Source organism: Pithys albifrons, chromosome Z (genome assembly GCF_047495875.1).
Source record: "Pithys albifrons albifrons isolate INPA30051 chromosome Z, PitAlb_v1, whole genome shotgun sequence".
Taxonomy (NCBI): domain Eukaryota; kingdom Metazoa; phylum Chordata; class Aves; order Passeriformes; family Thamnophilidae; genus Pithys; species Pithys albifrons.
In genome coordinates this window covers 64,665,934-64,787,829 of record NC_092497.1, presented here as the reverse complement: position 1 = coordinate 64,787,829, position 121,896 = coordinate 64,665,934, and the positions used below count along the sequence as shown (strand labels likewise).

At 38.7% G+C, this 121,896-nt stretch overlaps 1 protein-coding gene across 3 annotated transcripts; it reads left to right on the top strand.

Moving 5' to 3' along the window:
* The first annotated feature begins 297 nt into the window (after positions 1–297).
* RFX3 (regulatory factor X3) lies at positions 298–117,778 on the top strand. 3 transcript variants are annotated; one of them, XM_071580767.1, is made up of 17 exons: positions 298–505; positions 56,185–56,309; positions 62,057–62,154; positions 78,783–79,041; positions 87,613–87,687; positions 91,688–91,869; positions 92,428–92,547; positions 94,915–95,036; positions 96,266–96,378; positions 97,084–97,199; positions 97,792–97,946; positions 104,007–104,104; positions 104,381–104,530; positions 105,984–106,192; positions 107,176–107,329; positions 109,365–109,407; positions 110,890–117,778. In XM_071580767.1, exons 2-17 carry the CDS (start codon positions 56,193–56,195, stop codon positions 111,126–111,128), a joined length of 2,250 nt encoding a protein of 749 aa, XP_071436868.1. In that variant the 5' UTR covers positions 298–505; positions 56,185–56,192; the 3' UTR covers positions 111,129–117,778. The 3 variants fall into 3 exon arrangements, with proteins under 3 accessions (XP_071436868.1, XP_071436866.1, XP_071436867.1); XM_071580765.1 differs by lacking the exon at positions 298–505 and adding an exon at positions 837–948; XM_071580766.1 differs by lacking the exons at positions 298–505; positions 87,613–87,687 and adding an exon at positions 837–948.
* The last annotated feature ends 4,118 nt before the right edge of the window (positions 117,779–121,896 follow it).

Below are 121,896 nucleotides of genomic sequence, written 5' to 3'. Positions count from 1 at the left end.
GCGCGGCCTCCCGCCGGAAGTGACGCCAGGCGCTCCCCGTGCGGACACGCCCCCCCCGCGGGCCTCGCGCCCTCTCCGCGCGCCCCGTCCGCCGCCCCCCCCCCACCCCCCGCGCGCCCCAGCGCGAGCGCAGTACGGGGGGCGCGCGCCGCGGTACCGGGGGCGGGGGGGTGGGGGGAACCGCCCCATCCGCGCGCCCCTCCCGGCGTGCAGGCCCCGCCCCTTCCGGGGCGCCGGCCCCGCCCCCTCGCCGGCCCCGCCCTCCGCTCGGCTCTCCTTTTGTGAGTTATAGCAACCGTTGCCTCGCACAGCGCCATAGCCACCGTAGTCCTGGCGACTGTTACCCATCAACAACAGCCGCTCCGCGCCCGCTCCTGCGCCGCCGCCTCCCGCCGCCGCTCCGCGCCCCGCGCCTCCCCGTCACCCACCACCACAACAACAACCGCAGCCGCCGCCAGCACCAGCAGCGACAGCGGGAGCGCCGCCGCAGCCCGCCCCGGCACAGGTGAATTCGCTCGGCGGGCGCTCCCCGGCCTTCCTCCTCCTCCTCCTCCCCCCCTCCTCCTCCTCCTTTTCTTCCTCCTCCTCCTCCTCCTCCTCCTTCTCCACCTTCTCCTCCTCCTCCTTCTTCTTCTCCTCCTTCTCCGCGCTGCATCCGGGCCCGGGCTGTGTCCCCCGCGCCGCGCCCGTGCTGGGGGGGCTGCCCGGCCCCGGCGCCGGGCGGGGGGGCAGCGACGGCGGGGCCGGCCCGGGGGCCGCGGCGGGGCCGGGGCGGGAGCGGGGCCGGGGCCGCCGCCGTGCGGGGAGCGGCAGCAGGGGCTGGGCGATGCCGGGGCCGCGGGCGCGCTGCGGGACCGCCAGGACAATCGCTGCGATGCGGTGGCTGCGTCCGGCTCGGGTCCCCCGTTTGTACGGGCCGGGAGATGGAGAAATCGGCTGCAAGCAAAGGTTACTGGCTTTAAACCCGAAAAAAGCCGTGGGTTTGGGAGGAAAGATGCAGCCGGAGACGGATCCTGTAGCACAGCAAGAGAAGGGCTTGTTTTTCCCCTTTCACGTACAGGGCCTTGTTCTGATTTGACATGACTCTGAAATGTTGCGAGGTTTTTTGAACTTGCTGTCTCTTTTCATGATAGTCCTCTGCTCTCGATCATACAAACTTTTTTGTGTGTGTGCTTTCTGAATGGAATTGTTTGTTTTATTCGTAATTAATATTGCTATTTATTTTAGTGCAAGCTATATTGTCTTCGTATTGTGAAGTCGTATTTTTTTTATTCAATACCGCCCCCCCCCATATACACACAGAGTACCAGGTTGTTTTGTTGTTTTTTTTTCTTATTGCACTCCTCCTGCAGGGAATTGTTTTTTTAAATGATGCTTTCATACTACCTGTGTGGTATTAAACAGTGCATGTGTTGGTGTAGTTTATTGCACAGTGAGTTACGTTCACGTGGAGAGTGATGCAGGAAGGATTTTTGATTTTTTTAATTTTCATATTTTGTAGATTTTAGGCATACAAGTAGATGTAGCAAAGTAGATTTTAGTGGGTTAATATTTAGCAACCTAAGTATAAGGTCTTTCTATCTCTACCCTGGCCCCAGAACAGGCAGCAAGATTCTCTAGCTGTATAGTCTCTTTCTCAAGGTACAAGATTGGAGAGTATTGGAAGAAAACTTAAGCATGGAGCAAAGTGACCCGGAACACTGGAAAGCGTCCAAAAGCCCTTTGAACGCTGAAGAAGAGGAGGCAGATGAAGGGGGTCTCATCACCCCCAGCCCCAATTCCACAGGGGTTGGGAACTGGGAGGGGACAGAGGTGGAACTGGAAATGTGTGAAGTGGTGATTGGATAGATTATATTATAAAAGCCATGGAAATCAAAGCTTGCACACGCGCGTCGATGTATTCCTGGACGAGCCAGCGTGCTCATTAAAGTAACTACCCTTTATCTTATCTCCTACTAAAAGTTGGCTCGGAGTTTTTTTACAGACTTTTAAGGCAACAAGAGAATCCATTTCAGTTTCTTTAAACTCTGCAATGATGGCAATTCAAGATACTGGCTGCAAGTTTCAGTACTGAGCAGCAAAGAAAGGATGCAACAAGAAATAGTATTAAAAAAAGTCTCTGTGATTTTGCTGTTGCTGTTGTATTTCAAGAGTGTGTTTGGGAAGGAGGGCAGAGGCAGCTTTTTGCCTCTCAAGGAGATGCAATAGAAACTGTGTTATGGGTGACTATGATTTGCTTTTTGTTTTCAATCCAAAGTGTTTGTGTTCTTCATCTTTTTTGTGATTGCTTATTAAGATATGAAGATTTGTGTTGTCAGTGATGTCAAATCATACTTTGTATGCTTTTTGAATTCTTTGGATGAAGTGCATTTTTGCCATCTTTTATGGCAATGAAATTGTCTTAATGTCTCCATATCTAGTTGCATTCTCCCCTTTGACTTGTCCAATCATGTGGTGTTGTGGCAGGCTTTTTTCTTTTTGAAGTGATGACTTATTTATTTAGTAAAACACTTAAAAGAACATTATGTTTTTAATCTAAAATCTACATTTTCATTGTATATACACCTTTTCCATAGTTCTTTAGAACCCTGTGTAAAATTCAGGATTTCTCATTACAATTTAAACTACTAGATGCTCATTTTGTCTCATGTTGGAACTACCAATGAATGTGACTGGGACAGTTTTTTCAAGTGAGTGACTAAGAAATCTGCTATGTAGTTAGTGCATTGTTTATGCTACTATTTCTTGAGGTAAGGCATTTTGAATCATCTTTTTTTTAATGTATATTTCATGGGCCAGCAATAAGTTAGAAAATAAATTACTTTGAGTAATGATCTCAAGTCTCTATGTCTTCATTTTATTATTTTACTCAAAGATGAAACCACAGCATGCTAATTTTCTACATCCTGCTGTCAAATAAGTTAAAGACATTAAGAATTTTCAGTGCTAGTTCTAGTATAGTATCAATTATATGGCACATTTAAATCTTGATGTATTTGTGATTGGTTTCTGTGGTTCATTGGTTTTTAAATCATTTCTGGCATCTACTGTTGTTGAAAAGAGAAGATACCAGCTCTGCCCCGTATCTTTCCTGAGCAGCCCTCTCAGAGCTGGCAGAACACTAGTCAGGATAGGATCATTGCCTGAATATTGAAATTTGTCTTTGCTGAACATGTATCCAGGCCCTTGGTTAGCAAAGTGTGTGTGTCTATGAGACAAACTTTCTGTTTTACTTCTGTAAGGAGACATAAAAGTGTTTCTTAAAAATCATATTAAAAGCGCATGATTTTGTCTAAAAAGAAAGACCTTTGTAGTCATATTTAACCACATTTTCTTTAGCCAGTGACTGCAGTTTGGAAAATAATATTTTTTAAGTGTAATCACCTCTTTTAGTGATATGGATTTTACTGAGAAAGTATTGACTCTGTTCTCACTGAGATCCTTTAATGACCTCAGATGAGCTGCATTAGCAATTCTGGCTCCCTAACGGGCACAGCTAACAAAGTAGTTGGTGTTTGTGGTGCTAACCAGTGTTTGAAAATGACCTGGCTTGGGATGGTTCTTTTTGAAATGTGTACGTTTTCTTGACTTACACAGTGTAAGTATCTAATGATGTTTCAGTGTATCCAAACGAGCCAGTCGGGATCTTTGTGCTCTGTTACTGGTGAGCTACACCTACAATGCGCTGCTGTGGAGAAACCCTTTCAGTAACGTAGTGTAGGGAAATGAAATGGGAATCAAAGGTACAATACCATCAACGAGTTTAAAGTCATGGTGCTTTATTTGATTATTAAGTTCAGCTTTGTTGGCACTATCCTATTTCTTGTTCCTGCCTGACAAAGTATTTTGTTAATCACAGAACTGCCTACAGAAAAAAATGTTGCAGTTTCTTTCCGTTTATTAAACTTTATAGTGAGAGGGAATGCTTTATCATTGCAGTTCCTTTTAGTGTTCTAGCTCGTGTTTCTGATTTTTATGCTTTACTTTGAGAGGTTTTCTTCCTTTTTAAAGTATTCTGTTAGTTGTATTTTTACCTGCAGTCTCCAAAAACTTACCATCTGCAGGTGTGTGTCATGTGTAATGGTGAGGAAATGAATAGGCTTTAAAACACATATGACTATAAAAATACTTTAAAAAATAATTGTAATTTAAAAAGACATGTTGTGAATGGCTTACAAATACAGACAGAATAAAAAGTAAGTTTTCAGTGGCAATGTAGTATTCTTGCAGCTGGAGTTCTATTTCTAGATCATACTCCATGTCAAATGAATGCATTAGAATACAAGAAGCAGCATGTTTTGAAATTATCAATGGAAATGCTTAGTTTATTTTGTTAAGAATTAGTGCAGAAAAAATTGATGAGGCTTTTAAAATGAGCAGGCTAAGATTTAAGAAACTTTTTTCCACTAGCCACAAGTTAATTATGTATTTCACCTGCAGTTCGTTGTCTTTTTTAACAATACTTCTCTTTTCTCACAGATGCTTGGTATGCCCATAGTTTGGAAATTTAAGGATCAGTACTTATATGGATTTGTCTAAATTTAGTTTGTTAGGGACAGATGGCTGATTTAAACAGGTGTCACTTTCATTTCTTTTGCCTTGTGTTGAGACTTCCAGAGGTTTACAAAAGAGCTGCCTAAAGCAGATGGTGTTCTCCACCTCTATGATTAGGAAAATGTACTTTTGTAGGAGATTATTTTCCCATTGACTAGGTGTATTTTAATAGTTTGATGTGTCATGTCAGAATTTGTGTTTTAATAGTTTAAATGTCATATCAGAGTATGAAGTGTTTCATGTAGTAAAATCATGTTTTTAAAATTCTTTTCTCACTGGACTTTTAAAGGATCATTTGGGTGTAAAACTTAGCAATTAGTGAGCATGTGGATAGCCATAGTCCTATTAATTGTCGTTCTTGCCAGTCCAAGAGCAGATATATTGCTTGGTGTAACATTTTTTTCATTAATTTTCTTACCTTTTTTCCTTAAAGAATATTCCACTGTAGCATATTTTTTAATAAAAATGACCTGTTAAGAGCACAGGATTAGTTTCAAACTTCTGTCTTTTTTAGAAATCTTTTTCTGATGCCCTTCGGTAGTAGCACACATGCAGTTTTCTTTCTTTTAAATTTTTGTTATTCACGATTTATAATTTCCTCAGTTACAAAAGATTTTAAGAAGAAAGAATGAAAAAGAAGTTTGTTTTCTGAAAATTCTCTGGCGTTTTTGTTTCTAAGGGCTCCTTTTTCCTTTTTTTTTTAATGTTGTCTTTTTTATAACAATGACTAGTGTTTGTTAGTTGTTTTCTTTCTAGTAGATGCACCAGAGGGTGCTATGCCATTTGAAATACAAAAACGAAAGCAAATCCTAAAAATTCTTTCATTGAAATACAATGATAATGCAAATGGGGTTTGAGTAAACCTTACTGAAATCTTTGCACTCTTTCTGCGCAGTGCAATGTAACAAACTTTATGTGGACAATATTATGCTAAAAATCGTACTGGAAACTGGCTGCTCCATATCTGATTGTGTCTGTGTGTGCAGATACACACACACAAAAAGCAATCTCTGCTCCTTGAAAGAGGGCAGGTATTTGTATGTAAATTATACCTGTATCACACGTAGGTGAAACAGCACACACTTACTGAAGAGCTGCAAGGACCTACCTGAGAGACTCGTGCACTTTGGAGCGATTTTAAAAGTATGTTATGTTTTTCATTTATAAGTCCATATTCACATTCTATGTAACTTGTTCATTTATATCTGAATGCTTTTTAAAAAATGTATAGCTCCCTTTCCCTTTCCCTTTCCCTTTCCCTTTCCCTTTCCCTTTCCCTTTCCCTTTCCCTTTCCCTTTCCCTTTCCCTTTCCCTTTCCCTTTCCCTTTCCCTTTCCCTTTCCCTTTCCCTTTCCCTTTCCCTTTCCCTTTCCCTTTCCCTTTCCCTTTCCCTTTCCCTTTCCCTTTCCCTTTCCCTTTCCCTTTCCCTTTCCCTTTCCCTTTCCCACTACAGCTTTTCCTGGAAGAAACTGAGACTGCAGTGTACCCATGTACTCCTGAATTGCAAAAGAGACAGGATATTTTTCCCTATCAATCATTAGTTCTGGGAAAGAAAACCAGTAACTCCCCACCCCTCAAAGCAAAACCAAACCCCGAACAAACAAAAATCCAAATCCCAAACAGGCCCAGCCTCTAAAAATTTACAAATACCACTGTATTTCATTTCTCTGTGGATATAAGGACCTTGCAGATTAGAATGTAATTGTAGTAACTTATGTAGTTTAATATTTATCTTTTTTTCATAAACTGTAGGATTAAGAAGCCAATATTGGTTTTCTGTGTGTCATGGATAATGATGTCTAGTTCAGTGTAACATCCCTTTGGAAGGAGTGAAGATGTGCAAGCTGGAGCTGGAGTAGCACACCTTAAATTGCTTGGGTTTGCACACTGCCCAGAGCCCACTATGGCAGGTTGTTTGGTTTTGGTCCCCTGACTTCAGTTTTAGTGGCCTAAAATCAAGAGGTGGTGATTGGACTGTATTATAAGTTCTGTTTGATAAAGAAATTTCCTGGTTTGCAAGATAAATTTTAATGAGACTTGGAAGTTTAATTTCTAGGAATTCAGACTTCCTGTGTGAATATGTAACTTATTTCTAACCTGTCTTGTTTAAATTATTGCATGACATCCATATCAATGCTATGAGAGTGTCAAATGTTGTATATGAATAACTGAATTTGAGTGTCCTTGTAACAGTTATGACCTTTAGTCATTCATTAAGGAGGGGAAAAATATATTTAGCACTATTTTTACAGGTAATTTCATTCACCCCTGGACCAGTACACTGAGCATATCTCAATTTCACAGACCATCTCTGAGTAAACAATATAGTTGGGTCTTCCACTTTCTTCATACTGAAGTCTGATTTTTAGTAAGGCAAGAACCATGTGTTTAGATTTTGTTCAGGCTTTGGGTGCTGCCACTGCAGCTGATGACTCAAAGCCGTGTTTACTGTTTATCTACCGAGTAAATGGATTCTCTCTCTTCTGCTTCACTACCTCATTACAATTAATCTGACTGCGCTTTCTCTTACATACCACCTCAGGGATGTTTTCTAAACACTTAAACTCAGTGTAGTTAAATCATGCAACATTGCAAGGTAGGAACAGAAACAAGCAGATCTGTTAAAATGTGTAGTATGTCACTCAGCAGATGCCCTTGATTCAGATTATTCTACCTCAATTAAACTCTTCTGGGTTTTTTGTTTGTTTGTTTTGAGGTTTTGGTTTGTTGGTTTCGGAGGGGAGGGTTTGTGTCTGATAACTTTTCTGCGCTGTTAATTGTACTTCCCTTACAAAGAATAGGAAAAAATGTAATTGGATTCTGAGCCAGAGTTGCTTACGAGACAGCTTTGAGGTTATAGATAGCTAATTATTATGCTTCTGTGGAGCCAAAATTCAAAAATACGTTTTTGGCTCAAATGACCTAGTTCATGTTTGCTGAATTTTCAGGTGATGCATTGTATATTGTTTCTCTAATAACTTTAGTCTGATTTTCTGCCCCCCTTGCCAAATGTGCCAAATGGGGTGAGGAGAAGGGAGAGTAGGTCTTGCTTATGTATCTCCCTTAGTCTGGCAGCAGTGTTGGATGTGTACAGGATTTCTGAAGGCCTTACTTGCTAGTGGATTAAATGACCAGAGTTGTCTGTTTGAACTATTGTGTTTTGGTGTGGTGTGTTGCAGATTGTCCACAAAGCATCTTACGATGTTGCTGTTGGACTTTTTAACCTCATCTAAACAAAACTAGTTTCTAGCTTTTTCTTTCTTATCTCTGCTTATTGTTGGTAGGTGAAAGCAAAAATAGCATAATACCTGTAGTTCTCTTGCCATTAGAAGCAGTGGTGAATGTCAGGATTTCTGTCTTACATTAAATATTTCATGAATTTGGAGATTCATTTTCTGTTTAACTGCTGCAAAAAGTATTCAGGATTCTCCATCTAGAGACCTAACTTTTTTTTCCAGTAAGATGTGTGCTGTATTCTTATATCTTTGTTGTTCTATGGCTTGAGGAGGGAGAAAATAGTGTTACAGCTTTAATGAAGGAAAAATGTTTCCTGCTTCCCATTTTTGCTGATGAGATGCACACTATGGTACTTGTATTATGTGGCCTACAGACAAAGGAGTGTTAATTTGCTGTCTAGTTAAGGTTTTATATACCATGTTTATAATTGTGCTTCAATGTTAATTACTTTGTATCTCACAGAATTCGGAAGATACAATAAAGAAAAAACCCTTAGAACTACTTACTTTAATTACAACCCATTCCTGCTTTTTGAAGTGATTTTTGGAAAAATAGTTGTTCTAGAATCACCATTTAAACCCCAAATGTACTCAAAATTTCTCATTAAAAATCTACAATAATTTAATGATCACATCATAAGCATTTTGCAATTAAGTTACAGAAAATTTAAATATCTCCAGAGACTATTACAGCCATTTATAAAATACATGGTTTATGAAGACTGTTTGGATTACGTCTGCAGAAAGGTGTGGCTTTGCTCAAATCTGCATTAGCCGTGTGTGGTGAGGAGCGGCTGAGCCGCCTGCACAGGAGTTGGTTTGTCAGATTAACTGTTAGCCATGAGGTGAAGTTGACATAACATTTATTGAGCTTGTGGAAGCCTAGTTCATATCAACATATGGGCTTGTGTTCAGCATGTAGCTCGCTCCTATTTTATTTTCTCCACTTCATCTGGGCTGCAATTTGCAAAGAAGTTGTTATGTAACTCTTCCATATTCATTTTATTGTTTTCCTGTTGGATTTAGTAAGCGGACAAATGTAGAATCCAGTACGTTTTTAGTTCCTCAGAGTTGATTCTGTGTCACAGTAATAGCAATTCCCTGTGACTTGTAGGAAGATTATTCACTGGAGTTTCTGAAAGGTGTGGAAGCTCTTCTGTGGGCTATGCCATCCTTAGAGTTGTGTTAGGGAGATTTAACATAACTTAATGTAATTATTATTTAGTCAAATGTAAGGTAGGTTCCACTCCCTTGTTTTGTGGAAACACTTTTGTGCTCAGATTGTGGGTTTTGACACGAGACAAGAGTGAACGATGTAAGGTAAAAGCACCGCTCTTCATGGGAGTGTCTCTTTCCAGGTGCTTTCTGACTGATGGATGTTCTGAGCTGCTGTGAGTTTCTCCAGCTCTGAAACTCATTTCCACTGTAAGGAGCACAGTCCTGACAGGGTATTTCAAGGGACAACAGTGGGCAGGTGAACATGTAGAGAGTTTGGTGCGCTGGGTCTGTGGACATGAGAAAGGCTTGGGGTTTTGCAAATCTGGGACTGGTTTACAAAATACAGGTTTTTGGACTGAAGTCCCCATACTTCTGTCAAATCAAGGAAAGGTTTATCTGCGGTAGACTTGAGAATTAGAGTTGGTCCTACAAAGCAATAGCATGATTCATCATGCAAATAGTGATTTCGTCTTATGGAACAGACATTCTGGTGTTTAAAATGTGGTTTTATGCTGGTTCAGTTGCACCTGTTAGGTGTGGTGTTTTTTTTAATGCTGTTGTTTCAGGTCATCTCGATAGTCAGTAGTCAAACAGTACAACCTTATGAACATGTGTGGTCTGGGACATCCAGATTTGAGTTATTATCTTATATCCACAGTTGTTTGTGGAGACAGATCCTACTATGATTTAAATTTCAGATATTAAAATTGCATACCCTGATCCTGATATAAGCCACTAAGTCAAGTTTCCTGTCTTTAAAAGGAAAGTTAACTGGTTTGAAGGTGTTCAGTATCTTCACTGTTTGTCTTTATTTTATTATTTCTTTCTCCTTACTGAATCCTGAAGAAACTGAAATTTCTTGACTTAGGGGAAGAGGGTCATGACACAGGGGCATGACTTCAGTGTAGTGACCAACTTTCTTGACCTAACAAAGGCAGGTTCTTCATGTGGCCTCCAATCACAAGTTAATCACAGGTGTATCTCAGGCAACTGAGATGAACCTTGTAAGGGTTCCCACTGCTGGATTTCAAGTTGAAATACTAGATTGTATGGTTGGGACTTGTAACAATCAATGCTGTAAATCAAAGCAGCTCTTAATGGCTTGTGTCCTCAGCACAGTTGTAAGTTTGAGACAGTCAGAAGTTTTTGTGTCCCCATAGTTGTGTTGTTGGTTACATGCTGTGATCCAAGGATGGTAACTCTTCAGAAACAGCGGGATTTCTTGAAAATTAAACATCAACAGACTGACCATCTGTAGCCTAGTGAAAAAGGTTAAGCTGGAGCCAGCAGTTCATTTTTTTTCCTGTGCTTGAAAATAGCTAATATTTTTTAAAAGTATAACAGTTTCTTCCCACACTTTATAAAATGGAATGAAAAGATAATGTCCAAGGCAGAAAACCAGATGTATCTGGCAGATAGGAAAATGGAAGTTATATTTTGGTAATCTGTGGTAGAGGAAGGGAGGTGTATGGGGGAAGTTTTGATCAGAGATGCTACAGTCCGTGTTCCAGAGTCTGTGGAATAGGAGGGGCAGCGTAATGGGGTTTGGCCATTGAAAGTGGTTTGAGGGTGTAATTGAGTGTTAATAGTGGGGACTGAGTTGTTAATTGATAATAGTTAAGTGCTATAACAAAATTGGTTTATCTCCGTAAAACAAGCTGCCTGATCACAAATGTAAAACTTCATTTTATAACTGTGCTTCTGAACTCCCAGTGATCTGCTCTCATTGGCTAATATTTACATTTTGTTTTTAAAAATGTGTTCATTATACATGAAGTGCTTCTGTCTTTCATGTACTGCTTCAAAAACTTTTCATGTATTCTGGTGAGAGTATTTAATGTACTAGTATGGAAATGGTTATGTTTACTATGAAACCAAGGAGCAGAAGATGCCTCAGGTACTCAGGGCAGTCTGCGTGGGCAGTTTGTGGTTTACTGGTATTGGGTTAGTTGGGCTTTTTCCTCTTGAAGAGTGAAAGAAATGTGGCAGATAATTTCATAGGAATAAGAACCATCTGGCAGGTCATTGTATGACAATTCAGGTGGTTCAACCTTGTCAATTGGAGTTACTTGTTTTAGAGCAATGGGTAAAACTGGTGGTTTTCACATCATTGACTGGTATGTCATTTCTGTATTGAGTATATTTTCTGGAATAGTCCATTAACTGTCCTTCACAGGGTGTTAGAAAGTGCATCTTTTCTTACAGCAAACATATAGATTATTTGTTACGGACATAGAATTTTGTGCTACTTAGTGAAATCTAGAGCAAAAGAGACTCTTTTGGCCTGTTCCTGCAGTAACGTCTTGGCCAAAAGGGAGAGAAGTATCAGTCCCGTGCAGCTCTCTGGGGTTTCACAGGCTTGTAGCTGTTGGTCTGCAGACCACGGGCTGGGCAGAGGGGCTGGCACTGCAGGCTGGATGAGGTCCTGAGTCCATGGCTGGCAGGGAGCCGAACATATGCATCAGTGTGTCTTGGCATTAGGGAAGATCAAAAGTGCCTCTTGGGCAGTATGAACACGGGTATAAGCAGGAAATTGAGGGAAATGTTTATCCCACCTCTGTCTGCATTAATTGGGCAGTATTTACATCCATTTCTACCTTTGCCCTCTCCCTTACTCTCCTGCTGTAGTGGGAAAGATGCTGGTGAACTGGAGTAAGTTCAGCAGAAGTCTATTAAAAGAGTCAAGAACTAGAATTCACGTGTCTCTGAGGACACACTGAGGGACCTGGGCTTGTTCAGTCTGGAGAAGAGGGTTTCAAGGGTTCTTACAGGAGCCTTCCCTAATACTTAGTTCCCAAGCACAAGGAGGTCCTCAAGAAGATGGAGCCAGGCTTTTCACAGAAGTTCATTATGAAAGGGTTGAGAGACAAGGTTCTTAAGTTGAACCAAGAGACTGGAGATGAGGAAAATTTTTGCCCCGTGAGGGCAGCTCAACAATCCAGATTGAACCAAGCAAGGTTTTGCCATTACTGCTGTTGAAGATTTTCAGGCTCTGATTTGTTAAGCCCTGAGGAGCTTCATCCAATGCTGAGTCTGGGCCTGCTTTGGAAAGCTGGACTTGGGAGCTCCCAAATCCATGGCAGCCCAAGCTGTGCTGTGGTTTTACTTGTGATTCTTGCTCCACAGCAGACGTTCTGGTGTGATCTAGTTTGTCTTCTTGTTGACCAGTTCTTTTTCTTAGGACTGCAATTGAATCCTCACCTCTCGAAGAGGAGGGGTAGTGTCTAGAGATAAAATCACAAAAACTGGTTGTCTTGAGGTGTATCACAAAGACTTGGTTTGGGTGCTCCCTAACAATACAGAACGCTTGTATGCCACTACATTTCTCTTATTTTGGTCCAGCACTTTATTCTCTGGATTTTGCACACTTAGGACTGGCCATAGACTGGATTCCACGCAGTTATTTATGAAATATTTAACAGTGAAACCTTGAGACTTTTCACTGGATCCCTGCAAAGGCAAAAAACCCCTCAGAAGCACAAGAGAAAACTGTCATAGCATGAAAACAAATTTTTTGTGTCTCTTCAAGAGAAGGCAACAATGTACAAAGGGTTCTATAAAAGAAGGAAAGGCCTTGGTTGAATATCTGGCAAAACCAACCCCTAGCCTGCTGATTTCTGTGGACATCTGTTGGTGTGTATTTATTGAAGTATAAATTTCTGAACTTTTGGTTGCAGCAAAAGAAAAAATAAATGAGAAGAAGAAAAAATGCAAACAACATTTTTATTGTAAATTATACAGAATTTTAAAATATATTGAATAACTTTCTTTGGTGAAACAAATTCATGGGTGTTGATGAAATATTCTCTGTTTGGCTGAATGCCTGGTGGTTTGTAACAGGTGTTCAAGATAGGTGACAGCCAGGAATCTGAAGAAGGGATTTTTTGTAAAGAGAATGTCTGAAATACTTTCCTATAACACCTAGATCCCTCTTCATTTTGGTAAGAACTGGATTGGGTCCAAAAAAGGATTTGGAAGTGAGGATTATTGTTTTTGTCGGTCTGTGAAGAGATGTTTGTTTTAAAGAAATGTTTGCTTTGTCATGTAGCTGCAAATAGTGGAGATCAACAGGAAGGGTCTAAGGAAGTGCATGTTGCAGTAAAATCAGAATAGTTTCACAATCAATGCTTCTGTTGATTGAAGTGTTTCTGTTTGGATGTTTTGTTTGTTTTGGCTGAGGTTTGCTCATGGTGGGTCATTCAGATACCAAAGTCCATAGGAAATTACTGTATCTCATACTCTTGTTTAGAACTGCTTGAGGTATAAGCAAAAACACCCAGTACTAATTATGATAAATATAGTTTTGATAATCAAGGCAGTTACTAGAAAGTAATCACTTTATTTAAATGCAAATGTTACATAGTTAATAAGCTGAGTTGAACTGAATGATTAAGCCAAGGATAAGCAAATAGATTGCTGAGAACCTCCATTTTTATTTTATATTCATAATTTGCTAAACTTACCTCTGTCAAATTTGAGAAGTTAAGTGGAAAAGGGCTGTAGGGTTTCCATAATGTTTCCAGGAATTTTTTCCAAGGAAAAAGTCCTTTTTCTGGTTGAACTAAAGTGATTGCACAGTGAAACTTGAAGTGTCCTAGAAGATCTAACACTGTAACACAATCATCACTTTTTCCAAGTACTTCTGTTCTACTGTGCTGGTTCCCATCAAGTCCTTTCTGACTTTTACAGGTCAATTATTAAAATGAACATAAAGAAATTAAAGGGGTGTAAATCTTGCTGAGCAAAACAAAGAGCTACAATAAGGAAAACAAATAGAATAAATATCAGCATATCTCAATAAATATATAAGTAGTATTCAGTGTTGGTGTTGAATGTGTCATAGTTTGGATTTGTATGTTCCCATATTATAAATGAGAAAGCCAATGGTATCTATTTGATGTTATTTTACTGTTGCTTGGCAATTATGGAGGACAATGAAACGATGTTACACAGTCATATGGCTTTATTTTAAGACTCAGAAATCAAATTCACTTTCTGCTGTTCATGAAATAAATAAATATTTTAAGTGAATGTTCTTTATGTTTGCTTTGGTGTTTTATTTTCTATCAGTGCAGTAGGTTGGAGTCTAACAGATCTTACTTAATTATTGTGAAATCAGTTACCATTACCCTTCGTTAAACCATATTTTGGAAATAGAATTACTTTAACTTCCTGAGCATCAAGCATTTGTCAGGTAATATGGAAATTTCTGTTGGGAATGTTTTGTAACCTTAGAAGCCAACAAACAAACAGACATACTTTGGATACAATTGAGCAGGTTTTGATATTCCATTTAGATTTTAAGTACAATACTGTAAACATGGAGATTTGCTAAGTATTCACTATTGTGCAATAGCAGCTTGATTAATGAAATTATTTTCTCTTTTTTATAATTAATGTTTCCCCCTTTTTAAAATTATTATTATCTTGTATTCCCATTTCTGTCTGCTGATGTTTCTCATTATTCTTCACTTCATTTGGGTTTTACATTGTACTTCATATTTTTTCTGTTTTAGTTTGAGGGCAAAAAAAGCCATGCTGAATAAACCTTATGCATGTTTCCATTTTACAATTTCATGTTCTCACATACTTTGTGAAGTCAATCTTAGTTAGCTAAGAGCTTAGAGAACTGTTTCTTTTAGAGAGATTTAGTGATAATTAAGGAGCATTTAATAATTTTAGGATATTGTTTATCAATATATGTCTGTAAACTAAAAATATGAGTTGAAGTGATTTGTTCTAAGTCACACATGGAGCAAATATAAAAGTACTGATACCTATCCAGGAAGTGAAGGCTGTGGCTTCTTCAAATCTCTGTCTTTCAAGGTCATCGGTACTGTTAGATTGGAAAAGCAAAACAGAATGCAATGTTTGGAACTGAGTGTCTTTTACTGCAAGGTGAGCAAAAAAGCCATGTGAGAGCTTTTTCTGTGTGTTTGGCTTGCAGAGTTTTTTGGTTTATTTTTGTGTGTGTGGATTTGTATATATTTTTAATGTAAAAATACATCAAAATCAACATTTGTGGTAGTAGCAGTGTCTTCTGAGTGAATATGTGCTTGTGAAAGCCAATGTATTGGAAAAAGTCACACAGAAAAACAAATAAGGTTAAAATGAACATGTTAAATAATATTTTCCAGTGTAATAGTAAATTTCAAGCACATTTGGTAAAATAATTTTTGTAGAGTGAGAGTCTTTCTTTGCCATTGCTTCCAACAGAATGCATTTCTGGTATATTTCCTGTAGGATTGCTGTTGCTATATTTGCTCTTAACTTGAGTAAAATTTCTTAAATTAAAAAAAATGTAGTTGATAAACATAGTGAAATACTAGTCACCTCATTACTGTACTTCAAATATATGGACACAAAGCAAAGCAGTAGATTACTAAAGATACATAAAATTCAGATGGTGGGACAATCTGAGGCATTTCTTTAGGACATAAGGCAGTATTTTAAAATAAGGTAGGTTTTATAAGTGGGTTTCTAAAATTTCTGAATGTTTCTAAATTTATAAATATTTCTTTTTTTTTTCCTTTCAAATTAAAGTATGTGCCATTCTTTAAATCTTCCTGTATGTCAGCATTTCTTTTTCTTTTGCAGTTTATGGTTGTCCTTTTTTGCTGCCTGTTACCATTGAGGACAGCAATATTTGCTTACCTAATTTTGCAGTTAGAATCATATTTTCAGCACTTTCTTTGCATTCATTTTTAGTTATTAAGCTCTGTATCTCCTGGGGGTTTTGTTGGTTTTTTTTCCTGTTCCTTGGTGGGTGCCTGGCATGCACACAGTTTAATATTTAACAGTTTACCTGAGATGGTGGGGTGTGACGAGGCTGCTGAACATCTCACGGTGCTGACACATACCCAGTTGTAGGGATGGCTACCGGTACTGAGATCTGCTTTCAGGGACTGCCCAATTCTTTCTTTGCCAACAGCCACCTTGCTTTCGTGTTTGCTAACCTCTCACTTTCTCTCAGGTTTCTTCAGCATGCTTTGTGGCAAAGTATACAAAAATATATTCTCAGGAACATTGTGATGCTCTTGGATAGAACTTGTTTGATCTAATTGGAGAGAACTTGTATTGAGACATTCAGAATCTATTTCTTTCACTAACTGCCTGAGAGGAGGTAAATGTCCAAACTCTGGGGAAGATAACCCCACATACTGAGAAGTGCAATGCTCCAAGGATGTCTTAAGATCTTGAATTCTTTGCAGTTTTTGATGACGAGGGGTGTATTTGTTGTTGCTTCAGAGATCTCAGGGCAACAGTTGTACATGCATTTGCTCTGGTATAACTGGTGTAGTGAATTATATCATAAGAACAGAATTCTAGAATTATGGCAGAAATGTTACCTTCTTAAGTCATCTCAGTAATATGGAACTGTCTCCTAGAGACAAGGGAACATTCAGCTTGCGTAGTTTCCTTGAATGGCCAGTTCTGAGTTATCTTCTGTGATATGGGATGGAGGAATCGTAGGCTTCTCCTTAAGCTCATTATGGCCACATTCTGGTAAAATTTCTTGTATTAAAATGTCAGTGAAAACAACCAGGGTGTCTCACCAGATTGAAAAAATCAAGGCCCCATTTTGTTTTGTGTGAGGAAACCACTGATATCTGTGAATTCCATTTGCTCCAGTGACATTAAAGCAAATAAACTTAGAGAAGGTCATTTAAGGAAAAATGGTAGATGGACATAGCTTTAAATCTGTTGTCTTTGTCAAAATCATTCTTATCTCTTATAAATTCCTGGACAACACAGAAGTACTTAACAAGCTCGAATGAAATCTTAACTGTGAAACGGTTCAGATAATCAATACCTGGCTTTTAATTCTAAACCTGTAGGGAGTTCTATGGCATCACATGCTTATCTTGTTCTAGCTGTATCTGGCTGTTGATGTTGTCCAAGCAGCCTGTCATCTCTGAGGTCACGACCACCAGGGTAACTGGATATTGCAGTGATCTTTTGTTTATAGAGTTACAGAAAGCAAACTAGCCATGGTGATTTTACAGAGCAATTCTTTGAGTTTGGCTGTAGAAGTTGATGAAATGTGTTTCATTCTGCTATTTGGTTGAAGAGCCTACTAGATTAGGGGCTGTCAACTGTTCTAGGCTAAATCCCTCAGCTATAGGGGATAAGTCAGGTTCTTTGTGGTTTGTTACTCTAACATAGGTGAAAAGTTCAGTTTTGCTTTAGGAAAACATGGGGCAACCTTCAAATTCTGGAGAAGCAGCAAAGTTCTAGTTAGAAGAGTTTGAATTTGTGAATGCATTCTGGTGATAGTCACTGTTTTACCCCTAACCCTCTGAGATTTTTGTCTTCAGAACAGTGTTCTTATTTGTTATTGTTTTCGGGGTTTCTCAGAAAACATCAGCCACTAAGTAGTGTAAAGCATTTTGGAAAGAATAAACTCTTGCATTTCCTTATCTGACTATTAGAATCCATTTTGTGGTGCTGACTGTCAAATCTGAACATTTGCAATAGCTTTTGGGGCAGTGTAGTTCTTTCTTAAATTGGTACACTTAAGGAAACAGGTTTGGTTTGATTTTTTCTCCTGGTATGTCTGTCCATCTTAATTCAAAAGAGGATTAGCAGTTTCAGAAAAACAGATACCAACAAAATAGTTTGAAAAAGTAAGGAAAAGTGTGTGCTAACATTGAAGAAGAGGCCATTGCAACTCCTTTTGCCCTCCCAGCGCCCTGGAGAGTCAGTCTGCAAACACTCTCAGTCTGTGTCAGGGTGTTGTAGTGTGGATCCATGTACAAGACCAAGCTGGAGAAAATGCAGCTTTCCTGATTCTGGTGCTGTAGAACAGCTTGTTCTTTGGTGCAGGCTGGAACAGCCTCAAATTATTAGAAAGAAAAGCCATAATAATCAGCTCTTCTGGATGTCATTTCTTAGCCGTTCTGTAGCAGATTTGCAAAACTATTGCTGGAAGAAGAGAATCTGCAGAGATCTACACAGATGTCTGATGTGGTTTGCATAATGTGTGGCAGTGACAAAGACACACGAAGCCAGAAGTCAGTGTGGCTTCAAATCTTGAAACCAGTTTATAGGGTTAATGGACATCTTTTGATAGAGTATAAATATCAAGTATTATCCTGCCATTTAAAAGTTAATTTTTTTATCTCCCAAAGTCCGCCTCTGTGATCTGGAATATGAAACTTAGTGTATTGATCTGTCAAAAGTTATTATAAAATATCTTTGCATAGCATGTTAAGCAACATTATACTAGCTAATTAATACATAAAGTTAAACTTTGAAAGGTTTGGAGTTTACAGATTTTAACTTTCCAAACTGAAATGATGGTTTAGACCAAGTTTTCTTGTTTGCTTTGCTGTAGCATACAGTAAAATTAAGATGTTACTTCTATGTTATTTTTCGGTTTCATGTTCATTTACAGTGTTTAAATCTGTTATTGTGACTTTTTTTAAGGGTATGCCTGGAATTGGGGGTGAACTGAGAAGAGTGTTAATCTATTTAAATAAACTGGTTAGAACCATAGGAGGAGGCCTCTGGTGTTTTCAAGGCTTCTCAGCCTGGAAGCGCTGCATAACCCTTTTAGGTTGCTTAGCAACAGGCTCCTAGCAACAATAATAGATTGAATTTCCAATAGTGACCACGCCGGATGTAATAATAAAGCAAGAGTACAAACAGTTGTCATGGTTTTCTTTTCATAGTAAACTATTGTTGAATTTAGGGAAATGCTATTTTTTAAAGTGGTGAACCTTCTTGTAAAGTGAGGGCAATTTTGGAAATTGTGGTACTGAAACCCTGACAAAGCTGCTTAGAATGAATGACTTTGAAGTCCAGTAGTTTCAAACACTAGAGAAAACAAAGAAACATTGAATGTGTTGTTAAGGAAAGGGGGTATTAGTAACCACCTTAAATTGCTTTTAAATCCCAACTTCTTTTATAAATTGACCTATACTGGACCTTCACAGAAGTCCCTGGCTATACAGCTGTACATGGTGTTTAGAAAAGTTTGGAAATATCTTGTGAAGATACTGTAAAAATGGATACTGAATAAAACTGAGTAACTGCCGGACAAGTTTATTTTATGTCAGTAATCTGTTAGTATTTCATATTTTCAAGATCTGTTATGTGTTTGGTTGGCAGGTGATTTGGGGTGAGAGATGAGAGACACCAGTTATCTCACTAAATAGTAATAGTTGTAATTCTGGATGGTTACATTCCTGTTTAAATGTTTTCACCTGGCTAATAGCTGAAAATTGGAACACTGGTTGTTGATTAAAGATGTAGATGGATACCTCTCTTCAGTTCCTGTGGCTGCTTTTGGAAGGGTTATTTAAGTGTCACTGCAGTGAAGCCTAAGTTAGTTATTTTTAACTTGATATATTCCATTGAGATGACAGCATGGGGTTTTGTCCTGAATAGAGGAAAGTTGTTCTAAGAGTATACAACGTGCATCTTTAGATAATGATAAAAGGGGCAACCCTTAAGGGGTACACAGTGTAGATGAAAAAACCCCTAAACAATTGGATGTTGCAGACTGGAGATGTTTCAGTATGTTCAGATGTTTATCAGTAGTGTTTTATGACAAGAGTTTAAAAAACTGAATTCCAAGAGAAGTTATTCTTTCAAAAGGACCTCTTTGGTCTAACTGTGTAGATGGTATTTTCCAGCTTAACTGTGAGTCTCTGTGTTTTCACAGAATCATAGAATTTTAAGAGCTTGGAAGGGAGCTTAAAGGTCATGTATTCCCAACTCCGCTGCCATGGGCAGGGACACCTCCCACTAGACCATGTTGCTCAAGGCCTTATCCAACCTGGCCTTGAACAATTCCAGGGATGGGGCATCCACAACCTCACTGGGCAGTGTGTTCTAGTGTCCCACCACCCTCCCCCTCAAGAGTTCCTTCCGAAGTTTTTCCTCTTTTAACACTAGAACGGTCATTGAAAACCATGTTAGTGGTGACAGAGCACTATTTTGGAAACACTCAATCACACAAAAGGGTTTCATGTGATAGTTTTTGAAAATTGAGTTCTGTTACTTGAATTTCAATTAAGTGCTGGTCTGAACTACATGTTTTTAATTTAAGAATATGAACTCGTAAACTCTTGAATTTTAAAATAAAAAATTGGAGAATGTGATCTAGTTTATCTACTCAAAAGTGTTTAACTACTATTTGTGGATTGCTGACTAATTTTGTGCACTGCAGAGGTGTTTATTCAGTAAAGTATCTACTTCTGCCTCAGCTGGAGAGCTTGGAGAGTTTGAAAAATTTAGGAAAATTAGAGGTTTATGACTTAGAAAAAGTTTAAAATATGATAAAGGAATCATGGCTAATGTATAGAAAGAAGAAATTTAAAAATACAGCCCCATGCCTTTTACAGTGTGCAATTAATAGAAGATAATTTTTAAAGTTGTTTTTACTGAGTTGTTTTATATAGTACAGTTACAATATTTTTAGGGGTCTCAAAAGTGTTTTAACCTTACATTATAAGAAATAGTATCTAGTATTTATTATGGGAAATACATATTCCTAAGTCATGTAGATTACATTTAGAATTCCTGTAAGAATAGGATTTACTTTCCAGAACTGCAGTTGTTAACTTTGTGCCGCTTCTTCCACATTGCTGGATTTCAGTATGTTGCACTGATGCTTTTTTTTTTTATTTCTAGTCCAGATACATGGCTTAGAATAGTTATTTCCTAATGTTGTTCTTACTGGGCAACCTTGAGTACCTGGATTTACAGCTTAATACTTCCATTTAATCCCAGCCTAACTGATTGGGCTGCTTGTTTCATGATTTAAACCCCAAGAAAACTCCATTCCCATTCAAACTGAAAAAGCAGAGATTACACATTTGGCACTGGGCCAAATATGATGCTAATGACTGTTTTTTTGCTTCCTGTGCTTTTAATGAAGTGAAACTAGCATCTGAAACAATCTTGGTATTTCTTAGAACTTCACTATTTTTGTGAAAGAGAAAAAAGTTATTTAGGACAATAACTAAAAACTGGAAGGTCAGAAAAACAATTATGGGCTGTGATAGCATGTAACAGTGGAAAATATTGAGGAAAGAGGAATGAAAAAGATGAGCAAAAGTGAAAATGAAATGGATTTATTCCAGATTTTATTTATTTCTTTTTAACTGTAATAAGACTATGTAAGTTTAGGAAATTCATTGAAGTGATTGGAAATATTAAAAACAAAAAAGGCTGTGAAGGAAGAAGGTTACTTAAGTTTGAAGGAAAATAGAAAACAAGAAGTTTGACAACAATTTTGTGTGGTCTGTTTGCCTGTACATCCATCTCTCCCACTTAATTGCCATTCAGCATAATGTGTTGTGACATCACATTATGTGGTTTTACTCATTTTTTTTGTATTTACTGCTGTTGATACTTAAACTTGTTTCCAGAATTTTCCATTTCATGTAAACATATTCTATTCCTGTAGTGATTTAGTCTAAGAACAGTTACATGACAACGTAGTGTAAGAAGTTGAAACAATTATTTTTATTTGATGCCTGTAAGTTGAAAAGCAGATCTTGAAATAATTGTCCATATACCAATTCTGAAGAAATATTTCATCTGTTCTGTTTATTTTTTGTTGTGATGCTTCCTTTTTTGATAAACTAACCATGACTAAAATAACACAAAAAAAATAATGTTAGTTTATGTAGTGTTAATGAAATGCTGTGTAAAATTACAAGATGTCTGAAAATGCGGAGTTTTTTGATTGGTAGAGAAAGAAGTTTAAGTAGTGAATACTTCCAAGCAAAAGTCTGTGTTAATGTTAAATATAATTGTTGTGTGAATGACTACAAGATCTAATCAATTTTGAGGTACCTGACTGCTATTTGTATGCTACTGGAGCATGATATTCTTGAGTGTACTTACCAGTGTACAATATTCAGTGTTTGATCATATACTTTTATTTATGGCACGTTTGTCTCCAAGAAGAGTGAAGAATGTCAATGAGATGTTTTTCTGCTTAATTAAACCTGAAGACTCAACCTAATAGTTCTACATTGCATAAACATGTGATTTAATCAGAGACAAACACAGAGTGCTGTTTGTGCCCTGGAGCTGTATTTGTGTGTTCAGTATCTCTCTTCTTGGTATGCCTGGGAAGATTTTAAAGTGACTTGTATGGCACAGGTAGGTGTGGGAATCCACAACTCTTGAGAATCAGCGCTGCTTTTATCTAGAGAGGACAAAGTATTAAAAATAATCTTTGATGGTGACCTTTTGAAGAGGTAGATGGAATTTTACAATTGTGAGATTTATGTCCAGATTTATACTTCTGGAAAGTCATTTTTCAGAATGTTCATGTTTTAACTTTTATTGTAAGGGCTTCAGTATTGGAAAATTCTAGGTTGCCTAAGCTTTACATTTTTGTTTTGTTATTTTCCTCTATTTCTGGCAATTGAGATTTCTGTAGGATTCAGAGACAAAAATATTCTTTTGCCATTTTGCTTCCAATTGCATTTAATACTATAATGACTTAAAGAGTATCTGAATAGTATTGCTAAATATTTCATATAGCTTTGTAGTCATACTTTCATGTACTAGTTCTTTGTTTCATTTTTTTCCATGGTTTTATTAGAATTTTTTACTATTCTGAAAATGCTGACCATGATCATACAGTGTTAAATGTAAGTCTTGGGGCTACCCATTTGGTATTAATTTATTGATGAGAAAGCTGTCATTAAGGAGTTCTCCTGTAAGAATTTTCCAGATACAGTATGTGAATTGCTGTCTCTCATGATTTGATTTTTGAAGCATACTAGAACAAAAAGTCCTGTGTTTGGAACTTGGCTAATTTCTAGGTCTTTCTAGAAGTGCAGTGTTCCACTGCAGTCATTGAAGGTGCTGACCTGTAAGGCAAACATTATTTAAATTTTCTCTTTGATCATGAGCTATAACTACCAAGCCAAAATCAGTCAGTAACATGAAATTATTCCTACCTTAAGATAATATGCCATTCAGTTCTTATGTGGATATGAGACTTTAAAGTCATTTACATCATTGAAATAAAAAAGATTGAGTCTCTCATCATTAGATAAATAGTATTGTAATTAGTTGAAATGTCAGTAGCTAGGACTCATTTTTCCTTTTCTGTTGAAGGCAGTCTCTTTTGAACTTACAGATTGTTTTGATGAGACTAATATGACATTAAAACTAGTGTAGTTACTTTGAATAATTAATTGGCATGCCAGTGCTCATATAAAATAGTGTGTATCTGGTGTTATTATTTAAAAATAATATTAATTTATAACTGCAGTAATGCTTGGTATAAAAAGATTGTTTTATAGGTTCAGACATACATCAGTCCTTTTAAACAATTTCACTTTCTTAATACGTTTGACCAGGGTATTTTATCAGAATTTATTAACATGTCAACTGTGCCATGTCTTTGAGTTCGTGCAGGGTTTTTCTGCCAAGACGTTTTTAATGTCTGAAATGAAACCAATGTAGTAAGTAAGAATATCTTTTACCAGGTAATGATGCCTTAAATGTTTAGTGTTTGACTCACAGATTGTACAGTCAGTCACTTCTGGCTGCACACTACAGTTCTTTCCTGCACTTTTCACTTGGATTCTGTATTTCTTCTTCAGTATGTGAGAAAAATGTATAATGAGGAAAGCAAGTAGTTTAATTTTGAGTTGCATAAGCAAAATGTCATTCAAATTATAGCTGTATGACTAAAACTATTAACGAAGTCACAGTCTTGCATACCTTGGAGGGAGTTTGATCACAAGGGCAGCAGATCAGTGTAAAAAAATAAGTTCCTCAACATTTTCTTCAGTGAATATTTAAGCACAGAAATGTGTGGAAAAGAGGATAGGGAATGAAGTGTTCAGACATTAATTGAAGATGAGTTCTGTAGGTGCAATCTGGGGTAGATCTGGTGAAAAAGGACATGTTGAAGGCCAGGGTAGCCAATGTGTTCTTCACCTTGGTCTTTATTGGTAAGATCTGCCTTCCAGAGTTGTAGATACCAGGGGGAGTGCTTGGATCACTGAAGGCTTGCCCCTTGTGGAAGGGGGTCAGGTTAAACAGACAGGAACATAAAAAAGTCCATTGGCCCTGGGAAAATGCATGTGAGATTCCTGAGGGAGCTGACCGGTGTCCCTGGGAGGTCATTCTTGATTGCATTTGAAAGGTTGAGGTGGTCTGAGGAGGTTCCTGAGAAATGCATGAAAGAAGAGGCCTCCCCTCTTCAGGAGCATATTCACCGTTAACCACAGAGAAGTTGATAGAGTAACTAATCCTGGAAACAATTTCCAAACTGTGTAAAGGAAAAGAAGGCCACTGGAAAGTAATTGTATCTGATGAATAACCACGTCTGATAGCCGTCTGCGTGGGATTACTGACTTCATGGGTTAGGGGAGAGCAGGAAACTTTCTTTGCTTAAACTTTAGCAAGGCTTTTGACACTGTCCCACAATATCTTCATAGACAAGCTGCTGAAGTATGAGTTAGATGAGCAGACTTTAAGGAGAACTGGAAACTGGCTGACCTGCCAGGCCCACAGTGCTGTGGACAGTGTCACAAGGGCCAGCTCTGGAGACAGTCACCAGGAGTGTGTCATAGGTGTTGGTAATGTCAAACAGCTGCAGTTGATGTAAAATGCCAACTTATTGTCAGCATCTTCAGGGTGATGAATTCACAAAACATGCCATGTGGGGCCGGGAATAGATGTTTTAGTTGCATTTTTCTTCCATGCTTCTATTTACAGTCAATTACCACAGCAAAATAGTTGTTTTCTCATTAAAAATAACTACACCTTCTTTCAAACAACTTCATTTTATTAAACTTTTTTCAAATTGATAGGTATCTATCTAGTATTCACTTTTGGATCAGATTTCCTTTTTTGGTATCAAACTGGTTAAAGAGAGGTACTACCATTGGATCATTGATCTATTTAGTTTCCAGTTTCAGAAAATGTATTCTGAATGCAACATGGTATGATTGAGTTAAAATGCTTTCAGTGAAGTTTTGCTGTTTAGTTCTGGTCTATGAAAGATGCTTTGTGATAGTTTAGACTCTGCTAGTAGAAGACTAAGGAAGTAAATAAAGCAATAAAATTGTCCACAGTGTGTTGGATTTCATTAATTTAGTCAGTTAAATATCTTAATCAATTGAAAAACCTATTGAATTAAACCTGATTTGAATGCTAGAGCATAGTGATAGTCTAGATACTCAAGGAAGTTGCACAGTACAATTCCTTGCTTTTCATTAAGCTGTTTGATGAAAAAGATCACTTGTGAACGTATTTGTGGCTTTGTCACTGCATAGCCTAACATGTGATCTATTGTTCAGCAGTGAGCTTATTCCTTGCACTGATCTGCTTTTAAAGAGGAAATCTGTATTTTACAGGTTATGCATTTGCTGTCACTGTCTTTTTAATTCATCTGGGAATATTTGAATTTAAGTGATGTGGTACTTGAGAATTGATTTATTGATCATAAATGTTAACCAGATGATATTTAAATAGGAAATTTTGGTCAGGACTCAATTGTTACAGTCAACAGTTTCAGTCCTACTGATCTGAGAATCATCTACCTTGTTAAGTTTGTTTACTTGGGGTTTTTTATTTTGACTTTGCCTGAAAACATTTAGACCCTAGTCCTGATTATTTTTTAGGCTGAACTGGAATAGCACTGTATCAGTGCTGAACTAGAACTGAAACAGCATGCACTGTAATGAAGACTTATCAGAAACTCTGGAGTGCACACACAAGTGTTTTTAATTTAAGGGCTTTTAATTTAGCTTCTGGAAAGAGCTGTGCTTACTAAATGGCTCTAGATACTATTTCTTCTAGAAACTCTATGGGAAATATTCTGAAGTTCTGTGGTTGCTACATTGTAATAGACTCCTTACCTAGTTTCCCACAAGATCATGAATGTGTAAGGAAGACAGATGAATAAATTGGTGCCTCACCGTGCCTCAATCCATTATCCATAGCCTTTTTTTTCCAACTTTCGTGTGCATAAGGCTGTTAGATGAAGTGCTAATAAAACTAGATATTTTTCTTCAAATGCGATTCAGAAATTTTTCTTGGATTTGTGTGTGTGTGTGTATTTTCTGCCACCCTGTGGGCCAATTTGTTTTGTTTTTCTAGAATTAATTCTTCCTCTATTTCCTGGGGAAGAGCTGTTACATTTTTTCTTACATGGATATTTCTGCAGTGTTTTCTATTCATTTTTGTTTTCAGAGCTGAAGTTGAACCAACTCTTCCTAGTGTTTTAAACCTGGCATTAAAAGTCCTGGGAATCTGAACACTTCAATTTCTGTTAATAGCCTTATCTTTATCCCTTTTTTTTTTCCTCAAAACTTTTGCAAGCAAATCAACAAGGGAAAGACATAATTTGTAATTACTGTTCTTATTATGTACACTTCAAGATAGCTGAATTATGTGGTTCAATTAATTTATAAACCTAATGTTACTTTAACTTCTTCTTGAAAAGCAAACCAAGCAGAAATCTTTAAGAGATACAAGTCTTAGCAGAAGAATATGCAGGCACAATAAAGGGATGAATTTTGACTTCTGACTGTAAATATTCTGTAGTCAAGATTCTTGAATAAAAAACCAAATTGATTTGCTTATACTATTTGCCTCTCTTTCATCCCCTGTAGAGTTAAACATTTTAGTAGTGTTCCTCTTGGTTCCCATGAAGACCAAGGATTCCAACAGGAATTAATCCTGTCAATCTATGTATGTTTGTAATTCAAGTATCTGTGTCATTTTAGAAGGTGAAAAAAGTGGGTATTTATTTTGAGCTGTCTGTTCCAGAATCATGTTGTTGTCCTGCAAAAGCACTGAAGTTTGATTTCTGTGTATGTTCCAGTGGGTCTCACAACTCTTTTGCATTTGGTTTTGGTGAAATTTAACCTCTGTATCTACTGACATAAGCTAAGCTATGATATACTTAAAAATTGTCTAGTTGTTGATTTTTATCCCTTCTCATGTTTTTTCTCCTTTTATGGATTTCAGAAGTCTAAAAATTCTTTGCATAGTAGTTGTTTAAAATAACTTTGAATCTTTATGCCATTGCACGGGCACTTCACTGTGATCTCTAATTGTGAAGTCTCTCGACTATGTTGCTGATAAACTGGCTGAAAAAAAACATATAGAAGTAAATGTTGAATATTTTAGCACAAAGATATCAAGCAAAAGACTTTCAGTGAACATTCTTTGACTGTGGTAAGACACGATTGCCAGAACGGGTTATTTTCAAGATGGAATTGAGAAAGTGTGCTGTATTTTTGTGTGTCCCATGTTTGCCAACATCTGAAATAGGAAAGTATCAATGGCAGATATTTCTAAGAATTCTACCAACATGTTTTTTCTTCAGCTAACTTAGTAGCACATGCTGTCAGTTTAAAAGCAAAAGTTTGAGTTGCCAAGAGTCTCAGTTTTCAGATGGACAAAGTGACCTTTTCTTTTGTTGTCCTTTACTTGGACAGCTTTCTCTATAGATTACTGTCTGTTGCAGCAATTTGCAAAGGGAAGATCTTGTTGCAAAATCAAGTTTTGTGCAGGGAAGTCAATGAGTTTGTGGCAGTAGACTTGAAGGAAGGCAAGGCCAGTTGGTCAGACTTTGGATAATGAGCATTGAGGACGCCTGTTGCTGTAGAAGCCAGTGGAAAAGACATTCCATATAAAAGTAGGGTAAATTTGAGAACTGTTGTAGCATAGATGAATTTCTACAAAAGATGATAATTTTTGGCTTTTGACAAACATAGTAAAAATTAAGTAAGATTTCCTGAAAGGTTTAGATGCAGGGAGTTCTCTACTTCAACCAGTTAGAAAAGTGAGGACAGAAAGTACATTTTTCTTCCTTTTCTCCCTGTCAGTCTCCACACCCCTTCCCCTACCTGCCTCCTCTTCCTTTTCTTTCTCCTTCTTCTGCCTTTTTCCCTTTCTTACGCCTTACCAGACAAATAATGGTATAGAAGACAGTAAAAGAAGAGAGTTTAAAAGTTCACAGCTTGAGTGAACATCCTTGAATTTTTGTTAAAAAAATGTTCTACATAAGACTATAGGTTTCTTTTTGAAGTCTGAAATACAATAAAAATTGCAGGATTTTCCTTTTTTTTTTTTTTGTGAAATACCTTATCTTTCTAGTCTGAAAATTAAACAGTGCCACATAAAGTTTAAATTTGCAACTACTCTTGCTGTGACTTTTAGATTAAATTTTTTATGCATAGAGATTCTTTACAACTATCAAAGTTCTAGATGTGATAATGAAAAAACAAATGTTTTCATTTCATATTGCTTGTACATCTTTAAAGTAATACAGGGAATTGTTTATTAGGAAAGTAAATAATTCTCGCTTTTATGCCTGATGTGTTTTTGTTCACTCTTTTTACTGTTTTACAATAACATTCTGCTTTGTAAAAAGGAGATGGCCAGGGGGGAATGGGTTTTAAACGTGAAAATATTTTAGCTTGTCCAAAGCCTGTGTTGACATAAACAGGTCTAGGGTCTTCATGATTGACATCTGCAGATCATTATCTCTCTCTTCCTTAACAAAATAACCCAAATGGAGTCACAAGGCACTCATTGCATTTTCTGTCACCCTAATAATAATTTATATGTTTAACTTACACAGGTTCTTAAATTGTTTTTAGTGTTAAGCTGCCTATCTTGCATGTAATGGGAGTGACAAGTAAAAGCTGCAAGACATTTGTGTTGCAAGAGAAAGCGTGATGGGCAGCTGCATTCCTCCCTACAAAAACAAACAAACAAACAAAAAAAAAGAAGAAGAAAAGGTCCTGTCTGGCAAAGTCTAAAGAGTGTCCTAAATGTATAAACCTTAACACTAAAGGTTTCAGAAGGTAACTTTGAAAAGTAATTACTACTTTGGTTGCTTTTAATATGGAAATAGTAATTGTTTGAATCTTACTATGAAAATTCAGTTTTGTTTTGTTTTGCTTGTAAATTTGTCAGTAGTATCCATACTGGAAATTACAGAGAAAAGAGCACATATTTTATGTTCTGAACTATCATTATTTTTACCCATTTGAAACAGACCAAATATGTGCCAAAACTGTTCCAAATATGTACAGTGGAAGGCACAGGAAAATAAACTGATATATTAAGATTTTGTGAGAGATAGTTATGATTTACATTAATGTATTTTCATAAATTCTAGGCTTACCTCAATAACTGTTATGTCTGTTGAAGATGAAAGCAGATCCTGAGATCTGTTAGTCTAGAAACTTGCAGTCTATTCCCTGTATTGCTGGTTCTGTATGTGTTGTCTGGAACAAATTGTTTAGGCCTACATTCCTAGGATTGGTGTTTTTTTGAATCATATCCATTGATTCACCTTATTGTTGTTTGTCAATGCAAGAATGTAAATTGCTAAAGTCTTTCAAAAGGAGATGGATTGCATGATGTCTTTTGGTCACTAACAACCACTGTCTATAAACCAGTTTTGTATCATGCACAAGCTTATTCAGTCACCTAGTAGGTCATTAATGAAGACATCAGACAGTTCTGCACCCAACATCAATTCTTGCAGACACTCATCTGGTGACTGGCTGCCTGCTGAACTTTGTGCCACTGATGACAAGCCTTTCATGTTAAATTCCATTCCAGAGTTCTCTTTTGAAATATGGGTATCACCAAGTACATATTTCAGGACTTTGCAGGCTTGAATATTTATGCTTTCTAGTCCTAGTGGGACAGGATTCTCTCTTGCACCTTAATGTTGCACTTGTTTGCTTATACAAAATGCCTGTCACTCCCAGCAGATACTTGAGGCTGTGCATACTGTGGTTCACTGAGTGGTTCATAAGGGTTGCATGACAGGCATCTCTGTTAAATTCCTGCAACGTGTGTTAGGCTGATTCTGCTAATGAGCTGTTACCCTCAGTGGCTTAAAGCAGGTCTGTGCACAGCCATCAGAGATTGTAGCGTGAGACCTGTCTCTGCTCAGTAAAGAAACGCGGCAGTTGTGATAGGCATGAACATCTGAATCTTACCTGTAATTTGTAACAGAATTTTCTAGCTACAACTCAAAAATTAGTGTCCTCTTATCATGAAGCTTTTCAGTAACATTTATGCCTCTTAAATGCCACATGTTTGTTTATTTGTAACAGTTTTCAACACGTCATGCTTTTTATCCAAACACATTTTATCTGTGCATGTGTTGAAGCAATGTTAAAATCTTCACTGATTTCTCATGTTGCAAATCTCGTATTTTGGAACTATTTTTTTCCTTTCCTTTAATGTGGTTGTGTTACTGTGATCCTGGTGTCAGGATGGTACCAAGTTTCAGTTGTTTCCCCAGAGTAACTCTATTTCCTTTTTGAGCAGGAAAGTTTAGTAACTTTGTGTTTTTGACACACAAGATTGTAATTATCCAAATCCACTTTGTAATCAGATTAGACACAATCCTTTCATTAACTTTCACTTTCCTTGCTTATCCTTTCATCAGTAGTAGTATTTTTCGCTTTGCTTTTTATTGTGTTTTAATTTACTAGCTAATTTTCTCATTTACTTAAAATAATGAGTGAAATTACATAGATCTTTCTCTCAACCTTCCTTATTTCCTATTTTAAAGCTTTTACTACATTATGTTGCCATAAATTGCAAATTTAGGTGGGATCTAAGCTTTGAAAAGAACCGCATCTCAATTAATTACTGATAGCAGCCAAACATCTTGTGAACTTGGTGATAGAATCATCTCTTAAGCTGTTGTATTTTAGTCTGCTTTTGTTTTTCCTATACAATCTGAAAGAATCTGAGTAAAGATCACTTCCTATTCTGTTGTCCATGAGACGGGCTGCAGAGGATGCAGTTGCCACTTGACAGTTTCAGAGTCTGTGTTTGTTGTTAGTTATTACCTTCTCCTTCCATTCTCTCTATCTGCTTTCTGGCACCAATACAGTAATGCTTCAAATAACGTACTGCTTATCTTAAACTAATACACGACAGAAGTTTTTAATAATTTCATTATCATGAAGATTCATCAGTCTTCATGCAAAAGTTAGACTTGAGACTAAAATGATAAAATGCTGTGACTTTGTAATATATTGACTCCTAAATGTATTTTTATCTGACATTTATTGCAGAGTAGGATAACAGTAAGGATTTAATTTATGATGGCTTGCTAAAGGAAGTATACACTTATTTAATTGAGGTCACATTCTACTGTTGCACTTTGTTTACTACTTGTGTACATACTTTCTTTTAAAATCATTCATTTCCTCAGGGATATCTCTTGGTTGGGTTTTGGGTTATTTTTCTCTTTTTTCTTGGTTAGATATACCTAGAAACTTGTTGGCATTTGTTGGAACAATAGAAACAGAAAACAACAAAATCCATCTGCTTGTTAACCTGTGCAATTTTGCAATTTTTCTGCATACAGTATTCTAATACAAGGCAAAGAACACTTGTGTTAAAGTACAACTTTTTAATTTTTTTTTAGTACACTTTGGTTTAGTATCTGCAGTCCATGGGAAGTTCTTTTCAGAAGACAGGCTGAAATTCTTGCCAAATATAAATACGATCTCTAGAAAATGTCATACTGCCCCTTTTATCTGCCCCCTTTATTTTGCCCCTGGGAGCCACCATGACTTGTTTTAGAAGGTGCAAAGTGTAGTGGTTTGACCCCAGCTGGCAACTCAGCACTGTAAAGGCCTCTCGCTCACTGCCCTACCCCAACTCCCACCTGCGGGGCAGAATCAGAAAGAAAACGTAAACTTCCTGAGTTGAGGTGAGAACACTATTTATTTGAACAAAATATGATTTACTACTATTACTAGGAAGGAAAAAGAGAGAGAGATTAATTACACATCCCTCTGACTGGTGGGTTCACATGCAGCCATCCCAAGTGGTTTGGAAAGGTGCACACTCTGGAAAGCTTCTGGATGTGCATCCAAGTTGTGTGAAGGCCACAGGCCGCGCTCTCGGCCGGTCCCAGTGCAGGGCAGGTCCGTGGGCAGGGCCGGCCAAGCACTGCCCTGCAGCCTACGGGGCAGAGGGGTTGGAGGGCCCCGGAGTCCGGCCTCGGTGGGTCTGTGCCAGCGCCGCGCTCCCCGCGCCACGAGTGCTGTGGGGCCGTGAGCGCAGGTGGTAGTGCCGCTGCAGGGACCTGCTGTGCAGCCTGTGCCCGGCCGCGGTGCGGGCGGGCGAGCTGAGCAAGTACTCCTCGTAGTTGTCGTCCGCCCTCACCGCGTGCAGGATGTGGCCGAAGTGGCGCCGGCAGAGCGGGCACGTGGCGCACACGGCGGCCCACTGCCGGATGCAGGCGAAGCAGAAGGTGTGCAGGCAGGTGCCGACGTGGACCGCATCGTCCATTGTGTCCAGGCAGATGGGGCACAGGCTGTCTGCCGCCGCCTCCCACTGCCCCTGGCTCGTGGCGGCCGTCCCGGCACAGCCGCTCTCCGGCACGGCCTCCTCGGTGTCGGGCGCCATGTTCTGCCAAGGTGCGAAGTGCCTGAGCTCCTTGGGTGCCCGGAACGGAACAGCGGAGAAGGCCGCGGAGAGCGGAGAGAGAGGATGGGCAAAGGCCCCCACAGGGTCTCCCTGCAGGCCGGAAAGTGACTGCCTGGCCCCTCAGCTGCCTCCCCCGTGTGCCTCTCCCTGCGCTCCCCCATCCCAGGGCAAAGCCCTGCCCCAGGTGGCCCCCAGACAGCCAGCGGGACTGGGGCTGGCACGGGGGAGCCGCAGGAGGCGGTCAGGGAAGGAGGAGCCGGCTGCCAGCCCTCAGCAGTGCCAGGTACCCCAGTGCACACACAGGAGCCAGGCCCGAGTGCACTGGCTATTGAAGTGCAGTGAGTTTGGAGCTTTATGCTCCACACTGATAGCACAGAAGTGTCTGGGCCTGCACCACAGCCATCACCCAGGGAAGACGGCAGACACACCCAAAGGGGGAAAGCCTCTTGTTCATGGGATATTTGACAAGTTTTGGTGGCTTTTTAGGCCAAGATTAACCTCAGTCTCAGATCCTGTGATGAGAAACTGTTGTCCCTGAGCACAAGGACTCAGCAACAGGCAGTGCAGGAATGCAGGCAGGGAACTCTAGCGACCTTCTTAGTGCCATTAGAGCACCCTGACTTCGCTCTTTCCTCAAGAGCTGTGAGAAAGGACTCACTCCTTGCTTGTGGTGTGAAAGCCCAAGCAGTGGGAAATAAACTCCGGAGGCCATCTCTTCCAGAGCCCTGCTGAAACAGGGCCCAGGACTATATTCAGATGGCTTTTGAAGATCCCCAGGATGGAGATGCCAAAGCTGTTTCAAAGGTTTTTCAACATCACAGTAAAAATTTTTTCTGACGTTCAGTGAGAAACTCCTATATTTCAGTTGCAGGCTGCAGAATGAATATCTGCTGTACCCTGGACCTCTGTGGGTTGCAGGGGGAAAACTTTGTGTCATGATGGTTTTCACCATGGACTACAGAAATCTCAGCTCTGGGACCTAGACCACTTTCTCCCTCTCCTTCACTGACCTAGGTGTCTGCAGGGTTGCTTCTCTTTCTCCGCTGCTGTTTTCTGCCTTTGTTTATCCTCTCTCAAACATGTTATCAGAGGGGCGCTACCATGGCATTGCTGTTTAGCTCAGCTTTGGTCTGCAGTGAGTCTGTCGTGCAGTCAGCTGAAAGTGGCTCTGGCTGACATGGAGGAACTCTGGCACCTTCTTACAGAAGCCAGCCCTCTAGCCCCCCTTGCTACCCAAATCTTGCCATGTAAACCTGATACAGGAGTCCAGAATGGAACACATGGCATGTAAAATATATGCAATTTAATTATATTTTAAAGCAAATTTCTGTTCCTAGAGCAACGACTGACAGGAAGATTTAACTGTCACATACACCTTGCACTGAGAACTTCAGACTCCTTCTTTCCTCTTACTTTGCCATGTCTGGGTGATATTTGCATAATAGATTCTTTGTGTACACCATCTGTAAATGAAAACCATACAAATGCTGAATTGTCTCTGCTGATATAAGTGGCACATTTCAAAGTACAAAACTACTGCATTTTTAGAGTTTTGGGTTATGTAGGAGTAACATGCAGATAGTCTTCTGCAGTGCACAGGACTTTTGTCCAGGAATTTGAGGATCTTGGAAAGGTGTTAGGAGAGATGGGAAGGGAGAGAAGAGAAAACTGATTCTTGTAAATATTGCAAAACTCAGATGAGGATAGTGTTGTAGTTTCATCTTATTCTAGGAGATACTCCATGTCTATTCTAGTAAATTAAAGGGTAGGAATATTTCATTAGTATTTTGTTAGTGTATCTTTTTTGCAGTGTTGATAAGTGTGCAGTTCATCCTGGTGTTCTAGATTCATGTAATTTGCACTTCAGAAGGAAATTTCTTCTTCCCTAAAGTGCTTAAGGACTGTAGCTGAAAAAAGTGGCAAATACGACTGGCTGCTTCCTTGATTAGTAATAGCCGTGACATTTCAAATGTGAATGGACCATTTAGATTTTATTTATTTGCAGACATATTCATTATGAAAATACAGTGATACAACAGTATCCAGGGCATAAATCTATGTAGTTTTAAACTCCTGTAATTATTGTCAATGAGCTTATTTTATATTTGGTTTGAGTGGAACTCCTTCTCCTGCCTTCTCAAAACAATTGAGGTAGTTGTGTTGTTATCTCGATTCATCAAAAATGGAAAATTAGTTAAGAACATTCTAGATTCAGACATTTTCACTGACTCTAAGTATTTTAATTATAGTTGCAGAGTTCTATGGGTTTTTATTGTTTTCATAGAATGAAGACAGAATAAGTATTTGTTATGATGGTAGTGTTGTTTAGTTAGAAATAACACAATCACAGAATCACAGAATATGCCAAGTCAGAAGGGACCCACAAGGGTCATTGAGTCCTGCTCCTGGCCCTGCACAGCACTATCCCCAAGAATCACACAATATGCTTGAGAATATTGTCCAAAAGCTTCTTGAACTCTCGTTAGGGTTGTTCCTGTGACCACTTCCCTGAGGAGCCTGTTCCAGTGCCCAACCACCCTCTGGTTCTTTCTAGAACCCAACCTAAATCACCCCTGGCACAACTTCAGGCCATTCACTCAGGTCCTGTCCCTGGTCACTGAACAGATCCATACCTGGCCTCCTCTCCTTCTCGCAAGGAAGTTGTAGACTGCTGTGAGGTCTCCCCTCAGTCTCCTTTTCTCCAGACTAAACAGACATCAGACATTCCTCATATGGTTTCAACTCAAGCCCCTTCCCCATCATTGTTGCCCTCATTTGGGCACTCTCTAATGGCTTAATATCTTTCTCACATTGCAGTGCCCCAAACTGCACACAATATCCAAGGTTGGCTGCCCCATTGCAGAGCAGAGTGGGACAATCCCCTGCCCTGACAGGCTGGTGATGCTGTGCCTGATGCTCCCCAGGACAGGGTTGGCCCTCCTGGCTGCCAGGGCACTGCTGACTCATTTTCAATTTGCCATCGACCAGGACCCCCAGGTCCCTTTCCACGGCACTGCTTTCCAGCATCTCATTCCCCAGTCTCTATGTACATCCAGTGTTGGCTTGTCCCAAGTGCAGAATCCAGCACTCATTAAACTTCATACAGCTGGTGATGGCCCAGCCCTCTAATTTGTCTTAGTCTTTCCTCAAATAATAATTCATCAGTGTCATTGTTGTGGTTGCAAGGTCTATCATAGACTCCCACAATGACATCCACATTATTTGTTTGCCATTTGATTCTCACCCAGAGGCTCTCTCTCAGCTGTGCCTGTGCCAGCTGTGAGCTCCATACACTCTAACCCTTCTGTTACATACAGTGTCACCCTCTTTGCCTCTCCTGCCCTTCCTAACCCTCCTGAGGAGCCTGTAACTGTCCAGAGTACTCCAGTCACAGGACTCATCCCACCAGGTTTCACTTAGGCCAGTGTCAAATCTCTAGACCCGTCTTGACTTACTTAAGCTGAAAATAAATCTTGCGGTAGCTGGGCACATTATTCTACTCTGTAGTAGAAACTTGAACCACAATCCACAGAATTAAAGGAAAGTTGCTCTTCACAAGTAAAAAACAATGTTTATATAAGCGTGATATAGTCAGTGATACCTGTCAATTGGTCTCAGATATTAAATGTAAATATAATAGTTGCAATTGCACATATACTGTGAGCAGTAACACTTCAGCAGACTTGTTTAAAACACATAGCTAATTATGTGGGGTCTGACAGGCAGGTTTTCTTTTGCAGTCAAGAAATTTGCCTTATAATGATTGATAGTTTTTACATGCTTGGTTGAACTGTGGTAGAACTGCCTGTTATGTTTGTCTCTCTTCATGCTCAATGAGTGAAGAGGTGAGAGTAGCTCAGGCTTTCAGCTCTCCATGCTTACAGTTGTCCTCCTAAATTTACAATAAAACCGTCCATACTGTGGGTAAAGTAAGAACAATTGGCTGTGAAATTGGAGACTTGGAGTCTCTGGTCTGTAAAAATAAAACTGTTGTTTTGTACTGAGAGCCCGTATACATTTGCTTATTCAATGCAAGTTACAAATTTTGGCCTCAGGATGTTTGCTCTCTTTCCATGTGAAAGGTAACCAGCATAGTATCATCAGTGTTATTTTTTCAAACTAAGGAAGACTCAAAATATGGGGTAAAGCCTTCTTACGGAACAAGAACTATGACAAAAGTTGCAGTAGGAATCAAACAGTTGTTTTCAGTAAGATTGAGAAGCTGGCTGCTGTAATGCTGCAGGGATCTGAGCAGTGAAAGAACAAATAAATTCCATGTCTCTTAGCTGGAGACAGGAAGGTATCATGCTCTAATCCAGGCAAGGCAAATGATAACATAGTGAATGGTGAAGCTCCTTCTTAAGAAGGCAAGTTACATGAACCATGAAGTATCCTAAATTATTTCTTACACCTAACTGACTGTTTTTGAGCTCTTATTATTTCCACCTGTCAGATGGTAGAGAAATTTGACGTGTTTCTGTTTTTGTCTAAGAGCTTTCTTTTCATCTCTAATTTTTGAAGATGATATACAGATCCAAGCTCATTCTTTATAGGAAATTTTCTTAGCTCAAAAGCTTTCATCTTTTTCATATCTGGTGTTTCAGACTTACTATTTCAGTCTGCTTGCATCATTTGTGGGTCCCCAAATTCTTTTGTGTACAACCACAGTGGATCAGATGCGAACTGTTTTCTCTCTTAAAACCAAGTAGGATCTGGAACCATACTGTCAGTAATTTGTCTTAGTTTGATTTGAGTCTATTCTGTCCATAACCAGTTTGTCTGTTGCTGCAAGCAGTTTGATATGTTTCACTTCTCTGTGTAGAGACTTGGTAAATTTAAGTGAACCTGTGTCCTAGTTCAGCAGGAGGGACCAGCTAACCGTGTGTGGGGGATGGTCAAAGCTGTGTATTCTACCCCTTCTATCATTCCCCAAGGTCAATGGGCCATTAGCAGCAGCTGCCCAGGGAGCCATTATCAGCTTCACACCCAGCCTGAGGGGGGCGGAGCTGCTAATGGGCCATCAACAGCTCAACACCCCCTGGCTCCCAGAGTTAATCACCCATTGTGTGAGTCCCCGCCCAGGGGGAGGGACTGAGTGCTCCCTGAGGGTACATAAGTGGTGGGTAAGAAGACTTCGGGAAGCTCTCGTCAGATCCAGAGCAGCAGCAGGACCTTGACAGGAGGAGATCCCTGCTCTCGCCCAGACCACAGCCCTCGCCTGCACCAACAGGTTTTTCTTTTCCTTTTGCTCTGGACTTGGAGGAACCACAGGGGTCTCAGCACAAGGGCAAACAAACCCCCTTGGGTTTGTGCCCCAGGACACTGGGTTATACTGCTGGGGTTTTGTGAGTTGAAAGCAATCTCCCTTGTGTGTCACTGTTGTTATTGTAATATTATTATTAAATTTTAGGTCTGACTTATAATCTCTCTCGTGGTGAGTTCATTTCCCCTGCTGGTTCACCTTTAAACCAGCACATCTTTTGGCGCCCAACGTGGGGCCACGAGAGAGAAGTCAGAATTACAATTTCATTTTGTGTATTTGGATACAGAAACTCCCTGACTACCATGTTGCTTGATGTATTCATGTGGATGGTGTATCTGGGCCTGTTCATATTTAGACACATGGGGAACCATGTGCCTATTTTGATGCTCTCTTTAATACCAGGGAGAAGGATCAAAATTGCTTTATTAATATACTATGTTTATGTTGTCATAACATCAGAAGCAATGAATTTCATTGTGAATGTATATTCAGTCTGGTGTGCCTGTCCTGGTTTGGGTTGTTACCTCTGGGATCTCATTAAAAATAGCACCCAGACTGTGGGGAAAACAGGCGGAGATGGTTACTTCCACCTTTTCATCTCTGCTACAACAATCATTGAAAATATTGAGCTTCCTTTTGATGTTAGGGACAGCATAATCCTACTGTTAGTGCTGTTAGTGTTGCTTTGTCTCCTCTGTACTGTATACACCATGTTTAGGGTCAGAACTGGGCTTTCTAAGGAGACTTGCTGGAGGCCTGCCCTGGGAGCGGATGATGTTGAGTGGCACGGGAAGTGGGAAGATATGGGCCAGTATTTGGAGACCTTCTCTCCTCAAATGATCTGGAAATTCACCCCGGAACAACTGCAGGACCCTGCCAAAATGCTAAGCTATGTGAAAGGAAGATGCTCTGGTAGTCCCAGAGATGTGCAGCTCACAGCAACCTGCTGGGCCCCGGCCACTGCCTACCGCACACTGCTTGGTGTGGTACAGCATCATCAGGAGGAGGAGAAAAGGAGCAAATCCACAGGCACCATGTCCACCCAAACCACGGCTGAGCCAGAGAGGAAGAGAGATACATCAACCAGCACCATGTCCACCCAGACCATGACTGAGCCAGAGAGGAAGAGAGGTACATCAACCAGCAGCATGTCCACTCAGACCATGACTGAGCCAGAGAGGAAGAGAGGTACATCAACCAGCAGCATGTCCACCCAGACCATGACTGAGCCAGAGAGGAAGAGAGATACATCAACCAGCAGCATGTCCACCCAGACCATGACTGAGCCAGAGAGGAAGAGAGATACATCAACCAGCACCATGTCCACCCAGACCATGACTGAGCCAGAGAGGAAGAGAGATACATCAACCAGCAGCATGTCCACCCAGACCATGACTGAGCCAGAGAGGAAGAGAGATACATCAACCAGCACCATGTCCACCCAGACCATGACTGAGCCAGAGAGGAAGAGAGATACATCAACCAGCACCATGTCCACCCAGACCATGACTGAGCCAGAGAGGAAGAGAGATACATCAACCAGCACCATGTCCACCCAGACCATGACTGAGCCAGAGAGGAAGAGAGATACATCAACCAGCACCATGTCCACCCAGACCATGACTGAGCCAGAGAGGAAGAGAGATACATCAACCAGCACCATGTCCACCCAGACCATGACTGAGCCAGAGAGGAAGAGAGATACATCAACCAGCACCATGTCCACCCAGACCATGACTGAGCCAGAGAGGAAGAGAGATACATCAACCAGCACCATGTCCACCCAGACCATGACTGAGCCAGAGAGGAAGAGAGATACATCAACCAGCACCATGTCCACCCAGACCACGACTGAGCCAGAGAGGAAGAGAGATACATCAACCAGCACCATGTCCACCCAGACCACGACTGAGCCAGAGAGGAAGAGAGATACATCAACCAGCACCATGTCCACCCAGACCACGACTGAGCCAGAGAGGAAGAGAGATACATCAACCAGCACCATGTCCACCCAGACCACGACTGAGCCAGAGAGGAAGAGAGATACATCAACCAGCACCATGTCCACCCAGACCACGACTGAGCCAGAGAGGAAGAGAGATACATCAACCAGCACCATGTCCACCCAGACCACGACTGAGCCAGAGAGGAAGAGAGATACATCAACCAGCACCATGTCCACCCAGACCACGACTGAGCCAGAGAGGAAGAGAGATACATCAACCAGCACCATGTCCACCCAGACCACGACTGAGCCAGAGAGGAAGAGAGATACATCAACCAGCACCATGTCCACCCAGACCACGACTGAGCCAGAGAGGAAGAGAGATACATCAACCAGCACCATGTCCACCCAGACCACGGCTGAGTCAGAGAGAAAGGGAAACAAATCAACCAGCACCATGCCCACACAAACCATGGAGGAGCCAGAAGGACAACAGAAACCGATAGCAGTTGCCCCTGTCCAGAAAAGAAAATCAAAGACCAAATCAGTTCGTATAGCGCATGACGAGGAAGAGTCAGGACCTTCATCTCAAGTAGAAGAAATGGAGCCAGAAATAATCACCCGGTCCCTATCCCTGGGAGAGCTGCGTGAGCTCCGGAGAGAGTTCACACGACAGGCAAATGAGTCCATCTTGACCTGGCTACTTCGAATCTGGGATGCTGCAGCCAATGATACAATTCTTGATGGGAGTGAGGCAAGGCAGCTGGGATCCCTTTTCTCGAGATGTTGTCATTGATCAGGGCATTGGAAAGAGACAGGAAACTCTCAGCCTCTGGCGGCGACTGTTGTCAAGCGTGAGGGAGAGATATCTTTGTAAGGAGGACCTCCACGTACAAGCAAGGACAATGGAACACGATGGAACAAGGTATCCGGTGCTTAAGGGAATTAGCCGTACTGGAGATAATCTTTTCAGAGGATGAGAGATTCCCTAAAAGTCCAGATGGTGTCCAGTGCACATCCCAGATGTGGTTAAAATTTGCACGACTTGGGCCAGAAATGTATTCTCGCTACCTTGCAACATTGCAGTGGAGAGAGGGAGAAGACAAGGTGGGTGCACTGGTCAGCAAACTCAGGATTTATGAAGACACTGTCACTGCTCCATTACAAGCCCACGTCTCAGCTGTGGAAACAAAACTGGCTGAACTGGAAGAGAAGATTAAGGAAGGACTCTTCCATATCTCTCCAGAACAAACGAGAGTCTCTGCCATCAGAAGCATGCGTCTTCCAGCTAAGGAGAAAGGGTACACTCCACGCGGCAATCTGTGGTTTTACCTCCATGAGCATGGAGAAGATATGAGGAAGTGGGATGGGAAACCCACCTCTTCCTTAGCAGCTCGGGTACGTGAATTGCAAAGAGGCACAACTAACACAGGAAATTCTTCAAGGTTGAAGGCTGCTCTGGTCTCTCGTGGGCAAGGCTCCAGACAGTATAGGAATGATGATGTTATGCCCGATCCTCTTGAAGGAACCTCCCGGTCATATTCACAGGGAGAGCGCAGTGAATACCATGACCAGAACTAGGGGGGCCCTGCCTCTAGCCAGGTAGAGGAGAGGGACAATCGGGTTTATTGGACTGTGTGGATTCGGTGGCCTGGCTCATCAGACCCACAGAAATACAAAGCTTTAGTGGACACTGGTGCACAATGCACGTTGATGCCATCAGGATACGTTGGGGCAGAATCCATCTCTATTTCTGTGGTGACAGGGGAATCCCAACAGCTGACTGTACTGGAAGCTGAAGTCAGCTTGACTGGGAAGGAATGGCATAGACACCCCATTGTGACTGGTCCAGAAGCCCCATGTATCCTTGGCATAGACTACCTGAGGAATGGATATTTCAAAGACCCAAAGGGACTGCGTAGGGCCTTTGGCATAGCTGCTGTGGAGACAGAGGAAATCAGACAGCTGAGCACCTTGCCTGGCCTCTCAGAGGACCCTTCTGCTGTGGGACTGCTGAAAGTTGAAGAACAATTGGTACCGCTGGCCACAGCCACAGTGCACCGTCGGCAATACCGCACTGACCGAGACTCTGTGACCCCCATACACAAGATGATTCGTGAGCTGGAGAGCCAAGGGGTGGTCAGCAAGACTCACTCACCCTTTAATAGCCCCATATGGCCAGTACGAAAGTCCAGTGGAGAGTGGAGGCTGACGGTGGATTACCGTGGTCTCAATGAGGTCACACCCCCCCTGAGTGCCGCTGTGCTGGACATGCTGGAGCTTCAGTATGAGCTGGAGTCCAAGGCCGCCAAGTGGTATGCCACCATCGACATTGCCAATGCCTTTTTCTCCATTCCGTTGGCAGCAGAGTGCAGGCCGCAGTTTGCTTTCACCTGGAAGGGGGTGCAGTACACCTGGAATCGACTGCCCCAGGGGTGGAAACACAGTCCCACCATTTGCCATGGACTGATCCAGACTGCATTGGAAAAGGGTGAGGCTCCAGAACATCTACAGTACACCGATGACATCATTGTATGGGGGAACACAGCAGGGGAGGTTTTTGAGAAAGGAAAGAAGATAATCCAGATTCTCCTAAGAGCTGGTTTTGCCATTAAACGAAGTAAGGTCAAGGGACCTGCTCAGGAAATTCAGTTCCTAGGAGTGAAGTGGCAAGATGGGCGTCGTCAGATTCCAACAGAGGTGATCAACAAAATAGCAGCTATGTCCCCACTGACGAGCAAGAAGGAAACTCAGGCTTTCCTAGGTGCCGTGGGCTTTTGGAGGATGCATATCCCTGAGTACAGTCAGATTGTAAGCCCTCTCTACCTTGTGACACGGAAGAAAAATGATTTCCAGTGGGGCCCTGAACAACAACAAGCCTTTGAGCAGATTAAACAGGAGATTACCCATGCAGTAGCCTTTGGGCCAGTCAGGACAGGACAGGATGTGAAGAATGTGCTCTACACTGCAGCCGGGGAGAATGGCCCATCCTGGAGCCTCTGGCAGAAAGTACCTGAGGAGACTCGAGGACGACCGCTGGGATTCTGGAGTCGGGGATACAAAGGATCTGAGGCCAGCTACACCCCAACTGAGAAAGAGATCCTGGCAGCTTATGAAGGAGTTCGAGCCGCCTCAGAAGTGATTGGCACTGAGGCACAGCTCATCCTGGCACCCCGACTACCAGTGTTGGGCTGGATGTTCAAAGGAAAAGCTCCTTCTACCCATCATGCCACTGATGCCACATGGAGTAAGTGGATCGCTCTGATCACGCAGCGAACCCGGATAGGGAATCCTAATCGCCCTGGGATTTTGGAAATCATCACCAACTGGCCGGAAGGTGAGAGTTTCGGATTGTCCTCTGAAGAAGAAGAGGAGCAGGTGACACGAGCTGAGGAGGCCCCACCATATAACCAGCTACCAGAAGAGGAGAAGCGATATGCTCTCTTCACAGATGACTCTTGCCGCATTGTAGGGACAAGCCGGAAATGGAAAGCAGCTGTATGGAGTCCTACACGTCGAGTTGCAGAAGCGACTGAAGGACAAGGTGGATCAAGTCAGGTTGCAGAGCTGAAAGCTGTTCAGCTGGCTTTGGATATCGCCGAACGAGAGAAGTGGCCAAGACTCTACCTTTACACTGACTCGTGGATGGTGGCCAATGCTCTGTGGGGATGGCTGGAGCGTTGGAGAAAGGCCGGCTGGCAGCGCAAAGGGAAACCCATCTGGGCGGCTGAGATGTGGCAGGACATCGTTGCCCGGGTAGAGAAGCTGAGTGTGAAGGTCCGTCACGTAGATGCTCATGTACCCAAGAGCTGGGCTAATGAGGAGCATCGTAACAACGAGCAGGTGGATCGAGCTGCCAGGATTGAAGTCTCTCAGGTAGATCTGGATTGGCAGCATAAAGGTGAATTGTTTCTAGCCCAATGGGCCCATGATGCCTCTGGTCATCAGGGCAGAGATGCGACATACAGATGGGCTCGTGACCGAGGGGTGGATCTAACCATGGACAGTGTCTCACAGGTTATCCATGACTGTGACACATGTGCTGCCATCAAGCAGGCCAAGCGGGTGAAGCCTCTATGGTATGGTGGACGGTGGTTGAAATACAGGTATGGGGAAGCCTGGCAAGTTGACTACATCACACTTCCCCAAACATGCCAAGGCAAGCGCTACGTGCTGACCATGGTAGAGGCAACCACTGGATGGCTGGAGACATACCCCGTATCTCACGCCACTGCCCGGAATACCATCCTGGGCCTTGAGAAACAAGTCCTGTGGAGACACGGCACCCCAGAGAGAATAGAGTCTGACAACGGCACCCACTTCAAGAACAGCCTCATAGACACCTGGGCCAGAGAGCACGGCATTGAGTGGGTGTATCATATCCCCTACCATGCTCCAGCTGCCGGGAAAGTTGAGCGATGTAATGGACTGCTGAAAACAACCTTGAAGGCATTGGGTGGGGGAACTTTCAAACACTGGGAGCTGCATTTGGCAAAGGCCACCTGGTTGGTCAACACCCGGGGCTTCATCAATCGAGCTGGCCCTGCCCAGTCAGAACTCTTGAATACGGTAGATGGAGATAAAGTCCATGTGGTCCATATGAGAGGTATGTTAGGAAAGACTGTTTGGGTTAGTCCCACCTCAAACAAAGGCAAACCCATCCGAGGGATTGTCTTTGCTCAAGGACCTGGTTGCACTTGGTGGGTAATGCAAAAAGATGGAGAAACACGTTGTGTACCACAAGGGGACCTAATTTTGAGCGAGAAGAGTTGGTAATGTTTCATTGTATATATGTGTATATATATGTATTGGTAAAAAGGGGGATTAATTTGGGAATGACTAGATGGAGTAGAATAAGGGGTGGATAATGTCCTAGTTCAGCGGGAGGGACCAGCTAACCGTGTGTGGGGGATGGTCAAAGCTGTGTATTCTACCCCTTCTATCTTTCCCCAAGGTCAATGGGCCATTAGCAGCAGCTGCCCAGGGAGCCATTATCAGCTTCACACCCAGCCTGAGAGGGGCGGAGCTGCTATTGGGCCATCAACAGCTCAACACCCCCTGGCTCCCAGAGTTAATCACCCATTGTGTGAGTCCCCGCCCAGGGGGAGGGACTGAGTGCTCCCTGAGGGTACATAAGTGGTGGGTAAGAAGACTTCGGGAAGCTCTCGTCGGATCCAGAGCAGCAGCAGGACCTTGACAGGAGGAAATCCCCGCTCTCGCCCAGACCACAGCCCTCGCCTGCACCAACAGGTTTTTCTTTTCCTTTTGCTCTGGACTTGGAGGAACCACAGGGGTCTCAGCACAAGGGCAAACAAACCCCCTTGGGTTTGTGCCCCAGGACACTGGGTTATACTGCTGGGGTTTTGTGAGTTGAAAGCAATCTCCCATGTGTGTCAGTGTTGTTATTGTAATATTATTATTAAATTTTAGGTCTGACTTATAATCTCTCTCGTGGTGAGTTCATTTCCCCTGCTGGTTCACTTTTAAACCAGCACAACCTGTCAGAAACTAAAACATCCTAGCTTTTCCTGCAAAATCTCTGCTTTTTTGATGCCTAGAAAGTAGCAATGCTAAGCAAGAGTAGCTAGTTAACCTGAATACAGGTTACTTATCCAGTAGCTACTTATTTACTTGTTTTTTCCCCAAGATGTCAGTTGAGTTAAGAAGAGATAAATGAGTTATGAAAAGAAGGTTGTTAGAATTCTTTTAGGTTGGATTAAGAAATCTAAGCCCTCTGCTTAAGTGTCTCTGCCCTTTTTTAAACAAGGTCTAGGCTATCTTAGGAAAACTACTGGATTACTGATTTATTTGAGAATTTCAGTCTCTGTGCTACAGCATGAACATAATTTTTAGGGTTTAGAATTTAGGGTTTGGAAATTGGGCCCCTTCTAAGACTGAGTATGTGGGGAGCCTATCTCAGAGAAACTCTGGTAATGAAATAATCTCATTTACCACTAAAGGTCCTTGGATATTTCTTAAGTTATACAGGGATGTTGTAAAATTCAGGAGGCAAGCAATTTACCTGTGCCTTTTTCTTCAGGAAACTTTATATTTGTAAACTTCTTTTGTTAAGGTTGAAATACATTTGGCCCCTGAACATGTTGGTGACTCTCAACAGGATTTAACGACCAGGCACATCACTGTGGCTGTGACCAAAACGTTGCCAGGCACAGCACTCCAGCCAGTAGCAAAGGCAAAAGGCAGCCACTTATAAGCACAAGACTATTATCGAGTCAGGCAGGTGAGTCCCATGACAAGCACAGGAGCTGCTCATTACGAGCTAAACAGCATTAACAGCTATAAATTTGATCTAGTACATTCCAGTCAAACCTGTCATTATCTCAAACACTTTTTGTTTCACACTGGGTACCAAAAAGTAGTGTCACGGTTTAACCCCAGATGGCAACTAAGCTCTATGATACTATTCATACACTCCCCTGCCAGTGGGAGAGGGGAGAGAATTAGAAGAGTAAAAGTCAGAAAACTTGTGGGTTGAAGTAAAGACAGTTTAATAGGGAAAGCAAAAGCTGCACACACAAGCAAATCAAAACAAGGAATTCATTCACTGCTTCCCATGAGCAGGCAGGTGTTCAGCCTTCTCCAAGAGAGCAGGGCCCCATCACATGTAACAGTGACTTGGGAAGACAAACACCATTACTCCAAATGTCCCCCCCTTTCCTCCTTCTTCCCCCCACTTTATATGCTGAGCACGATATTCTGGCAGTGTTGGCTGTGTTTCCTCCCAGTTTCCCATTCACCCCCAGCCTCCTCGCCTGAGTGGCAGTATGAAAAGCAGACAGGGCCTTGACTCTCTGCAAGTGCTGCTTGGCAATAAAAAAAACATATCTGTATTATCAATCCTGTGTTCAGCGGAAATCCAAAAGACAGCCCCATACCAGCCACAGTGAAGTAAATTAACACTGTTGTAGCCAAAATTGCATGAGGATTAGAGGATTATAGGCTTCTTTTTTTTTTTTTTTTTTTTTTAGTGCTCTTTTGGCAGAAACATGAGCAAGGCTAAGGGTAACTTGGGACAGAAAGGTAATTTGTGAGGAAGGTATAAGGATAAGCAAGGCTTGTTTTGCTATGCAGCTGCTGGGGACAGAATGACAGATGTAGATGAGTATGGTGAGTTGCATCTGGATACCCTGTGTCCTTATCCTTGTCTACATTCCGTGTCTGTTGACATCTTCATTCTATTTTAGTTGCATTGTATTTCAGAATGATCTTGCAGTCCCAGTGCTTTCCTCTCCATTTTCAAGTGAATTGACACCATACCAAGTAATTCTCAGGTGCAGCTGTGGTGTGAACTGTTGCAGCCATTACTGGGTAATTGGTGACTGCTGTAATGGGAATATTCAGGGAGACACTGGTCAGCTCTCCAAATTTCAGGCAAGCTTTTATTTATTCTCTACTACTAGCCAGTTAGTCTGTTGCAAGCTATGAATCAAGCATTAATCAAATACATTGCTTAAGCCATAGGTTTACAGTACCATAAGTCTAATAGCTATTTTTGGCTCTGATGCCCTTTGTCTTTGGTGGTTCATAGTCCCTAAAGTCAAGATGACCAGGCTGTGACCTCTGATGCAGAAAGCTGTAATGAAACAGTATTTTTTGTCTTTTCTCAAACTTAACTTGGTGTCACTGTCATTTAAACACTTCTTTGTTGGCCAAGACCAATCTTGACCAAAGGCAATCTCAGGGGTTTTGGTCTTGTGGGGTTTTTTCAGAGGGGTAATATCTGTTTGCAGACATCTTTCCAGTCATCTGTTTCCTTCAAATAGTTGCAGACTGTGCCTCACAAGCTAATATAATAAAATAATGTGCTTCTAATTCTAATTAATTCTTTTTAGGAGTCTGGGTATAATGTCAACAAGAATTTATTTTTCTGTTTTAGAGCAAGCAGTTTTACATCTCAGAGCAAAAATAGAACCTTATGTGTCACAAATAGACCTTCACACTACAGGGAAGGAAAGCTCCAAGGAAAGACATAGCTGGTTCCTCCATTGTTAGCAGCATGAAATAGTCACTAAGTCATCCCCTGAAGTGCATGATAAACATCCTTCTCTTACAAAATAACATAGCAGGTTGAAGAAGACAGGAGTGGGAGAAACTGGTGAGATTTTTGTCTGCTTCATTCATTGTTTAGGTCAATTACATATAGTTATCCATGTGGTAAGCCTGCAGACACCCCAGTTGTAAGCCTATTTGCATGTTTCCCAGGTCAACAGAGAAAGCATTTGTCTTAGCTTGCCCATTTGTTTTAAGCCACTATATTTCTTTACTGGTGTCAGAGTTACTGTATTCTTGTTGAAATCTGGTTCCTTGTTAATATCTAAATAAAAAGACAGTTGGAACATCTGTATTCAGTAACTAAATGAATTCAGTATTTAGCCAAGAAGGCCCGTGGCACCCTGGCCTGTATTAGTAATGATGTGGTCAGCAGAGCTAGGGAGGTGATCGTCCCTCTGTACTCAGCACCACCGGGGCTGCACTTTGAATCCTCTGTTCAGTTTTGAGCCCCTCACTCCCAGAATGGCACTGAGGTGCTGGAGCATGTCCAGAGAAGGGCAGCAGAGCTGGCAGAGGGTCTGGAGCACAAGTCTTAGGAGGAGCAGCTGAGGGAGCTGGGATTGCTCAGCCTGCAGAAAAGGAGGCTGAGGGGTGACCTTACTGCTCTTTACAACTACTTGAAAGGAGGTTGTGGCGAAGGGGGTATCAGCCTTTTCTCTCAGACAACTAACAATAGGACAAGGGAAACTGGCCTCAAGTTGCTCCAAGGCAGGTTCAAGTTGGATATTGGGAAAAAATACTTGACTGAAAGAGTGGTTAAGCATCAGAATGGGCTACCGAGGGAAGTGCTGGAATGACCATCCCTGGAAGTTTTTGAAAACTGAGCGGATGTGGCACTTTGAGCTGTGGTTAAGTGGCCATGATGGTGTTCAGTCAGAGGTTGGAAGTGATCTTGGAGGTCTTTTCTAACATTAGTGATTCTGTGATTCGGTGGTAATTCATTATTGTTTCTGTTTTTTAGAACAGAAACATGCTAAGTTTAGAATATAGTTCTCCAAATAACTTCCAGTGTGCCAGCAATATTTTTCACTAAGATTCTCAAATCTCAGAGCAGTGTTCTGTGTCTTAGTCAAGAGGAGAGTATTGTGTAGTAAGAATAGGAGCTGTGCAGAGTAAGTGTCCAAAAACTGATACACTTTTAGAAGATGTGATACTTTTTTCTTTAAACACTTCTATTTGACATACACGTACTAGTAACATTTTCTAGCATAAACTTAGTTTTATTGGGTGCTACTACCAACACCCATTTTTTCTTTTTATAAGAATATAAAATTTTCATTGTACTGTAATGGGCTTCTTCCAGCAAAAATAGAATATATAACTTCACCCACTTCAAAGGTATTGTATAGGCAGGGAGTCATCATGTAGTTATCCAGTTACTGTAGTACATACACTAAGTACTTCAGTTAAATGTTGTGTGGATTAGGATTATAACTCAATATTGATAATGTCTGCATGAAAATCTTGGAAAGTATGAGTGAGCCTGTAACACTATATCCAATGTTTTGAACTGGTTCAACTTCTCAAAAAGTATTGAGATTTATGTATCCCTAACAGAAACAATCCCAAACTTTAGCCATTTGGAATCTGATCATTTTTTGATGTATGGACTTTAAAGCCAACTTTAATTAGTTCAGAACAAAGGAAAAGATGTCTGTCTTTTCCTCTTAGTTACATAATTTCAAATTAGAACTGTTATTCCTTAATATGATGTAGCAAGACAGGATCATGATGTTTTTTATTTTTAGCTGTTTAATCTTTCATTCTGTAGATGGTCCTAAATTTAAAGATATTTTAATATTGGGCCTCTTTTAGTTTCTTGAAAGCTCTCAATAGCTGTGCTTACAGCCCTCTAAGAGCTTTCATCAGTTTTTATCCTTCGAAGACCTCTTTATTATCCAGTGATTATAAATTCCTATTTGGAAAATAGTATTTATGGTAACCTGAACATGGTATGGTGAGGTTGTTAGTGGGTGAAACTTACATGTCTCCCTCTTGTACCATTGGGACAATAATCCAGGCATGAATTGTTGCCTTCTCTTCACACCTGGTGAGGAAATGGCTAAATGAACCTTCTGAATGAGATTGTAGTGTATTACTAGTATGCCTCCCTGACATCCGATCCCGTCAGATCTCGGAAGCTAAATAGGGCCAGCCCCGGATTAGTACTTGGATGGGAGACCTCCTGGGAAATGCCGGGTGCTGTAGGTTCTCGTCCTGAGAACTTCACTGGCACTGTCCAAGCTCGCTCGGCCGTGGCAGATGAACCTCAGGAATTAAATGGTGGGGCCAGTTCTGCGCACGCTGAGCCTCACCTAAAATCCACTGCGCAGGCTGGAAGGGCACACCCACATGGGGACAGCCCTTACCAAATCTTCGTTCGCGAAGCCGAGCCACACACACACACACACACACACACACTTTTTAAGTGTGAAGTTATGATATGGGCTAACACAGAACTGAATCTTTTCAACGGTATCCAGTGATAGTACAAAAGGTGAAAACAGTGGGTCCCCTCTAAACATGTACCAAAAATTTGTAACTGTGAGGGTGGCCAAGGATGGACACAGATTGTTCAGAGTGGTTGTGGAGTTCCTATTCTTGTCTGTGTTCAAAAGTCACCTGGATATGGTCCTGGGGAGAAGCATATAGGTAGCCCTGCTTGAGCAGGTCCCTTCCAGCCTCTGGGGCTGTCATTTGGTGAAAGTCCTACAGGAAGAAAAACAGAAAATTTGTAATACAGAGGTAACACACAGAGAACATAAGCAATTTCCTATAATATTGGTCATTTTTTAATAAAGTAGATGTCTCCAGTTATAATGTTTTTTTCATAATATGTTTTGATTTATTGAGATACTAAAATAAATATCTCCATTTTGACAAGAGTTTTTCTCTTGTTATTATCAGGTGCACATTCAGTCTTTGATGAAAGGACTGCAGCACAATATCATACTATGAGAAAAAAAACACATATACAAAACTCACTTCTGAAGCAAAATCCAGATCTACTTTCAGAACTGTGTCATTGATGCAGAAGCAACAGGAACTCTTTTGCCCAGGTGGTTTTCTTGCTTTCATACTTGCCCCAGAAAGCACTGCTTATTAGCAAAGTCCTTTGAGTAGTGATTGTCAAGTGCTACAATATGTTCAGTTGCCACCCTGTTCTGGACCAGCAGGCAGAACCACGGATGAAATTACGTTTTGTTTTCAAGAATCTTGAAAGGTGTGTGACAAATTTTGAAAGGTGTGACAAAGTAGCCTTATACATGTTAGACTTTATAGTTAAACCTGCTAATGTGATTAGTGCAATAGAGTAAGATCTTGGCTCAAGCTAGAAATTTCATTTGGTATTGTAACTATCATTCTGCATGGAAGTATTTTTGGGACATCATGAACATGCTTATCCCAGCTCATGAAAGTTATGTTAATATATTAGACAGGTGCCTCAGTTTACAAGAAGTACCTGAGTATTACTAAAGGTAGGTAACACTTGACAGTGACTTAAAAGCCATAGTATACAAGAAATATGTGAATAACCTGTCCTCTGCTCTGTGGCTAACACATGGAAATGGTTCCATGAATTTCATAATATTGCTTTTTGAAGACAATTATTCATAGAATTTTTGTTTATACAAAAATTGAAATGAATGCTTATGTAAAGTTAGTGTATTATTGAAAATTGTTTTCAGTTATACAATTGTTCAGGAACCAAGCATTCTGTATTAATTGCTGAAACTTAATGTTTTGAGAAGTTTTCCTTTATTGTGAAACACATTATGTTGCTGCAAATTCTTGATTAGTTTATTGGCTATTCAGCATTATAAATAGATAAGATTAGCCTTTTATTCCAGCTTTCAAAAGCCTACGACTACTGCATGTGATTATGAGATCTAGTTCAGTTTACCTTCTGTGATGTTTTGTTTAGCCTTCTAGAGGAGAAAAAAGAAATTTCCTGTTGCACTTGAAAGTAAATTACAGGCTTTCATTTTCTGCATTGAATTAAAGCCTGCTGCATTATTTGATCTAGACAATAAAGCATATGTAGCTGAACAAAAGTTTGCAAACTCTGGTAGCTTGAAAAAGTAAATTAGTTCAATGTGAAGTAGTCCAGGAATAAAATAAACAGTTATCTGACACATTTTAACAATCTCATTTGATACATAATAGAGCAAGTTAGACTTTAAACCATTCTGTCTTCATATTTCAAGTCTAAAAAACAGAAGAATTCCAACTGAGAATTTGAGTATCTTGAAAAATCTTTAGGGAACTTAACAGACGACATGCAATTGCACAGAATACACAGGAAAGGAATAATTTTCAGTGTAGTACTTTTGCCTAAGTTCTGTGCATTAGACTGAGGAAATATTGATCTTGTCGCATTTAAGAGCTGAGTCCTGCAGTATCTTTTTCCCGTTTGGAGGGGTTAATTAGTCATCTTTCAGAAGGTGGCGTGTTTAGCTTACATTCACATCATACAGCAAGCAGTGGCTATACAAAGCAGGACCATGAACAGACAAGTGTGTCCGACTGCTTAATTAGGCAGAATGAAAAGGACCTTGTCAAACATTCATCTGTTGCTTGTGATACACCTGACGGTCCAACTAGGCAAGGATGACATCTCTGCTGCAATCTGCAGTTCTTTTCCTACATTAAGTGTCAGTGAAATAATGGAGACACTTCATTTAGATTATTGTTACGGTTTCAGCCCAGCCTGCAACCAAGCCCCACACAGCTGCTTGCTCATTCCTCCACCAGGAGGACTAGGGACAGAATAAGAAGGATAAAAGCCAAAAAAAAATGTAGCTTGAGATAAAGTCAGTTTGTTAGGGAAAGCAAAAGCCGCACACATGAGTGAATCTAAACAAGGAATTCATCCACTCCTTCCCATGGGTAGGCAGATGTTCAGTCACGCCCAGGAGTGCAAGGCTCCATCACATGTAACGATGACTTGGGAAGACGAACACCATCACTCCAAATGTGTGCCCTTCATCCTTCAGTTTCGGTCACCTGTGTCTCCACCCAACTTCCCATGCATCCCCAACGCCCTTGCCAGCATGGCAGTATAAAAAGCAGAAAAGGCCTTGGCTCTGTGCAAGCAGTGCTCAGCAATAACAAAAACATCTTTGTATTATCAACCCTCAGTTCAGCACAAATCCAAAACACAGCCCCATACCCGCCACTGTGAAGGAAATTAATTCTACCCCTGCCAAACAAAACCCAAAACCAGCACAGTTACAAAAATGTGTTCTCCAAACTTCTCGGTATTGATGCAAATGTGAAAGAATTGCAGGGACTGCATCACTAACGTGGTGGTAGAAAAACTTCAGTGAATAGGAAGATATTTAAGGTTGACTGCCAAACATATTATACAGCACCTACAAAGAAAAATCTATACTGTGTACTGAGCTAAGTTTTGCATTTAGAATAGAGGCTGAGACCAAAATAATGGAAGTAGTTGAATGTCAGGTGCCTACCAAAGCTGCTCTATCACTCCCCTCCTCAGCTAGACAAAGGAGGGAAAATACAACCAAAAGCTCATTGGTCAAGAGAAGAACAGAGAGATATCACTCACCAATTACCATCACAGGCAAAACAGACTCAACTTGAGGAAAATTATTTAATTTTATTGCTATTCAAATCAAGGTAGAATAATGACAAGTGAACCAAAATCTTAAAAACCACCTTCCCCTCACCTCCCACTTCCTTCCAGGCTTAACTTTATTCCTTATTCTCTACCTTCTCCCCTCCAGCAGGGTGAGGGGCAGTGTCATTACACATTGTTTCTGCTGGTGTTTCCTTGTCATGAGGAGGACTCCTCACACTCTTCCGCCGCTCCAGTATTGGGTTGCTCCCATGTGAGTGAGTCCTCCATGCATTTCTCCATTAGTCCTTCCCCTGGGCAACAGTTCCCCACAAACTGCTCAAATGTAGATCCCTTCAATGGTGTGCAGTCCTTCAGAAACTTCAGACTGCTCCAGTGTGGGTCACCCTCAGAGTCACAAGTCCTGTCAGCAAACCTGCTCCAGTGTGGGCTTCCCATGGAGTCACAGCCTCCCTCAGGCATCCACTGGCCCTGCTGTGGGGTCCTCCACAGGCTGCAGGTGGATTTATGCATCCCTGTGGACCTGCATGAGCTGCAGGGGGACATTGTGCTTCACCATGGCCTTCATTGTGGGCTGTGGGGGAATCTCTGCTTGGGCACCTGAGGCACCTTCTCCTCCACTGATGTATCTGCAGGGCTTTTTTTCTGACATATTCTACCTCATATCTTCTGTGACTGCAGTTTCCTTCTGCCCAGTAACTCGTTTTTCCCCTTTCTTAGTTATTTATGTTACCCCACTACCACTACCACTGATGGCCTTAGCCTTGTTCAGCAGTGATTCCATCTTGGATCCAGCTGGCAATGTCTTCATTGGACAAAGGGGAGGCTTTTGACAGCTTCTCAGAGAAGCCACCTGTGTAGTCCCCCTGGCCTGCTGTGTGAACTTTACCACACAAGCCCAGTACACCCACAGCCTGTAAGCCATTCATGGCTGCACTTCAGTCACAGGGTTCCTCTCACCAACTTTCACTAATGGCAACTAGGTTGCAGCTTTCTAGTAGCATGGAAGCTTCCAACTCCTCCATATTTATCCTGTGGACATCCATTTTAATTGTTAGGATTTCTAATGAGTAAATGTAATCTGCGAAGTTCTACTCTTTTGTATCCTGGTCTTTGTCAGGTGTGCTGAGTCCTGAAGCACATCCTCTGCTTAAAAATAGAGGATTCAGTTAACATGAAACTCTGAGAGTCTGTTGGTTAATCTGAAATAGGTTTGATCAAGAATTTATCAGTCTGTACAAAATACTTCAGAAGAAGCAGTTAAATCTGTCAGGTGCCATAGATATGGTTCCCTGGAATTTAAATCAAGAATGGTCACCCTTGGCAAGGTCCTGACTCTATCCCCTGACCCTATCCCATATTTGTGCATCTGCTTCTTGCTTTGCACTGACTACATTTGAATGCAAAGTGAGTTAGAGGTAGTTGAAGAGAGAGGAACTGTAGAAACCCAGCCTTAAATCAGTTTAATCTGCTGTGGAACCCAGCCCTGAAAAGAGGGTCTGATGTTGACAGCTGGTTGTCAAGCAAGGAGAACATAGAAAATTTTTTGGTACAGTAATTAATTCCTTCTGTTATATAATGAGTTGGTTTTTTTTTTTTTTTTGTCATAAGAAAGTACTGTAGGGTCTTTGGGGGAAGGTTGGTATTTGGTGGTAGGGGTAGGGGTTGAAGTCTGGTCTCTTCCTTGTCAGCCATCTGACTTAAACTAGGAAAAAAAATCACCTGTATAGGTTATTTATAGATTTTTTCTTTTCATATAAACCTCACTTATTATGCACTGTCATTTTTGGTAACAGATTTCTCAGATTGCCAAAGTGTTCTGTAGCTGGTATAGAGTACTAGAGATGAAGACCAGTAAAATTTTAGATCACAGCATTTGGTTTGCAGATTAGTAATTTGTGTTTGTTCACCGTGATTCTTCAGAGATGCATACACTCTTCTGTTTGAAGGTATCAGGTGAAGAAGAACCTGCCTCATCTGTTCATTGTTTTCACTGGTTGATCATCCACTACTTAAGAGAAATGTAAAAAGAAAAGGGGGGTGGGAAAGGGCTGATTCACAAGTTTGAATTCATTTTGCTTTGTGACCAGTCAATTGTGTTGTAATTTCTGCTGTGCAAAATTCAGGAATCTGCAGCTCAGTCTGTGTTTCCTGTGAAGGTGTGTCATCCTTTGTTGTCCTTCTGATAAGTTTTCTTTATCAGGCATTTTCCTTGATTCTTGAACCGTTTCTGTGTTCTACCCAAATTTCCATTATTCTCTTTAAATGTCAGGGCCATAATCATAGGCACTTGTCTACTGTCTATGTATTTCTCTACAATTTTAGTGTCCAAAACTTTCTTCTCAGATTTTAAATACAGTGGTTGCTTTAATGCTTTCTACCAAAGGTCGAGTTGCTTTTTCACTATGACACATTAAATGATTTTCAGAGTTTGCTTTCTAGATTAGAGCCCTTTGTTCTGTGGCCAAGTTTGGGTTTGAATTTGAATGTATAGAGATTTTAGTGTAATTTAGTAGGCCAGACATAAAATGGTATTGAATGATGACCAGTTGTTTACAAAGGTGAGAAAAAATTTGCTCCTGGTTTTTCTGAGTTATTCCTAAAGTGACAAAACTCAGATAAGTAATATATGTTTCTTCATCCGTAAACAAAAGATATTTTGAATGTAAGCAAGATAAAAGTAATACTGAAATCCATTTATACTAACACATATACTAGTAGGGGGAAAAGACTTTTGGCTCATCCTAAGATTGGTATTAGATAATTTTAAATTCTAAGCAGAAGTAAGGGACAAATTAGTGTGCTAATGTAAGTGACAAAATAAAAACATCAATGCACTAACCTTTTAATTTTATGTCTTAATTTTATTCAGAGATCACAATGCAGACATCAGAGACTGGGACGGATACAGGTTCGACTGTGACTTTACAGACATCTGTGGCTGGCCAGGCAGCAGTGCCCACACAGGTAGTACAGCAAGTACCAGTTCAGCAACAGGTATGTGACTGTTAGTTTTGGGAAGGTTAAAAAAAAGGATTCAGAAGGATAGTTCTTTACAGTATAGTGAAGAACTTGATTTTGTACAAAACCGCTAAATGAACTCTTGTTCTGCTTTTATCAGTTTTATTTTGCTGGAATTAAAATAACCAGAGAAAGGCAAGCTATTTTCAGGATCTGTTCTTTAACTAGAGCATCTGACAAGCTTCAGTGGTACACATACGTGATTCTAACTGTAGTTTGTTATGGAATTCAGACAATAGCTCATTGAAATTTACTTTATGTAACTGAATATTTACTTTTCTTCTTTTTAATAATGGATATGTTTTTTGTGTTATTGACTATATAATTTCTGCATCCATTTGGATGTCCAGGAAAGTGCAATACAAATGTAAAAATGTAATGTCCTTTGCATCTCTAGACTTGAATCCCCACAGATCTCTGCTGAGTGTTGTGAGAGAGTTGATGGTAGGACAATCAGTAATTCATGTGTGCGTTTGCCAGGGAAGGAAGAAGACTTTTGTAGCAGCCAGCACAGTGCACTCTTGTCTTACATGACATAGTCACTCTTATGCAGCACCTATGAGCTTGAGAAGGAGTGGTGGCAGAAGAAAATGGGAGCTAAAAAGGAAAAGTGTGGAGGTGGAAAATGAGGGCTCAGTATGAAAACCATGGTACTTGTCCAAGACTTTTCCAGAATACACAGAAATTATCTGTCCATGTGATGGGTACTGTGAGAGTCATCTGATACTGTTTTTCATCAAAAACTGACTTCACAGTTTCAAAATCAACAGTATGAGAACTAGATGTAATTCATCAAATAGTGCCATTTGTTTCTGTGGCAGTGGAGCACTTTTCTCGAAGTCAAATTCTTCAGCACTTGTTGAACTTCTAAAATTCCAGTGCATTTTCATGTATGTGTTCCAGAGTCTCATGCATTTCACTAATATTTTTTTCCTGATGCACAGATTCAGTTTCTAATGCCTCATAGTTCCATTATTATACTATGATGCTTGAACTTCGCCAGCCTTCGTAGGAGATTTTGTCTGTAACCCTTTTGTAAGGTTTGTGTACTGCAGGACTTTTTCTCTTTGTGAATGCAATCTGGATAATCTGTTCAATTTTCATTTTCTTTCATAATAACAGATGTTTAATAGATGTAGTTTATATGACTTTTTCTTATTCCTTTATTTCAGTTTTTCAGATACAAGATGGCAGTGTGGTAGTGCTACATGCTTGCTTGTTTTCAGCATATCAGATATACATACTGTAGTCTAATATTACATACCAAACTTGTGAAGGACTGATCAGTGTAAGGAATTGAAGACTGGTAAACACTTAGTGGCACGTAGGATACTTTATAGTATTGCAGTTCTAGCAGATGTATTCATTGAACTGTAGGGACAAGTTCTATGCGTTTTTCTCACAACAGAATGAAAAATGAGCAGGACTTTCCTGTTTTTTAAATTTACATGTGCAAAGTTTCTACCTTTTTGAAAATTTTTCGGATAGAGTTGGCTCCTTATTTGTTGACTGGAGCTGCCTGCTGTGAAGGGGCCTCAGGCCCAGCAGTTGAAGTCTGTGGCATTGGTAGTGTGGCTGCCAGAGAGTTTGGTGAATGGTCAGACTGGGAAGTTTCTTTAACATATTTTCCCACATAAATAATGCATTAATCTTTGTCATCAATTGTCTATATGTTTTCTGAAGTTATTCCGGTTGTTCTTTAATAATGTAATACTTGTGTCAAAGCATAGAAGTCCAGGAGCAGATTGGGTTTGTCCTTCTTTGATTATACCTTAATAAGAACAGCAAACAGAATTTTTTGTTGTACTACCTGAGTATGTAAACTGTCTATAGTCAACTTTACATACATCTTCTTTAGTACTGCTGTTTCTGAGTGTTCCCTTGTATTGAATACACCATCATGATATTGGATTATTTTCCCCTGTAGAGATATTAAATTATATTTTTCATGTTGACTGTTAATACTGACTGTATCCTCAACATAATATTTCAGAAAAGAAAGCTAAAAGGTCAGCTAAAGGGATGAAGATGCAAGAAGAATGTTGGAAAATGCAGTTCAGACAGTATTGCAGTGATTAAAACATATATGTGGGAGATTTTTGTAGAGAGAGAGAATTAGATTATAGAAGAGAATGAGTGTTAAGGAGAAAAAAAATAGTAAAAATGTGAATATGGTGTGCCAGCAGGAAATGTGAAGAAGAATGTAGATGCAATAAGTAATTTCAGTTGCAGGGTTGCAGGTGTGATTTGTCCTGAGGAATTCTCTGTGCAGAGGTTGCATTTGTCTGAAGTTAATATTGTCTCCATGTACATTTGGTGGGAATTGGTCAACAAGCCTAAAGAAAATGTGGAGAAAGAGAGTTATTTTAGTAACACTGTTCTTCTGATGGCAGACGAAGAGCTTTTTATTTCTGCACATTTAAAGTTACTGTTGTTGAAAGCTACAGAGAAGGTTTTAGGTGCATAGTTTGTAAGATATGGTTTCATTTTTTCTATGATTCATAAGACACATGCTTAATAGTATGAGCTGTATCCAAATTATGCGGGAATATTCACATTAAATTATATTATTAATATAAATTGCTAAAAACAGTGAGACGCTTTTAGGATTTTGTTAAAGGATACTGTAACATGAGTGTCTATGTATATGCAACAATTTGGTGTTAGCTGAAAGTTCTGTTATCATTTGCAGTAATTTATTAGTACTTCCTAGTGACTAATGCAATTTCAGATGAATTTGTTTTTAATTAGTATTAAAGCAGTGTATAGCATTTCATTTTTCCCAGGGAGGTCTTCATTTTCCATGTTTCTATTCCTGTATATACATGGTGTTTAGATGACATCTTCTGAATGCATTATTTGGGGTTGTTTTCGTGGCATTAGTGTTTCCTTTATGCACAGAAAATATTTATCTTATTCAAAATGAAGGATTTTTCCCTGAATCAGAGCAAGCTGAATAAGTGGAAGGGTAGACTTAAGAGCCTTTTCCCTTCTGCTGCGTTTATACTGAAGCATCTTGTCATTTGAGCAAACAGCAAAAGAATAACTTTTAATATTTTCAGCTAAAACAAATCCCTAGTTTCCATATAGCTGGTATTAATATGGAGTTCATAAAAGTCTGATGTGGTGCTCCAAAAATAGGAACAAAAGAGTTACCATTAATGAAAACCTAGATTTTTCCTTTTGTAGTAGTGTCACCTGTGGCAGCTGGTTCTATGGAACACAACAGCAGTCACTGCTAAGATGGGATAAAGAGAAATGGTAAGCAAAAAACAACAGTAAGACCAAAAATGTGGGAGTGTATTCAGTTCCATTTAAATAGCCTGAGGAATTGTCTTAGTCTTGTTTCCTCATATTTGTATTCCTCAAATACAGGGATTTTTCATTAATGTGTCATTGCTTGTTCAACAATCTTCAGCACAGTGCAGGAAGCTTCCAAGTGTTCAAAATTAAACTGCTTTTGTAGATTATGCCGTGCAGTATATCAGGATTGGAGAAATAAAACTAAAAATAGTACCATAAGCTGTTTTATTAAAGTATATCCGTGCATCAGAAGTTGTGCAAAGCATTTCTTCATAGTCACATACATGGTGGCCATCGCATTTGCAAAGCATTGTATCAGTAACTAGAGATGCAGATCTCTGCTAATCAAAATTGCTCTTAATGCAAAGTCATGTTTAGCATATGAAAAGCATAATCATGAGCTGACATTAGCCATTATATACATATGAATGTGCTTAGAATACTACAAAATGTGCTATTTGTATGTTACTTGCCAAAAGTAATCCATACTAACGAAGGACAAAAACTATTTTTATCTTCAAGGACAGAAAATGTTGCACAACCAAGCTGTTTGCATAGACGTGGTAGATAGTTTTGTGTACTTTTTAAAATGGAATTTAAAAATCCTTATGTATATTTTGCTTTCTTGTTCTACTGTTTGCTTAGTACATAAGCACTTTTTTTTTGAAAACCAAACTTCACTCTTGTATTTTGTTTTATACTTCAGTGTAATTTCTGCTTTTAAGGATGCATTTATGCACTTTATTTTTGTTTACAAATTTTTATAGATATATCTTAGACCCTCATTTGTTTTGGTATTTTGTTTTACGGTAAATTAAATTTTTGTTGTTGTTACTCTAAATTAGAAGATAAACACATTTTGGAGTTTTTCAGTTTTCTGTCCAATAGACACTGATCTTTCATGCACTCTGTACAGCCCTGCAGCATCATCTCAGTTCTATGGCAAAGGTCTCGTACCAAGCTGAATCTGATGTTTTTGAAGTGGTAGCAGCTCGTATCTAAGAATAACAGGAGAATATAATAACTTGTATAGAAGGGGAATGTGACCTCTGTGTTTTAGTGTTGTTTGTACATAATGTAGGGTTCCATTTTATCAGCATACAGGTTCTGTCTCATTGCTGTTCAGGAACAGCAACACCTGATGTTCCATCATGCTAATATGCATTCAAAACTTCAGCTTTTCTTTCATTTTTCAGAATTCAGGTGTTGTCAGCCTGAGGGAAGGTTTCTGTGAAAATCTAGTTTTGTCTTTCACACAGTCAATATTATAAAACCTTAGGAAAAATGTACTTATTTACAGAACTTTTTAAAATACAGCAGAGGCAAAGGTATTAGGCTGGGGTATTCTCAAGGAAGTCTTGGAGTGGATTTATCAAATGCGTGAAAGTCAGACTGATCTGTGGTTATGGTGTTTGCAGTCCTTAGAAACAACTGAATTAGACTGAAGTAGCCTTATACCAATAAATCTGAGAAAAATTACAGTCACTTAAATCTATTTACTAAATAAGTGCATTGTCACTTTCTCAATTCAATTTCTTGGGTAAATTTGTTAATCTGTGAAGTCTCTTATGTCATACTGCATATTTTAGATTCTGAAATGCTCTTGGACCAAAATATGACTTCTCTGAATGATGGCAGGTGGAAAATATGAAATTCTTCATCTTTACTGAGGCAGAAGACAAAAAATTAAGACTGGAGAGGAAATTTGCATAACCTGAAGCTTTCCTACCTAGTATATGAAACAAAGGAATTGTTGTGTGACTGTCCCTAGCAATCTGTGTGAAGGTGCTCCATGCCTTACTGCCTCTTGTTGTTTAGCTCATTGATGAAAAACAAAAGTTTTATTGGAATTTGTTATAGCTGATGATATTCCCGGAAAGGGGTTACTTGGACTAGGGAGTGTGGGTCAAAGCACTACTAGGAAAAAAATTTTCATCACTGTAATTTAACACTTCAAACAAAAGCTAAAGCATCTTAATGTGAATCTTTATTTCTAAACTTACTGCAATACATTTGAGCTGTTATTTTAAGGCTTGTACTATTTAGGACTGAAACAGAATTAAGAAAAAGCAAAAAGGTGACCAAATGATACTTTGTTCTGTAGTAAATGTAATTCTTCAGCTTGGTGCAAAGCATAGTTACACTTCACTTCATCCTTATGCTCTGTGATTAGTTATGTCCTTTGGCACTTAAGATAATGTATGCTCCATGAATGTGCATGTTCAGTGTTAGGGCTCCATTCGTCAGACTTACAGCACAAATAATTGTGTTGGAACAGTAACTTTCTTTGCTAGTACTATGACATACTGTTAGTAATTATGAGAACAGAGATATCCCATGTTGTTTGGAAGCCATTAGTTGCGCTGAAACATTGGCCCTTCTTTATGATATCCCAAACTTCTGTTGTTCTTCTTTTTCAGGTACAGCAAGTGCAGACTGTGCAACAGGTACAGCACGTCTACCCAGCCCAGGTTCAGTATGTGGAGGGAAGTGACACAGTCTACACTAATGGAGCTATGTAAGATGACAAATGTTCAGAATCTGAATGTTTATTAATATATGACGTTAGTTAGATTCTATCAACTGCTGTATATTGAGTTGGAAAGGAAAAATTATTCAAAGTTCTCCTAGTGTCAAAGTAGGTTTTTGGATGAAAAACTGAATTCACACTGTTGGTTTTTATTAAGGCAGAAGTTTGGTGTAAATAGAATTCCTGTGATTGTTTTGAAATTACCTGTACAACACAGTGTTGTTTGAAAAGCTATCTAATTCATGGGTAATTTCTGTCCAAAAGATGTATTGTGTAACTTCTGTCCTCAGGACAGAAGGCGGGGCCTTCTGTCTTCCTGGCTGCTATCTTGGTGACAAATTATAGAAAGGTGCAGCAGCTGTAGTTATTACCTAAAGAAAGTAGTAATGTAAATTAATTCCTGTGTTTCATAAAATGAGATCAGTATTTTTTTCCAAAGTAATAGAGGAAAGCAGAGGAAGGAGGGTAACACTGTCTCCTTTTACTGCTTCTTTAACCTCTTTTCTGCACATGGTTGTGCATCTCCTGCTTCCCTGAACATACTTTCTATGATGAAGTTTCTTTCTCCTATACACAAGCTTAGAAAGATAGAAAAAATTATCTAGATTTGATGTGGCCTCTGGATGTTACCTGGTTGAATACCTGACTTGGAGCATCACCAGCTTTGAGGTTGGGTCAAACTTCAGAATAGGATTGTGTTGCTTGGAAAGGATCTTCTCTACCTCATTTTTTTCATTTACCATTTTTGCTAACTGGCTTTAAAAGAAGTACTGGTATTTTACTGTCTGAAGGTACTTATTTGCTGATGATATCCAAAAGCAGTCAAAAAGAGCAGCATTATTTGGATCAGAGACTAATGATGTTAACACTGACAGCATTCTTTGGTCATTTCTACTAGCACTTTTCAGCAAATTAATTTTTTGTGTACTGTCTTGTCTGTTTTCTTCTCACTTGCAAGTTCCAAACAATATATTTTAATATGCATTATATTTCCCTATCATACTGGCTTTTTCTGGGATGGATTAATTTTTGTCACAGTAGATAGTATTGGGGCTGCATTTTGGACTTGTGCTCCAAACAGCATTGGTACCATCTACTGTGAAGAATACCAAGCCAAAACCAGCACACCCATTCAGCAGCCCTCTGTGGCATCATAGCTTCATTGCAACCACAGCAGTCTACTGTTAGAGGTCATTCTTAAATAACCTGTGTCTCCAGTTTCTCTTTTCATTTATCTCTTTCAAACTCTTCTGTGTGCTGTTGGCACTTTTGGCAGTGTGTAAAAAATGTACATTGCTGATTACAGTCCTAGGGAAAACCGGAAGCAGATGTGACTGACTGCTTTATACAAAACTTCAGGTTTCCATGATTTTATTGTATTTCTAGATCTGAATCCCTTTGTCAGTTTCTGAAAAATCAGTAAATGGGATATAAAAGAAGAAAGCTCTCCTTAGCATGTGAGCCTAACTTAGGTTATCTTTCCTTCCTATAGAGAAAGATTCTACCCATGTTGTTGTGATCAGCAGTGTAATGGACAGTCAATTTGTTGTTCAATACTGTTAGGAATATTACCCTTTATAAAGATTGTATTTTCATTGATGGAGAATGGGCCCAGTCTGTGTTTTGACTCAAACTTTTAAAGACTATATATTGTGAAACATATTTCCCATATGCTTTTATACTCCTTATTTTGCATTCTCTTCCTATGTTTGATCCGTTTCATGACCATGCTAAATTGAAATCTTAATTCTAACTCAACATTAGGTATAGGATACTTGCACAGTCTATCAAGTGACAGTACTGCTCCAGCAATGGAATAAGAAGTCTGCAACCCATAGTTAGGTGTAGACATTAATTCAGTGTACAGACATCTCTGGAATGAATGTTACAGCACATCTGTACTCTGCCCACCTGGAGTGCTGTGTCCTGTTCTGGGCTCCTCAGCATAAGAAAGACCTGGAACTGTTACAGCAGTTGCAGAGGAGGCCACAAGGATGACCATCAGACTGACACCTCTCCTACAAAGACTGGCTGAGAGACCTCATTGTGACCTTCCAGTACTTAAAGGGGGCTTACAAGGAGGAGGGAGAGGGACTTTTTATATGGGCAGATAGTGGTAGGACAAGGGGGAACCATTTTAAACTAAAAGAGGAGAGATTCAGATTAGATTAAAACATTAGATTAGAAGAAATTCTTTGCTTAGAACACAGTAAGTCACAGGAACATGTTGTTCAGAGAAGCTGGGGTGCCCCATCTCCAGACGTGTTGGAGGCTGGGTTGGATGGGGCTTTGAGCAACCTGGTCTTCTGGGTGTCCCTGCTTGTGGCAGCAGGAATGGACTAGATGATCTTTAAGGTCCCTTCCAACCCAAACTGTCCTATGATTCTACAAAAGAATTCTTTATTTTAAAATAAGGCACTTGAACCAGCATTGATTTAAATCCATATAAAATAGGAACTGAGAATAGTTAGAATATATGTGAGGAAAAAGTTACCTTTTACATAATAAATGTATGAATTTTGTCAGGTTTCACAATCTTTGTCAAGTGTAACTGTTGTATTCTTATAACACAATTCTTCCCACGCATTTTGTATTATGATTTGTCTACACTTGAAAGTTACTTGGTTTTATTATAATTGGAAGCAATATGATAATACCAGGGGTGTAACCCCCAACTTGTCACATACATTGTATGATATGAGAATATTCGAACTATGTAATCTACATTTGTCTGTAGGTAACAACAGTTTTGCTTGTCAAGCATGTCACTCTCTCCTGAAATAAAAATGCATTGTTGTTGTGATGACATTGTTGATGTACAGGCTTACCTGGATGTTTAGAATGTATTAAGATTATGATGGCTGCACCTGCACTGAAAAGCCAGATGCTTTCACATACCAGACATGAACTTTCTTCCCACATAAATTGTATTATATTAAATCAAATGTTGCCATTTACATGGTAATTCTCATGTGACAAAGAGGGGTTTAATTGCTGTGACTGAACAAGCTGCTAGTGCAATTGCATCTAAACCTCATTCTTTACCAATTTATTGTGCAACAATTTGTGTGGTTTATGTTAACAAAACAGTACACTTATGTATGCAAACCCAAGAAATTATTATTATTCTAATTGAAATCTGAACTGTCAAAAAATTATTAATATTAATATAATTAGAGTTTTTATTTTCCTAGTATTTAGTAGTATATCTATCCCTTTTTCCCTGGCATTATCCTTACCCTTTTACTACCCTTCTCCACACTTAGGTGAATGGCTTCTGTCTGAGAAAGAGTTACAGAGAGTCACAACAACTTACCATTATCACGGATGTTATGCCTGGACAAGTATGATGGATAGTGTGGGTGTCTCTATTCACTCTGTGTCCACTTGCAGCTATTTTTAATGTGTTTTAGCAAGTCTACACCTTATTCATTCTTCATTGGTTTCCATGTACATATACATCTGAATGTGCTTTATATATTTTACATGTGATGGATACTTCTTGAATACTGTTAGGCCAGCTCATGATCCTCTGCTACGTTTTTAATCTAAGTTCACGGATTGTTTATTCTATACAGCATAGCTGTTACTCTCTGTTAGAACAGTGCATCAGCATTTTAATTATAGGTTTTATACCATACATTCTTAGAAAGCTAAACTAAAACGGAAGCAGATTAAGTAACATTTATCTGATTGTTTCACTGTTTACTGCTAGGACAAAGCTCTAGGCTCACACAGACAAGTCTAGACAAAGGAATCCTGACTCCAATTATTGAGGTCTTGCATTTATAGTACAAGCCCTGCAACATGTTCCTAACAGTGGCAATGCCATATTTCTCCAACTATAGATCTGCAGTACTTCATCAGAATTTTGGAAATCTGTAATTAAGGTTTCTTTATCTGTCTAACTTACAGGTCCTGAGAATATAATTTATAGCATTGCTTCTGTTTTCATTTACTGTGTTCCCTGATTTACAGGGTTTTCTGTAGTTATGCATTGTGTATGCTTTTATTGTTTTGTTTCCACATGGAAAACAGTCCTGGACTGAGTGTTGAAGATTTCAGTTCTCTTTTAGGGCTAATAAATTCCTATCAGTAACATATTTCTTTGTTCTTTTATATGCCATATTACAACTCTATTTCAGCTAAATTTTATAAAGCTTTTTCTAACTGATCTATTTTAAGTTGTCCGTATACAGAAAATGTGTATGGATAAAGCAGGTCAACCATTCACTATTACAGAGGAAATAACTTATTTTGGGATTTCATTCTCTGGTTATAGGTGCATTAATTGCCCTTTCATAGCATAAGTTTTCATATTTGTGCTTAGCAGTTTTGCTTAATAAAAGGGGATTGGTGAAAGAAAATAATGACTTTCTGTCTTATCAGTTCTTCCATCTCCGTCTTAGATTAACTGGGGACTTTTGTGGAAGAAGCTTATTGCTTCAGTGGGATTTGAGTTGTTGTTAAAAAGCCATGAATCAATATTCTGGTTACAGGAGTAAGTTTCTTTGAGGAAAGGAGGTTGCTTGAGGCAGGGTTGGACAGATGATTTATCCCTCTCCATTATCATTTGGTGTATCAGGTTCTGTTATGACAGGGCCAGGATATGTGACACTTCCTTTTCCCATTGCTTGGGATACAGCACCTCCAGAGTGCACCAGTGCATTAGCTGTGATAATGCCTCCCCTCAGTATTAGACAAAGGATGCTGTTCTCTCTAGTTTCTATGAAGCTCACTATTAGGTTAAGGACTACTGGATTATCCTAAAAACTTGAAGTTTGAGGATATAGTTCTGGCATGAGAGAATGTCTTGGCTTTTGTGCATGGAGGTTTTTTAACATGTTGCAATACCATAGGATTATCATGAGCATTAGTTACTCTGCATATAAATAACTGTATCTTGAAATATTTATTCTCATCCAGTGTTTATCATATTTCCAGGAAATGCTACCTTAGTTAATTAAGTACCATAAAAGACTCACTTTAATTACAGAGATGACAGTAGAAAAAAAATACTTGCATACCTTCCTGCTAAACTGTGTAAGCCATACCAAAACCCACAGGAGTAATTCTGAGGCTATTAGTTGCCAAGTAAGATAACAATTATCGTGTTATTTGTTTATTTGAAATAGAATTAGAGGAAAACAAAATAAGGAGTGGTTTTCTTGTTTGAATTAAGATGCTTTTCTTGTAGAGATATTGGTATTTCAAGTTACAATAAAAAAGGTATGTATCTCTGTGGTATGTTGCCTTTGGCCGGGCGCCAGGTGCCACCAAGCTGCTCTATCACTCTGCTTCCCAGCTGGACAGGGGAGAGACAATAAGATGGAAAATGACTTGTAGGTTGAGATGAGGCAGTTTACTGAAGCAAAAGCTAAAGTTTGTATGTGCATAAGCAAAGAGGAAAATAACAAGGGCTTATTCTCTACTTCCCATCAGCAATCAATGTTTGGCCACTTTCTGGGAAGCAAGCCTTCAGCACACACAGTGGTTTGTCAGCAGTCAGACTTTGTTAACAATGAATGCCCCTGCTTCCCCTTCCTTTTCTTAGCCTTTATATCTGAGCTGACATCATATGGTATGGAATATCCCTTTGGTTAGTTTGAGTCAGCTGGCCTGGCTGTGTCCTCTTCCAGCAACTTGCCCTCGATTGGTGGGGAGATGAATGTTGAGAGACAGCACTCATGCTGTGCCAGCACTGCTAAGAGCCAAAACACTGGTGTGTCATCAACACCTTTCCAGCTAACAAAATAAAGCACAGCACTGTGAAGGCTGCTGTGAGGAAATGAACTCCATTTCAGCCAGACCCACTACAGTCTTCAAGTAAAAAATTAGATTTATGTGCATTTTATCCAAGAATTGAATTTTCCAAGCTGGTACCTGCAGCTTGTGATAAGAATTTTGTAGTTAATTACTTGTTTTGCAAGACATGAAAGTTACTGGAGTGTAATTTGAGGAAAATTTGAAACAATGGTCAACCAATGTATATCACTGAGACAGAATGGGATGGCTTGAACACTACTTCATAATACTCAGTAGATCAGGTTCATATTATTTATGTAGATTCAAATCACAGATGCAGCTGGGAATAAATGATTTCCCATGTGTGCATGCACACACTGAAAAGTAAGAGAAAACAACAACAGGTTTACTCCTGTTCAGTGTCTTTGAAGAGACAAAAGTGTCTGTAAAAGTTAGGCTCAGTAACAATATCTTAGTGTCCATAATGTAGTGCAAGACATTGCATTTAATTTGTGTGGCAACACTGGGGCTTAATGAATGTAGAAATTAGTTATTTTCTGTTTTCATGTGCTGTCCTAGTTCAGCTGGAGGGACCAGCTAACCCTGTGTGGTGGTGATCAAACCTGTGTATTCCACCCCCTCTATTCATTCCCCAAGGACAATGGGCCATTAGCAGCAGCTGCCCAGGGAGCCATTATCAACTTCACACCCAGCCTGAGGGGGGCGGAGCTGCTAATGGGCCATCAACAGCTCAACACCCCCTGGCTCCCAGAGTTAATCACCCATTGTGTGAGTCCCCGCCCAGGGGGAGGGACTGAGTGCTTCCTGAGGGTACATAAGTGGTGGGTAAGAAGACCTCGGGAACCTCTTGTCGGATCCAGAGCAGCAGCAGGACCTTGACAGGAGGAGATCACCGCTCTCACCCAGACCACAGCCCTCGCCTGCACCAACAGGTTTTTCTTTTCCTTTTGCTCTGGACTTGGAGGAACCACAGGGGTCTCAGCACAAGGGCAAACAAACCCCCTTGGGTTTGTGCCCCAGGACACTGGGTTATACTGCTGGGGTTTTGTGAGTTGAAAGCAATTTCCCTTGTGTCTCAGTGTTGTTATTGTAATATTATTATTAAATTTTAGGTCTGACTTATAATCTCTCTCGTGGTGAGTTCATTTCCCCTGCTGGTTCACCTTTAAACCAGCACATCTTTTGGCGCCCAACGTGGGGCCACGAGAGAGAAGTCAGAATTACAATTTCATTTTTGTGTATTTGGATACAGAAACTCCCTGACTACCATGTTGCTTGATGTATTCATGTGGATGGTGTATCTGGGCCTGTTCATATTTAGACACATGGGGAACCATGTGCCTATTTTGATGCTCTCTTTAATACCAGGGAGAAGGATCAAAATTGCTTTATTAATATACTATGTTTATGTTGTCATAACATCAGAAGCAATGAATTTCATCGTGAATGTATATTCAGTCTGGTGTGCCTGTCCTGGTTTGGGTTGTTACCTCTGGGGTCTCATTAAAAATAGCACCCAGACTGTGGGGAAAACAGGCGGAGATGGTTACTTCCACCTTTTCACCTCTGCTACAACAATCATTGAAAATATTGAGCTTCCTTTTGATGTTAGGGACAGCATAATCCTACTGTTAGTGCTGTTAGTGTTGCTTTGTCTCCTCTGTACTGTATACACCATGTTTAGGGTCCGAACTGGGCTTTCTAAAGAGACTTGCTGGAGGCCTGCCCTGGGAGCGGATGATGTTGAGTGGCACGGGAAGTGGGAAGATATGGGCCAGTATTTGGAGACCTTCTCTCCTCAAATGATCTGGAAATTCACCCCGGAACAACTGCAGGACCCTGCCAAAATGCTAAGCTATGTGAAAGGAAGATGCTCTGGTAGTCCCAGAGATGTGCAGCTCACAGCAACCTGCTGGGCCCTGGTCACTGCCTACCGCACACTGCTTGGTGTGGTACAGCATCATCAGGAGGAGGAGAAAAGGAGCAAATCCACAGGCACCATGTCCACCCAAACCACGGCTGAGCCAGAGAGGAAGAGAGATACACCAACCAGCAGCATGTCCACCCAAACCATGGCTGAGTCAGAGAGAAGAGACACATCAACCAGCACCATGCCCACACAAGCCACAGCTGAGCCAGAGAGGAAGGGAAACAAATCAACCAGCACCATGTCCACACAAACCATGGAGGAGCCAGAAGGACAACAGAAACCGATAGCAGTTGCCCCTGTCCAGAAAAGAAAATCAAAGACCAAATCAGTTCGTATAGCGCATGACGAGGAAGAGTCAGGACCTTCATCTCAAGCAGAAGAAATGGAGCCAGAAATAATCACCCGGTCCCTATTCCTGGGAGAGCTGCGTGAGCTCCGGAGAGAGTTCACACGACAGGCAAATGAGTCCATCTTGACCTGGCTACTTCGAATCTGGGATGCTGCAGCCAATTCTAGATGGGAGTGAGGCAAGGCAGCTGGGATCCCTTTCTCGAGATGTTGTCATTGATCAGGGCATTGGAAAGAGACAGGAAACTCTCAGCCTCTGGCGGCGACTGTTGTCAAGCGTGAGGGAGAGATATCTTTGTAAGGAGGACCTCCACGTACAGCAAGAACAGTGGAACACGATGGAACAAGGTATCCGGTGCTTAAGGGAATTAGCCGTACTGGAGATAATCTTTTCAGAGGATGAGAGATTCCCTAAAAGTCCAGATGGTGTCCAGTGCACATCCCAGATGTGGTTAAAATTTGCACGACTTGGGCCAGAAATGTATTCTCGCTACCTTGCAACATTGCAGTGGAGAGAGGGAGAAGACAAGGTGGGTGCACTGGTCAGCAAACTCAGGATTTATGAAGACACTGTCACTGCTCCATTACGAGCCCATGTCTCAGCTGTGGAAACAAAACTGGCTGAACTGGAAGAGAAGATTAAGGAAGGACTCTTCCATATCTCTCCAGAACAAACGAGAGTCTCTGCCATCAGAAGCATGCGTCTTCCAGCTAAGGAGAAAGGGTACACTCCACGCGGCAATCTGTGGTTTTACCTCCATGAGCATGGAGAAGATATGAGGAAGTGGGATGGGAAACCCACCTCTTCCTTAGCAGCTCCGGTACGTGAATTGCAAAGAGGCACAACTAACACAGGGAATTCTTCAAGATTGAAGGCTGCTCCGGTCTCTCGTGGGCAAGGCTCCAGACAGTATAGGAATGATGATGTTATGCCCGATCCTCTTGAAGGAACCTCCCGGTCATATTCACAGGGAGAGCGCAGTGAATACCATGACCAGAACTAGGGGGGCCCTGCCTCTAGCCAGGTAGAGGAGAGGGACAATCGGGTTTATTGGACTGTGTGGATTCGGTGGTCTGGCTCATCAGACTCACAGAAATACAAAGCTGTAGTGGACACTGGTGCACAATGCACGTTGATGCCATCAGGATACGTTGGGGCAGAATCCATCTCTATTTCTGTGGTGACAGGGGGATCCCAACAGCTGACTGTACTGGAAGCTGAAGTCAGCTTGACTGGGAAGGAATGGCATAGACACCCCATTGTGACTGGTCCAGAAGCCCCATGTATCCTTGGCATAGACTACCTGAGGAATGGATATTTCAAAGACCCAAAGGGACTGCGTTGGGCCTTTGGCATAGCTGCTGTGGAGACAGAGGAAATCAGACAGCTGAGCACCTTGCCTGGCCTCTCAGAGGACCCTTCTGCTGTGGGACTGCTGAAAGTTGAAGAACAATTGGTACCGCTGGCCACAGCCACAGTGCACCGTCGGCAATACCGCACTGACCGAGACTCTGTGACCCCCATACACAAGATGATTCGTGAGCTGGAGAGCCAAGGGGTGGTCAGCAAGACTCACTCACCCTTTAATAGCCCCATATGGCCAGTACGAAAGTCCAGTGGAGAGTGGAGGCTGACGGTGGATTACCGTGGCCTCAATGAGGTCACACCCCCCCTGAGTGCCGCTGTGCCAGACATGCTGGAGCTTCAGTATGAGCTGGAGTCCAAGGCAGCCAAGTGGTATGCCACCATCGACATTGCCAATGCCTTTTTCTCCATTCCGTTGGCAGCAGAGTGCAGGCCGCAGTTTGCTTTCACCTGGAAGGGGGTGCAGTACACCTGGAATCGACTGCCCCAGGGGTGGAAACACAGTCCCACCATTTGCCATGGACTGATCCAGACTGCATTGGAAAAGGGTGAGGCTCCAGAACATCTACAGTACATCGATGACATCATTGTATGGGGGAACACAGCAGGGGAGGTTTATGAGAAAGGAAAGAAGATAATCCAGATTCTCCTAAGAGCTGGTTTTGCCATTAAACGAAGTAAGGTCAAGGGACCTGCTCAGGAAATTCAGTTCCTAGGACTGAAGTGGCAAGACGGGCGTCGTCAGATTCCAACAGAGGTGATCAACAAAATAGCAGCTATGTCCCCACTGACGAGCAAGAAGGAAACTCAGGCTTTCCTAGGTGCCGTGGGCTTTTGGAGGATGCATATCCCTGAGTACAGTCAGATTGTAAGCCCTCTCTACCTTGTGACACGGAAGAAAAATGATTTCCAGTGGGGCCCTGAACAACAACAAGCTTTTGAGCAGATTAAACAGGAGATTACCCATGCAGTAGCCCTTGGGCCAGTCAGGACAGGATAGGATGTGAAGAATGTGCTCTACACTGCAGCCGGGGAGAATGGCCCATCCTGGAGCCTCTGGCAGAAAGTACCTGAGGAGACTCGAGGACGACCGCTGGGATTCTGGAGTCGGGGATACAAAGGATCTGAGGCCAGCTACACCCCAACTGAGAAAGAGATCCTGGCAGCTTATGAAGGAGTTTGAGCCGCCTCAGAAGTGATTGGCACTGAGGCACAACTCATCCTGGCACCCCGACTACCAATGTTGGGCTGGATGTTCAAAGGAAAAGCTCCTTCTACCCATCATGCCACTGATGCCACATGGAGTAAGTGGATCGCTCTGATCACGCAGCGAACCCGGATAGGGAATCCTAATCGCCCTGGGATTTTGGAAATCATCACTAACTGGCCGGAAGGTGAGAGTTTCGGATTGTCCTCTGAAGAAGAAGAGGAGCAGGTGACACGAGCTGAGGAGGCCCCACCATATAACCAGCTACCAGAAGAGGAGAAGCGATATGCTCTCTTCACAGATGGCTCCTGCCGCATTGTAGGGACAAGCCGGAAATGGAAAGCAGCTGTATGGAGTCCTACACATCGAGTTGCAGAAGCGACTGAAGGACAAGGTGGATCAAGTCAGGTTGCAGAGCTGAAAGCTGTTCAGCTGGCTTTGGATATCGCTGAACGAGAGAAGTGGCCAAGACTCTACCTTTACACTGACTCGTGGATGGTGGCCAATGCTCTGTGGGGATGGCTGGAGCGTTGGAGAAAGGCCGGCTGGCAGCGCAAAGGGAAACCCATCTGGGCGGCTGAGATGTGGCAGGACATCGCTGCCCGGGTAGAGAAGCTGAGTGTGAAGGTCCGTCACGTAGATGCTCATGTACCCAAGAGCCGGGCTAATGAGGAGCATCGTAACAACGAGCAGGTGGATCGAGCTGCCAGGATTGAAGTCTCTCAGGTAGATCTGGATTGGCAGCATAAAGGTGAATTGTTTCTAGCCCGATGGGCCCATGATGCCTCTGGTCATCAAGGCAGAGATGCGACATACAGATGGGCTCGTGACCGAGGGGTGGATCTAACCATGGACAGTGTCTCACAGGTTATCCATGACTTTGACACATGTGCTGCCATCAAGCAGGCCAAGCGGGTGAAGCCTCTATGGTATGGTGGACGGTGGTCAAAATACAGGTATGGGGAAGCCTGGCAAGTTGACTACATCACACTTCCCCAAACACACCAAGGCAAGCGCTACGTGCTGACCATGGTAGAGGCAACCACTGGATGGCTGGAGACATACCCCGTATCTCACGCCACTGCCCGGAATACCATCCTGGGCCTTGAGAAACAAGTCCTGTGGGGACACGGCACCCCAGAGAGAATAGAGTCTGACAACGGCACCCACTTCAAGAACAGCCTCATAGACACCTGGGCCAGAGAGCACGGCATTGAGTGGGTGTATCATATCCCCTACCATGCTCCAGCTGCCGGGAAAGTTGAGCGATGTAATGGACTGCTGAAAACAACCTTGAAGGCGTTGGGTGGGGGAACTTTCAAACACTGGGAGCTGCATTTGGCAAAGGCCACCTGGTTGGTCAACACCTGGGGCTCCATTAATCGAGCTGGCCCTGCCCAATCAGAACTCTTGAATACGGTAGATGGAGATAAAGTCCCTGTGGTCCATATGAGAGGTATGTTATGAAAGACTGTTTGGGTGAGTCCCACCTCAAACAAAGGCAAACCCACCCGAGGGATTGTCTTTGCTCAAGGACCTGGTTGCACTTGGTGGGTAATGCAAAAAGATGGAGAAACACGTTGTGTACCACAAGGGGACCTAATTTTGAGCGAGAAGAGTTGGTAATGTTTCATTGTATATATGTGTATATATATGTATTGGTAAAAAGGGGGATTAATTTTGGAATGACTAGATGGGGTAGAATAAGGGGTGGATAATGTCCTAGTTCAGCTGGAGGGACCAGCTAACCCTGTGTGGTGGTGATCAAACCTGTGTATTCCACCCCCTCTATTCATTCCCCAAGGACAATGGGCCATTAGCAGCAGCTGCCCATGGAGCCATTATCACCTTCACACCCAGCCTGAGGGGGGCGGAGCTGCTAATGGGCCATCAACAGCTCAACACCCCCTGGCTCCCAGAGTTAATCATCCATTGTGTGAGTCCCCGCCCAGGGGGAGGGACTGAGTGCTCCCTGAGGGTACATAAGTGGTGGGTAAGAAGACCTCGGGAACCTCTTGTCGGATCCAGAGCAGCAGCAGGACCTTGACAGGAGGAGATCACCGCTCTCACCCAGACCACAGCCCTCGCCTGCACCAAAAGGTTTTTCTTTTCCTTTTACTCTGGACTTGGGGGAACCACAGGGGTCTCAGCACAAGGGCAAACAAACCCCCTTGGGTTTGTGCCCCAGGACACTGGGTTATACTGCTGGGGTTTTGTGAGTTGAAAGCAATTTCCCTTTTGTGTCAGTGTTGTTATTGTAATATTATTATTAAATTTTAGGTCTGACTTATAATCTCTCTCGTGGTGAGTTCATTTCCCCTGCTGGTTCACCTTTAAACCAGCACATGTGCAAAAAAAAATAGTTTTCTTAACTTTGTACCACAGCTCCAATCTGTTTTATCTCTAGCGTTGTAAGTCATTATAAAATGTCTGTAAGCAAGCAATAAGGCATAATAATGACTTGAATTATTGTACTTTGCAATCCTAGTCCAACTCTTGCTGAGGTCAGTAATTTCCAGCGTGGGATCTTTACATCAGACACCTGCTCTGAATTGAATTCATGCAGAGTCTGATTGTGTCACTTACTCTCAGAGTAAATGTGATATAGTTTGCACAGCCTTATGGAAAATAGGATTCTGAAGCCTAAGTGCTTGGACTTTAAATGTATTTGCAACTGATGAATTTTCTAATGCCACACTCTAGTAAACATTGGATTTCACAGTGTTTTGATAGGAGGAACTATTATGTTCAGATGCCTACTTTGTATCTCAAACGAGTATATCACCAATGTGTTCTCATAAAGAGCAAGGTGACTTTAGTTACACTGGGGTTTGTCCCTGTGTGATCTTTCTATGCAGTTATTGAAGGAGAGAAGAGCTAGGAATGCTCTTACAATCTTTGCAATGGGAAAGAATTGACTGTGATATGCATCAAGCTATTTGAGAAAGTATTACATATTTATGCTACAAGTACTGTGGAGAAGTAGATCACTTCCGTATTTGAAGTTATCCCTCAAGTATGACTAAGGGATGTAACATCATGTTTTCCTCTTTACTGGAGTTTTCTTTTAAAGGGTCACATTATGTGCAATGTCCTTCAAGTCTACTTTGTAAAGACATCCTTTCTCAAAACTGCTTTCTAGATTGTCATCTCATCAAGCTGCACTTTTAAATTCCAGACAAAATTAGTTCAAATTCTGGTTAATTTAAATGGCTCTTTGCTAAGTTGCAATTATTACTGCATGTAATAATAATTGTTTTTTCTCACTTTTAATTACTCAGTTGATCTTAGCTATGAAAGGTTTGCTAACTCATCTCCAAATCTGGAACCTGCTCTTCTAGAAGAACCTGCTTGTTGTTGGAACAAAGAGAAGAGTGTGTTTATTTTGGAGCATCACCCACTGATGTATCCCATTGTTACACTGATCCATGGAACAGAGTACAGTTAAAAGCACAAGTAGATGTTGTTACAGTCAGTCCTTATTTAGGGACTATGCATGATATACAGGTATACAGATGATATATATGAGATACACTTAGACCTGAGCAAGGTGAAAGCAAACAAACATTTCATTTTCTCTCCCTATTCCACACCAAGTCTGTGACTTAATTTTCTTTGAAATTTAGACTATTCTCTAGGGTTTTTATTGCTTCAAAGATTTAATTCCACTTCTGCAAATGAGATTTGTTCTCACCTAATTTGGACATTGCATTTCCTCTAGCAATGTCTATTTTGGCTGTCAGTAACGGTCTTACATTCTTTTCCTTACTGACATCTGATACAAAGTTTTTCTTTCCTCTTTTGGGAGAAATGACAGTGTTCAGTCACTTCATGATCATTTCCATGAACTGTTTTCCCTGAGCCTGCATCACATTTCCCTAAATTTGTCCCCTGCTGTGTGGCACTGTTCACAGTGTGTAATGACAGATGCAACATCTGATCTGGTAATGGTTATTATGCTTATCACAAGATAAATGACCTCAGGGTGCTCCAGGGGAGATTAGGTTGGATATTAGGAAAAAAATTTGTCATTGGAAAGAGAGATCAAGAATTGGAACAGGCAGTCTGTTCACAAAACATTGATGCATTTGGGGACATTATGTAGGGGTAAAGATGGCAGTGTTCAGTTAATGGTTGAACTTGATGTTTTTTCCCAACCTCAACAATTCAGTGATTCTAATTTATGGTTCAAAAATAAACAATATCACTATGGTATCACAAGGTATCACTATGATAGCTTGGCTTGAGAGACCAGATGAATCAGGTCCTGCACGGTACCTAAATACATACATGGATTATTGCAATGCAAAGGTCAACTAATTTTAATCTCCAAAAGAAGGCTTAGTAGATTAAATATCTGTTTAAACATTAGTCGCTAAAAGAACTATTTTGTTGCTTTCAGCAAGACTGCAAGGCATTTCTTTTAGATTAACTTCGAGTTTCTTGCAGCTGATCTTGAGACTTTTGAAATACTTAAGGTTAAAGGAGGAGTGAGAGCAAATAACGTAGTAGGGCCTTATGAAACATTTTGTATTTTAAAGCTAAAGTTTTGGTGTTTCTTAAAGTCTCTGAAGAAGAAAGGAGTAACTATTGCGGCCATAGTTAATTCAGCAGAAGTTCTGAATTTGGTTGTTGATAAGGTGCTATATGTTCTTCAGTCATTTAAAAGTAGTGGTCTTCTGAAATTAAAGAAGAAATCATGACCTCTGGTTCTGTTTTTTACCAACTAATTAATCTTATGTAAGTTTCTGTAATTAAAAATCCATAACAAAACCCAGTAAATTGTCTTGACCTTTCCTATGTATTGATAAAAAACTAAACATTGTCTAGATAAAGGGGAAGAAAAGCCTCACTTCACATTCCTGGGTAGGTGTATTAGTCACCAGCTAACTACATAAAGTATAATTCTGCTTCCAAGTCTTGTGCTTCTGGACAAAAGTGTCTGGGGTTTTGTTGTTTGGTTGTTTGTTTTTTTAACTTTCATACATGGTGTTGCATGATTTTGTGTTTTGTTTGATTGCACTAAACAAATTGGAGACTTACGCAGAGATTGAGCACCTCTCTGCTTTCTTTGAATCATAATAATTTTAAAATTTATTTACTTCTGCTAAGTTCATCTCATTGTGTGCAACTCCAGATTAATGAGAACTTTGAATTTCAAAATGATATTGCCTGTGGATTGCAAGAAATGTTATAGATTTTTATGCTTAAATGATAGAAGGTTTCAGTAGCTGAGTTGTTTGTTAAGGTAAACTGGTTAATTACACAACTGTTTTGCACTTCAGAATGATTTTAAAATGTTACTGTTCCATACCTTTATCCTCTTTCATCTTTTTGACCTTTTTACAAGTTACAGTTTTGTTTTGATTATATTTCTTATATGCAGTTTTTTGTCACAATGTGAATTCACGTTCAATTTTGAATTTGCCCTTTAAAAATAAGTGTATTTCTCAAAACAGCAGTGAACTCAGAATTTCAAGCTCCAGTCAAGTGGTTCAATGAATTTAAAAACAGTAGATAACATAGGATTTGTCAACATTGGGTTCTAATAGCTGACATTTTTATGAATTGTTTGTAATTTTGGAGACTGCACATTATGCAAATACATAATCTCTGACTAAAAATCAAAATTGTATTGTCATATTTAAGAGGAGTTTATACAGATGGAGTTTTTTTAATTTCTTTGCAGTGTATTAACAACTGGATGAGTTCTATATGCCCATCTCCAATTTTTGTTGTACTTTCCTTCTCTCTTCCTCTTCATGTAAGATTGGAAGTTTTTCCATAATGTTGGTGCATACTTGCTTTAACACTGACTCTGAATTAGTTATTTAATGTTTTAACTAGATTAAATGTTTTTCTGTGAGGAGACAGGGATTGTTTGCCAATTGTATTTGATTTGGTTTAGCTCTTGTAAATACATTACTAGAATTATAACATCTCCCTCATCTAAATGAAATATAAATAACGTATTTTCTTTTTGTTTTCTTTTCTTGAAGCCGATCAACGACCTACCCTTACACAGAAACCCAGATGTACACTCAAAACACTGGGGGAAATTATTTTGATACTCAAGGAAGTTCTGCACAGGTGACAACAGTGGTCTCATCTCATAGCATGGTGGGCACTGGAGGGATTCAGATGGGCGTAACAGGAGGACAGCTCATTAGCAGCTCCGGAGGGACCTACCTGATTGGCAATTCAATGGAAAACTCTGGTCACACAGTGACTCACACAACACGGGCCTCCCCAGCGACAGTAAGTATCTCAGACTGATGCAAATCTTTGAGACTACTTTGTTGGTCACTCAGATGTTCTTGCAGATTGACATAGTTTTAGTGACAGAATGTGTAGCATTATTATGATGTCTGAATAAGTACATAGTACATTTTTGTAAAAAGAACACTATGTAGGTATAAGATACAGGAGTAAGCATACAGTGGAAACTTAAATGTGAAGACATACCTTTCCCCTGACAGCTTGTAAATATTTACATTTCATACCTTAAATTTTAACATTTTGGAACTTTTCTGGCAACAGAAGAAAAATATAGTGTTGTTGAGTATAACTATGTTAGATGTAAATGTTAAATAATGTAAGGTACAGATCAGTATCTGTAACTTTCCTGTATTTTTTCAGTTTGTTTGCCTGATATTAGTATAGGTTTGGTAGCTTATTTCAAAATATTTCTAACTGTTCAAAATACTGAGGTACTACATCTTAACACTTTATTTACCTATCTATGGTATGTCTCCAAAGAGTGCTCCAGATTAAAAGCTCACTGTGGAAATGCCTGACAGTGCTATGGGAAGATGCAGTATGTTATAACTGTGGTAGATAATATTGCAGATTCATAGAGCTTGCTCAATCAGCCCATATTTCAGTTAAAAATGTGTTTATGTCTAGTCTGACTTTGCTGCATAGCCCTAATGAGTACTTTTACCTCAACCTTATGGGTGTTCTGGTCTGGATATAGAGATTTGGAAGTAATGGGGAAGAAAACAGTGAAACATAGGGTAGCAACAGTTGAAAAAACTAGAAAGGAAATAAAGCATCATTAATAATACAGATTCATCAGTATTCAAAAGGACAATGAAATTACAGAACTGAATTTTTAGGAACCAATCTAATAGCACTGGATAATTTAGATGATGTGATAAATTCTCTCTATTTTGATTCTTAAGGTGATTGATATGGACAAATACAAATTTCTTGTACCATGGAAGAAATTATTATTTCATCCAAAAAATGATGCAGTATTATTTTCTGAGAACAAGAACTATAAAAAGTCATAAGTCGTGAGTAGTATAGTATCCCAGTAGAACACAGTGGGAGCTTTCAGCTGGCAACAGAGAATTTTATATCTGAATGACAAAAAAGCATGTATATTAGCATTTGCCTGTATTTTACATGACTTTAATACAGGAACAGAACTTCTGAAAAAGGATCATTCCTTTTTCAGATTTCAGGTGCTTAACTGAATGTGGAAATAAGTGATGCTTAAATGTATCCAGTAAACTCAAATGTTGAGTAGTGATTTACTTTGAAGTTGGAAAACATAGAATTACTTGAGTATCAAAACTCCATGCTGTATTTTGCAAGTTAAAAACAATTTTAATTTTTTTTGCCAAAATTTAAAATAAAATTTGCCAACATTGAACAAAATCTAAGATTCGTGACTGCAGCAACATCTGTCTGCTTCATGACTTGATAAGACAGCCTGTTTTAATTGCTCAAGAGAAGTTCTATACTGCAGTATCAACTAGTTTTTAAGAATAGGAAAAAATAGTGCTAACTAAATGACAATTAATAAATTTCATTTTAACACTCAAATAGGTTCCTCTGTTTTTTAGGGTAGTATTTATTCTGTATAGAATAGTTCTCTAAGTGTGATACATTAGACTACATTAGAAGTACATTTCTTGCTAAGAAAGTTGAACATAATGTGATTTTAGGTTTTATTATTTAGGCTCTCCGTGGGTGTTTAAACTGAAACATGCAAGAGTTAATTGAAACACTAAAGGTTGAGTTGAAAATTACTTTAAAGCACCAAGTCTGTTTTAATTTTATGAGGAGCCAAGATTAAACTGTGTGAAATAGAGCTATGTAATATTTTGATTGGATTGCACCTTAGATAGGTAGAGCTTGTTTCACTTGTGATCCTCATTTGATCTTTACCATCATGACTTTTTCCATTCTTGTATAGAGAATTTATTGGAGTCATCAAAATAATCTCTATCCAGACTGGTTTCTAGCATAATATGCAGAAGAGTTTTCAAATTCTGAATTAGTTTGGAGAATTTTCATAGGGAGACAAAAGAATATAGAAATCAATAAGAATTTATTTATTAATACATGTGGTCATCACAAGTAGTCTTTATTTTGCTAGGGAGGTACCAATTCTATTTACCCTTTTCAACTGATATCTTCCTTTGTTTTGTTGTTTATCACCCTCACTTCTCAAATCCTTGCACATGTAACAAGCAAATTAATTGTACAATAGATATTATGTCTTTCTGAAACACCTAGCTTAATTTAAAAGAAAGAAAGAAACAAAAAAAAATCAGGTTAAATGTCAAATGTACAAAGCAAGTCAGTTTTATTAACTGTCTTAGAGATAAATTAAATTAAAAGTCTAATTTATTCTTTACCAGGTATGCTATTTGGTTTATTCAGAATTTGGTCAAAGATACTCACAAACTTTTTATCTTAAGTTTATTTTCGCTTCATTTTCTTTATGGTTTAATGTAGTTCTGCATTCTGCTTTGGGTTCAATAAAAAGTAATATTTTGATCGTAGTATTTAATTCATTTTAATTTCTGTTATTTAACATTTCAACATTTGTACAAGAAAGCTGGCCTGCCTAAGCTGTATCAAGCAGTAGCAGGGTTTTTATAGGTAAAATATCAGGACTAGTATGCTATTAAACCTATTCCATCATATATATAGTAGAGGTTTATGTTAGTATATGTGAAGAACATTTGTTAGCTTTTTCTTAACTGTTTTCATTTACATTGATTTCATTGCTTCTTCCCATTATATGCTTTGCAGGCCTATTAAACTACTTCTCTATCTGCTAAAAAGAACTTTTTAACTAAAACAGAAAGGCATTTAGATTACAAGACCTTTTATATAAGATACTCAGTAGATAAACAGCTTTCCAAAATTATCATTTTCATATAAGTACATGTGAATTGGTCAAGAATGTATTGTGATTGTGTTGAACAAGAACTGATATCCTGGCTGGGTGTCTGTTTGAAAAGAATTTGCATGTTGAAAGCTGTATGATAGAATCATCTGGTTTACTGACAGGCCTTATTAAAGAAGGAGCAGCTACATTTAATAGGCTCTCCAGATAATTGGATTGCCATGTTAATAATGAAATATAAATCACTTTCCAATTTTTTTCCCCATATGTAAACATCTAAAGATTGTTCTTGTGATGAAATAGGGTGATCTAATCAACATATTTCATAATATCACAAGGTTAAAAAATGCATAGTTTCTAGTAGTAAATGTGTTGTTATGCTTGTCAGTCAGTGAGAGGCCCCCATCTATTAGTTTTGTTTTTGAACAAGCTTTACAACTGATCTTCAATTTACAGTTGTCAATCATCACCAACCATATGAGGTCTCCACTCATGCTGTTACAGAAATTCGTTGTATTCTAAAGGTTGCAAATCTAAAGGTTCATGAAAATAAAAGCAAAATTAATATTGATACATCACCAAAAATGATGCGTTTTGGTAGTAAGCACAGTGTGCAAAAGATGCTGTTAGCTTTAAAGGAATGATGGTACCTGCCAAAAATGTGTTGTAATTATTGGAGAGAGAACAAGAAGAAATAAGAAGGCCCACTGGAAATATATCCTGATAGTACAATTTAGTGAAAGTATCATAATTATTTTCAGAAAAACTAACAAATGTTTAAATGTTCCATTAAAGGCAGATGGGTTATAATCTGGAAAAAAGTTTGAGATGAGATTTTATTTACTAATCTCTCTCTAGGTAGAGGAACTTTTTTGTTCTCCATTCCTCAACTTTTTCTGGTAATTTTGATTCAGCTGGATCCATCTTAGCATAAAACAAAACATTTCTTTTCAAATCAAAGATACACAGATTTTTATCCTAAAAGAACGATTAGATGGTTTGGTCTGACAAGTTATTCAGGCAAGATACTTTTTCATGATTTCTTCAACTGAGCACAGTGACATCTTTTGTGAAAAAAAAGATAGCCCATAGATCATGTGCCTTTATAAACCGCTGCCTTCAAGGCTTTTCCTCCTGCTTTAGTTTCTCCTTGAGAGCTGTGAATCTTCATCTTGGCTTCTCCCTCTCACTTCCAGAGGTTTCAGTGTAGCAATGTAACCAAAATAAATTATCTCTTTCTCTGTCCCTTTGAGTGCCTTGCTGCTCCAGTTTTGCTTTGAGACTGTGCCCTTTTCACAAAGCAGGGAATGTGGAGGCCAGGGAGAATGACCGTACTATGGGCAGCCTCACCTGCCCTGACTGCATTCTGGCTTTATCTGCCTGTGCTCCATGTTTCTTTATACAGGCTGACTTCATTGGCTTTTAATGTGTTTTCTGCATTAAAACCCAGTAGCAACTATAGGTTGTTTTCAGTTTTGACAGTTTAATATTTATTCTGATATTTAGGGACAAAAACCCAAGTTGTTGGAAGCTCAGTTTATTCTAATGTAGCATTCCAACTACAAACTTAAAAAGATTTTAAGAAACACAATTTTTAATCGTAAGAGATTAACAGTAGGTATCTTTGAATCCATGAGAAGAATTTCTATAAATTCTTTTTATTTGACGATCCATAATAAGCTGGGTGCCAGAAGACTTACCATGATGTTCTTGTAACAGTCTGATTATCAATGTCGTAGATGCATCACCTTTTGAAAGGACTAGGGTTTTTTTGTTTCTGATTAATAACACATTTGTTCTAGTGTGCCCACTCTGCCTCTGTCTAGGGCTGTCATGCCATAAATGCTTTTGAATTTGCTTTCAATAGTAATCTGAATTGAACTTCCTTTTTAGTTTCTCTGTTTTTATTTTCTGGTGAAACTCTGATGTGTTTACATGTGTTTTTTCAGTGGTTGGCAGAATGGATGTATTCTAAAAGTCCTTACAATAAATTTGACAAGTAATTATTTTTGCTTTGTTTTCCAAATTTGGGGAAAATGACCACAAGGAAAAAGAGTTTAGAATATGTTTGAAGATAATGTGTAATGGATATGAGGTGTACAAGTAACTGGATGGGGGAGATAAACTGGTCAGTTTGACACTGTGTTTTGAGAACTTCCAGCAAAGGAAGTAAACAAAGAATCATAGTATGTTAAGGGTTAGAAAAGGACCTTAAATATCATGTAGTCCCAATCCTCCCTGCCATGTGCAGAGACACCTCCCGTTAGAACAGATTGCTCAAGGTTTTACCTAATCTGTCTTTGAATGCTAGCAAGGTTGGAGCACCCACAACCTCTCGCGAAACCTGTCTCTCCACCCTCACAGTAATTATTTTCTTGCTAACATCTAGCCTAAATTTCCCCTCTTTCAATTTGTACCCATTACTCCTTGTTCTATCAGTGCAGTTCCTGATGAAGAGTCCCTGTCCAGTTTCCCCATGGACCCCCTTCACATACTGGAAGGCTGCTATGAGGTCTCCACACAACCTTCTCTTCTCCAGGGTGAACACCCCCAACTTTCTCAGGCTATCTTCACAGGGAAGGTGCTCTAGTCCTCCTACCAACTTCATGGCCCTCCTTCTCTGGACTGACTTCAACAGTTCCATGTCCTTCTTATGCTGGGGGCCACAGGCCTGGACACAGCACTCCAGGTGGAGTCTCACAAGAGCAGAGGGGCGGAATCACCTCCTTTTTGCTACTGCCCATGCTTCTTTTGATGCAGCCCGGAATTTTGTTGGCTTTCTGGGCTGCAGGTACACATGGCCACTATGTTGAGGTTTCTGTCAGCCATCACTCCCAAGTCTTTCTCCACAGGGCTGCTCTCAATCCCCTCTCTGCCCAACCTATAATGTTGCTTGGGACTGCCATGACCCAGCTACAGGGTCTTGCACTTTGCTTTGATGAACTTAATGAGATTTGCATTGGCCTACCTCTAGCATGTCAAAGTCCCTTGGAACCTGTCCCCTTGGTACCTGGGCAGCAATATTTCATTTGAAAATCTGGGAAGGAGAAAGTAATTTTTTATTTTTCAAGTGTATGACTGTTAGGTGTGCTTTTTATCTCTAGGTTGACTTGATACATTCTTTTGTAATTTCTAGAGATCATGCTATATTCATTACTATGCATGCCTTTTGTTCCAACAATCTGTCTGCCACTGCCAGGGCACACTGCTGGCTGCTACAGAGCCTGCTGCTGATCAGAACTCCCAGAGTCCTCTCTCTAAGGCTGCTCTCCAGCCACTCCTCTCCCAGTTTAGACTTGTGTCTGGCCTTTCTTTCCCTGGTGCAGAATCCAGCATATCAACGTATCACCTTCATGTCACTTGTTATTGTCCAATGCTCCAGTCTATCCAGACCCCTCTGCAATGCCCCTTATCCCTGAAGACAGTCAGCAGCACCTCCTGGTTTGGTCTCATCAGCAGACTTACTAATGGTGCATTCAACTCCTGTATCCACATCATTGATAAAAATATGAACAGAACTGGCTCTAGAATTGAGCCCTGCAAGGCACCAATGAATTAAACAAGAAGTAGCTACAAGTTTTCAGAAAGGGCAAGTGAACGATTTAGTGTCTGGAAAACCTGTCTTCAAATGAGTCATACTATATGCTCAAAATCTACCTAGGAATAGGATTTCTGTCATTGAAGAGATATGTGTCTGTCGAATAAAGATCAAAGTTCATTTTATCAAAATTTACATTACAAATTGTGGAAAAAATAATTAGTAGTGAGATAAATTTCACTTTAAGCTTGTCCTAGTAGAATATGATGAGGACTCACTTTAAATATAGATCATATAAGGTTCTGAGCTTGATAAAGCAGTTAACATGCTTTACTGGTATCGAATATTGCTTGGCTTATGTAATGCAGTAGAAGTGAACACAAGTTCATTGTCTTCAATAGCCATACTGGTAAAATCTTCTCAAAGAAACTGCAGCAACAAAAATGTCTCAAATTTCAAAACCCCCCACCAGTTAGCACCAAAAGTCATGGAATCAATATAGCGGTGAGGAATGACTATCATGTGTAATGCCACTTTTCTTTTTACATGCAATTACTTCTTTATAGCAGATTCGTTCTCTGAACAAACAAGACCAGAAGTTGCAGCAGCAAAATGAGAGTTGTGCAGTAGTGGGAATGCGCACAGGTGCTGTAACCTCAGAGTACAGTACTGCTGTAGATGGAGCATTGTGGAACAAGTGACATTCAGATTTAGGATTTGAGTGTCTCTACGGTCTTCATTGTTTGGTTGTAGCATTATGTTAGCAAGGCAAATTTTCTGGCTACAGTATATAGCAAAGTGACCTTACTATGATTATCTTTTCTGCTTGTAGTTTTAATCATGTGACATACTTTTGAGAGTATGTTTTCTTCATAATAATTCTGTATTTTTAAAAATGTACTTTTAAATAATACTTGCAAAGCTAATATCAAACAGTTAAAAGAATTACTCCTCACATTATTACAATAAAATACTTGTCAGTTGCCCTGTAAAAAGAAGTTAATTTTATATGTACACTACTTCTAATTATCAGCTATACTATGTTTCAGTTCCTGCTATACTGAGGGTGAATTCAGACAATATGGATAGTACTGTGATATTTGAAGAAAGATAGAGAGGGTTCATTAAAATGTCTACACAGAGAATTATAGGTGCTTTTTAAAGTATAATGGTGATTTCCATTGCTTTCTCTTTGGCCATTTAATGTAGCTAATTAATTGTATGCTTTTTCTTACTGTGCATCCCATTGTCTCTGTCATTTTCATTGTTGTTTTTGCTCTTCTAGACCCCAGTTAAATTACACCTAAGTTCTAACTTTTTTCTTTAATGTTACTGTTACCAAACTGATCAAAATCAAATATCTATTGTTACTGAAAAAGAGAAGAAAGGGAATGGGTGCGAGAATATTCATGCATTTGCATTTGAAGAAATTCTGCTTTGTATTTAAGTTGTACTGTGCTTTCTTTTCCTTTTAAAACACAAAATTATTGTGAAAAAATCTGCTTTTCGAAAGGCTGGATCCTGCAGTCTGTGTGACTTCTGACTTTCCATTTACTTTGACAGCTGGAGATATTCAAAGGGTGTTGGCAGCAGTAAGGGTTCATGGCATGTCCCAGTGAAGTTAATGGTGTAAAAGCTATTGAATTACTTTTGGTTTGGGATTTGATTTTGTGATTTTGGAGGGTTACAGTTTTGTTTCTAATTCAATTCTTATTACAAGTTCTGCATGTCCTTTCCTGATCTTATTGAAGGGAAAACATATGGAGGCCTTTCTTAAAATCGTTTGGGGATTTTTTTAATTTATTAATGATATTTTGATTCAATCAGGGTTATTTTTGTTTCAGTGCAGCTCACCAGTAATTAATTCTACTGCTTTGAGCTCATTCTGAGCAGCTTGAAAGGTAAACTGGACTTTGAAGCTGTGATCCTTCTGTATATATACAAGCAAAATGACTTTCTGACCTCCTTGTCGAGGTTTGTGTTCACTGGGACACTAGAATGAGGCCTTTTAGTAGAATATATACCCTACCCAGGAATAAAACAGGCATTTCTATTGATCTGTAAGCAATCTGTCAAAACTTCTCTGATCAGGCTTTTTTACTATCCCATCTTGAGTCCTTTTTTTAATGACATCTATTATCAGATTGAAATGGCGATTGAGACACTGCAAAAGTCTGATGGTCTGTCCACTCACAGAAGCTCTCTTCTCAACAGCCATGTAAGTTGTCTCTTCTTCACATACACTCTCTCTTGCTTGTTCTGCATGCTTAGCCTGCCTCTAAATGTTTGTTTTATTTTATTACTACTTTTTGCTCTTAATCTTCCCATCTTAGTTGCTTGTAATCTTCTACTACACCTCTCATGGCTTTATTTTGTCAGATTAAATGTCTTTATGGTATATAGCAGAGTGTTACCTGTTTCCTATGCTCTACACTTGTAAAGACAAGTTAACACATTTGACTGTTCTGCAGGTTGTACTGTAACTGTCAAGCTAAGTTTCAATTCTAAATTAGCTGGCTTTTGCCATTTTAAATAAAGTTATCTACAAAATACAATCTGTGTACCCTATACTAATTTCGGGGCATGTGAAGAGGAAGAGAAGAAGCAAACAGCCATGCCTAAATAATGTATTTAGGTTATTTTTTGTGTTCATTCATTTATTCTGACTAGAGACTTTGTTATGAATTTACCTATATAAGAATCTTAAAGATTCTTATGATGACCTGGTAAAAACTGAAAACATTACCTTAATTTGAAGTTCACAGAAATGGCTTGTTCAGCTGCCTTTCACTTCATTCTTACTGTGCAAGTCTTACAGTTAAGAATTTCCATAAACAAAGCTAAAAGATATTTGGGCAAAAACATGATCTCCAAATGTAATGATAAGTAACTTTATTCTGATATGTACCCTTAAAATAAAGGGAAAAGGCACAAAATTGATTTTAAACTTATTATAGAAATAATAATATTAATTTTTAAGTTCTTGGTCTTTCCTAAAATGTTCTCTTTTTTTTTTTTTGGTATTTGTGGTTTTGCATTTTGTATTTTTTGCCATGTTGATTGATTTCTATTCATCTTACCTCTTTTTTCCTTCTCAGCTTAACTTACTAAGTAAATTCAAATTCCTTTATCATTTTACAGAAGAAATTTAAATCTAGTTTGCAGTCTTAACGTAAAATATGATGTAGATACTGTCCCTCAGAAATCAAATTAAAAATACACTTTTTAGCAGGTTTGGCTTGGGTTTTGCTTCTTTTTTTTTTTTTGTAGGGATCTGATTATGTCAAAGTCAAAACTAGAAATGTTTTGTGGAAAATTTAGGCAATTTTTTTTTCTTTCGAAAACATAAAATTGGAGCACAATATGCAGAGTATATACTTTCAGATTCCACCTTGTGTGTTTACAATATAATTGTTTTGAGGATAAGACGGTATCAAAATTGTTATTTAAAGAAGAAGTAATAGATAATATCAAAATCATTGTTTAAATGTCATTTTTAAAGGGACCATAGCTTTTTTTGGCATAGGTTTAGGAATCTGTGTTAAGACTTGGAACACTAGAACTATTAATAAGTTTGTGTTTAATTCTGTTATGAAGTCCACAGTCTTGGTATAAAACCAAAAAAAAATTACAAGATAAGCTGCAGTGCCTCAGTAAACTGTATTTCACTCATTCTTCGTTCTATTCACAATGTGTTCCTAATAATATTTGCATCCAACCATGAAGACTTACCATGATATTTCTTACTTGAGTGTGAAGGCTTTTTCGGAGTTATTCTGATAGGAATATATCTTTGACTCAGGGGCGGGGGGGGATTTTAAAAAACCCTTGTACATATATTTGTGGCAATAAGTCTTTCCTAGTTTTTTGTCATTTTGAAAGAAGCTTTAAATATAAATCAAGCTTACTCAATGTTTTGGCTCTTTTAAAAGCAATGCTTATTGTCTTTAAACTCAAGGACAGTATGGAGGAAATTTAAATGTAAGTTTAGTCTTTATCTCTTTAAATGCCTTTATTTTGACTTGTAATGGTTTGGTTTGGCATTTATTAAAAAATTGGCTTAATAAGATTTCAACATAGAATTCTAAATTTTGTACTTAATTAACTTGCAGTTTGCTGATGCTAAATTCATTTGTGGGAAAGTTTTAGTTTGGACATTGAAATTTCACCCTATGATACCTTAATGAGGTTTTATAGGATTTTTTTTTCCTAAATATGAGTGCTCATTTTAAGGAGCTTGTCATTTCTCCTCTGTTTTCTTTTCTTTCGTGATTTATTTCTGCATGAGATTGACTAATTTAATTAATTGATAGTTGAAAGTCTTACAAACTTTGCAGCCTATTTGGAGTTGCACTCTATTTAACAGGTCTGGCTCTGTTAATATTTGATACCTTTCCCCATCCTTCCTCTACATCATGGTCAGCACTGCAAATTTGAAAGCCAGGATTCAAACCTAAACAGTTTTAGAATTATATTTTAACTTGATAGAAAAATGTTTGGGTTCTTTAAAAAATTGTTTACAGTAATGTTTGGAGATAATTTTCTTTTAAAATCATTAATTAACTACATTTTTTTTTCCAGGCTATAATCCATCAAGTAGTAATTTCAAGCCCTTACTACTAAGTAATGCCTCTCAAGAGCAAAACTTCTTATACTGCACTTAACTTTTGATACAGTTTTTTGTGTTGAATAATGCAAATTATGTTTGAAATAACATCTGTTAGAAATTCATGTAATTAATGAAATGCACTTGGAGTGATTAAAAATAGGTTAGAAACCATCTGGCAAAAATTTCTTTGATGCTACATACAGAACTTAATTACAAAATAGTTATTTTTTGTTAGTCAGTCTTATGGGATTGACAGAGTTTTTCTCTTTGGGAAAACAAAAATAGTTCACATTCTGTATCTGTTCTGATTAAATTCTAGATGTAATAATAAATGACAAATGTTACATAAATGTATTGATAGAAATACTGATGTAATAACAGATTCTAAACATAGATAGATTGCAACCTTTGAAAGACAGAATTACCTTTGTTTCTAAGCCCAGGCAGACTTACATTAGATCATTAGTGAAATAAGTGTAATACATCCAGACAAAAGTCAATTATACTTTTTCTTTAGCATTATTTCAAAAGGACAGATGCTCAATTTGGAAGCACTTGTGAATGATAAAAAATAAAATAATTATATGATAACTGGTGATTTACTGTACTTTTTAATTTTGTTTATTTGCAATGCAAAATTACATGCAAACCAAGCTAAAAATTTTAGGTGTTGGAAGCATTGGCATCTTACTTTGGTATTTTTCTAGAGCTTAGACAGTTTCAGGGATCTAAAAACCATGACAAGTACTGGGAAAAATGAAGAAAATGTTAGCTTATCAAAAGACTAAAACAGTGAAATTTAAATGTGTTCTCAGACTATATTGGTTTTGATCTATTTTGTCATTTTCCTGTAATATTAAATCTAGGAGTATTAAATTGTCCTTTCTACTTTTTTTTGTATATTAACAACAGCTAGAGGTTTCATGAGTGTGCTCTACTTAGAACATCTAGTGATATTACACAAAAATCTCTTCTTGCATGTATCTAATTACCTACCACAATTACATGAAATGATTACTATTTTTCCAAGAAACTCACTCTGTTCCTCCTGGAAGTCGCAGGGTACAGCTGAAGGGTGTGTACCCTTGATGATTTTCAACACTGGTTATTTTCAGCATTACCTACATTGCAGTTTGACTTACATGCAATAGCTTTTTCCTATGTTTTTTAAAAATAGGCGAAGAGAAACAGTATAATATTCCACGTTTACAAATACATTAATTACCTATTGTTAGTCCAAGGAATGTGTTTTCTGCAATGTACAGGAATTACATTCATTATTACTTTATTTCTTTGTGGTACTAACAGTTTGTCTCCAAAGTGAAAATGCTTTTATCAAGTGTTGGTGTGTGGTACTGAATCAAAAATATTTAAAGAAATGGACTCTTACCTGAGATCACAAGTGCAATGAGTTCTGCTATTTCCTGGTAATCTAAAGATCCTAAAGCACTGTAGTATACCTAACATTCAAGGACTCTCTGAAGAAGGAAGTAATTGTTTAATAGACCTGAAGAATGGTTCCAGAACTGTCGGAAGTTAATGTTGTTATGGCTATGATTTTTTTATAAAGTATATAATAATTTTTTTTAATGTTTTGTGTGTGATATAGCTTCAGTGGCTTTTAGACAACTATGAAACTGCAGAAGGAGTGAGCCTTCCAAGAAGTACCCTTTACAACCATTACTTACGGCATTGTCAGGAACACAAATTGGATCCAGTCAATGCTGCCTCCTTTGGAAAACTCATAAGGTCAATCTTCATGGGACTGCGGACCAGAAGACTTGGAACTAGGTTTGTGTTATGGAAATCCTGAATTATTAGAGAAAATACAAGTAATAATTATGAGTAAGACAGTTGTTTGCTAGGCAAAATAATAAGTACAATCTGCACTTAAATATTAGAGGGTTTTTCTGGCAGTTTTATTTCAACAGATGCTTCTTAGTTTTATTTCAAAGTGCTTCTTAGTTTTATTTCTTTTGATTTTCACAGTTTATACGTTTACATATTAATAAGTACACTGCAGAGTTTTTCATCACAAATAAAATACAGCTTGCTATTTGGAAATCATTAAGAATACTGTCTGTCCATAACCAGATAAGTCGTTTTTATTTGCGTTTTATTTTTCGTACTCAAGTGGAGTGCACGTTAAAATGCTGATAATATTTGTTTAAGAAGGTGAATCAATTTTCCAAAGGTGGTAAAATGACACTGATGTAAAACAGGTATGACAGGAGAGTCAGGCCTGATTTGTATGTATTATTTTCCAGTCAATGTAAATTGTAAAGTACATGTAATGTAAATGCATAAAACTAGTGATGCTGTTCTTTTAATTCTTGCTCTTTCATGAAGGGGAAACTCCAAATACCATTACTATGGGATTCGTGTAAAGCCAGACTCTCCTCTTAATCGGCTGCAAGAGGACATGCAATATATGGCAATGAGGCAACAGCCCATGCAACAGAAACAGAGGTAAAGTATGAAATGAACATAACTACGTACTAATATTTCTAGTTCATAAAATGTTACATTTCTTTATATGGAAAAGTTGAAATTCTAATGCAAGTTTTATTCATCTTCTCTGCTGTGAAAATAAGTTTGCTGGATATCCAGTTGATGTCAACTGTACCAGTCAACGTGAAAAAATATTTACCTAGAAGTTGTCATAAATTTGCAAAAAAGAAATTATAATAAAGTGACGTATAGTATCAACAGACTCTGCTTAGCTATCTTGAGTTCTTGTCCCTCGAGCTGAAGAAAAGCAGTAAATGCTTGAATTTCAAATATTCCTGTTTGTTTTCCTTGTGATACCATTTTACGTACACACTTCTCATCAGAGAACTTATCATTAATTGCTTGGTATTTGTTTCCTCTCCCTGTGAAGAATTAATGTGACCATAATGGTTCCCCTGTAAGTTGATATAAGTATTTTCCCTCAGTATCTGTTGTTCCTGAGGAACCTGTGAAAGCTCAGAATTATTTGAAAGCAGTGGCATAGTACTGTGCTTGTGGTGAAATACTGTGTGAATATGTATATAAGAAACTATGCTGAGCATAAAATTTTGAAGAAAAAAAATGCAAATGAGTAAATTTCTTTGAAATAAATTTTTATTTGGCTTATGTCTCTAGCCTCCCATATTACTCTAAAGTAAAATAGGTAGGATGCATAATTTCATAGGCAGAAAAGCAGCATATCAAGCAAGATTACCCCCAAAAATCCAATTGAGTGAAGAGTTTGGTAAAGTGTACCGAACTATTTTGTGGCTGTGGACACAGCTGATATGTGGAAAGGACAACTTCAAACTTTAACTTCAAATGCAGAAATCACTTTGATCTGATTTTACTGTTGTTTCCAGAGGTAGTTACAGCACTAAATGCAAAATGATAAGATATATGGTCTTAACGCCTTTTGCTGAGGTAGTACGTGAGCATGAGATGTCTCACAGTATGATCAGGTCTTGTTACAAAAATAATTGCAGTATAATATACTAAGAAAAGATGATAGATACTTAGAAAAAAACAACCAAGCTAATTTTACCCACTCAACCTCTTTCACTTAGAGATCTCATTCACTCATATTCAAAATTGTATGTATGCACCAAGACATATACCACAATGATCACAGTAGAATTAGTCCTGAAAAAATTATGCCAGCTATCTAAACATTGTCACATCTCTTGTCTTTTTCTTGATTCACAATGACAAAGTGATTTTGAGATTTCATTATATAACTGTTAGAAGTGGATATTTCTTTTTGTATTATTTGCTTACATAGTTCTTTTCTTTTCCTTACCTAGATATGCTTGGTGGCATTTTCTTAACTTTATACCAGTATGTTCCTTGATTATGTTTCAATGAAATCACATATATGGCACTGTTTAGTGGTCAGTGCATACTTCTCCTTTAACCCATGTTTAGCACATGCACACACTTACAGACACAAGCACACACCCATTCATATTCAATTCCTACCAATCCTAAGCTCTACTATGAGAATCTGTAAAGGTGTTTGTGAAGGATGGGAACTACAAGGCACAATTATGCTCAATAAGTACCTGTTACATAAAAGTAATGTGCTATAGGAAGCTTAGTATTTAATTTGAGTGTTTGATATATGTCTATATTTGTTTTATCATTGTTATCCAAGTGTATCAAAAAATCGTAGCAGGATTTATCAGGAGAGAACTAAAGGACTGAGTATGGTAATTTGCATGATTATGGTAACATTGCTCTTTCATCAGCTTTATTAATATTTCCAGTGGTTATTTTGTCTTTTACATCTGTGGTAGATTGCAGTCAATATATTTTTTTTTTGTGTAGATACATCAATTCTACCATCTCTATTAGACACATCTCACTGGATTAACATTTCTAGTCCTTTTTGGCAAAGACTGTAGACTGGATGTATCGTGCAGGTCCTTTTTCTTCATTTCTTTTCTTAATTTGGGGGTCATACACCTTTTTTATTTGCATAACATCAATATCCCAAGGTTCTCGTGTTGGATGTGAAGTCTTTCATTATCCTCAGACTATAATGTTTTTTCTTCTTAAGGTAATGAAACATTGTTTTTGAATTATAAAGTTATTGGGAAACCGAGCTCTTTGGAAAGATTCCTTTTGGTGTAAATTTCCTGGTCTTATGGTATGCTGTAATACCACCTTTATGAAATTTGTGATGCATTGTTAATGTTCTAGCTTCCCTTAGTGTTTGTTTCTTCTGTTATTGACAAAATAAATAAAAATCTCTAAATTCTTTTTTTCTCCTCAGGATTTTGAGATGGAGAAATAGTATGATCCATTTATGAAGAAAGGATAATTTTGTACTTGATATTTTTGTAGGTATAAGCCTATGCAGAAAGTGGATGGAGTTGCAGATGGCTTCACAGGAAGTGGTCAACAGACAGGCACATCTGTTGAACAAACGGTAATTGCCCAAAGTCAACATCATCAACAATTTCTAGGTATGAAAGCAGGTTTTATACTGCTTTATAAATAAGTAAGATGAGCTTCATTAACACTGTGAATATCAAGTCACACAAGTACAGTAGTTTCTTATGAAATTATCATGCCCTCTTTAAAATCCTTACTCATAATTGAACAAAAAGGTACTTAAATTACATGTGAGCTTTATGTAATATTTAATATGCATCATGTAAGTATAAAAGATAAAACACACAAATCCTGTGTTTGTGAGATATACTTAATATTACATAAATGCAGTTGCTTTGCAAAGTTATTTTAAATGTGCATGCTGAAATTCCTGCTATGAATGTTGTTTCCTGCATTTGCATTACGGTGCTTTTTATTTCCTGAAATGTGGGGTAGAGGGATGGCACTGCTTTACTATTGCAGGTTAGCGTTCCCGTGGGCAGCTTTGAAAGTGTGTTCTAGTGTTTTAAGTGGAAAGAGACAGATAGTTTCAACTGGAACCCCAAAGTCATTTTGTAAAATGTCCAAATTATGGCTTAGTTGATCCAGTTAAGCATGTATTCCAGTAATGGAAACAATTTGTAATTTAGTTAATTGTTGATGTAAAAAGAGTCCTTGCCTGTGTTATTAGAGAAAGTGTAGGCTTATTTGGCTGACATTTTCAAGCACTGACTCCTTTGGCATAATTTTACTTCTACTAAAACCATTTGGAGCATTACAATATTTTGAATCTTCCTTTCTGGGTACCTTTCAGCCCAGCATTTTTATCTTATCAGCTTGTCTATCGGAAACATTTGTGAAAAATAGTTAAAGCACACATTGGCTCTACCTAAAAGTCCAGTAAATGTCAAGTAAAAATGTATATTAAGTCTAGTAAGCACGATCACATCTGAGTACATAGACACTCTTCAGCTGAACAATAAAAAAATTATTCAAGGATTAGTCTTTCATGCACTGACTTGGATATTTTCTTTCATCCTTTAATAGTCTGAAGATTATGCGTTAGTTTCTCTATATAGGTGTCTTATGTATATGACATCTTTTTGATGTCTTCAAGAATAATTTTGTTTTTCTTTTTAATAAAAAATGCTGGCTGAATTTAATTACAATTTTAATGTGCAACAGGTATGAAAGACTTTCTTCGTTGCATATTTTGACCTTTTGGAATTTATTTCTTTATATATTCCTTAATTTTTTTTAATTGTACTGTAACTGGTACTGTTCACAACAGCCCTTTTTTATTATGTTGTCATGACAACAGATGCATCTCGAGTACTGCCAGAGTTTGGAGAAGTTGAAATATCTTCTCTGCCAGATGGTACTACCTTTGAGGACATCAAATCATTACAGAGTCTTTATCGAGAGCACTGTGAGGTACTTCCTGTAAACCATGTGTTTTTGAAAGTTCATGGCTTGTAGTAAAGGCCACTACAAGACAATAAAGCCAAATTCATTGAAGCCATGACAGTGGTATGTGATTTTCCCCCAGGATATTTTACTTATTTCAATAAAAAGGCTGGCAAAAGGTTTTTCTGGTGGACCCGTTTGAAAATGTTGTTATGTATTTGTTTTCGGAATGTTAAAGAAACTAGACGAGATCGTACATGGCAGGACTTTGTTTTAGTCAATAGGAAATGTACATCAGGGTAGATTATAGGGGTTTTTTTACATCAAGAAATTTAAGCCACATTTGATACTGAATGATATGTCTTTTAAAATTATTTTAAGGTGATTTCAAACCTATATGGAATTATGAAAGTGAATAAAATGTGGGGTTCCCTTTTTTCCTTGCAGTAGCAGTAAATATTTTCTGAGGTTAAATTCCTCTGATATGTTTATGTAGGCCATAGTAATTTCTGGAGGCTTCCATGCATGTGCACTAGCCTTATGCAAGTCTCTGTGACAGCAGTTCATAGTGCTGGACAACTTATCAATATCAAAGGTATTAAAACAGATACCATTTATAACATGAGAAATGTACAGTTCGCCTTTGCTCCATGTGTAATGAACCCTCTAATTTGAGTTAGGACTGGGGGAAGCCGATTGAAAACCAGTATGATCTTACGTTTTATTTTCTAGGCAATACTGGATGTAGTTGTTAATCTTCAATTCAGCCTCATAGAAAAATTGTGGCAAACTTTCTGGCGCTATTCTCCGTCTTCTCCACCTGATGGCACTCCTGTCACTGAGACAAGGTCAGTAAATTTTTTTGTTTAATGTGTCTCATGTTAACCTAATAAAAGTGTGGGGGAAAAAATTAATTTCCCCTGAATAATAATAATTTTCTCTCACCTGATAATCTTGCAAGTTAAATTTATGTTGCGTGGCCGGGATGTGTGCCAAAGGGCAGGCAGTATTGGAACAGTTGTGTCATCCATTGGGTTTTTTTCACATGGACAACTACAGCAAAGGTGACTCTTCCCAGTATTCAATCTGCTTCTTTTAAGCCAAAAGGATCATTCATATGTCTGCACAATTTATGAGCTGTAGGAGAACTATGGAGGCCTTTCTTAGATATATTTCCATGTGACACAATTTATAACAAAGTTATACTGGGTGTGGTTGATACATCTATGACATCTTTATGAAAAAATACATTTTAACACCCATTGCAGGTTTTTACCTATAGTAAATCATGGAATCATAGGAACTTTAAATTGGAAAGGACCTCTAAGCCCTTTTAATTCAACTGTAAACCTAGCCTGCCATGTTAACTGCTAAAGCATGTCCCCAGGTGCCATATATGCCTTATCATTTTTTCATTTGCTACATTTTTTTTAACACCAGCAATCTGAGTGAAATAGAAAGTCGACTTCCAAAAGCAAAGCTGATTACTCTGTGCAAGAATGAGTCTATTCTGAAATGGATGTGTAACTGTGACCATGTGATGTACCAGGCTTTGGTGGAGATTCTCATTCCTGACGTCCTTAGACCTATTCCTAGTAAGTTGAACACCTGAAAAATTTCCTAAAGATCTTTCTGCCAGCATGTATATGGTGGAAGTGTACTTATGCTTCACAGGACAACTCAAGGACTAAGTTTGAAAGTTACAGAAGTACTGTGTATCATTTATCCTTCAATTTGTTTTGTAAGAAGTTGTGCTGAGAATTGATATATGCTTCGTATTTTAAAAGTAGCTGAGGATTTTAGTGCAGTTGGAACATCTAGTTTTCAAGATAAAGTTTCCTATTAAAGGTACCTCTTTCTCTGTGTGTTATATCTTCAGGTAAAAATGTTTTCCTTTTACCGTGACTATAGGCTACATGACAGACAGAAGTCCTGTGGCCCTGAGACAATGTCAATCAGTCCTTCTACTAAATTCAGTAGTTTTCAGTTTAAACACCACATATTAATCTTTGAGTGGTCTGGAAAAAATGCGATCTTTGTAATTCTGGTTTTGGACAATTAGTGTTTTGATCCATACCAATGCCTGCTGAAATCAATTCTAACGATCGTTAAGGCAAAGAAAAATTAACTCAAAAATTTTTAGTCCAATTTGTTTTTCCACTCTACTGTTCTTTCTCTCATGCATGCTACATGAAAGAGTCAGTAATTGTCCAGTCATTCTACCATTGCTAGAGGTACAGCTTTCTTTTCAAATTTAATCTTACTAAAATCCATCATTGCTCCAGCAGTGTATTTTTATGGCTATTTTTGGTAGAAAATAAATTTATGTGAAGAAAGTTGAACTCTTTTCCAAAGTACTTATTGTCTCACATGCTGTCCTAAATATTATAAAGAAATTGTATTAACAACCCACTCTAAACCTCCTAACTCCTACATATTGTTTCCTTCCCATGAAAAACAGTATTTACTTTATAAAGTTGGTTTAATATTTTTTAAAAATTAGGGTCTTGAGTAGTACTGCAGCTAACAAGACTATTTTGTCTTGCTGTTTACACCTATTCTGCTATTGTGACTCCAGCAGTATAAGCACTCCATAAGAATATTTGCAGGTACTGCCTAGCAGAAAAGTTATTTTTTACTCCTTGCTTGTCAGTGGAATTTAGGTTTTAGCAAATTATGTGTGATACAAAAAATTTTTGAAACTGGAAAGGTGTAAATTCTGAAGGTTTGCCATTACAAAGCTGGTTTTACCTTTTTTTTAAGGAAAGGGTAAGTTCTTGGTAGAGATTGACATAGTTTACCTATGCATCTGTACAGCAGAATAAGGGAAAAATGTTTTCTCAAATACATGCAATTATTGACAATCATTAATTGTATAAATTATTTTGTATTGGTTTATATTTAATGTCATCTCTAATGACAATGCCAGTAGGATTTTAGAGTAATATACTGTATCACAAACAGTTAGGCAATGACAAAACCCCCACAAATTTAATTACAACATTTTTAATAGGTTCAGTTAAAGCTCAACCTTGCAGAAGCACATTAATTTCTGAAAAAAGGTGGAGCATGTTACACCTTGGTCCCGAAGCCCAAAGCTTCACTGGCTGTACATTTTGATTTTAGGCTTCAAGAGATTTTGCCTACATGAACACTTGAGAAGCCATTTCATTCTTTGATTCATGTCCAGAGAAAAACTATACACATTTTTCTCTAAGAGATTTCTCTTAATTTGGTGAGAAAATAGGCATTTTGGCAAAAAGGGTTTTACAAGATAACATGCAACTTCTTAAAGCATTACAGCAGATTACTAGGACTAACAAGCATTGCTAATAAGGAACTTTTGTTACACCCAGCAAAAACAAACTCCATGCAACTTAGGAGAAGTACCCACACCTTGCAGAAAGTGTTTAGGTTACCCACTAGAGGAAGAAAAGAATAACGGAAACGAGAGTAAGAGAGGAAAGAATAAAGAGAGAAAAAGAAAGGTTAAAAAGCATAGTTATCACTTAGAAGGTCACCTGCTGACAGCTCAGGAGAACAGGCCAAGGCCAGATGAAGACCTCGTGCTGCCTCCTTATCTTCTCTGGTCTCTACAGCCAAATCTGCCGACAGAGCCTCTGACCCCCTGGCCACTCTGTGTTCCCAGGCCATGGTGAGGGCCGTGTTCTCACTGTCCCTGCCAGTCCGAGCTGGGTCAGGGCCTTCAGGAGCTGTGGGGTGTTATGGCTGTTTGTGACTGGCAGCTGCTCTGGGGCTTCCCCATGTGGGCTCCAGGCCCTGCCATGGGGGACACAATGCCACCCCACCTCCGTGAGGTTTGACCCATCCCTGCCCCTCCACACACACTCACGCACCCTCACAAGGTGGTGCTGACCCAGCAATTGCTAATCTGGTGCATAACAATGCAGATGTGGGGTTTGATCAAACCTGCTTTTCATCTTCATTTTGACTTGTTTCTCTGCCACAGCCTGGTCTCTACAGAAGTGTCTGAATGATGGCTCTGTGGCATCTGGTGTCTGCCTGCTTTGTTTCATAGGATGCATTAGGCATTCTCAGTACAGGATTTCAAGAAAATGGGAAACAGTCATTTAATATCAATACTACAGGCATCATGTCCTTTCCTTGCTATTTTCTTTCTTTCTAGTCATATATGATTAATTGGTACCTGCTGAGTTTGACATTCCTGTTTTGGGGGATGATTATCAGACTGTTTGATGCAAAAACATCCCAGATGAATTCCTCCCAAAAGAGTTTTGCCTCTGTTTTGTGAACAGTCCATTGGCTTTCTGCTCAGAAGTTTACTCTCTGAGCTATCTTTGGAAGATGGCTAATGTATTTTCTTACTTTATCTTTAGGACCAGCTAACTAAATGGCTTTTTCTTATCAACTTTCCTGTAATGACGGTCCAGCCAGGTTTCTTCTTCACTGTTAAGTGTTTAAGATATTAGTTTTTTAATTCCTGCCTTTGAATAAAAGCAGTCATTACAAGAGACAGAGGATGGCATAAGGCTGACTGTGACAATAACAGAGCTAGGTGAAGTAGACAAAGTCATCATCCTCTGTGGGAACATAGCAGTTTATAGGGAAATTTGGACTTTGTGGAAGAGCTGGGACTGTAAATGTTTGTTGCTTTACAGTCATGGCATTTTTCCTGAATAGATGAAAAGATACCAGAGGTATTTTTAATGTCTGCATTTTCAGTGTTTTGTTATTTTAAACATGTCTTACTGTGCTACCCAGTTGTGTAATTCATATTGCTGGAATAGAAAAAAAGGCCACTGAGGAAAAAAATGGCTTTATTTTAAACCTTTATGTTAAATTTTTCTGTTGTAATGTTTAGCGCACACAGACTGAATGAAGAATTGCCATGCATAAAACAGCAAAGTTCCTTTTTTTAAGAAAAGTGAAATGCTGTGCTCTTGAGTCGGGAATAAAGACCATCATTATCTAGTGTCTTTGGCAAGATAGGACAGAGCTATTTTGTTTTAGAATGGAATTTTTGCATCTTCACAAGTGACAGAATGGACAGTAACAAATTTGCTTGTGAGATAATTTCTGTGATAGGTGGAGAATTTATGCAAAACATACTTCCACACTATATTACACAATTCCAGACAGGCAAAAAATTTGAGTATTGGAAAGACAGACTAAATTTTAAGTACTGGAAAGACTATAAAGCCTAGTTTGGTTCATGTGAGAGGGTTTTTGCTTCAGAAGTGACGCTTTTTAGGTGCTTATCCAAATCAAACTTGGAGTAACTGCCATTGCCACATCATTTTGTGTGTGCCTAGTAACATCTAACAATCTGCAGCCATTTACTTTACACCATACTCCTAATGCAAACATTCTTTGAAAGAGTTTTCTTTGATTTCCACATTAGCCAGGTGAACATAAACGAAGGCTTCAAGGATGTAGGGACTTCACATTATGGTAATGGCTGGATGAGTACTTAAAATAGAGTATGAGAAAAATTCTGTATTTAATATATCTCCCAAAAGTCATTAGAAGTTAATGATTGTTCTATATAATACTGATGATCTATTTTAGCTATTTTATTTCTTCAGAACTGAGAAATCCTTTCATTTGTTCTTTTACTTCCTAGTAAAAGGCCTTTTTCACGTCTGAGCTGCTCTTCTGTATTTATTTTTTAAGGTCATGAGAATTAATGTGATACAAATAATTTTGTAATATATATATGTGTGGTGGATTCACCTTGGCTGAATGCCAGATATCCACCCAGCCACCTCAGCCCTCCTTTTCTTAGAGGGAAGAGGAAACTAAAAAAATCTTATAAACCATGAGTTACTATGAGGCAGTTTATATTTTATGCAGAAAAGAAAATAAAGTAAAAATAATACACACACACACACACACACACACATGCATGCAAGGTAAAAGCCAACAATTCTCTACTTCCCACAAGCAGTGATGAATGATCACTTTTCCAAGAAGCAGAGCTCCAACATGGCAATGGTCATCAGCAGGTGGCCATTACCAGAGAGAGCAAGTACCTCCTCCCCTCCTTCTTTTGTACCAGGGTTGACATCATATGGTAAGGAATACCTCTTTGGTCAGTGTAAGTCAGCTGACCTAACCTGTGTCTCCTCCCAGTAACCAAAACATAGGCCTGTTTTCAACTCTTCTCTAGCTACCAGTGCAGAAACACAGCACTGGAGGGTTACGGTGAGAAAATATATTTTGGCTCAGCTAAATCCACTACAATCTACTTGGGTGAAAAAGACTAATAAGTGCACTAGAAGTTAAAAAGCAGTATTTTTTTTTAATGTCTAAGTACCATTCATACAGTATTTACATTATTACTTCCACTTTGCATTTTCTTGTCTTGTAGGTAAGAATATGTGAGTGGATACATAGTCAATTAGTAAGTGCACAGAAATAAATTACAAAGCAGTACAAGTGAGCCAGGTGATTGACAGGGTTGAGCCAAAAAATCTTGTTTTTCTCATGTAAACCTCAAGGGAGAAAAAAACCCTGATACCTTAAGAGGGTTCAGCTAATACAGATACTTTTTAAGGTCAGATTGTGGTCAACTAAGCATTCAAAGGCTTAGTGAGTTACATAAATTACCAATGTGGATTCTGCTGCTTATCACTGCAAATTTGAAGACATTTGAAAAAGGTATCACAAAGAATAGAGTTGTTCTTTTAGTAAAAATTTTAGTAAATTTACTTTTCTGGTAAAGCTTTCTTAAAAAGAGTATTATTTAAAAAGTTATTATTCCCTTTGGTGTTTTCCTTTTCACTTTGGTAGTTGCATTCATTCTTTACTAGTCTTCAGAAACCTCTGTTTTTTTTCTTTTTCTCTCCTAGTTTTTCCAACAGTTTGAGTGGATGCTGTTATGTCAATGCGCAAGTGTTACATGTCAGAAAACAAAGTTTCTACCCCTAAGAAGATATGAATTTCTTTTTTCTAGGCATAGTTGCTTGGGACAGTACTTCCTGTCTTCCTCCTTAAACAAATGCAAACTTCAGTTTTTAGTAGTGCAGATTGTTGTAGGGGCTTCTTCAATTTCTTCTAAATCTCTTTCAGTCACTCGGCAGTTCTGCGGGTGCTATAGGAAAGAAAAATGTACACAGATTCCACAGTCATTTGAATAATCTCACTTTCTATCAGTGAAACAAATCTTGCTTACTGATGCTGTCATTAAGGACTGCATGTTGGACTTTTTCCTTTAAAACTGAAATAAGCAACACTAAAAAATTGGCTTAAGGTCACTTTGGACTTACTTGAGGAAACTGAAGTATTCCAATATTTGGACTTTTCCCCAGAGTTTGCTTTCTAAAAGAGGTGCTTAGATGAAATGGAAAGCTGAAAGTTTGTGATGGAAATTTCCATCACAACTGCTTCAACTTAGCTGTTGTTCTTCTATAGGTGTGCCCAAAACAATACTGCTAATCACAAACTTCTTCAAAGATTGTTGAAGAAGTCAGAACTGCTTATTTAACCAGAATTAAAATCATTATTGTGTAATCTTTATCTGAATGAGGCATTTTGAACCTGGACTAGATTTGCCTTTTAGTAAATAAAAACATTAGACCTGAAAGTTAAGTACAGGAGTTCTGAGGATGCAAAATCTTTCAAGACAGGTACTCTGCTTTCTTTTCATTCTGTTTTTATTCTCTAATGCGCAGGTGCCTTGACCCAAGCCATTCGCAATTTTGCAAAAAGCCTTGAAGGTTGGCTTTCAAATGCCATGAACAATATTCCACAGAGGATGATACAAACCAAGGTAGACAAAACTGTTGCAATATTATTCTTCCAATGGCAAAGAGGGCAGGAGCATCTAAAAGCATTAGCATTTTAACGTTAATGCTAAATTTCATGTTTAGCATCAAGCATCAAATAATGGGAGAGGAAATAATATTATTTGATCTGTTACATGGGCATAATTCAAATATGAGGACTCATTAATAAAGACTATTAAAAAGAAAGTAAAGACTCAATCTGTGGAATTAATCTACAGATATGGAATACAATATTTAAAAACAAATAAATGTCTTCATAGGTTGCCGCTGTAAGTGCCTTTGCCCAGACTCTGCGAAGATATACATCTCTTAATCACCTGGCTCAAGCAGCTCGTGCTGTGCTTCAAAATACTTCTCAAATCAATCAGATGCTCAGTGATCTTAACCGTGTTGATTTTGCCAATGTTCAGGTAAATTGTACTTTTAAATAACAGGCTTTTTTTTTAATGTTATGTCCTCTATCATTTTGGACTTTATTGTTAGCTGACATTATTCTATGAAAGAAGTAAAGTGGAAACATTTTGCTCATTCATATATGTAGTGATTCTGTCCAAATACGATGACTTACACTTTATGAAAGTAACAGCTCAGAACCATTTTCTGTTTCCATTTACTGTCTTGAAGCACACGTATTCTTCCAACCTCTATGCAAATACAGAAAAATACATTCTTAGAATGGGTACCATGAATGATGTCTTAATAGTAGCTAGAATTATATTTTAGGTTTAGATCTCAGTAGCAAGTCTTCTGGAAGTGTCTTAAAGCTATTAAATGTAAACATTTTTCAGTAGAGCCTCTATTATTTAAAAACCCATACCATTAGTATATTTTGTCTAAGTGCCTATGCTTAAAGTTACAACATCTCCTGAATAATGGTACAGATGAGAACCTATTGAACGTAAGCTTTTGTTTTTATGTTTTTACTAAGCTTAATTTCTCTATATATTTCTGCTCCTCTGATGAAAAATACTTTCCTCCTTTTGACCAGGAAAGTGAAAGGTTTCAGATTCCTGGTAGTTCTGTTTCTCTCTTTTCTTTGTGAATAAATGTTAAAGTATGTGTTAATACTCTTAACAGAAGTCTGTCAAGAGTTCTTGACAAAAGATAAAATATATTAAATATATATGGACACAGATACAGAGCTTGTGAATGAGTTGTTAACTTGGCATAAAATAGCTAGAGCTTAAGAAGAGTGTTTACATTTAGTGAGCCTTGATTTTTGTCTGTTTCTAAATTGATCAGCTAGCTTTATTTAAACTTGGTAACACTAAGTTGCTGATTATTGGATGTGTAATGTGTTTCTCCATTTGTGTGCAGTTTATACTTTAAGTAATGTGTAATCTATTACTGCCAAGACTGAGCAAACAGAACAATCCTTGTTTGTGTACCAAATTTCTTTTATAAGATGATAGAACAGAATTTGTCTTTAGGCTTAACTTCTTCAGAGCAAAATTGATTTCTTCCTACTTCTACTATTACTCTAACCCCCCCATTTGACTCTTCTTCCTGCTTGCCGTGCCTGAAGTTTTAGAAAAAAATAACAAGTCATGAATATTTCTGTAGAAAAATGAGAAAAGTAGAAGCCTTTTTTTTGTGCGAATGAATGTGGAAAATTACAACAAACTTGTGTTGCTTCCATTCTTTGTTCTAATTTCTGGATTTGATGTCTGCTTTTTATATGCTATGTTTTTCCTACCCATTTGCTTTCTACAAAGTTACGACAGATATAAAAACTGCTTAGTTTGTCTAGTAAATGAGGTTTGTCCTTTTCACCCACTGAATACCTTAATCTTTGATATATAATTACATTCTGTGCTTCGGCTTATGTATTGTCAATTCAAGAGTTGCCATGTGCTGTAACAGGAGCAGGCTTCCTGGGTGTGCCAGTGTGATGACAACATGGTTCAGAGACTAGAAACAGATTTCAAGATGACTCTTCAACAGCAGAGCACTCTGGAGCAGTGGGCTGCCTGGCTTGATAATGTAATGATGCAAGCATTGAAACCATATGAAGGAAGACCCAGCTTTCCTAAAGCAGCACGGCAATTTCTGTTAAAATGGTCCTTCTACAGGTAGTATTTAATAGACTTCTGTAACATTCTGACTGTTTTATTTGCTGAATTGTGCACTGTAGTAAGGTTGACAAATATAATACCAAACACTGGCTCAGTTCATTGTGAAAAACGTGGGGGTTTTTTTAGAGTATTATTGTTGTTAACCTTAAACTAAGGGCTATCTGCAAGTGAGCAGCGACTTAAATGATCCTTGTTTATTGTTTTAAAGGCCATCTGCAAATGAATGCAGGTGGAATTTTGTCCAGAGTTAGAAACATAATGCGACAGTTTTTTGGTTGAATAACTACACCATTATTAAGCCACTATTGTTAGTATTATTTATTAAAACATTGTGGCATCTGTGTTTATTAGACAAGGAAGACAAAGCCTGCTTTTAATTTGTAAAAAGAACATTAAGAAAAGCATTCCATGTTAGCTGCTTATTGAAACAGTTATCAGAGTAAACCTTGTTCTTTGAACATGACTGTAGCAACGGCTTGCTGAAGATACCTGAATTTGTCATATAATACGAAGACACAAGTTTTGGTTTTGGTTTGGGGTTTTTTTTGAGTTTTAAGTTTCAAAGTTTTTTTATATTTTGGCAATTAAAACTTTTATCCTGGGAGGTGGACACAACAGACACTATTTAGGCAATAGTCTGGGTTTAAAATCAAACACATAGTTTTGTTTTCAACAAAGTTTCTTTCATGTTAAGTTTTGCCCTTGCTCAAGTATTAGTAGTTATGCTTAGGTCAAAACTGAAAACCAGCCAGTCTGGTTATTTCTTGTGTATTGTGGTGTTCAGCAGTACCTTCAGTGAAAGGAAAAAACCAAATGATTGCCTTTCCTGGTCATCGCTTTCCAAAGATACCATAAATGAGGCATTTGTGGATAATGTTGCTTTTGAGAATATTGGTTTTGAGGTGAAGTGTCTACATGGATAAATGTTAAAATGACTGTGACATATAATACATAAATATATATTTTTTATTTTTGAATAGCTCAATGGTGATTCGAGATTTAACCTTGCGCAGTGCTGCTAGCTTTGGCTCTTTTCATCTGATCCGCTTGCTTTACGATGAATACATGTTTTACTTAGTAGAACATCGTGTTGCTCAGGCAACAGGAGAAACACCTATTGCAGTTATGGGAGAGGTAAGACAATATGTAAGAGACTAGATTGATAGATTTAGTGATAACTATGGGAAAGTGTCTTTGCAAATTTTTAAACATTTGTGTGGAGTGTTTTAACAATAGATTGGGTTACAAATATATACAACAGTTTCAAGCTTGTTTCACTGGTTCACACTGAATTCTAAAAACTAGTTATTTCTAAATGAACTTCCTCTTTTACAAATCTGCATGCAGATTCATGTGCACAGTTTGAAAAATGTTGATCAACACACAACTTTTTTGCAGATTTTGAGAACTGAATACTTTGCATGAAAATAAAAAAGAGCAGAGTAATAGGAACATGTTATTTCTGTGGATCTGTTTACATGCATTTGCACATGTTTTGAATTCCCATGGAAAACATATACCCTCATTGACTTAAGAAGGATGGTTTACATGTAGTAAGACAAGTGCAGACATACATATAGGTTTGCAAAACATTTTATTTTCATACATGTATTTCAAAGCTTATTGTTTTAAAAAACAGAACCAGAGTCTCCATGCATAACAGTATTTGTATACTCATCTGTGGCATCTTCAAGACAAAGTTTATTTTATCCCTTTTCTTTTCAGTAGTTCATCCAACCTTTTATTTTGAGTGAGCCAGAGAGGAATGCATGAATTGTTACCAAAGAATTATGCTTCAAAAATACTGGAAAATTGATACATTTAAAAATACACAAGGTACTTAATAGGATGGACTTCTTACACTTTTACACTTGGAAGTTACTGTATCATATTCTATGTTAGCAGTAAATTGCAAGTGATTTTGCTACTTGATTTGGCATCAGTCATCATTCTTCCCTCAAGATATATTATATATTTCCAAGAGAAATTGAGAAATTCCTCAGTTTTATTTCTCAAACAATTTTATATCATGTGTCATGTCATGTTTCAAAAAAACTAAGTAACAACATTTCTGCTTAGTGTCCAGCATCACTGTACATGATCTTACATTTCTTGCCTACCTTTACTTTGCAGTAAGTGCTACACAATTGTACAGTTATTACATTCTTACTGCCTCAACAGACTTGTATATGTTAGACATAAATGTAGCATAGGGTCTTCTAAAAAGTTTATGAGACTGAAGATGGAAATACTACAAGGAAGTAAGTATTGCAAAACTTTTGGAGTTGAGGGGAAAGTAGAAGAAACATGTTAAATGCATGGCTTCTTATATTTCTGTGTATTTGATGGCTGTGACTGAAAAACAACAACACTACAGTCTCAACAAAAATTGTAAGGGAGTATAAAATGGTGTTGCAGCTAAGAAAAGCATTCTCATAGTTCAGCCTTCCTCTTCTCCCACCTTTGGATACAGGTATTGGCAAAGTTCTTCTGAAAAACACTGGTATCATCATTCGTGGTTAGAAATGTATTCATCTAAATAATGTGGTCCTTTCATTTGAGATTCATTGGTGGCATTTTGCTTTACCAAATCCTATTTAAGAGAAACCGGGGAAGAAGGAAAGGGAGTAAGGTTTCTAGCTTACAAACAACTTCTCTTAAGAGGTCTGGATTTTGATGTAAATCAGTTATCAGTTTATAAATCTTTTCTTAGCAGTGTCCTTCATCTACTTTACAGGTAGATTAGCAATACCATGACACACCCTGACTTTTGTTCCAGCATAATTAAAGTTGTTGCTGGGAAATTTGAAAAAGCAGTTTCTGTTACAGCATTGGCGGTTCAAAATGTATGTCCGTCATAATTTATGGCTTTATAAAACACAGAAATTGCTCACTTCAAGCAACAAAGGCCCTGATGAAGCAATCTTTAAAAAAGTTTGTACTTCTCTGTTTTCATTTTTGAGGGTTTACTTAGTGATAATTGTCTTAATAAGCACAAGACTGAGATGGAATGGGAAGGGAATTGCTCTGTCATGGATGTGGTTGCAGTGAAGATCATGTGTTTGAATGCTTGCATGAAACCAGTGGAGCAGAGGTTTGCTACATCATCGATATCCTAAGTTCACGTTTGCTTTAGACTGTGTCCAGTTTTTTATTGCTTATTTTGCAGTTTGGTGATTTAAATGCTGTGTCTCCTGGAAATATGGATAAAGGTAAGCATTTTAATATCTCCAGTGTATCATTCTTTTTAGAGCTAATATGTCTGAGCAAAATAAGTCATTATATTTTAAAAAGAGAATTTAGAGCTGTATCATTCTTTTAAGTGCATTTTTATGTTATATGGATACAAGAGTTATCTATGTAATATGTCACATGTAACAATGACTAGACTATTATAGGTTTGAAAATAAGAATCTTATTTTAAAGATGGTTATTATTGTCACAAAGAAATATTACAATTTTTATGCAGAATTTTGTTCTATCTGATAGGACAAAGGAAGGTAACAGCTCTGGAGGAAAGACAAGATAATCCTTATGTGTATTTAGCTGTAGTGACTATTTTGCTAAGTGAAGAATTGTATGCAAGTAGTCAGAAAGAAATAAGTTCTTTATAACCTCTTCATGCCATATTTTGACATACATTCTTATGCTGACTACTTGAGTGACTTGGGATGACTATACCTCAGAACACCCAACTAGTGAGTGATGCCTTGAGAAAGACCGCAGAAAACAGGACTACGAACCAACTTAGTGTAGGATAAGATAAAAAGGTTCTTTTAATGTCCAGGCTTAGGGCCTTCAGGAATACATGATGATGCACTTCTCCCTGTGTGTGTGTGTATGTGTGTCCCGACACTTGTTGCATGGTTTTGATAATACTGTTCATCCAGTCCCCAGTTCACCCATCCCCTCAGACCTGCCTCATCCTGCCCCCATCTCACTCCATCAGGAATTGAGTCTGGGGGAGTGTGGAACCGCCTTTTCATCAGCCTTCTCTTCCTCATAACACGCAAGGATACTTGGAGGCCTTCCAGTGTTCTGGGCTTTGAGGTTGTTGGCCCATGTTTATGTCTCATAGCACAGGCCTTAAGATATTATTCAGTCTTCTGCCTTGAAAACAAAACTAAATAGCTAATTGAATTTGAGGTATTGATATAGGGTAGGGGTCAGCATGCATAAACATTGAACTTAAGCTGCTGGAAATACTAAGTACACTAAAATAAATCTACACTCGCTCCAGTTGCTTCTAAAATGTATAAAAATTAGAAAATAAAAAATCCAAAAACCCTTAGGCATCAGAGGATAAGAATGTATGTAAAAATTTGGGATTGAGTCACCACAAATCTCCTTGCCTCAGTTACCCTGTCTGGAACTAAGAGTAACAACTCTTTTGTTCATGATGTCTTAGAAATGAGGCATTTTACAATATGAGGTTGATGTCGTTAGAGCTTTTCTTTGAGACTGCAGTTGTTTTTTGCACATACTCTATCAACAGTGTGTAACTCAAGTGGATCAATTAGTCTGTTTACTTATTTGAGATAGTAGTTGACTTTTCCATTAAAATTCAAAATTTTCTATTTCTGCTTTACCAGACTGCTAGTCTTCCTTGTACTTTTGTATTTTTTGCAAAAGGAAGACCCTTGTATTAGAATGTTTTCCCTTCATGCTAGTTACATGATGGTTTGTTTGTGCAGATGAGGGCAGTGAAGTTGAAAGTGAAATAGATGAAGAGCTGGATGAAAGTGGAGAGCCACAAGCCAAGAGAGAGAAAACTGAGCTAAACCAGGCATTCCAGGTGGGCTGCATGCAGCCAGTGCTTGAGAGTGGAGTACAGCAGAACCTTCTGAACCCAATTCATAATGAGCACATTGTTGCAACTACTCAGACTATCAGACAATGCAGTGCTACTGGAAATACATATACTGCAGTCTAATGTGAAACCTCCCCTGGCCTCCAACACAACCCCCATTACATTAGCCCCTTAGGTTTCATACAAAAAAAACTAAAAAAAAAAAAAAAAACTAAAAAAAAAACAAACTAAAAAAAAGCGCAAAAAGATAATAAGTCTGAAGATTGACTGTTGTCAAATTTAGCTGTTCATTAGCTGATCATTATTTGTTGGAGTTGTTAAATGGAATGTGTGTATGTATTTTGCCAGATGTGTTTAAAAAAATTTTTTTTTAAACAGAATTATTTTACATTGACTGCTCAATAAGGAGAATTTTCTTCTTGTCAAATGCAGGATTTTTGAAAAGCTTAATGTTAATGTTTTGTCCTCTCATAATAATTTAATTTTGTCATAGTTTTTAAAAATATTTTAATGTTAATTATTAGTTATGATGCTGATTTCATATAGATAGGTTTTTAATTAGATGCACTTCTGTGAAATATCAAAAGAATTATTTTCTTTGATTTACACTGGAGGCATACTTATTTGACAGCAGATGTATCAAATTTGTTATAAAAAGGTGCTTTTCATCGTACTACGAGAAGACACTATTTTGATAAAATTGTGAGTATTCAGGGGGATTTTTTTGTAATAATGCTGGAGGATTAAGGAGATCTTCTAGTCTTTTTCTGTGAGGAAGAAGCGTGTTTAAATGACAGAATTGTAACAGAATGTGGTAATCTGTATGGCATAAACATACTTAATTATCTGACCATGATGTTAACAATGCAAGCTTCCTTTAAAATCAACACTTCAAGATATTATTTGCATACCAGTTCCTCTGTTTTTAAGACTACTGATTCTATATGTGAGGCCACTGAACAGATGCTTTTGGCTGTTCAGGGGCACTGTAGTTGTTAGAAACTGAAGCTAAAAGAGAAGTGACTTGATTATTATTAATTTTAAGTGTATGTGCTACTTATGCTGAACTGGACATACAGGAAAACATTCCTCTTGGATAACTTTCTTCTATTCCAGGTCTCTTCCTACTAGTGGTTCAATCTGCTGCTCTTAGAAAAGATGATTTATAGAATGCAAGGAATGTAGCAGCCTGCATAATTTTCTTTTTGAAAACATTTCCTTGTTGTTAAAGTGGATTTAAATTTTTTCAAAAATTAGACAAGGCAGTATAACTGGCACACCTCACTTGTACTTATTCCCAATTGTGTAGAATTTGAATAGGTGGCTAGATGGACCATTGCCATTTAAGAATGTACATCAGGGATCATTGTACCTCGGCTATTACATGGTGCCTTAAACTGAACTGAAGCTAAGACTTAGTAATTTTTGTTATTCTTAACTCTTAAATTAATTCAACAAGGTGTGCCTGTCATTTTCAAATTCCCTAAGAAGTAAGGACAGGTTACATGGCCTTCAAAAGAGTAAAAGGATTTTTTATTATTAAATGATTTTAATATCCCTCTTAGAATGACAATAAACCTATTTTTTCTTGTTTCTAGCTGGATTTCACTTTAATACAAATAAAATTTGCTTGGGAATTTGGAAAGCAAAACTAGCTTTAATACCAACTTAAAATGTCAAAATAGATTGACCATAGTCCCAAGCATGATTATATATTTTCTAAACCCTTGCCTACTTTTAATTTTAAAAAATAAAAAGAAATAAATGAGCAGGTACCTAATGCAGTGCATGTTTTCAATTTCTATATTTTGTTGTGTATCAGTCAGATATTACATTTTAATGGTTAAATAATAACAGTTTGTAGAGACCATATTAATTGACATTAAAGAACTCAAGTTTTGATTCATAAACATTTCATTAAGCAGACACATGAATTTGCTACACTAAGATAGTGGAATTAAATAAGAGAAAAAGCCAAAAAGTAGAGAACACAAAAAGATCAACTTTACAGAAAAGACTGTGCAGGAAAATTACAATTCTTTTATTCTGGTTAACTAGTGTGTCTGACAATGAGTTTAAAATCATGTATACCAAATGGGAGAAGAGCATGTAAAATGGAACAGTGTATTTATAGCAAAAAAGTTTGTTGCTAGAATTTACATGTGCTCCAAATACAGCTGCACATAAACTAAAATGTTATAACATTATTGGTGCACAAAAATAAATTTTAATTCCTTTGCAGAATTGTGAACCCATCCAGCTCATTCTGTGTAGGTATAATTCCTACTAATGTCAGTAGATGGCTTTTGCCTCAGTAAAAAGTAAAAGTGAGGTTTATATTCCTTTTTCTAAACTCATAAATGCACTGAATCTCATTATGGATTTGTTGTCCTCACATATATCACTCAGTGTGTCCTGATTTTTCTTTAGAAATCAGCACAGCTGTACCCTTCACCAAAAATGCTAAAACTAAGCTGTGATAAATATTTACTCCCCTTCATTGTGCATTATAAGATGTTTACAAGTAAAATAAAGTGAAATAATTCAACATTTTTTTAATTTTCAGCTTTTTTTTTTAAATACTGTAGTAATTGTTGAAATTTTTGTATTGGTTTGTGTTTTCTTATTATTAACCTTTCTTGCTTTAATGTTGAATTTGTTATTGCTGAGAAAAGAGTACGATTGTAAAAGTAAATTTAGATTGCTTCATATGGTGGGACTTGAGTATCATTCATTATTTCGTTCCCCACTCCACTCAGTTGTTCACTCTCACACAGTGAAAACCAAAACTGAACAAAAATCTAAATAGAAAAAATGGAATGTACTTCATAGCTTCTAAAAACAATGTATTATCAGAACAAATTGGAACTATTCCTGATTTGGAAAACTGACTGGAGTCTGTATTCTTGTGTTAAAATTTTAAAGATTTTACCAGATTTTTTTAGAGCAACTATCTTACTGTAAACTGCATTGTATACTTAAGAGATTTGGGGGTCTCCTGATTTATTTTTACTGAAATTTTAATCAAACACTTAGATAAAACATTTTGCACACTCTTGCTATTTAATAGTTGGGTTTTAGTAATCATTGAACTACAGAGATACCAATACCTCAGCCCATGTTCTATGATGTGTAGCGTGTGGTTGCATTGCCACACCAGCAACGGGGCCTGTTGTCAGCACTATGGAGAGGTGTAGCCTGTGTCCACAGGGCAGACATGAGAGCTGACATGAGTTATGTATTTTATCTAATCATGAAATGGAATCCAGAATAATTATTTTAGAGGCATTTCCCCCATTAGCACAAATAGCACAGTGAACAGTGTGGGGGAAGAAGTCTTATTGAACTACCTTTTCAAAACACAGGGCCCAATTTTCAAAAGTTTTACATCTATTAGAATTTGTTGGTACATTTTCATCTTTCTCATTGTAAATCAGTTTTAAAGCTTCTTTTTTATATTTTTTTTTCTGTTCTACTGTAGCATGCTCTAAGCACCTTCATTTTAAAAATGTTCCATAAAAATTTGTAAACTAGATGTTAAATTATTTGCCTATAAAATGATTATTTACAGCATTACTGCCTTTAGGTAAAAGAAAAAAATAAGAAAATAGATAATGTTCTGTCATTCAGAAATGCATAAGTCTATATAAAAATTTTATTTAAAATTAGGTATTTTTTAAATATCTGAAACATGTAGTTCTTTTCAGCTTGTTTCCCTCGGAGAGATTATCTGATATCTTTGTCATTCTCACAAGTTGACATCTTCATTGTTTAGAAAAAAATTTATGTTAGAGATGCACTACAGTCCAGTTTAATTCAGAACGTTTTTACAAAACAAAACTAATCAATCATTGAGAGCCATAAACATGCTGACAAAACAATTAGATTTATTAGTAATATAAATATACAACAATAATTTCAGAGTTTACTGAGAGAGCAGTATGAATTTCTGAAAATTGGGCCCTTGTCACACTAACAGGACATGGTCTTTGTATATGGTTTAAAACAAATCAGTACATGAAATTCTAGTATCTCTGCTAATTGGTTTGGTGATTTAACACAGACAATAAAAACTGGAATAGAAGCATAAACACACAGTGCTTAGTTCTAGTATTAAGAAATTAATTTGATATAATGCCTTGCATTAACCCTTTGAGCATTGTAAGTAACATGATGGGAACAAAGATTTTTAGATAATTTAATTAGTCCACTGAGCATATACTTTGAAATAGCTGATAGTGTTGTAAACTTTTTTTAATTATGTCTAAGTAAATACTTGCATACTATATGGGGATGTTTTTTTATTACTAGGAGGCTGAATAGATGTAGGCAAAATATTCACTGCCATTGATGTGTACTGTCTAATAGAAAACAGTACTTCAGCTCCCTGGTTTTCGTAATTGCATATATTTATAAAGAAAATCAAACATATGATTCTACAAATAAAAAGTTGTCTACTTTAAGATGCCTTTGGAAGATAAAGGTTTAGAAAATATATTCAGTTATTTTGAAAATCTTCTGAGGTAGGTTAGTATTGGGATACTCTGATACTGTAAAAGAGAATTTTTAGGATTAAGAGAAGGCTTAGTAATAATAAATTTTTCAGAATATTTGATGTGTTTGCATTGAAATTCTTCGCAGTGTTTTTTAGAAATAGGAACAAAAAGTGCACAATTATATTCATATTCCTTTTAAAACTCAGCCACTGCAATAACAACTAGCTAGAAGATGAAGGTATTCTATTAAATTTCACTTACAAGGGTACAGTTTGGATGACCCTTATTGAATGTCAGAATTTTAAGAGCAACATAAAAATTGCATGAGCAAATATTTTAGCAAGCCCCTATGTTCTTAAAATTGCTGCATAAAAGAACAAGGGAACAAGTGTAGCAGCAAGTAAGGATTATTTTAACTTAGAGATACTGATGCCACTTTACTAAGTGAAAACACATTTTCTACTGTTTTTTTGCAATATCAGTCAGTCAGCAAACACTAAAGCAGCTGTACTTTTTTAAGTCTAGCTGAGGGTAAAGAAAAAGAGTATCATTTTAAGTTGTTTAAGGGAATTACGGCAGTAATATAGTGCAAGTAAGCTGTAAACATTTTTAGTCAGTTAATGCGAATTAATGCATAATTAAATAACAAATGCAATACTCAAAGGGTTTTAATTTAACAACATTTTTATTCATAATTTACTGTAAATGCTTCTGAGTTTGCATGCCTTGATCATTGCTGCTAGTGATTTTATGTGCCAGTAGACCTGAGTTTAATTTACCAGTTTAACTAAGAAATAGTAAAAGCCACTTACAAAGTGACTGCCTAGTGTTTGTTTGAAGTAAAATATGCCTTAGTTTGAAAAATCTTTTAACCCTTGTTTTATTCTGACTTTTTTTCCCTTTTGCTGTTGAAAGAAAAAATTGGCATTTTGGGATTGGAAGCCCTGAGTCATTAAATATTTGGTACGAATTGTCCTTGGAGTTTGCTCATTAAGATGAAACTCACTGTAGAAAACAAGGCCCAGAACAGGCCTATGGGCATCAAATGAGCCTCACTTAACACTAATTCAGGAAGATGTTCTTTGTCTGTTCTTAAGCACTTTCTTGATTATGGTGCAAACATCTTACAGGAGTTTTAGTTTGGATTAAATTTACTCTGAAATAATAAATACCTTTGTAAGAGGAATTTAGGCTTCAGAGGAACAACGTTGCATGGATTGGTATTTACCAGGAACTCAGTTCAATTCTTTTTGACTCACTGATACCAGCAAAATCTTTTTACACAAAGAATACTTCATGGGTTCCCCAAGTAAAGTTCCCTTCCATACAATATTGAAGTGATTGCCTTGTATTTAAACATTAAATATCCATCTTAGAGTAACCTAGTTAAGCAACTTAAAATATGTTAGGAAAATACCACTTTGTACCAAAGCAAGTTGTCCATCTCCACTCATCCCCACTGAAAATTTGGATTTACAGTTAAAAACCAATGAGGCTGTTAAAGAAACTTTGAGTGCCTTTCAAAAACTTAGAAAATTGTGCCTGAGGTGGTAAACTTTAATTAGGTTAATTCTAGAGCTACCAATCAGAAATTTCATCATCACTCAGGGCTTTCTTACCTTCTAGGAAACTTCCTTTGTTGTATTTATTTTATACTGTTTTTTTTAAGTGCCATCATTTAAATTTCACTTAGTAAGTGGCAGATTACATTATCCAGTCCCACAGCACAAAAACATCATAATACTAGGACATATTCAAACTCTTATTTTCCAGTTGACTGAATATATTATGTAAATGAGGTAAGCAACTTTTTGTAGATTGTATGTGAGAGATAATGTAATGTTCTTTTCCAGGTTTTGGGCTACAGTTGAATATACTTTTTAATTATTTAAAGAAGACATCTTTACAGAATAACGTGATGGTTTTTTTTGTATAATGTATTTGATTTTGTAAATACGTATTTCCTGATGTGATTTTTGTGACAAATGCTAAATCTTTTAGTATATAATGTCCTCTCAAAACTGGCAGGAGCTAAATAATAGTTTGTGGGCAATTTGTATTGTGTACTGTACAATAACTGGGGACCTTTTATAATTATAAAAATATATATTAACTTTTAGTGTGTTGTTTAAAAAAAATGACTGGAACATACTAAAGACAGTAGGATTTTTCTGAATATTTCAGACTTGAACTCAGGCTAGCTTTCTTGTGTTTTTCAAAACAAAATCGTGTCTTGTCTTTTAAAATCAATAAATTTGTTTTCTTGTTACAAACAGATATGAATTGCTTCAGTTTTTATATAGCCAAGTATTTTGGATTGTTGTACTATTGATTTTGAGACTAAAATTATTTAATCTTACACCTTTTAAAAAAGACAACATTTTTTATTTGTCAGCAACAGAACTAAGCCACAAGTGTGTCTCAAATGGCAAAAGAAACAAGTATTTTGAATCACAAAATTGTTAGGGATGGAAGGGACCTCTGGAGATCATCTAGTCCAAACCTCCTGCCAAGACAGGGTCACCTAATGTGTCAGTCCTATTAAGTAGCTGTCACATTCCCAGGATATACAGATTGTAATATTCTTATTAATTTCAATATTAACAGTAATTTCCCATTACAGATTTAGCCAGTTAGCAGCTATCAGTGAGGGGGCACACAGACTTTGACCTCTGTGAATAAGTGGTGTTGGTTTGTTACCAGTGGAAGCTACTTCTGCAATTTTTGCTCTTAATATTCTGCAATTTTTGCACTAAATACCCTGCAAGATGCTAATGCATTACATATTTTGACAGTTTCACAAAACAAAGACAAAGGCCTAATCTTACTGGGTCATGTATTTTATGGATCTCTAATTGCAGGCACTGATTAATATAAAGAAGGGCACAGTTTTATTTTAACTGGGGAGGACCCACCAAGTAATACGTGCTAGAACGTCAAAATGACTATTGATACCAAGATTAAGACAGGTATGTCAGACAAAATTGTAGTAAAGGTAGAAAAATTGCATTCTAAAGCTCACTTTTCTCGGGAAGTTCATCTGTAAGATGTGGTTCAGTTATTGCCTATTCTTTAATTTCAAATAAAGACAAAAACTTAGTAGAGAACAATACTAGTTCCTGAAATGCATCCTACCAAAGAAGACTACAACTACATCAGTGACCAGTCACATCTATGAAATCAAACAATCATCAGGGCTGGAAGAAACTTATAAGATCATGCAATCCAACCATCCACCTAGCACTAACACGAAAACCCCTGAACCACTAAACCATCACCCAGTGCCAGATCCAGATGCCTCTTAACACTTCCAGGCATGCTGACTCCACCACCTCCCTGGGCAAACTATTCCAATACTTGACTGCACCAACAGTGAAAAAAAATTTCTAGTATCTAAGCTGAATCTCTCCTGTCAGCTTAGGGCCTTTTCCTTTCACCCTCTCACTGCAGGCACAGTAGAAGAGACTGTCCCCCAGCTCACTACAACCTCCTTTCTCATAGTTGTAGAGAGACATGATGTCTACCCTGAGCCTTCTTTTATCTGCGGACTGACTAAAACCCCCTCCCTCAGCTGTCCCTCATAAGATGTGTTTTCTAGACCTTTCACAAGCCTTGTTGCCCTTCCTGGACACACTGCAGGATCTCGGTGCCTTTTCAAGGTGCAGGGCCCAAAACTGGACACAATTCTTGAGATGTGGCCTCACCAGTGCTGAGTACGGGGGGCCAATTGCTGCCCTGGTTGCTGCTGGCCACACAACTGCGGATACTGGCCAGGATGCCATTGGCCTTCTTGGCCACCTGGGCACACTGCTGGCTCATATTGAGCCAGCTGTCAACCAGCACCCCCAAGTCCCTTTCTGATAAGCACTCCTCCCCCAGCCTGTGGCACTGCCTGGGGTTGTTTTGACCCAAGTGCAGGACCTGGCACTTGGCCTGGTTGAATCTCATACCACTGGCCTTCACCCACTGATCCAGTCAATCCAGGTCTCTCTGCAGAGCCTGCCTGCACATGAGCTGAGCAATGCTCCCACGCAGCTTGGTGTTGTCTGCAAATTTACTGAGGATGCACTTGATTGTCATGTCCAGATCATCAATAAAGATGTTAAGGAGGACCAGCCTCAAAACTGAGCCCTGTGGAACACTGTCATCGACTACCGACACATTTAGCTCTGTTCACCACAACTTTCTAGGCCTGGCCATACAGACAGTTTTTTTACCCATTGAAGAGTCCACCCATCCAAGCCATGAGCAGCCGGGTTTTCTAGGAGGATGCTGTGGGAAACAGTATCAAGGCTTTACTGCAGTCAAGGTAGAAACATACACAGCCTTTCCCTCATCTGCTAACTGGGTCATTTTGTCATAGAAGGAGATTAGGTTGGTCAAGCAGGACCTTCCTTTTATAAATCCATATTGGCTGGGCTTGATCCCCTGGTTGTCTTGCATGTGCCATGTAAAGGGGGTTATGGATTTCTTCCATAACCTTGCCTGGAACCAAGGTAAGGCTGGCAGGCCTCTAGTTCACTGGAGCATCCTTCTGACCTTTAGTGTAGATGGGCATCACATTTGCTAATTTCCTGTCAGCTGGAACTTCTTCAATTAACTAGGACTGCTGGTAGATCATTGAGAGTGGTTGAGCAAGTTCTTTGCCAGTTCCCTCATTACTCTGGGGTGGATCTCATGAGGGCCCATAGACTTCTGACTAGCATAGCAGGTCACTAACCATCTCCTCATGGATTTTGGGGACTTCACTTCTATCCCCATTGCCAACTTGCAGCTCTGGGAATTTCTCAAGCTATGTATCCTGAGGACAAGTGGTATTAGTGTTGAAGACCAAGGCAAAGAAGGCATTATGTACCTCTGCCTTTTCTTCATCCCCTGTCACTACACTACCCTTTGCATTCAACAAATTATGGAGACATTCCTTGACTCTCCTTTTGCTGCCAGTGTATTTATACAAACTTTTTTGTTGTCTTTAAGTGCAGTGACCCATTAAGTTCTAGTTGGGCTTTGTCCCTCCTAATCTTCTCCATACATGATCTTGCAATATTCTCGCAGTCCTCCCAAGTTACTTAGCCCTCCTTCCTGAGACAATGGATTCTCTTTTTTGCCCTACGTTCCAGCCCGAGTTCTCTGTAATCAGGCCAGTCTTTTTCCACCATGACTTGTCATGGAGACAGCCTGCTCCTGAAAAGTAATGATTACTTTCTAAAGCACATCAAGCCTGCATAGGCTGCTTTGCCCTTCATGACTGACTCCCAAGGGACTCTGGCAATCAATTTCCTAAAGAGTCAAAGTCTACCTGCTGGAAGTCCAAGGTGCAAGTTCTGCTGATGTCCCTCCTTATTTCACCCAATATTGAAAACTAACATTTTGTGGTCACTCTTCCCAAGATGGCCACTGATCACTGCATCACCCACTAGTCCTTCTTTCTTCACTGTCCTGGTTTGACCCCAGCCAGCCACCAAGCCCCACACAGCCTCTTGCTCACTCCCCCACCAGCAGGATCAGGAACAGAATCAGAAGGGTAAAAGCTGGAAAACTCATGGGTTGAGATAAAGAGAGTTTAATAGGGAAAGCAGAAGCTGCACACACAATCAAAGCAAACCAAGGAATTCGTTCCCTGCTTCCCATGGGCAGGCAGGTGTTCATCCATCTCAAGGAGAGCAGAGGCCCATCACATGTACAGTGACTTGGGAAGACAAATACCACTCCAAATGTGCCCACTTCCTTCTTCTTCCCCCACTTTATATACTGAGGATGATGCCATATGGTATGGAATGTCCCCTTCAGTCAGTTTGGATCACCTGTATCTTCCAAATTTCCATGAATCCCCAACTCCCTTGCCAGCATGGCAATATAAAAAGCAGAAAAGGCCTTGTCTCAGTGCAAGCCCTGTTCAGCAATAGCAAAAACAACTTTATGTTGTCAACCCTGTGTTCAGCATGAATCCAAAACACAAGCCCACACAGCCACTATAAAGGAGGTTACCTCTACTCCAGCCAAACCCAGCACATTCACAAACAGCAGGTTTGGCAGGGCACCTTCTCTGGTAGGCTCTTGCACCAGCTCTGTAACTTCCACGCAGTTGAGTTCCACACACTCCCAGAACCTCATAAACTGCTTCCTTTCTGCTGTGTTGTATTTCCGTCTGGCAAGTGGAAGTCACCCAAAAGGACAAGGGCCTATGCCCATGAGGCTTAGGCCAGCTGCTTGTAGAATGTCTCATCTGCCTGTTCGTCCTAGTCAGGTGTTTTGTAACAGACTCTCACCATGACTCCCACTATGGTCTTTGCCCATATGCAGCCAACCTTACCATCTTCATCATGGTCAAATTCAATACAGTTCAAACAGTCCCTAACAGTGCTACCCCATGCTATTCTGCGTTTACAGAATAT

Bases quoted from the DNA above. Each gene is read 5' to 3' on its own strand.
- RFX3 (XM_071580765.1), top strand. From the start codon at position 924: ATGGAGAAATCGGCTGCAAGCAAAG. The intron at 56,310-62,056 runs GTATGTGACTGT...CTTCTTTTTCAG, and splicing joins AAGTACCAGTTCAGCAACAG to GTACAGCAAGTGCAGACTGT. The intron at 95,037-96,265 runs GTATGAAAGCAG...TCATGACAACAG, and splicing joins ACATCATCAACAATTTCTAG to ATGCATCTCGAGTACTGCCA.